Source organism: Agelaius phoeniceus, chromosome 5 (genome assembly GCF_051311805.1).
Source record: "Agelaius phoeniceus isolate bAgePho1 chromosome 5, bAgePho1.hap1, whole genome shotgun sequence".
NCBI classification, from domain to species: Eukaryota; Metazoa; Chordata; class Aves; order Passeriformes; family Icteridae; genus Agelaius; species Agelaius phoeniceus.
Window position 1 is genome coordinate 6,411,513 of NC_135269.1, and position 126,212 is coordinate 6,537,724.

Genomic DNA, 126,212 nt, shown 5'->3' on the forward strand with positions numbered 1-126,212 from the left:
CCGTGCTTAAACCCACCCCTGTGAAGCAGTGCTGACTTCCCTTGGGACGTGTTTGTTCAGCCAGATCAGTCACTGGCACATCCCAGCTCCCCACACATAAACCACAGAGGGCTGTGAGCTCTTGTAGATGGTGCTGGAGGAGTGTAACATCTGGAGAAGGCTGTGAAGTGTTTCAGAGCCATCCTAAAACAGCAGCATATTTCTTGGTTAGTGAAGCTTTGTGAAAGGAGGTGGCCTATCACAGCACCATGTGTAGGTGTGACAGTGACACTCCCAGTTGTGCCAGCCTCCCAGTGACCCCACACAGTGACATCCTTGGACACAGAGTGTTTGATGAGCACACAGACTGTCACTTAGTGCTGATTAGCCTCTCCCCTCCCCTGGCACAGCATTGCCAGGCCTGCTGACACTCCCAGCTTTAGATCAGAATCAACAAACTCATAAATGAGCATTCAAGAAAAGGTACATCCCACCCATCTTTCCTGCCAAAGAGTCTGGTCTCAGAAGTGACTCACTGCAGTCCCCCAGGTGTCCTCCTGCAGCTGACAGGTGCGTGATGAGCCTTTGCACAATTGTTCTGCTCTCCAATAGTAGCTTCAAAATGCTTCAGGTTGGCCCTGTGCTGCTTGTCCCTGTGACTCACCAGAGCATGGGGCCAGCCTACTCTTCTGCCAGTCTTCCAGCCTGTGGACCAGTAACAGAAGGAAGAAAGAAGTTTTCTGGTGAAAGCTGAGGTCAGACCCCTTTGGGAATGGGTCCCCTGCCAACTCATCAGTGCATCTTGATTAATGTTGCTTCAGAAGTGTAACCAATCTGTATTTGTATGCATGATTCTCAGCAGTTATGGCTGTGGGCATTAAGTGCATGTTTTGTGGTCTCCAACACCCTGAGCTGAGATCACGCCCTGTCCCACCTGTAATTGTTACAGTGTTTGTGTCAAAAAAATTGCAGCTGTTAAATAGACATGAGGAAATGCTGTATTTATAGGCTTAGTCTTGTAAAGCCAAAAGCCAAACACTGAAAGCTGCAATCATAGCTCATCACTATTAATCTCAGCCAGTTACAGACATGTCATCTTTCCTTGTCCTTAATTGTCTGTGCCACTTAGCTGAACATTTCTATTCCAATTTCACCTCTTTTTATGAACTGGGGCAATAAGGAAACCACTCTTTATAAACATGTATGTCCTTAGAGAGGGACATCTGAGCACAAAAAATGTGTTTAAGCTCTAAACTTTGCAGTAATTACCCTTATTGGAGACCTGCTTTTGCCTGTGCATCCAGGTCCCATGACCTCCCTTCCCTCAAATGCAGACTGAGGCTTGCGCAGGTGGGTGATGGGCAATGGATTCAATTTTTGAGTGAGGCCATAAAACCATGGAAGACTTTGTTTCTTCCAGCTTCATTGGGACACCTCAAGCCTGGGGAACAACAAATCAGTGTAAGTGGTAATTTTTTTGTCTCTTGGCCAAAGAGCTTGATTGCTGGCAGAGCTGTCCAAAGGTTGTTTCCTCCAGGGGAGTAGAGAAGGAAGGGTCCAGAAATCAAAATTCTTTCCCTGGTTGCTGAGGAAATCTCTAAACCCCAATTCCTGTTTTCTAGGATTTTAGCCGCAGCATCTCTCTGACCTGTGGCCTTGCCTGTGGCACATTGTTCTAGATGTGGCAGCAGGGGCTGCTCACAATAACAATATTTGATGAGATTTAACCATTTGCTCCATTTTCTGCTTGTGACCTTCTCCTTTGCTCTCTCTCTCCTACCCTGCTCCTTTTTGTTGTCTTGCCTCAGTCCTTCCCTGGTATCATTTGCCCAGTGGAAATTATCTACCTCAGCTTTCTTCCTCCTGCTTTCTTAGTTCCACTACTGTAAAATTACAACTCTCCCTCCTTTCTCTTCTCCTTTCTATTCTTTCCCCATTTCTAGCTCTTTTTATTATCACCAGTCTCTCTTCCCTGTTTCTCTCCCGTGCTCTCCTCCCAACCTAGAACTCCTTCCTGCATGCCTGTGGCTTAGCCTCTCACTGTGTGCATGCTCAACACTTCTGCCTGCTGAAAGCTGGAGCCCAGGATCCCACAGAGCAGCCCAGCTTTTCACAGGATTTAGTCCCTAAGAACCAATTTCTATCCCAATATCAAAATTATAATGAAATTCCAGGTATTTCTCTTCCTCTTTGCACCAGAAAATGCTGTGCCAAGGAATACTATCTCCCAGTATTACTAGAAAGACATTTCAGCCCACATTTCACCAGTGTGCACAGAGCTGTGCCTGTTCTGAAAGGTTTTGTGGCCTTTCCTGTTTTTGCACTGTTATTTCCACCATGAATATTTGGATCTGTGAAGTCTGGCACCCATTACCTTGCAGGTAGGAATTTGCCCTTAGTCAGGCTCTGTCAGATGGACTGATCCCCTTCTCCAGCATTTCAAACTCATCTCCTCCTTAGCTAGAAGAGCCTTCCCACCTCCACACACAGGTTTTCCATCTAGTGAGAAGTCAGGGGGGTTGATGGACCCCCTTTAGCTCATCCCACACCTCTGAAATGCCACTGTGGGTGGGTCTGTCAAAGCAGCCATATCTGTTCATTGACTATAAGAACTGCTTTTGTCCTGTTCCCACCACATCTGCTGACCACCCCTCTGCTCCTCATTCCTTCTGACTCACCCAGAAGAGAGGATACATAGCCAGGCTGTGGAGTGCTCACCTCTCCTCACTGCTGTAGTTCAGATGGGGATTGTTCTCCCCTGTGCTCCCCTACAGCACTCCTGCCTTTTCCCTGTCCCCTCACCTCCCCAGCACCTGCCAGCCTCTACCCCCCACCACAGGCAGCTGCTTGAAATAATCCTTTATGAAATCTCTTAATTCTAAGAAGCTATTTAGGGACCTGTGTTCAAATCCCTCTGAAATCCTCTTTTTCCTGAGGCCTGCAAAATATAAAATAAATGTCCCTGCCCCCATCCTCTGCTGCAGCAGGGGGTGACACGGGCCATGGGAAAGGCAGGATTGTTCTTCTGCTGCTCAAGAGCTGCTTCCCCTGGAGACCCAGGTGTGATTCTCTCCCCTGGGAGAGGGGAGCTCTTCCTGCTGCTGTCCTCGCAGATGTGTTCCAACAGCTGGCAGCTGGTTATAAAACACTCGTGCCATGTCCATGGCAGGATATGGTGCTGTGTGGCACTGGAAGGCTTTGGCTGGCCAGCCACTGTGCAGCTTGTAGTCTCTCCACAGCTCTATTAAATGGTGTGTTGAGAGGAGTTGTGTTGTGCATCAGGGGTGCCCTTAAAGCTGGTGTCATTCTGCACGAGCAATTTGTCCTTATCCATTGCCTCTTCCAGGGGGCTTCTCTCAGGACTGGAGGATCCTGGTTGTGATTTGGTGGTGATGGCCAGATGGGGAGGGAGTCTGCATCACTGCTGGGATATATCCTCTGTAGTTTGGCTTGTGCTGAGGGCTACAGCTCTCACCAAGCACTGCCTGCCTTCCTCAGCAGCTGAGCAGTGCTCAGCTCTGGGTGTCTACTGGCCCTGGAGGCCACATGGTGTGCCCATAAAACACAGCAGGGAATGGATGGGGTGCATCCCACATCCCCACTGCAGCCCTGGCTGAGGGAACACTGCCACAGGCCCTGACAAGTGAGTGCCCATCATCCCTGTGATGCCTTCAGCTGGGAAGTGTCCATGTCTGGAGAAGCTCAGGAGAGGTTAGTGCTCCCCGTGTTGATACCTGACAGCCATGATGTGATGGAGATGCCTCCTGACAGCTTGGCATGAGGCCCCTGTGCTGCCAGGGACGTGGCACCGGCATTCACCGCAGTCCCAGGGACCAGCCACAGGCCCTCGTGGGGTGACACGTGTCCCCAGCTCAGCTCCTGGGGACAAGCAGCCCTCACCCCCACAGCCCTGTGCAGAGTGCTCATGGAGGGATTTACCCTGGGCACTTGAGGTCTTTCTGCTTCCAGATGAAGAAAACAACTCATCAGGAAGGGGCTTGTCTGAATCCCTGCTGTAATGGCATGGGGAGCAGGCTGGCCCCGAGGGTCCCATAGCAGAACATGGGGGCAGTGCTGGGGGGCACTGCTGCCTGATCCCTGCATCTCCCACAGGCCCAGGGCCCACTGGCAGAGCAGGGCATGGTGGCACAGCTGGATGTTTTTCTCCCTTTGAAGGCTGTGTGGCTTAGACAAGGCTCTTGGCCAGTTTGTATTGCTTCATGCTGTTCAGGAAAATACAAATATCCCTGCACTGACCCCATAAAGAAAAGCACCTACTAGCTTTGTGCTGATGCTGCCGACCCAGATCCAGAAAAATCCTGCTCCATTTTATCTTTCCAGATAAAAGGCTCTATGGAGTAAACTCATCCCTTGCCATCAACCCAAGGAGCACTGCCACCATCTGCTCAGGGGCTGCAGAGCTCCTTACACAGACCTGGGGGTACATCAGCTCCCAGGGTGACCAGGACAGGACATGGTGGCACTGTGCCCCCTGTCTCAGCACACAGGCAGTGCCAGCTCCCTGCCCTGCTCTCTGCCCATCCTCAGGGAGCCCGTGTTCCTTTTGGACACAGTTTGCTGCTGTCTGAGTGCTCCTGCCACCCTCTTTTCTGTGCATCCCCCTCCAGCACATACCAGAGCTGACTGACACGCCTTTAAAAATAACTCCTCGGTGTGAAGGAGGGCAAGAGATGGAGGGGGATGAAGAGGGACATCTTCCCCGCTTGGAGAGGGACAACATCCTCATTCGCCTCTCCCCGCCCTGCCGGTGGTGTCGCCCTGCCCCGGCCAAGCGCCGCCCTGGGTCGCTGCCTGCCCAGCCCGTGACACAAATGTGACACAAATGCTTCGATGTGGTTTTGAAGCGCATTTGGTCCTGCAGGGGGGAGAGAGAGCTGACATCTCTGTTCCCTCTCTGCACTTACTGCAAATGAAGGGATTAGGAGTTATAATCCAAGATTCTTATTTTAAAGCGGCTTTCCAGCTCTGTGAGGGGAACTTGAGCGTGATGCTCCTGGGGGAGGTGGTGGCAGAGCAGCTGTCACAGCCCCGGTCACCGCAGCTGCCTGGGCGTTGGCAGCCGAGGCTCAGCGGCACTGGAGTGCTCCAGGCTGTGGGAGAGGCACCTCTGCAGGAAGTGGGAGTGTGTGTGCAGGGGGCTCTGCAAACCCAGCGTTCAGGGGACATCCCACCACTGGGCACTTGCCTTGGCACCAGGGAGCGCATCCAAGCACCGTGTAGGTACCACTGTCAGGTTGCACCTGTATTTACAGGGGTTTCCAGATGTTTTGATCTCTGAAAAGAAGCTTTATTCCCTAAAAAAGGGGCTCTTCCTTTGGGAAGGAGGGCAGGTCTATATTAGCCAGCACTGTTTAAATGGGATTTATGCAGGTGGGCAGCACAGCCATGGTGAGAGAGGTGGCAGCCCAGCCCCTCTGACAGCATCCCAGCCATTGCCTGGGAATCGTGTGCACCCAGCCCCGTGGGGACTGCCCCCATCCCTGGCAGCACCCTAGACCCCAGGATGACCCTCCAGCTGTGGGCACTCCTCTGCTGGGCAGGGCCTTGGGATCTGAGGGATCTCTCAGCTGCTGCCAATCCCCCACGGCAGCATCTGCTCTTGGGATGCCGAGTGTCAAATTGCACCAGTGTCAAATTGCACCAGCCCAAAGCATCCTGCAGCCCTTGGAAAGCTTCTGTGCCAGCAGTGTCTGCTTTGGACAAATACACTGATCTCTCTTCTTTTGTATTTGTTAACTCTTTCTCCTTCTTCCCACTGCATTCATGGCAGACCTGTGTAAAATGTTAGCAAACTGCTGTTTTTTTCACTGGCATCTCTGCAGCCTTTCCCTCTGCTAATTATTATAGCCGTGCCTCTCCTAGGGCAAGTTGACAGATGGCTGGGGTTTTATCTTTGAACAAGCTATTTAAATAGGGCTCTGGCTTTTGCCTTGCACATTTCTTTCCTGGATGCACGTCCTGAGCTGCTGGATGGGTTGTCCTTTTCACTAGGGATGACAGAAGTTGTGAGTTGAAACTGAAGGCTGAGGTTAGATCCCAGGAGATGGGTTCTTTCCTTTCCTTTTAGAAAGGAAAGATCATTCTGCCCTGCTTCATGTGGCCTCATAGAGTGCTGTGGTTTGGATTTAGCATGAGAATAATGTTGATAACACCCTGATGTTTTAGTTATTGCTAAGTAGTGCTTACCCTAAATTAAAAGTCCCATTCTCTGCCAGTGAGGAGAGGCACAAGAAGCTGGGGAGGGAGCATGGCCAGGACAGCTGATCTGAACTGGCCAAAGGGATATTCCAGGCCACAGCACATCATGTCCCATGCATAAACTGGGGGGAGCTGGCTGGGAGCTGCTGACCATTGCTGGGGGATAGGCTGGGCATTGGTCAGTAGGTGGTGAACAATTGCATTGTGCATCTTTCCCTCATTTTCATCATTATTATTGCTGTTGTTGTTGCTGTTATTAAACAATTCTTATCTCAACCCACAAGTTTTACCTATTTCTGGTCTCAACCCTATTCCACGAAGGGTGGAAGGGGAAGAGAGTGAGCAGCTGCAAGGTACTTAGTTGCTGGCTAGGATGAATCCACAAGATAAAGAAAATGTACTCAAAAGTCAAGCCTTCCATAATGGGAGGGAATAGAAAGGTGTACATAGAATATCAGGATGGGTATATATCACTCTAAGTGTTTTTACTACCACAGCCTTGGTCCTACACTCCTGTGGAAGAAGATCCTTCTGTTCCCTGTGTTGTTTCTTGTTTGTTTGTTTGCTTGTTTTTAATGATCTTCATATTGTTTGGGACACCCTACCTCAATGAGGAGGAGGATTAGGAAGACAGGATTCTTGTTTTCAAAAAGTTCATTGATAACTGTGCCACACTGTAAGATTTATGGGTGCTCTATAAAATATGATCCTGCCCTACATACCTAAGAACATTCCCAGCTCATGGATTGTATGGTTTAAGATAGAAAACAGCTCCTCAGCCAGCTTTTAACCTCTGTTGCACTCATTAGCTGTTTAACCTCTTTTAACCTCTGTTGCAGAAAAGTTGCTCCAAGACCCACCAGGTGTGGCAGAGCTCCTAAACTGGTTAAATCCCACAGCCCTGCTAACCATGCATCAGCATCCTTGAGGCACCTGCTTATTTTCAGCCACCTTTCTCAGGTCAGGCAGGTATATGTGCATGACTCCAGGCTGCTGAATTAAGGATCTGGGCAGTGACTTTACAGAGGGGCACCTCTTCCCCAGCAGCTGCTGATGACAAGAAACCTCAGTCTGTGGGGAAAGGTGAAGCCTGACTCTGATCAGCCGTGCCCCAGGCACCCCCTTTCAGCACAATCTTCCCAGAGTGCCCCAGATCGGGTTAAAGGGACCCATAATGACCTGCACACAGCAGTGACACTGCAGGCCCATGGCAGCTCTGGGTCTGTGCTGACCTTCCTGTCACCACAGTGCTCCTGGAGGACTCCCCTCTCTGTGCAGGTGTCGGGATGGGTCTGTGACCCCGGAGGCAGCACCTCCAAAGCAGGAGGCAGCAGGCTGTGAAGAGCTGAGTTCAGTGGTGAGTCTGCATTTTGTTTGGCAGGGGTGGATAGAGCCCACCTACAGCAAAGCATTTGAGGATGTGCCTAATTAAAAGCCCATCTGAAAAGTTTCAGAGAAAAATTGCATCTCAAGATTCTCTGTGGAAAAGAGCAGTGTATTTTGATCCATTCCAACCACAGTATGTATCAGTTATTGCACATAATGGATGCTGTATAGATATAACAGGGTACAGATGCACTGTGACAATTGTGGTATTTGCTTTTTGGGTTGTAATCCTCTATACCGGCACTACCTAAATATGTCTACATAGTATCCTTCCCAGAGACACTTGCCATCTTCTGATTAATAACAGTATCTGAACATTGGAGCAAGTGAGGAGTATTTCACATATAGACAATCTGGTTTTATTGCTTTCATCTTCACTTTACAGCCAGGTGTGTGATCTGAACATCAGCCAGGAACTTCAATAATCTTCTGTTTCAAAACATCTTAGAAAATGCCTGTTTGGGATGGGCTGGTTTATAATATATCCATGGCACACAAAAACATAAATGGAAGCCTCTGAATCCCTGGGAAATATACTGTCTGTTTCTGGGAGGGATTTCTGTCCTCCCAAGTATTTAATGGTGGGCCTGGGGATCCAAGGGATTCTTTGAAGCCAGCAAAGAATTTGCAACCTATGGGCAGGGTTTTTTTAGCAGGTGCAATGTGAATCCAGCATCATTGGATCCAGCTGCAGAGACGGAACTTGCTTTCCCCCACTCATTGCAGAGGAGAGCTCGCTTTGTGTGCACGTGCTTGATTCTCCCTCAGAGGTCAGCTTCATTAACCTTGGGGTTATGCTTTGTGTAAATATGCACTTAGATCTGATCTGCACAGGAAATGTGATTTTCCTCACGTGTCTCCCATCCAAATGTTCCCCAAGGCTGGGCCTGTGTAGCTGGTGAGATGTGCTGCAATGGTGATGCTGCGGCCAGCAAAGCTGTCCTGCTCAGGCAGTGCATGCTGCCTGTGCCCCATAGTTTTGTCCAGCACCTTCTGTAGAGGTGCCTCCATGCTCTCTGAGGTGCAGTCCTGTGTGGTGTGAGCACTGCCCCACGGTGTGTGCTGCTCTCTGGGGCACAGGTTCCTGTGTGGCCACATGTCCCACAGTGTACAGCAGCAGCGAGTGCTCTGCAAGGCTCTGTGAGCCTCCCTCCCCAGAGGTGCAGCCTGCACAGCTGGGAGCATCCAGCATCCAGCAATGAGCTGTGGCACAGAAGGGCTCTGCCTTCCCCCTCACCGTTTTCCTCTCCACCTCCCTGCAGGGGTGAATTTCACAGTTAAGTTGCCACCTCCTGAACAAGTTTATTGCTTCCTGTTTTCCTCTGGATCTGATCCTCAGAGAGCCTGAGCACTGAGCTGGCTCCTGCTGCTTTTGACAAGAAAACAGCAGTAGCTGGGGCAGGCTGCCCCTGAGGCCAGCAGGAGGCCAGGATGCTCAGCACTCCATGGAGCACCCTTGGTGTGTGCTTGTGTGCCTGTGCACGCTGCTGGAGCCCAGGGACACCGGGGGCTGAGGCAAAGAAGACATTGGAGCACAAGTGACATTATCTCAATATAATTTCTAAAACTCTATTGATTGAACAGATAAAATACCTCTGATCTATTTTTTGTTATTTTTGTTACAAAATATTAGCCATTTGGACTCTTTTGCTAGGTGTGACCACACCACTTATCCCAAAGGAAGCTTTTGTTGGTGATATTTACAGCAGGAGACAGGTACAGACAGACAGGTGCTTTCAAAAGCCTACGCATAGGTAACACTTCTGTTGTTAGATTTTAAAAAGACACATTCAGATGGGGTTGTGACTAGTGTTGAAGAGCTGGGTGACTTCAAAGCTGCTGTCCCAGGCGTGGCTGCGAACGAGAGGGCAGGACAAGGACAGCTCTAGCTCACAAAACACTGCCAGCAGTCCCTGGAGCCTACACTAGCACAGTGAGGCAGCTGGTGGAGTGGGAGACGGGGGGAGTTTGCTCAGCAACTTGCATTTCAAAGCAGAGGCTCTGCCAAGCAGCAGCATCCTTGGTTGAGGGCTCAGATTGGTTTTGGAAACCTCAGGAACATGTGCACATAGTTGCAGGTTGAGCCTTCTGAGGAACAGGTAACAAAACTCAAAGCCTTATGGCTTGGAGGCCCTCAAATGCATCCAAATCTGGTGGTACCTTTCAGCATGAGTATTGATGAAATTCAGGTTGTGGACCATACCCTAACCTTTTATCTACAGGAAGGAGAGAAAATGTGAACAGTGGGATGCTTTGAAAGCCTTGTGAAAGCACTGAGTGTTGCTAACCCAGCAGCCAAGACTATGGCATTAAAAATTACTGTGGCAGCAGAAAAGCACTGCATTAAACCCAAATTGTTTGCAAGGCTCAATTCTCCTGTCACATTTTCCCATCCCTTTGCTACTGGTGCAAGCAGATTCATTTCACTGGGCCTGCACCAGCCTGAGCAAGGATCAGGATAGAGCCTGATGTAACCCAGCTCAGTCTCTCCTGCTGTTCAGCAAAGCCACCTTCTCATTTGGCCACTGACTACCCAACGCTCACTGCAGAACACTTTTCACAAGGTTTCTGTTTTCTCTCTCCCCCCCACTCCTTTTTAATATAGAAGGGCATGAATTTGGCAGCAAAAAGACACTGGTTCATTTGGGTTGAGCTAATCTCTGCAGCAGCTCCCTGCCTGACTCCTCCACCTGAAAGATTGTGCTAGGTTCATGATCAGAATCCCTGCTGTCAAGAGCTGGTGATTTTTCTTTGGGCTGGTCCCTCCAGGTGGGCTGTGGTGCACATTTTGTCCTTCGTTAGGTTGTCACTGAGGTGCCCCTTCCAGCCTGCACCCTGTCAGTCTGTGTGCCAGGGTGTCTGCTCACAGCTTAGGGCTACACTGAGTCTGTGTGTCTGGCTGGCACGTGGGAGGACTGCAGGAGCAGACAAAACAATAGATCAGATGAGGTGCAGATATGTTTTAAAGTGCTTGTCATCCTTTGACACCAACCTTCAAACAAACAAAAAAAAAAAAACCAAATCTGTATTTTGGAGTGAAGTCCGAAGGGCTCGGCTCCACGGTGGAGTTTTGACCAACCTGTTCCATGACAGCCTGGAACAGAGCAGTTTTGTGCCTCTCCAGCCAAACCCAACAGAAGATGTGGTAGCCAGCAGGCCAGAAGATAGCAAGAGTTATCTACATTTGCTTCTCTGTCCAAAGCTCAAGGCCAGCAGTTGCCTTTGCAAGGTCAGGGAAACAGAACCAGCTTGCCCTGAGAGAACACTTTGCCTCAGGTACCTCAGCACTTCAGTTCACTCACTTCTACCCTTCATCCAGCATGGAGAAGGGAGTCTCAAGCAGCTTCCTTATTTCCTCTTTAGATCCTTGTAGCTATCCCAATCAATTATTAAAGCAGCAAACATCGTGTAGGAACTTCGTAGGCATTGTTATAAATATTTTGTCTAAAAAAATTATTTCCTCAAGTATCTTAAGGTTTTTTGCTGTTGTCACTTTGTGTTAAATGTCAAGTAAAATCTAATTTATTTATTTTAACACACACACGGAGCTTCATTGGCACACTGCACTCTGGGAAAAAAACCTGAACTAGTACTGCCATTCCTCTCAGACAGTGAAATAACTACTGGGAAGGGGGGACAGTGCCAGTGCCTCCTGGACACCCATTCCACTGCAGCAGTGAGCAAAAACAGCAGCAGCCACACACTGCATGATCAAAAAAGGCAGCTGGCACACATGCTTTCTTGGGAAGCTATGGGCAGCTCAGATGAGGCTCTGGCTGCTGTGAGGCAGCAGGGTGTCACCCTGGAGGGAGTCAGCAGCAGACCAGGCCAGCTGTGCCTCACAGCTGGCTGGGGGTGAGGGGCTCTCCCAGCACCCAGTTCAGGATGCAGAGCATCCAAACTGTCCTGGGGGGCTGGCTAGGAGAAAGCTTCTCTGGTCTGGAGGGAGACTGGGCTTCTAGTCAGGGTTTTCTTACAGTCTTTTCTGTCATCTGCTGCTGCAGTCTTCCCTGAGGCTCTGCTTGTGGGCTCCCCATTGGTACATTTGCTGTTGCAGATAGAAGTGGCAGCCCGGTGCCCAGCTGAGCAAACAAGTCAGAGCTCTTGGCACAGCTGGGTCCATGGGTCATGCTCAGACTGAGGGGGACCTGGCAGTGTGCAGGCTCCTGCCCTGGAGGGCTGGCTAAGTGCAGGGGACCTGTCACTCCAGCCCCTGTCTGTTTCCCTAACTCCAGCTGGGCTTCTGCCCAGGTCAGATGTGTGAACTCTCTCCCTGAATGTTCCAGCACAGCCAGCAAGCATCCAGGGAGCACTGAGGGAGCCAAGCCCATCCCTGATGCACTGCCAGTGGCTTTCTCACTGGCAATGGCCCCAGAGATCAGCACACTGGCACAATCCCTAAGGAAATTGCTGTGTGGCTTTTACCCCACAAGGTTAAAAAAAGTTTTCTGCATCTGTCTTTGCTGTCCCTCTTGTCCTGACATTTTGCACATCCCCACCACTGGCAACAGCTCCTGCCATTCCTCACCCTACCATTACATCATCAGCACCCAGTGCTCATGTCTCAGCCTTGTACGGGAAGGAAGAGAATTTCTGTCTTTCCCTCATAACATAAAATAAAAATAAGGGCCCTAAAAGGCATTCTGTCCTATTTTAGAATCCTAAAGTTGATCTTCTTAAACCTCGAAGGGAGATAGAATGAGTGACTGAGACCAAAGCCTTTAAGCTAATTAATACCTTCCCCTCCCTACTGCACAGATTTTTTTTTTTTCTAAAAATACATCCACAGCCCATTTTTAAAGCTGTCTTCCTTCACATCAATGTCCCCAATAAAGCAGAGGAGCTGAGCTGTCATCTCTATCTCAGGATCTGCCTCTCCTCTCACTTTGAATCTGGGATAGAGAGGGAGAGAGAAGAGGCCTTGGAGTCTGGTATCTGAGCAGCTTTCCTCTAGGAAGGGCTGATGGAGGTAAGAATATAGGGGTAAGTGATAACAGGCAAGAGATACAGATGGGACCTCACATGAGTGGTCTCCAAAAAGTCCCTTCCCTCTAACACAGGTGGAAGAGCCCAAGTGAATGGAACACCCACCCCAAAAGGCGAACATAACACTTTGCTTTCAGAATACAAAAATGCAGGTGGGCAGGAAACACAAAACCAGCCAGAAGAAGGAAAGCAGAGGTGGGTCTGTTTTAGAGAAGACAATCTCCTGTGTGTGTGGGGGGGTGTGTGTGTGTGTTGAGGTGGGAGGGCACCTCTCGGTGCTGTCTCTTTGGAAAAGCACACATCCATTCATTCCAGGAAGATCCCTGGACTGAAGCCCTCCCTTCTGCCCCCTCAGAACTGCTTGGTGTTTCCTTAGTAAGCATGCTCATACATATGCTACCATACAGGTGTATTTACATGTGGTGAGGTCTGCTAGGTCTCAGCAGAGGTCTCTGGTACAATGCTCCAACATAACAACAGAAAAAGTTTTGGTGTTCAGTGAGGCCATCTCTGTGTACTTGTACTGCAGCTCAGGACAGTCTCTCCTCCTCTCAAGCTCTCTTCCACTCGTGCACTCCTTCCTTTGGAGCCGGTTGCTGCAAGGAGATAAAACTTGGAGAGCGATGAGGAGGAAGCGTGGCAAGTGGTGCAAGTTCTCACTCCAGCTTAGCAGGTGGCAGTGATGGTGGCAGGGAGAACTCCACCCCCAGGAATGCCCCAAGGCATGGCACAGGTGAGTCCATTTCTCTCTGCGGCTGGCGAAATTTCAGGGTGGGTACGAACCTGTGGCCAGGTAAATGCAAGGCAGGAAAGGAAGCTGAGGAGTAGGAAACGGAAGACACGGTGCCTAGAAAGCAGCAGGTCATCAAGCCTCTGAGGAACAGGGCAGCAAAGTGCTACATGGGGACAACACGAGCACAGAGGCCAGCTGGGCTGGCAGGGTGTGAGGATGTGTGAGCATGTAGGCTGGCAGTTTCTACAGATGGCTCCTCACAAATAGCATCATCTTGAGGGGAGACGGGGTAAGAGTTAGGTCAGTTGGCTTTTTTTTTTTTCTTTTGTTCTCATTTTACTAAAAAATAAATCACAAACTAGATCTCTGTAGGCAGAAAGGGTCCCTGGGAGGTGCTGGGGAAGGGGAGCGAGGAAGTCTGTGCTGTTTGGTGCTGGTGCTATGGCTACACGAGGCTGCGTGAGCCACTGGAATACCTGCGCCTCTGAAGCAGCGAGCTGGGGGGGCAGTACTGGTGGGGGTGGTTGTAGGGAGGGGGTGGAGGTGGCAGGGGAGGCTGATGGACCAGCTTCATGGGGGTCCCAGGGAGCCCACTGCCCACACCGCGCCACGGCGTGGAGGTGCAGGAGTCGGAGGTGACGTAGCGTGTCAGAGTCTGGTTGAGGGCCGGCTCCATCCGAGCGAGGCACGGCTTGTCCAGGACAATGACTTTGACAATCTGCTGGCACTGTACAAGTGTCCCCGCCGAGGCGGGGTGGGAGGGCACCAGTGCTGTCTCCAGCTGCTCCCGTGGCATGTTAAGACGCATGCTGGGCTGCATTCCACTCTCGGGCCCCAGGGCGGAGTTGTGCTGGTACGTTTGAAGCCTGTTGTGAATTGACACCTAGTTTAGAAACAGCCAAAGAAGCATTAAATGTTACAAGACTTTTCCCATCCGCTGCTACTGGCTGCCCTGAACCCCCGCCACCGGACGGCCTCACATGCATCCAACCCTCTCTCCCTCAAAAATCCAGAATAGGTACAACCCTGGCTGCACAGTCCCCCTCAACAGCCCCATTGTCCCCATCCAGCCTAAGTGTCCCTGTCCTTTCCATCAGGTCAAAGGCAGCAGAGCCGGCGTTCCCAATGCAGTGCAGCTTTGGTTATCAAACAGCACAGGGAACACAAATCGATTCTAAGAGTGGAAGTGTCTGTGAATTCTCATGGAAATGAACAGACCTCGAGGCCATGACTTTGCCCCCACCAGCGAAAAGGAGAGGGGCACCAGGCCACAAGGTTTCAGGTAATCAAGGCTGTACATTTCAGCAATGACAGCAGCTGAATCTGAGATAGAGAGCGACAGAGAAACTCAAGCCTTTCCCAGCTTCCTGCCTTTCTAAGTAGGAAGGTGCACCACATAACTGGCTAATCTCTTTACAAAGGAAAAAGCAGAAACCTGACATAGACTAGCAAAAGGCAGCTCCCTCTGCTCCATTTGATGGTTTGTCAGTGAAAGGAAATGATTTTCAAAAGAAAAAAAGAAACAAAAAATGCCCATCTGGCTCATACAATGATAAAAGAAACTCATGATGAAATGGCAGCAGATTAGATAATCTCAGAGAAATGGAAATGCTCCTCTGCTGGCAGAGTAATACTTGGTCAGCTGAAAGCAGGTAGGGAAGCAGGAGGTCATCAGGGTTTCCACATTGAGATGCTGATAATGGAATCAAATAAGGGAGCTCACTGAGACCAGTCTGAAAAGGATGAGCTGGCCTGGACGGGAGGTCCCTAGCAGGAGAAGTGCAGCAGGGAAATAATGCTTCCCAAATGATGGATGAGGTTATAGTTCCTTCTGGCAAGGACATGGGCTGATGGAGACCCCAAACCAGAGCTAAGTTGCTGGCTTAAAACAGAATGTCAGTCAAGTGACAAGCCCTGTGTAGGAAACAAGTGCTCGCAGGTTGGTGTGGCACTTCCAGCCAGGCAGGGGTACAGGTGAGACAGTGGGGCTGCCCTGAGGCAGAGTCAGCAGCTGCACCAGCAACTGGGAAGGAGAATCTGTGAAGTGCCCAAGCTGCCCACCATGCTGGAACAAGGATGAGCTGTCTGTCCCTATCCAGACATGGAGGTTGCTCAGACTCACCACACAGCAGGACACAATATTGTGTCAATATTTATTCAGGTGTTGGAACATCCCACAGGAAAAGCTGGTTGCTGGGCCAGGAAGTGCCAATGACATTAGGATACATGGAAGCTGTTCTACACAGGGAGACACTTCTCCCAGCAGGAATAGGAAGCTGGCTGGCAGAGGCACCTTTCCCAGGAAGGGGGTGTCTGCAGAGAAATAGGGTGCTCTCCAGGGAAAAGAAGCAGCACCTACTCCCCACAGAGAAGCTGAATTCTTTAAGTGAATATATGTTGACAAGAGGGGAAAGAACTACCCTGGAAAAGGGAAGGTTCAGGACAAATGGAGATATTTCAGACAGAGAGAGAGTAGGAAGTAGTTGATAAGATTTTCAGTGTGAAGATTGCATTTTCCTGTTTCCTCACAGGCAGTGAGGGTATGGGTATATGTGAAGAAACAGGCAACCCACTGGATGCTGAGAGATTCCTGCAAAGATAGATGCACACAGGACAGCCAAGCTCCCTGCCTAGGAAGGTGAAGCTCTAAGGAAAGTCTGGTGTACAAAGGCCATGCTTAATCCCCTTCATGGGGATGGAGAGACAGAGCTGCAGAGATAGTGCAGGAAAGCTGGGCTGTGGGGGATTTGCATGTGATGCTGCATGGAGTTAGCATGTCAGGGAAGTCCTTAGTGGGGTTTTCAGTCTCCCCAGAAGCAGTGGGGTGGGTTAGTCTACAGCGTTTGGGAGCTTGGTCCATGAAGGATGTTACAGTTATAGAAACGGATTGAAAATGCTTTGAAGTTTAGTTTGGATTTGAAAGTTGTATTACCCGTCCTAGCAGTAACTTTTAATTGTATCTCTGGAAATTGGTAAAATTGTCAGTCTGGCTGGGGAGGCATTGATTAAAACCTGAGAAAAGAAACAACAGAGAATGTGAGAAGTGCTGAAGTGAGAGAGAATTACTTACCTCAGCTGCTCTGCACTCTACTTACCTCCACTGTGCTGTCCGAGACCTTCTCCCCCAAATCCTTCTTGCCTTTGAAATAAAACAGAATATCTCACTTATGAGATCTGCCCCTCTAGGCAAGAGCTGGCCCTCATACTGGAGAGTGGACTGGAGAGTTAAAGGGAGAGGTGCAAGGCCAATCCAGACCCTCTTGCAACCTGTTAGCTGCTTAGTAGAGTAAGTTTTATCAGTTCAGGGAAGAAAATTGGGCCAGGTTCTTCAGAAGTTACCCATGCTCTATCAGTAACAGCTCTTTACCAGGTATTACAGCTACAGACTGGATAATGAGACTTCAGGGGTTTTTCTAGGGTATTTGAAGAATGTATATGCTCTCATATTTCCACTATTTGGCCAAGGCTAAAGGGTACAAAACTGAACACTTCTTTTTGCAGTTATTCTCACAGGAACCGGTGAGAACACATTTGCAAAGGCAGCACTTCTAGACCAAAAAAAAGTTGGGTACTGGTGCCCTCTTACCTGTTGGAGAGCCTTGCTTAGACTGCAGCTCCATCTGGGCTCCGTTGGTCCTTAAGGAGAGAGTCTTTGTCCCTTGCTGTTTCTCCAGTTCCCCTGCAAAACACACATTTGGAAATAAATGAGGGGAGGGATGGAGGCAAGGTCACCAGCATATTGAAGGAACAAAATGGGAAATCAACAAAGAGAATTAATGCAAGGAAATCACAAGTGAGTGTCAAGAAGGGAGAGAGGAACAGCCAAGAAAAAACAGAAACCGGAGAGGATTTGATATGTGAAGAAACTTAGGTGTCTCTATAGGACCTTCTTCTGTAGGACCTTCTACATATGACCTACAGGATTTATACAGGATTGGCTAGTGCTGCACAGATGGGGACCACTGCAGCTGAGCTACTCTGGCTCGTCAGTCTGTACAGGGAAAGGCCATCAAAGGCTACATGGACATCTTGTCTGTGTAAGGCCATGGAGTGACAGACTGCCTGCCCTCAGGACAACCATGTTAAAGGTACAGATCTACCCCAGCTATTTACAGGTCATGTTTGCATAGTCAAAGGAGTATGGGACAGAAAAGAATCTCCTGGGTGTGACAGTCCAAGCTTCCCTATTCCAGGCTGTGTATCACACTCCCTGTCTCATAAACATTGTAAGTAGTTAAGTCCTTCCGTTTCTCCTGCTGGCTGGTGGTCACAGAGTGCTTTTTCATCCTATCAGTGAACCCAGGAACATCCTGTGCAGACTTGTGCTGCTCATCCTCTTTGTCCCTGCTCCTGAAGAAGACTTCCCTTTACCCTTTTTGCCTTGTAGTCCCATGCAGTGTGATGGCATTGCAGTGTGAATTGTATGAGAGACCCTTACATTCAATTCGTATCTGTTCCAGTTCCGTCACTTCTGCTATTGACTCTTTCAGGTCTTCCACAAACTTCTGCATTTCCTCAGCACCCAGAGCACAGAAGTGTAGTACCTGTTTTTTCTCTGAGCCTGAAACTGGAGTCACCAGTGTAATGCCATGGGGGTAATCTGAAAAAAGATGTGCCAACAAAACAAAGAAGTGTTAGGCATTCTTGATGGAGTAGTTGGTTGTTTTGGTACATCTGAAGGACAGAGAGTTTTCAATGGAATTGCACACCCAGAGTTTGTCACACTGCCAGCTGTGGGAACCTGCAGCACTGCAGCCCTCCAAGAGAACAGAAGGATCAAGCTGCAGCAGCAAGGCAAGTGTCACCAGCACCACAGCACTGCCCAAACCAGAGAACTCTAGCTCTTAGTCACTTTTAGTGCAGCATTGGGCCTAGGAACCTGGGCACAGAGGTAAGACTGTAAAGCCTTTCTCAATCCGTGGAAGGGTAAACAGTGTTTATGAGGCCAACAGTACTTTTTCTCCTGTGGGAGATGCAGTAGGAGAGGTTGTCTCTGGGGTCAGAGCCACTGCATCCACAGAGGCAGGACTTGTCCCCAGTCTCCCCTTTCATCTGCAGAGAGCAAGAGAGGTGTTGGCACGGTGCAGATGGGGAGCTCATTGCACTCTGCAGGGAGAATGGTAAAGGGAAAGATCTGTATTTGTAGGTCTCTGCTTAGTGCTCCTCACAGGCAAAACACACAGGAATGTAAATGAGGGGCCATGCCCAGAGAGTGAAAATAAACAGCCTTATGCTTTAAAGATCAGGTTTGTGTGCAGGCAGGTGATGACTGGAGATTCAACAGAATCAGGAGAACATGAGAATGCAGAGAACTTGCCACACTTTTGACTAGACTTCCTCTATCATTTGCTCAGTGGCTGGTAGTTTCAATCCCTTTCCTCCTTTCCTTTCACACTCATCTAAATTTAATTTCTGTCTTCCCCTGTCTTCCTTTCATTTCTCCTCCAGTGCTTCTACATTTGCCTGCCTTCCATGGGCAGTCTTCCTTCATTAGCCTTCCTTTATTAGCCTTTCCCAAACAAGCCAAGGCCTAACCTGTTATTTTCAGCCAGCTCTCTGCTCCCCCTGTTTGCATGCCAAACTCTTTTCCCACCCTGTCTCTCTCATGTGTTCAGATCACAAGATCTTTGTGACATTTTCTTTACTGTCTCTGCAGGGGATACACAACAGGGCACCTTTGCCAGAAGATTTGGGCACTCCAGGATGGTCATGGTACCCCTGAAAGCTGATTCCAGCTCTGATGGTGCCTCCTGGGGATGCTCAGGTATGAATGGCCCTTTAGCTCACAGGGATGTGGGAGCCTCTGCATGCTGCAGAGTAGGGTGTTGGGAGAGTGACTCATGCTGCCAGTAGAGTAGAGGAGGGATAGAAAAGACTTAGTATAGCCACAGTGCTGCTACATTTTGCCTTCCTTGCAGCATGTTCTCCATGTGCTCACAATGGAGAGCACTGTGATCCCAGGGGATTGTGCCCCTGATCCCAGGGGCATGAGCCATGCTTGCCTGGGAGTGCTGTGCTGCCCCTGTGCCTGTGCCAGCAGGAAGCCTGCCTGTTTCTGGAGCTCCTGCACGGCACAACCAGCCCCAATCATGACACATCATGGCTCTATTCCCAGACCATCAAGGTCAGGCTGACTAGGGCTGGCCTCCTGCCATGCTTTGGTGGGTACTGTTCCAAGGGCTCTGCCTCTGCCTTGGGAAGCTCTCAGCACAGCATGGCACAGTACAGGGAGGTGGAAGCAGCACCTCTGCCTCTGCCAGCATCAAAGGCAGCAGTGGGGGTTTGGGCATGAGGGGAGAGGGGCTAAAGCTGGCAGCAGCAGTTTTGTTAACAAGGTTCTGCACCAACAGCTGGCTTCTGGGAGCTCAGTGGGATGTATATGGGGATTGTTTCCCCCAGTCTTCACCACTGGTGTTGTCCCTGCCACCATAAGAAGCCAGATCCTTCAATGAGGCCCTTCTGCAGATGCTCAGACCTATGAGAGCTACCAGGAGCTTCTTCTCATCACAGTGTACCCAAAGAGTGATCTCCTTGGCACAAGCCTCAGTTTTCTCTCCTCCATTTTTAACTCTGACAGAATCTCTCTCCTAATGCAAACTCACAGAGCCCCCTCCCTCCTTCTCCTTTTCCCTCCAGGAAACCCAGGAGCAGGGGACTTACACTCATTTTCAAAGAGATGGAACTGCATCCCTAGCAGGCCGACTGACTTGCAGAATGTGTATGTTGAGGAGCTTTTCTTCTTGGGGCAGAGCTTGAGGATCTGTTGGAGGGAGAGAAGCATCATTGGTGCTGGGGAACAGTGAGGCAGGAACTATGCAAGCTGCTCAAGGAAAAAAAGCTCTGGTAAGTGTACATGGGAGCAGTGTTTGCTGAGTGACTGGATCTTTGCAGGAGAGCTGCCTTGTAACAACACTTCTGGAATCCCGTGGGCATTGCCCTAGGCCCACTCAGCTCTCTCCCAGAGGTGCTTGATCACCACATCTTGACTTTGAAAGGGGAATTCTCCTCACCAAGGAACAGATCAAAAGGCAAAGGGAAGCCTGTCATAAATACCTTAGAGCTGGGAACAAGAGTGTATGAGAATGCTGTGCTGCCCTTGTACCTCAGCACTCATGGACCTTGCACCTCCAATTCTTCTGGATCTGGTTTATCCCATGGAGTAGAGGGATAGCAGAGAGCAGATCCTGTCCCCAGGTTCATAACTGTGCAAATGGCTGCAAAGGAAAAGCTGGGTGAAGCTCTCTTATCCTCTCCTTCTACAAAAGGGTTTGGGTTTAGCCTTGCATCTGCTGCCTCCTCAGTTTTACTTCGCCATTAAATTCAGCAAACTTCCATTTTGTTTGGCCTCCTTCCAGTCTCAGTGTAACTCTGCTCTCCTGTACCTGCAAAATTCCATTGCCGGGGCAGGACACTTTCAAAAATACTCTGCACATTTGGGGATCTGAGAAGTACTATCTAGTCTGCTACAGCCTTTTCCACGTTAGAAGGCAGTGATTTTAAAGTGTCTGGCAGGAGAGATTTAAAGGGCATGAGAGGGCTCTGTGTACTGTAGTAGAAATAGACAAAGAAATGAACTTCCCTTTCATGAAATGAACCTCCCTGCTGGCAAAGGCATGAGAGAGAGCAATAACATTGCTTGGATGGCTGTGGGATGTGACAGTTTGGTTTTTTTACTGAAGTTCTAGATTTAGTAGGTTTTTTAATGGTGAAGGGTCCAGAGCTGTGTCTTACAATGTTGATGAACTGGGAGCTGTCCTTAGAACAGAGGGAAAATGGATATTGTGGGCTGGTTTCAGACTTCCTTACAGAAACCAGGGCAGGTTTTATTACTGCAGTGCCTAATTGCCAAGGCACACTCACCACCAGCAGGTCATTGAAGAGGAAGACTTCCCTTTGGTGAGCTGCCTGCTTCTGCACTTTGTTGACGTCGGTCACCTCGAAGAGGCGGCTGCAGCACACCAGCCGGCGGTGGGGCACCGACAGGACCTGCAGGGAGCACGGCAGGGGCTCAAGGAGGGGCCACTGGGGGTCTCCCCCACCCTCTGACTGCACAGCCCTCCCCAGGGACACAATTCCACCCAGTCTGCCCAGACAAATCACCTCCCCTCAGCACCGCTCCTTGCCGTCAATTTTCCTGCCGGTGCAGTAACAGAGAAAGCCTTTGTGATCAGGGTCAATCAGAGGGCAGACTAAATGCAACCTTCTCCCTCACACATCCTATCTCTGGCTTCCAATCCTTGGGTATTGCTCATCCTCTCTCACCCCACTGGACATCTCCAGGTTTCCTGGGCTTTGAGAAATCATTTTGCTTTATTTTGGATAACAGTATGTATGTTCTTGCACTACAGATTGGTTACTGCCCAAAGAAGATATCTGTAATTTGGGGATCTTTTAACCCCAGAAATTTTTAGGGAACTCATTAGAGACAGACAGATAAGATTGTAATCTATCACTTTGCCTTTTATTCCCTACACCCTTAAAAGGCCTGAAAGTTTGAAACACTGCAGACCTATTAGTTAAGCCAGGCAGTACCTGCAGTAAAATTCATGGGCAAACAATTACAGCACTAGATAGTGTAAACTCTGGCCAAGGAGATCCCTCAAAATTAGGAAAGAATGAGAGAGCAGGAAATAAAGAGTTTGGAGAAAAAGGAGTACATTTGTAGAGACAAGCAAGGGAAGTATTACATAAGAGAAGAAAGGCATAGAGGAAAAACACAGAAAAGAGGCCAGGGAGAGAGGTGGGGACAGAGGGGCTGAGTGGGTGCCAGAGGGTTCTGGGTGCTCACCGTTTTCATTCCAACTATGGACTTCTCCACTTTGGTGACATAAGTGACATGGTCCTCATTAGATTTTAGCTCTTTCTGCTGGATCCTCTCATAGATTCCCACCACCAGCTCCCGAGGGATGTCAGCACCGTCGTCCACCCCTGCCAAACACAGAAAATGTTGGGCAGGCCAGCCAGAGAGAAAAGAAAAGGGAAGAACCAGTGGTCCCTGGCAGGTCACTACTGCCTCTGCACTGTGCAGTGCTGAGAAGTGAAAGGGAATAGCAATACTTCACTTTAGGCTGTCTCCTTTGTTTCTCTAATGCATCTAATGCACCAGCAGGAGAGACTGACATCTCTAAGGCCAATGCAGTTGATTTCATTATTCCATTGCTCTGCATGGTGGCTCCTTTCCATGTGTTCCCTAAGGTTTTATAGCCACAATTTCACATTCATTTATCTTGGGCCGCTCAGCAGTAACCCCTGCATTGATTTTGTATCATCAGAAGTGCTAGATGTGGAAAAGGCCTGTGATGGGATTCAGCAGCTCTTGCTGCCAATGCAGGCATCATCTCTCCTTGTCTTCTTGGTGACCTCCACCATTTTCCTTCTGTGTTGTCTCCTAGGAATAATGCTTTCCTGCTATTCTGTTTGTGGTATCTCTGCCTTGACCCTGCCCCTTTCCTCATTTACATCTCCTTAGATAATTCTCCAGATTTTGCTGTCTGACCCTTCAGAGCCTGGCAGAAAAGGTTTTTTTCACCCTTCCCTGAGCCAAACACTGAAAATCAAATTTCCAGTCCTTCCTCCAAACAGAATTCCTGCAGTCATTTAATATTGGTTTTCTCTGCATTCCCTGCAGCTCCCTGGTCTCAGATGCACTATCCTGAGTGATGCAGGTGAGGACCTGCTGAAAAATGGAAAGGCATTGAGATGTCCTGCTCCCTTACCTACATCCTTGCAAATGTATCCCAAGTAACAATTCCAACACAGGCTGCTGAAGCTGCTGGCCTGGGCATTGGCCTGCAGGTGAGTCTGGATTGAAGTGTCTCTGCCTGGCTGTGATGGGGTGACATTCACTTGCTCTAATGAGTTGAGGTGTGTTGCACACTGGAGATGAGTGACCCTCATGCTGATTTAATTCATTGTGGTGTGAACTGACAGTTTTTAAGGCAACTCTAAGTGTAAGTTAACATTTAAAAAAAACCACCCTCTTTTGTTAGTGCTGTCAATTGTAATACTAAAGGGGGTGATGGCAGGTAGCAGACCCATTCAGTATCTGTGGAATTCACTTGAAAGAGGGCTTCAGTGTCACATTATACTAGTCTGAACCAGGTGACAAATTGTGGAAGGTGTGGGAGGCTCAGATGACACTTTCTGAACAGAAATCAGGACAAAGAAACAAGTCAAAGGAACCCAGAAAAATGCAAAATCTTTAGAAAAGACAGGAATTTATGCTGCAAAAACTTTGAGGGAGCTTTATATGAATTGCAGATGTGCATTAAGAGAAACTTGGAAAATGGCTGACCTAGGATGACCTAGGAATGAATATGGCTGGGAAATTAGACAATAATTTGTCTAGACATTATGTCAAAAAGGCCAAACAATACTGAGCTGAGTTACTAGATCTGAAAATAAGAACAAGGCAGTAGCTCTATATATGAGTATGTTGTGACCACATCTGAAAAAGTGCTTTTAACAATATATTACCAGGATAGAAAAGACTGACCTTGAAAATAGAAGAAAATTGATTTGGGGAACTGATGTATCAGAAATTGCAAAGAAATAATGTATGCATGAACTCTGTCACGCCTACAGTTACTATAAGTAATTGCAGGCAATTAAGAAGGAGAAGATTTAGCCTGAATAAAAGGAAAATGTGTTCATATATTCAAAGCAGCAAGTAGGGCTTGTTTAGCACAACTCAGCAGGGTCTAAGAAGGATGGATCTGAACAACAGGAAAATTTAATACAATGGACTGTTTCCAAGAAATGAGATATCTTAAAAGATGAAGCCATCTCTCAAAGGAAAATGGTTGGTTTCTGAGAAGGCTGGACATCTTTCTGCAGAAAACAAAGTTAATTAGAATTTCCCTTCCCCAGCACCCTAGAAGGCATCTCAAAGAGCCTTCCATGTCTGGCTCACAGGCAAGCAGCAGAAGACCTGAGGAAAGGCAATTCCACTAGGTTTTTCCTGCCTTCATCGAGGCAGAATTTAGAAAAGCAAGAGGGCAAAAAAGAAACATCAAGGCAGAGCCCTTACCTCTCAGATTGCGAATGAAGTCCTCCAGCATCATCTTCCTGTCAGGCTTGATGTTGGGGCTGTACATGTCTGTGTTGAGGAGGATGATTGCAAAGGCCAGGATGAAGATTGTGTCCGGGTTGTGGAACTGCTGGACCACATCTGGGTTGCACATGCAGTACCTCTGGCTGCAGCAGGAGGGATGCACACACTCAGCATGGAACATGGGAGCCCTCTGCTCCAGCTTGGCAATGCTTTACCACAAGCAGGTCACATTCCTTTCACCCCACCTCTCACACATAAGAGAAGGAACCCACTGCTCTCTGAAGGCAAATTTCCCCACCAATGGCTGAAGTAAGCCACTGAAACTTCAGCCTTCTTGTCCTCAGGAAGCAAAAGAGCAAGTGAGGCAGGAGTGGACTACCCAGAGTGTGTCAGTACACAAGTGGTGTGTGCTCCAGCCTGCCTTGCTCAGCACTCCTCTGGATGCACCAAGGAGAGCCAAGCAGCCCTGCAAGCCCCTCTGCTTCTCTTCCCTGTTCCCAATGAACAGGGAATCCCTCACTGGAAGCCATATCAGGACTGGCCCCTGGTACCCTTCATGCCACTGGAGCTCTGACCAGGCCACAGCTGTGACGCAGCACAGAGGAATCCATCCCTCAGGAGCCCCTCCATGATCCCCCCCTCTGGAAGGGAATTCTGTGGACATTCTCTCCATGACTGCTGGTTTTTTTGCCTTGTGCTGTGTTCCTTGCTTCCCTTGGTTGCAGCAGTGGGGCTGCAGGGCTCCTGCTCTTACCTGAAGGCCTCGATGAGCCGCTCCACCTTCTGCGCCTCCCCCTGCACGCGGATGTGGGCCTGGAATTTCCGCAGGGCTTCGTCCAGCTCCATGCCTGAGAAATCCATCTCGTCCACCACACAGCTGTGAGAGGGGGACACAGCCTTCATCAGAACACCCTCCCGTGGATGACACCAGGGAGGCTCCTCCACTGTGGCACTGAGGCCCAGTCCCCGAGGGAAATCCCTTGGGAGAGGCCCTGAGACATCACTAAGGCTTCCTGGATCCTGCTTACCACAGGCAGTGATTTCACTCAAGTGATTCCTGCATTCTACAGCTGGTGAGCAATTCTTGTGCTTTACTATATATTTATATATACATACATATGTGTGTGTGTGTGTGTGTGTGTGTGTGTGTGCATACACCATCATTTATACATATCACACTGTCAAAACTCAGGAAATTCCTCTGGCTGCCCTGGAAGACTCGAGCCCCTGCCCAGGGAGCTCAGAGACCTTGGCACAGAGCCCAAGACCCCTGTGCCTTTGATCTTGACCCATGGAGCAAATTACCACCTTTATACAAAGAATTACAAGTCAAGAGAGTTTAAAGTAGAATAATGGTTAGTTTGTCACAGGGTGAAAAATAGATTTTTGAGGTTTTTAGAACGGGAGCTCGGGGTCCCAAGATGGAGGAATTTGGCCATGCCTTGTCCTTTTTCCTTCTTCTTCCTAGCCTCTATGTTCCAGGTGATGCTGGCACTTTTGGATTGGTTTAAGGTAGAAACTCACTGTCTAACATAGGTGATAAGTATTGGGAAGTAATTGTAAATAAAGTACACATAGTTTTAAGTATAAAAAGATAACACTGCCCTGAGGGCAGTCAGTGTGCCTCTGTCTGACCTGCTGAACAGACTTGGCAGGTCAGGAGAAAGAATTTTATAGATAAGAAACAATAAACAACCTTGAGAATGAGACCAGAAGAGTCCTTCTTCAACTGCTGGGCTGGGAAAAGAGACTTTCTAATGCATCTTGGGATCACTGTGAGCAGCAGAGATTCTGAGATCACACCACAGAGAGCGTATACATTCACATGAGCATATACAGAGAAAGTATGTGTACATATATATGTATTGATACTTACCTGTATCTATACAGATATATAGACATCTATATTGACATAGATATTTAGACACCTGTATCAATATCAATAAGATCAGAATCAGCTCAGAGAAAATAGGAAATGGAAGCCGTTGTGCAGAAATGACATGCAACATTACCTGCTCATCTGGTGTCACTTTGCATTTCGGTGTGATTCACTGCCCACTGGAAATTGATGGCCAATTTAGATATCCCAAGAAGGGCATGACACCTCTCTTATTTCCCACTAAAGCATTCTCATCTTATAAAAGCCCTGCTGTTAGTCTCCAAAACCTACCACTACAGTACTTGCTCTCTGTATTAGTCAAATAATCTACTTGTTCTTATTCTTACTGCATGATATTTCAGTCACTTGTAATGACAACACCTTTCTCATGTGGCTTCAGCACATTCTCTTAGCATATTCCTACCTTTTGTGCTCAGGTCATTACTGCAGCATTAATCAAAAGAAACCCCTGTTCATAATGTCCCTCAGGCCCAACTTCCCATTTCAGCAGAGTATGTAGGCACTAATGTCTGTATCAGCCAATTTGCTTCCTTGTTTATTATTCCTCTGCTAATTTCTCTCTCTTCCACTCTCAACAAAAAATTTCTCATGTCCAAAGCTTTGCTGAAGTCTAGATTTATGTTCTGCGTGTCCCCTCTCTAGAAAACTAGTTATTCTAACAAAGACAAGCATTGAATGACTCTATTTTCCACTGACTTTGGTATGTACAATTTATCTTCCTGCTTGTCATTATTCTTTCCCAAAAATAAATTTTCAAAACTGAAATTCTGTCTGACAGTTGAAGAAAATCACAGGTGCCAAAATCCCATTTTCTTTAAACCTTCATTAAATACAAAGTCACTAATTTGCTAATGGGGCCACTTTGACATTAGAAGTGCATTAAAAATTCAAGAACTTCATATTTTCTGCTGCTTTTTACCTTGGAGGCTACTTCTATTAGCCCCTTTAACCCCTTTATTTAATTTTTTGTATTGTGTTTGGGGTAAAGGACATGTTATGTGGTAAAGGATAAACTGATCCCCCATGAAGGTTATTAAGGAGGAAATTTTCCCCAGGACTTTATGAGGAGTGGTATAGGGAAAAAAAGAGGGGGAGGGGATTTGCTATCTTCTGGATCCTTCTGTTTCCCAGGATTACCTGGAAATTTTGCCAAAGAAACCTCTACTAATAAAGGGATATGCTGTTACCAGTTTCTTCCTTTCTGAGATAAACTGGGGCTGTGTCTGTTGGTCATTTCTAAGTGCTGCAGTTTGCTGTGGGTTGTTGGAAAGTGGTTTGTGCCCTAAGCTGTTGAGTGCCTCATGCAGCCTTGCTAGAATAAAAATCTGTTGCACAATTCCTCAGATGGATGAAGGACAGAGATTTGAACTCAGAAATGTCTCTGCATTCCTCCATTGCCTTATTGATTCAGGAGTTATCATCATTTAGCTGGGCTGACACCTGCAGAATAACTTACCAAGAGCTCAGAGTGAACATAAAAGTGCTTTGTATCTCCTGAGGTTGGACTTGTTACAACCTCAGCCAGGAATTGTGGGCTCTTTCTCTGCACAAAGTCCATATAATCGAAATTCAGAAACAAATAGGGAGCAAGGGAAGAGAATCAAAGGGGCTGCTCTCATAGGAAATCTTCTATGAAACATGTTTTTATCTCTCCAAGAAGTGGACTGCAGGAACACTTGGCAATAAGAAAAACTTCCTTCACTGCATCTTTCCTTTTTTATTTTTATTTTTCTCATACTTACACTCGGTCCCTTGGGTTAACATCAAGGCATTCTGCTTCTTGGAATTTATCGTTGATAGTAAAAACAGTTTTCCTCTTGTTAGTTGTTATTGTGTTCACAGCTGCAACCACCTCTGCACTTGAGCTTTTGTTATTATTTTTTAATCCTTTCCAGTGTGCAAGTGTTTCTCAGCACTGACCCCGGTGATTTTGCTGCTATTGTCTGCTTCCAGACATGTGAACACTGTGTGCTTGCATGCCCCAGGGACACCCACTAAGGTCACCCTAGTAGCCTCAGTCCCCCAGCATTAAATCATCTATCTTTTGCTTACTCCTTCCCTCTTTGAGCAGTCTTTCCCTCTCCACACAGGCTGCCCTAAAACATCCTCCCCTTTGTATACAAATCTCAAGTAATAAAGCCAATGCCCTTAATACAGAAAACATGGAGCCTTCATTAGGACAAGTAGGACAAGGCAGCTGTTCACAGCTCTTTTCAAACTCAAACAGGCATTGCTACTTGAGTTATGCTCAGATTCTCCTAGGAGGGTTTCTCTCACAGACTGACTGATGCAGGTTTCCTTTGTAAATTCCAATTCCTGGGAGTCTCTTCCATTTGTCTCTCAGCCCAAAGAACAGTGTCCCCTGTCCTGCTTACTGAGAAAAGTTGACCAGGCAGAAAGCACAGGTTAGGAAGAATGTTTGATTCAAGCAAAGTCAGCCTGTGCTTGGATTTGATTTATCTGACAAATCCTGTGCCAAAGGTCTGAAGAACAGCTCCTAGAGGAGCCATCAGGTACCAAGCTGCTATTTCTGCTGTTAGACAGGCAGAAAAAAAGATGGGTCAGACTTGTCTGTTACTTTTGTGTGCAAATTTGACACAGCAAAGTCCATTCAAAGAGCCAACCAGCCTTGTGCTATGGGTCTGCCATGTTCCTCCTCCTCTTCCTTGTGCTATGGGTCTGCCATGTTCCTCCTCCTCTTCCTTGTGCTATGGGTCTGCCATGTTCCTTCTTCTCTTCTAGACAGCTGGAAATTTTGCAGCCTTCCCTGGCTTCAGATTCCTGCACAGATTCGCATTATCTTTCCAAAGGCACTCTGGTAACTGTGTCAAACATCCCCTGAAGTGCAGCACAACTTTTCTTCATGAAACCAGAGCAAGGAGATCTTTTCTTTCCAAGCTAGAGCCCATGGAAGCTGACAAAGGATATGAGAGTGGGTGGCTCTCTGCATCCAAGGAATCAACCAAAAGCTTATGTGCACATGCCAAAACCAGTGCTGAGTTCCTTTTCCCACAAACACCTGGACACCTGCAAGCTGAGTATTCCAGGACCTCCAGGAGGCTTGAGAGATGATGATACAGGGACACAGTAATCACCTTATAAAATCTCGTGTTTCAACTCCTTCCTGCCCAGGAACTTGCAACAAGCACACAAACTGAACTCACAGTGCAACCAGAGATTCATTTAGCCCACTATCTGCAAGGATATGACTTTGGATATTTGGATCATGCTGTTGAAGTGAGCAGGAAAAGCGCTGGCTCCCTGCCTCATGAACAAGGGGGTAGAGGTTGAGGACTCTTGGGCCACCTGTGTACACGAGGAGTTTGATCTGCCCTGAGGCACCTCTCAACACAAGCAGAGAATTCCACACCAGGTTCCAGGACCAAAGAGTGGGGTCCTAGATGGATTATTATGCTTAGCTGTTGTTTCTCTAGTAGCCTCCTAGACTACAGGGAAAAGATCCCCCTAAAAGTGAGTGGACATAATGGCAGAAGAGCTGTGAGGATTTAGCACAGGGCTAAGCATGGCAAAAGAGCCTGTGGCAAAAGGGTTCAGTGAAGACAGGAAGCAGCTGTACCATGTGGGGCTGGGATCTGCTCACCCAAGTGTAATGACCTATTTTCCAGCTTTTCCGCTCAGGTGACAATGCAGCAGGGGCTGGGATGCAGCTAAAAGCATCTGTAATGAACCTGCAGCCTCCACTCAGGGAGGGAGCAAGGAGGGAGGCAGCCAGGTGGAAAGTTTAAAATCACAAGGCACAAAGATATTTAATAAAAACCACCCATTTTCTCAGCCTCTCTAATTCTACAGGCTTTCTGCAGGTGAATCAGGATTTGGGTGCATTGTAGAAGAGCTCAGCTCCCTGGAAGGAGGCTGCCCTGCATCTGGGAACTGAACAGAAAGAAAAGTTAGCAGGACTCCCTGATTCCATGCACCAGTGGGCACAGGTGTGTGTCCCAGTGCTGTTCTCCCCAGGGAGGGGAGGGACAGTCTCTACAATGGAGACCATGCCCACACTAGTCTTCCCTTTTTGGGGAATGCTACAGGATTGCTGTATTGCCTGTTTTTGCCCTGGGCCGTCATGCCTGCTCACCCTCCCATGGCTGTTGGTAGCTGACATGGCTACTTACTTGGGAATCTACTCCTTCCTGAGTTTCCTGGGGACTAGGCAGGCTCAAGCTGCACATTCAGCCTGTACAGGCCTGGCTTGGGAGGGCTGTTCTTACATTTGGTGTGTGCCACAGCCCTGCTTGCAGCTGGAGGTCAGAACTGCCTAACAAAATCTTCCCTCTGTCCTGTTTCCATCACATCCTTATCTATTGCTCCTGCTCAAACCCTCCTGTGATGAAAGTGCCCTACTGACCCTCTGTAGCATCCTCGGTAAGAAAGGGAAAGAAGGGTAGTTTGGGCTAACCTGACAAGTCCATCTGTCTGTCCAAGAGGAACCCAATTCTTCTCTGAGAGGCAGTCCCTTTGCTGGGCTCCCAGCTCTGCATGTTCTGAGAGCAGCTTGTCTCTCCCTGACTTTCCATGACAGAAGGACAAGACAACACAGGCTTGACAGACAGGAGACCTCCTCAGCCCCAGGAAGAATGTCTCCAACAGCAACTTCCACTCCTAACACCAGCCAGACCCCAACTCAGCACAATGTCTCCTCTGGTGGCATCTCTGCCCATTTCTCCTCTTGAAGAAGTGCACCAGGACAGCCACATCTGCACTCCCAAATCCCACAAGCTGAACACAAACCATCCAGTACCAGCACAGCTGACTCCATTCATGAAATCACTCACATTATCTTGCTCATGAATGAACTATGAATGGAAGTAATTCCTGAGTCAGGAACAGGTGGAGGGGAAGAATGGACTAAAGTGAAGGAAAGTATGAAGAAAGGAGAACAAAAGCAACAAATAAACACAGAATGAAGAAAGGATGCAAGAATGATGACATGTCTTATATTAAAACTATGTGTTAATGACTTGGGCCTGACTTTTTCAAAGCAACAGAATTATTTTTCTGCAGTATTTGACAAATAGATTTGATTAAAACTGCTCAGTACCACATAGGTCCTTTAATGGGCCAGGCTACCTCTCTCCAGCTGTGTTCCCTGGACTGGTAGACACTGAAACCCTGGGGCAGGTCTCCAGTGACTCCCTCTCACTGGCTGCAGGACAGCCTGTAGTAGATTCTTGGATCTTACTGGATCTTCTTAGATTCTTCTGGATGCTGATCACAGTGAATGGTTATTTTGTGAGGTGCTTAAAATAGGTTATAAATAGGATTTATGCCCTGCAACACAAAATGCCTAAAAGCTGCATACCCAGACTAAACTAGCACACTGAGAAAAACAACACTCTTGAGGGCCCCATGTCTCTCCATTGACAAAAGGAATTCATAAATTTCTAGAAGACACTAAACTTGGTGGTGGCCAACAACAAGTGAGATAAATCCTAGTTTTAAAGACTGAAGTCTTTTCTATACAAGGAAATTACATACTGCATCTTCCTAAAGAGACAGACCAGAGTGGTTCAGTGTTATCAATGCATGTGTGTCAATTATAGTCAGAAACTGCTGAAAATCTCCTGCTCTCTCTGTTGTTCCTCTGGCTAGCATGTAGAACTACTTGTGAATTATCCAGACACCTTTTTTGAGTTCCAAGAAAATCAGTTTAAGGTTGAGAGATAAGAGCATGTAGATGGAAAGGAGATTAGAATTTCAGGGCATTTAGGTGCTGGGCATGAAGGTGTGGGAAGGCAAAATAGCACACCAAAGTGCTCAATCTTCATAAAATGCTTACCTCACCTAAACCCCTGCCCTTTTACATAAAAGGCTTTGCAACCAGCATAGCACTTCTCTGGAGTTTTACATTCACTGGTGGCAGTAAAGTGGGATCATCTTCACAGTGCCAAATGCCACCCTGCACTCCTGAGCTCTGCTGTTTGACAGCAGGAACAGCCTTCTCTGTCAGCCAGCACAGCTTCAAAATCTGCAGAAGCCAAGAGAACTCTGCAGAGTACAGACCTAAGTCTGGACAATACAGCTGAGTCTGGAGTTTATAACCTGGGCAGCTCTGCCCTGCCTCAGAATGCACAAGGGAGGCTGACACTTTTGCAGATGTTTTAAGAGCTGTGCTATTATTTATTCATGCAGCTGAGTTAATTCAACCTGGATGCAATAGAAACATCGCTCACAATACACAATTGCAACATAAGTTTTCACATCAAGCAAAAGCTAAACTAACACAGCAAGTAGCATCAATAATTGAACTTGCTTTTGGGAGGTAGAGGAGGCTCCAGGGTCAGGTTTGGGATGTGAAAGAGCACAGACATCTCTTCCTGCATACAGGCTCTCTCACTGCAGGTGATCACAGCCTGTCCAAGCACTACTGCCTGCTCATGGCCACCCTGCCTGGCCATTTGACCTCAGCAGGACTAAGTGCCTGTTCTTCTTCTGCCCATTTGGGCCACAAAAATGACTGTGGTATTGGGCAAATTGTGCAAAAGCTACTGTATGAGCTCTCCTGTCTGCTGCATGCTCTCCAGGGAATGCCATGTACCTTTACTGAGCGTGGGTGGATGTGGGGACAGTGAGACAGCCCTTGCAGGGTCTGTCCTCCCAACTTGTGCCAGTGTTCCTGAGCTAGTTTAATGGGAGTTGGATGGGGAATGAGAACCAGACAAGGTCTTAGGCAGCTCTAAAATGCCAAAAGGTCCCTGATCTGCCTCTTGCTCTCATAGAAACAGCTCGTAAGTTGTGACCAGCCCTTGAGATATAGTGCACTGGAAATGCCAGCACTCTACACTACACTGCCAGCCCTCTTCTTCCTGCAGCATGGACAGGAAAAATATCCAGGATTATAATTCTGGGCCATGATTTCTCCTTTCAATGCCTTATTTCCATGCATGGCACACTGCTGGGTGTGCAGCCATTGCCCATCCAGCTCTCACAAGCAGCTGATGAAAAATTTGCTTGCAAAACTCACCAACTATGCTCAAGCATACCCCCAAGCTCAGAACTGGCACAGGAAGAAAGTACCTTCAAATGGCACAGCTACAACCAGCTGAATGTGCATGTTTTTTCCTTCCTGTTTTAGAATATCCTACATATATTTTAAGTCTACTTTTATCTTTTATCCTCCAGTTTTTATCTTTGCCTTTATGGAGGACAAATTAGGCATTTATTGTGAAGAGGGGATGGCAGCACAGATTGACAGTGCAAGCATATCATCTGTGGCCTGGCAAGATCAGACACAGGTTTGAACCCTGAACTCAGACCCAGTTGTTTGATACCTGCTCAAGTACACAGAGTCCCTGCCCCAGATGTATCCATGCACACACAGCCTCAACATCTCAGTCCCCATCTTTGAGCCTTGTTTTCTACAGATGTTAACAGGATGGGCCAGGTCATTCCTTCACTGAATATTTGGAGTGTTACCATGAGAGGGGCAGTGGAAACTGCAAGTAATGAGCATGATGGAGTAGGGCCACCTGCTCCAATGGCCCCCATGCCTCATGCAGGAAAAGGACAGGCAACCCCAGTGCAGCAGCTCCTGGGCACTGAGGCTGGGAGGCTGACACCAGGCTTTCCAATAGGCACTGCTCCCAGGAGATGCTGACACTGAGTTTGTGGTCCCACATGAGGCAGAGGAACATGATGCCAAATTTACTGTTACAGGGAAGTGTCAGCCTGTTGTTGTTGCAATATTCCTCTGTGTGTGCAGAGGCTAGGTTTGGACCTGAGCAGATTATCTGTGAGGGGAAGCAGCCCACACAATGCTTACTGGAGAAAAAGGGGCAATTACTTTTAATTGTAGTTCTCAGTGTGAAGAGACTGGACAGCACATGTGTATTGTTGCTGGACAAATCAATACTCCTACAGTATATTAAAAAAAGAGATGGCCCAAAGGTCAGGTGGGTACCTGCAGAAATAAGAAGTAGCAATTGCAGCTGGAATTAATTTTAAAATTTAGGCCTAGATTTGGCTCTTGAACTTTGGCATCCTCCAGTTTTTCTCTGGAGTAGAAGCGGTATGTGGATGGGATTTGGAGTTTCTTTATGGTTTGATTCAAGAGAAACCACTGCAAAATTCAAGGGAAATAGAGAACATTTTGGAAAATTGGGAGAATGTAATAAAGGACGCAGTGCAAAGGACTTCCTGTCTAATGGAAAGGCAGCTCTCACTAAGAGTTGTGCTTCTGCATAATAAAAGAAAGACACAGCTGAGTGCTGGTCATGCCTTGAAATGAGTCTCTGAATGAACCAGACTTGAAAGAGGAGAGATGTGCAGGCTGAGAGATGCATGGCTTGTGACCAGGAGAGGGTCACAGTGAAAGAACTGAAGGAAACAATCCAGCAAAGGCAGCCACTGAACAGAAGCAGGAAGGGAACCTCAGATTTTGTTCTGTAAAGGGACAGCTCAGCTTGTTGGAGATTTTGGACTGGGGATGCTCCTCAGTGCTCCATGGCTGCTGTGGCAATGACAAGCCCTTAGTAGCATCTTTTCATAGGCAGGCCTCCTCATCACCACAAACAGGACCTTGTAATTATCCTCATAATGCAGTTGGACCAACTCAAAAGGCCACCAATTTCCAACCTGGACAGAAAGAGAACTGAGTATGTTGCCAGCATTCACTTCTCCCTGCTGGTCTCACAGCAAGAAGTAGATATTTTTCCTCCTCTGTCTCTCTTAGTACTTCCCAGAAGGCATCAGAGGTACTTTATATGGATGGGATGAGACCTCACCAAAGAGTTTCCCAGCCCCCAAACCTGCCAGCAGCACTTGTTCTACCACCTGACAGTACTGAGCTCCTGCTAGGTGACCGCAGGCCTGCTGAGGAAGGGCTGAAATGAGAGAAGTGATGATATGAAGGGTGACACACATAGCTGGGAAATGTGTGGGGGATGCCAGATAGGGACTGGCAATGGTGGAGTTCCTGAAGAGTGGGGGCAAAGGGGCATGGAGTGCTTGCTGGTGCAGCCAGGGGTAGAGCTGGCAACTCCTTTAGAGTGGAGGGAGGAGGGGAAGGGATTTCCACACTTACTCCAGAACATCCCTGTTGAACTGCTTCTTGCTGTTGCCCAGGAATTCCCCAATCATCTGGCGGCTGAGGCCCTTGCGCTGCAGCAGGAAGTGTGCCACCCCAATGGGGGTGTCTGGGATGAAGCCTCGTGAGATCAGGAACTGGATCCCTTTGTCTGGGTTTCTGGAAGGGAAGGACAGAGACATGGTGAGTTTGCATGAGCTCTTGGAGGCATTGTTGCCTCTGGCTCACCCCATGGCTTGCATCAGTGCAGCCCTTGGTATGTGCCTGGGCTCCTATGTGTTCACGGCGTGTCAGCAACGGGACTGGTTGGGGTGAGGAAAAGTGACTTGCTGTGTGCCCCCCTGGCTGCTGCTGAGGACAAAATGATGTCATAGGACCTGTTGTGTCACTTGCAGAACCTGCTGTCACCTGGTAATCACAAGTGGCTTCCCACTGCCACAACAGATCCTACTGCATTGTACCACGCCTCATAAGTGACTCTTCTGCCATCCATCTGCTCCACAGTCAGAGGCCCTTCCCTCTGTGAAGAAATTCATGAGACATTGCTGCCATGGTCTGTGGGCAAATGAGGCTCAAGGCTCCAAGGGGAATAACCAAAAGTGGGCATTTTTTCTGTTAAACAAATAATTTTGTTTTTCATAGATTTTCAACATTCAGTGTAGAGTGATACTTTTTTACCTTCCTCACCTGAGCTTGATGTTGGCTGCCTGAACAGAAATCTCATACTCAGATTTGTTTACTTCTCTTCTACTCCCCCCACCCTTAGCTGTGATTTTCTTCCCTTCTCTATTGATTCATGCCCTCAGGCAGAAATCTTTGTGTGTGAGAGAAGGCACCCAGAGAATGCTTTGTCAGAAGAAGGGAGGGAGCAGTGTGCAGCTCCCAGACAGAGGGCTTTTCTCCCTCTGTGGCTGTGAGCATCTCTCTGAGAGCAGGTCTGGTGCTGAGTGGGCCTGATTGCCTGGCTGTGGGAGTGATTTTCTGCTTCTTAATGTGCCAGTGTCTGTGCCTGCACACACAGCTCTTACAGAAGCAGAGTGGTTTGGGTTGGGAGTGACCTTTAAAGGCCATCTACTCCAACCCTCCTGCAGTGAGTGGGGACATTTTCAGCTGGATAAGGTTGCTCAGAGAACCCTCCTACCTGATATTCTATATCTCCAGGGATGAGGCATCCACCACCTCTCTGGGCAACCTGTGCCAGTGTTTCACCACCTTCATTGTAAAAATCTTCTTCCTTACATCTAATCTAAACCAGCCTTCCTTCAGTTTAACAGCATTACCCCTGGTTCTATTGCCAAAGGCCCTGATAAAACATCTGTTCCCATCTTTCTGTCCTGGTTTATAAGCCCCTGTGTATGTGGGAGTGCTGTGAGTTTCTGTGGTGCCTTTTCTTGCAGACAAGAACAAACAGTACGTGTGTATTGTGCAGGAAGTTTTCCTCCCATATTTCAGTCTGCCCCACTGAAGGGTCTCTGTCATGGTGCACTGTGCACAGGTGAATCACTGCAATGGCAGGAGGATTGCCACATTTCTTTGGTTCTCTGGGAGAGGTAAGAGGGTGACTTCATGATATGATGTCATGCTTCCATCATTAATCCAAATTCAGGGTTCCTTGTCAAGGCTCAAGGAGTGAGTTTGCTCAGGCAGTTTCCTGGGGTGAGGAAAGAATAGGATGAGATTTCAGAGCACGTGAATGCATGATATGCACAGGCACAGACTGTGACATTGTCAGGTGGTGAAGTATGTGGGTGAGCAACATATGTCTAGCTATAAGGGGAGCTGCATTCAGCAGAATGGCCTGCTCCTTACAGGGGCCTCACGGACATGTAAAAAGTAGATGGGCTTGAAATAGTTCTGCTTACTCTGTAATGTCAAAAGAAAATATCCTGGGCAGTGTGGCATTGCTGGGGAGAGGGCTGCAAGAATAATCAGCCCATTAAGTTTATAAACAGGAGAGGTGCAAGATCTGATAGTGAAAACCCCAGGCCTTCTTCAGGGAAAAGCAACAATACACCTTCTTTATTATCATACAGACCTACTGGTTCACTGCTGAAGAGTACAGGCAGAGTTCCCTGCTAAGTGCAAAGGTGATATGGTTGGGACACAAGTCAAACTAAGCACCAGAGATTCATAAAATGCACATCCACCTGCACACTGTGGTATTTTGCAAGGGACAGTACGGTGTTCACAACACAAGGATGAACTGTTATACCTGTGTGACTCCAAAGTCACTGGACTGACTTTGGATCCACTCCAGTGGGGCTGAGAGTTTAATATGGCCAGAAAAATGCACACACTAGAATGGATGTGCAGGTTTCAGTAGAGATGGTACACACAATGCCATCAAAGGATGCAGGATAAAACAGTACAGCTGTGACAGTCCTCCTGCACTGCCTGGACTATAACTCAAAAAATTCTTTCACTAACAGTAGCCTTTCATCAGTTTTTCCCAGGATTCAATTTGTTCTGCACAAAATCCTGATAGCAATACAGCATCTCTGCCACTGAACACCTGCAGATGTATCCCACGTAGTGCAGCACGAAGCTTTTACCCAAAGGTGCAGCAGACAACTCTACTCCTCTCTCTCCTGAGCCTGGTCCCTGCTATTCATTTTTGGTGCTGCAGGGGTGTTAGGCAGAGCCAGCAAATGCTGCGGGATTCCTCAGTCCTGCTGTCTTTCCCTCTGCCCACGCAGCCAGCTGCCCACACACGCTGAGCTATCACAGCAGTGCTGCATAATGAAGCACTCACCATTCCAGGGATTTCACCCCCTCACGGTGCAGCAGGGATGGGGAAAGTGCCACTGCATCGATGTGTTTCCAGGGGCCTGCTCCAAGCCAGAGCACTCCCTTCCAAAAATGCACAGCAAGGCCAGAGAGACTGTGACAGTTCCCACTAGAAACTGCAGGCTTTCAGCTCCTGCTCCAGGGAAAGCCAGGAAAAAGGATGTGCACGCACACACACACACAGCCTCAGCTCCATGGCCTACAGATCAGTGCCTACAACCCAAACCCCACAAGAGTAAACTGGCTTCTCCCTGGAAATAGACAGGGAAAGCCACAACCAAATAACTGCAGAAAGCTTAATGGCCCTCCCAGCCCCTTGGATAAGAAACCACAAGGGGATCCACTTAGACACTGCTCAGAGATTGAAGAAAGACATCATTCCCCAGAGCTAACAAGTTATTTTTCTCACTCCTGTCCTCCAACCTGTACTCAGAACTGGAAATATGTCCCTCTCAGATCTGTAAGCGTCCCAAATCTGTCTGACCTAACATCACTTCACTTCTAGGTGTGCTCTGAGACCAACCCTAAAAAACTCTCTTCCTGTTCCCTGCCTCCTGGAGCCTACATGGTACACATATATAGATCCTGTGCATTGCCCCTTTGTCTGTGAAAAACTTCTGCCTAGGGCTGCATAATGATCAGTCCTTGCTTTGACTAAAATGCCCACGCTAATGTGTGGAGAAACGTTCTCCTAGTATGGGTATATTACATCCTCATTATTAGGGGACTCAAATGGAAACAAAGACAGAGATATGAGAGTGTGATGATAAAGCAAAACACAGTACTTCTCATGGCTTGCTTAGATGACAAAAGTCTCATTAAAAGGCAATGAGCAAATCTAAATCTTAAGGGAGCTCAGCTCCTTTCTGCCTATCCACGTGTGACCCTGTGAGTTAACCTTTTCTGATGGTGATCTCTGCTCTGCTTTTGCTTTCACACCTACAGCCTCCTCATAGGATATCAAACTCAGTTATGTCAGAGACAGGTGACTAAACCTGGTCTGTCAGGTGAAAATATACCCAAGTATCTGAAGGAAAATGACATCCAGAGATAAATTTTATCATTATGACTCATAGTGGGCTAGCTAAGCTCAGCTCTACCTCTGTCTCCCTCTCTCTTTACTTGGAATTGCCCTGTGTTAAGTAACCAGAGCTGGGTTTACAGTCCTAGCTATGTTTGTTGCAAGGTAGGACTTGTACCAAACTAAGCTAGGACTGTAGCTTAGGACTCCTTTGCAACAGAGTGAAGCAGAGTGAGCCCAGGCTCAGCTGGTGGATGCCAAATGGACAGCAACTGGAACTGAAGGTTCAGTGAATTGTGAGAGCATGGGCACTGCTCATGAGCTTGTTCCTCTGTTAGGCAGAAGAGAAGGACAGTACTTGGGAGAATATAGGGAAAGAGCTTCTGGGAAGCCAACCTGTGTTGTGCACTGCATACCCAGATGGTCATGCCCTTGAATACGGATGAACTTCCCTGGAGATGGATCTAGACCAAGAACCTGCCATCATCTGTTCCTGTGAAGCATAACACTGGCTGGGAAATAGAGGAAGAGTCACTTACATATTAAAGAGGTTCAGCCCAATGCGGTAAAGGCGTTTCCTCATGGTGTCTGTGGAAAGTGTGGGCGACTTGCAGCTGGCTGGGTTCTCGCAGTGGTACCTTGGGAGACTGAGGATCATGGCCTGCAGGGCTTCTTTTGAGGACACCTCAGAGGCTGACTTGGCTGAGGTGGAGGTGCTGCTGCTGCTCAGCTGCTCTGAGTTGTCTGCATTCTCAGACTCCAAGCCTTTGCTTTGTCCTGCCTCATTGCTTGCATCAAACTGGAGCTTCTGCACTGCCATCTGATCCGGCTCAGCGCTGCTGTCCCCTGTGCCATTGGTACTGACATCCACCTCGGTGGAAGTGAGGCTGTTCTCAGGTAAGCTCTCTGGGGCAGACAGTAGTTCACTGGCTTCTCCCTCCCCTTCTCCTGGGCTTTCTTCAGCCTTGGTAGGTGGAGACAGCCCAGCCTGGTCATTGCTGCTGAGACAGTTTGCCATGGACACCGAGGTAGATGATGAGACAGAGATGTTCTTGTTGTCGATCTGCACTGTGACATCTCGAAAAGCCATCATGAGAGTGCTGCTGCTCTTGGGTAGAGTATCTGGCAGGAGACCTTCCTCCTTCTCCTGATCCTGTAGCTCAGCCTCTAAGTCTTGGTTTGGCTGCATGGAGCTAGCGCTGAAGGTCTCCCTGATCTGGTAGGAGCCCCCATCTTGCAGGGAGCACATGGTCTTGAGGCTCCAGGTGCTGAGGGCGTCATCGATGGATTTCGCCAGGGACTGAACTTGTTCAGTGAAGGAGTCCTCCAGCTCGGTTAGTGCCCCACTGATAGTGGCCGGCAGGGACGGGGACCTCACCAGCGGGATGCCCACGAAGTTGTACCCCTCCACCAGGGCCTTCTCCGCGGAGAAGCTCTCCGAGTTCTGCACGCGGACTTTCCTCAGGGAGATGCGGCGCGGCATGCGGCTCTCCAGCAGGGAGTTGCGGATCTTCTCAAAGTTCTTGCTGAGCTGGTACTGCCGGAACGCGGTCTGGATGGTACAGGCTGCCCTGCGGGACACCAGGTGGCCGCCGTATTTGTGTTCTAGCATTTCGATCTGAAAAACAGACAGCAGATACGTTAGTTCTTGCTGATTGCCTCCTGATGGCTTCTTATTGTCCAACTTTCTACACTGATCAGTCTTCAATGACTGTCAAAGGAACTTCTGACACCGAATTAACTTTTCCCTGCAATGCCATGCCCCTGATTTCAACAGAAGGTTCCCATTTGGGCATGACTGGCTAAATCATCAGCGCCATGAGCTTCCTCACAGCTGTAATGAGATCCTGCCTCTTCCTAGAGTGCCAGTCATAAAAGCTTGAGCCTGCAGGTGCCCTTCCCTTGCAGACTCACTTCTGATGGCCTTTAGGACAGGTTCATCACTGCAGTTGCAACATTCCAGCAATATGTCTTCCTGCTCAGCAGTGCTCTGGTAATGTCAAGCATTATCTCTTGTCTCAGAGTGTTACTAATGCTTCTCCCCTTCTTAGCAACCTTAGGAAATACTCTTAGCAAAAGGAGAAATCATTCAGAAAATGGAAAAAAAAATTTAAACGCAAAGAATGCTGGCTTGATCTAGCAGTTAGCAAGAAACATAAACTTCCATATAAGTTAGTGGAGGCTGAGCTTGTTCTGAGTTGTGGCTTTTAAAAAGTACTCTGAATCCCAAAGTGTCTTCCTTTTTGATATCTGAATTTTTCAGGTGTCAGCCAGCAATGAAAAGAAAAATACCCAGAAAAAGAAAGACTCTCAGTTTTGAAAGGAAAAAAGTCAGAATTTTAAATGTTGAGACAAGATAATAAAAAAAGCAGAAGGAGGATTTACCTGAGCTGGTAACGACAAACACATGTAAATACATCGACACACACCATCTCAACTGGCTTCAGCAAAGCAGGTGTGTATGGCTGTTCCTGTAGTCTAGAATTTAAACTTCCTGGAAATCCCCCACTCTTCCTTTGCAGCTGGGCTTTCACTAACAAATTCCAGGAGAATGACAGATGATTTGGTTCCAATGAATGACTGACAGAGGAAAAGGGGGACAGTGTGAAGATGAAGGTGGAAGATGGGGTTAAAAAAAAAAGGAGAATGAACTCAAACTACCTTCACTGAGGTTTAGGCTATAAGCTATCATTGGCACTTCACAGGGCAGAGTGCAGGTGCAGACTGTAGCGTTAATGTGTGTCTGCACACATGTAGAAAAACCAAAAAAAGTTGAAAGGCAGGACTGAGAGTGCTGGTGAAGTCAGTCCTGAATTAGCAGAGGAGTCACTGCATCAGTCATGAGGTGAATTTGAGCTCATTAGCAGAACCAAAGGACAAGTTTTACTGACTGCATCCTCATCCCCAGACACAGCACTTGTCCCTCACCATGCCTTGTTGTCCCAGTACTCACAGTTCGAAAAGCTGAGCTCCACAAGATCTGAATTTAAGTGCAAATTGCTTTCACAGTCCAAGTGAGACTGAGGCATGAGCTTACAGAGTCATGTTGTGTCACCTGCTTCCTTCTTTATCATAGCATGACGTAAGTTACAGATAAAACCACCAGTGAGTGATGTAGGTACACGTAAAGACCTGATCTGACAGCTATGAGAAGTGTAAATGACCTCTGGAATCTCTCCAATACTGACTCCTCTGGAAGTAGAGGAAGATAATGTGACCTTGGGAGATGACAGGCAGAGAGGAGCAACCTAAGCCCAGCCCATTTTGTGTCTGCACTGGTGTCCTGGCTGTGGAGCAAGCACTGGGAGGCTGACATTTATGGAAGAGAGTGGGATGGGGAGCACATCCTTTCATATTTCCCTCTCTGGACATGAAGCAGGGACCTTTGCCTTGTGCTCAAACATCAGGTGATCAGGTGATTCTGTTTTCTGCCTGCCTTGCCCTTGAGCTCATGGTCTGTCCAAGGCGAACATCAAAGCCCAGCACTAAGAAATACCAGCAATTTTCTTAGTGATGGCGTTGGCCACTGCAGTTGCAGAGGTAGCTGGCTCAGAGCTCTGTTTACCCCTAATTTAAAGAACATTTGCCTAATACTTTCACTGCTGCCCTCCCAGAAATGGTCTGCATAAATGTTGCTAAAAATCACCCCCCCAATAATCATGGGTAGAGTGTCATTTACCACAAGACCTGGCAGCAGGCCTTTTGGATAAACAAGGACATCTTAAATCCTGCCATAAAACCAACACTCCTGATACATGTCTTTAAAGTTGGCCTGCCTGGAAAGAGACTGAACTATCCCTTGACCCATTCCTTCAGGATGAAGGCTCATGCAAATAAATATAAATTACATCAGTAACCTGCAAAGGACCAACCCAGACAGTTATTACTGACTACTCACCATTGAAATAATGATCTGGTTAATGAAATAATAATGATCTGGTTAATGAAAATGTAGAGCTAATTGTGTTAGGAGAAAAAGAGGAACAAATGAGAGAGACAGAATAACAGTAAAATGCAAAATAAAGCAGAAGCAAGAGCCTTACAATTATCTGAGGTTTCCAAGGAGGTGACAGCCATTCTGAAAACAAGAAATTCATATGCTCTGATCTTATTAGAGGCCAAGACAAGATGTCATTGCTGATCTAAAGTAAAAGGCCAGTTTATCTCATGCAAGGACAGTGCCAAAAATGGCAGGCTTTAATAGCTAGTGAGGAGAGATCCTTCTAAAAGTCTAAAGGAACAGAGCAAGCTGTCAGTACCTCGATAAAAAACACCACCAGCTTTTTGCAGTCCATAATCTCAGTCCTCCCAAAGGACTAAGGCATTAAGGAGCAGAACAAGATCTGAAGTGAGAGGGCTCCTCATCAACTAGTTTGTTTTCTAGTTCATACCAGGGGTGCAAGGCCGAGTTCTGCATGTGATCCGCTGCCTACTGGCACTGTCCAAAGCAAGAGGAATCCTACAGTATCTTTCAGCAGGCATAACAGGGACAGGGAGTGTTCCAAGGGATGCTTGAGAAGACTGGCAGAGCTATATGCAGCATCCCCATAGAGAGAAGTGCCCTCCCCACCCTTGTTTGCTAGCAGTGGGTCTCTGTCTCTCTTTCTTTGCTGTTGCCCAGACATTTGCTGCTTATGGATGTCTGAGACATACTCATTTGCTGTCAGACTGAGCTAACTAACAGTCCAAAGGAATTAAGGATTTCACACAGCTGTAGCCTGTGTTCTTCCCCTCCAGAGGAGGGGAGGGCGTCTGTTAGCACCACAGCAGTCATGGGTAATGGAGATATAAGTCTGGATGGCTGGAGGAACCTTCTGTTCTCATCTGAGAGCTGAGAAAGGCCAGACATGATTGGCCTTCTCTTGCTCCTAATAAACCCCACGAATTACAAGTAATTGCCTACTTAAAGCTACTCTTCTCTGGGGAATGATCTGACAGCCGGCGCCAAAGGAAGGGGAGAGCAGGAGGGGGATCAGGGGGGGATTTCAAAGAATAATTAGCTTAATACATTTCTGGGCCTCAGTATGAACACTCATTCTGAGCAATTGTGGCTGAATTAGAAATGGCTGTGAAATATCCACTGCCATGAGGGATTGCGTATGAAGGGAGATTTAACAAGGTCAAGGCAAGCCAAACTGCAGGCCTGGATATGGCCAAACATTTGAGGTGCACACCCCATGGCTTTGGTGCCGTAGGCATAAATTTATAAATCTGCCAGGAGAGACCACTTATTCTCTGTTAGCACTGGTTTTCTACCCAGGTTGCCACCATGTTATAACCAGAAAAGAATCAGGCTCAGGGGCAGAATCTGAATCACTTAAGGCAAAAAAAAAATAAAAAAAAAATACTTAAAAAGCATGCATGTCACTCATTTTTAATGCTTCTCCCTCCCTCCAGCCTCTCACAATGCAGGACGTTGCTATAAGGGATATTTGTTAATGGAGTGTTTTCCTTTATCCATAGGACACGTGCTGCCCTTCAGCACAGCCCAAGTGTATGTATGACTGAAAGCATTTTCCCTACATTACAATAGAGTCTAAGCACAGGGGAACTTTAGTACTTGAGTCTCTGTTCCAGCCTCCCAGCATAGAGTACTTCTGCTCTGTGCACTGTCAGAATTCTCTGCTTCATGGGGTAGCGTAGGGGAATAGAATATAAGTAAATAAAGGTAGTATAGAAAGTAATCTTATCCCCTAAGGGCTGCAGCTGAACCAATTACTAAAGATTAGGAGCAGGCCTGATGTTAACAGGCTGCAGCTGTAGCCAATCAGAAGAGTGTTATAAAAGAGTGGATTGGTAGGAACTGGAGTCAGTTGGCTGCTGTGAGGACAAGGAAGAGTCAGTGCCCAGAGGAGCTGCCTACAAGAAATATCAGGGAGGTATGAAACCCTAGCAATAAGGAACCCTTACAATGTAATGACAATAGAACTCTTGCAATATAATGACAACAGGGTAGGGAGCAAGGAGAGCCATGAAGCCACTCACCAACTCTCTAGGATGATGCTGAGGGGCTATGACTGGTCCAAGTCTTGCAGAGGAGGCTGCACTTTACCCTTCTTCCTTACTAGCACTCAGTTCTCTCTCAAAAGGTAAATGTGACTTCAATTGTGCAATGAAACTGAAAGTGTCTCCTTGCACCTTTTCTTTTACTGTGAGTTCTATTCCTGTATTACAAGTTCTCCTATAAGTAGTGTTCTACTGGGACAGCACTGTGCAGGTCCTATCACTGTTATTCCCATTTAAGAGATCTACCTGATGAGTAAACTGAGAGGAGTATCTATAAAAACACATACTACAGTGGAAGAATTATACTTTTCATGGCCTGAAAAACCCCCCTTCCAGAGGCTGCAGGCAATTCACTCAAGACACCTGTGAGTCTGGAGAGGCACACAAATTGTAAGGCCCCTTTGGTGTGAGGAAAGTGGTTTCACCGAGGAAATAGGCTCAGTCCCTGCAAGGTCATTTCTGTGAGGCACCAGACATTAATGAACAATCAGCTGAACATGTCTCTCTTGTTCACATGCATCCAGGGCAGATTTGGCCTCTGCTGCAAGAACAATGATATGGCAACATGACCTTAAAGCTAAAATAACGCAGGACAGACACTCCCCAGGACAAACCAGAGCAGCTGTAGGCTAAGAACATGCAGTCAAGATGTGGCACACCCTGAAGATATTCACGTTAGCTTGTGAAGCCCGTTAATTAGTCTCTCTTATTTTTTTCCTGGTGTGATGCAAGAATTCTGTCTGAGTATGCAGCATTTTGAGAAAGACAGGATTAGAGAGCAAATGTGTCTCTTTTGCTCAGAAATCTATTGGTCATTGATCTGACATGTATGTTTAGGGACAGCATCTGTACCTTGAGGGAAGTGGTAGAGAGATGTCCCAGAAAGTAGCAGCTTCTTCTGTGGAAACCTCATTAGCAGAGACCCTTCAGCTGCAATAGCACAGCTTCCGCTGAACTCTCCCCCTGTCACTTGTCCTCCTCACCTCACAGACTGCAGGGTCTGCCTGTCCTACAGCCTCTGACTGAGCTGCCTTCCCAGGGAAAAGGCACAAATTGTGCTTTAGGTTCTGTTTTGCACAACAGCTCTCCTGGACAGTAATCTGTAGTGATGAGAAGGGAGGGGACACATAGCACCTGTGAAGGAGGAGGCCAGCTGCCATTAGCCCCTGTCCCACTGTCTCCTGCTGGGAGTCCACCGGGACACACAGCTAGAGATGGGCATGCTTGTGCTCTGGAGCTAGGCTGTAGCCCCAGGCACAGAATGCAACTTGTAGGACTGAATAATTTTCTTTTACTCTGGTAAACTTGCCTATCTCTTCAGCATCCTCCTCTGGACTGAGGGCAGCGGTGGCAGCAGTGCACATTGTGGTAGATGCTGTGCAGGACAATCATTGAATAAACCCCGCTTCCTCTTGAAAGCTCATGCTAGTACAGAAGTGCTGGGGGCCTGCCCTGCATGCTCCAAGATGGCAAGATGGTTCTTGGAGACTCATCCATGAGGGAAGAAATTTGGAACAACCAGTTGCTGGGAGCCCAGTTGACACTGTACACTTGAGAGTAAGGCACTACCCTTGGATGCTGCTGCTTTTGGCTGCCTGCAACCCATCTCTAAGCCTACACTCACAACTGGGTTTCCAGGTCCATTTTGGACCACTGAATCCAGGCAATGAGGAGCAGATGCCAGCAGGTTTGGGTGAAAGAGTGACTCAGTCACAGAGGGGAATCTACTTTCTCCATCAGCCTCACGTGGAGGCTAGGCAGGGCAGAAGCTCCAGGTGAACAAAAGGCTAACGTATTTGCTGAAAGTCATTCCACCACAGTGCAAATACAGTCCCACCCTCCCCATCCCCTTCTCCCACGGCCTGAGGAGGAAGCCTTGGTACCTGTTTATTCTTTAGGTCAAGGGAGAGCTCATAATCGGAGGCAGCCGCATGGGAACACGAGGCCGTCCCTTTGCTGCGCTGCACTCTCACTGGGGAGCCCGTGTGGTGGAGGCTCGCCTTCTGCACCAGAGGGGAACACCCCGCTGCCTGCTCTTCTTGGAGCTCCTCATGCTGGGCTCTTAGCGGGTCGGACCTGCCTTCCTGGCCACTCTGTCTGCCGGCCTCCTTCGGATCCTCCGTTTCACACCCGGCTTTCTTGCTTGTGGAACCGCTGGGATCGTCACTGTGAACAAAACGCAATGTTTTGCTTTTTTATTTGTTTATATTATATTTGATTTATGACCATGTTTGCTGCTGTTTGTTATACTCCTTCCCTGAGCTGCGTTTTAAATGTCTAGGGAGCCTGGGCTGTCAGGGGTCTCCTCCAGTGATGCATCAGGATTGGAGGTTGATCTATCCAAAGCTCTGATGCCTCCCTCTCCAAGGACAGGCATCCCTGTATGAACCAATCCTGTGACTCCTCAAACTGCCTGGTTTCCTCCATTCCAGCTGCTGCAGTTGGAGGAGGTGGAGAGCCAAGGAAGGTGTCATGGTCTGTGGACACCTTTCCTGCCCTTTGGAGCAGCTGGCAATCACCCCTGTGCACCTGCCACCTACTGCTCAGCATCTCTGCACATCCTGAGTCCCATCTGGCATGGAGCCTGGATCCCAAGGAACCAGTTTCCCCTTGGAGTTCCTAAGGGCATGTGGGAAATGGGGCAGGGGCGGCTGAATGGTGCTGAGTTTCCAGAGAAACTCTTGGAGAGCTGAGAATACGAAAGGGCAACAGAGCCAGCCAGCCCTGAGGTCCTGACCCTTTAAAGGGTGTCTCCAATACAGCCATAGCAGACTGCAGAGCTTCCATGAAAGAAGCTGCCTCTTCCTCACCCACAAATTGCTGTGCCACTGAGATCTTGTGGAGAAAGGAAAGTTCACTTTTCTCCTGTCAGCCACAGCAGCAGCCGTGTGAAGCCAGGGTCTGACAACAGTGCACCCTAAGAGAAGGGGACATCTTGCTCCAGGTACGATGGGATTAGCATGTCTGATCCATTGAAGTGATGAGGAAGTCTGTACTTAACCCTTCTTAAAAAGTATATTCCAAAATCATCCAAATTCAAACAAGATTTTGTTGTTCTGGGGTTCTGTTTGAACCATGAGAGTGTTTGTTCATTGTTACCTTAGCCTCCTTCTTGTAGCTACAGAGGAATAATTTATGATTTCCAAAAGTGCACAAGCCTACTGGCTGCTACTCCAGCAAGTGCATCAGACACGTTTCCAGTGGTTTCCAAGGGATGAGCATTCAGCTGAGAACAACATCCAGTTTGGATATAATTACACAGAACCAATGCATTTAATTTCACTGAAACCAAGGATGTGTATTGCCTCCCATACTTAAATGCTATTAAATGATTTAATTCACTTCTGAAACATATCTCTTTCTCTTGGATTTGCTCCACATATAACCAGTTCTGCTATCAACTAGATAATAAATCATTTTATGATTGGTGTTGATGTCAGAGCAAAGAGAGGTAAATTAGATATGATTTTATGTAGTGCCCAAATTACTAAGAAGCATTTAAGTCTCATTTTCAAAAGTGCTGTATGCCCTTAAGAGTCCAAATCTTCTAGCTGTAAATAGACTTTGCCTCCTAAGCCTCTGAGCACTTTTGCACATTTACTAGTACTTTAAAAGGAAGTTTATTCTCTCCAGTGGCAGCTTTTCTGTTCAATAGATTAACAATCAAATTTAGAAACATTCCCACAGTTTCTAAGAGGGCTCCAAATCTGATGAGCCAGACACTACCACAACTTCAGAATTAAGAAAGATGAAGGATTTAAATTTAGAAAGTTTCTTCTTTTATACACATGCTTATAGTCACCAGTTAGACTTAAAAAATAAATTCACAGAAGAAATCAGTCTCTTACGTAAATGCTCATACGTAAATGCTATATGACCAACTTTGTCAAAGAGTATTAAAGTGACATCTTTGCATAATCATCAGTCAGGAAATACATTAAAATGAAGCATAAAACTGTTCTTTTAGGTTGAACACCTTATCAAAGTTTGCATTGTTCTATTCCTGATGCTACAATTTTTCCTACATCTAAAGATATTTTTAACTCTTTATTTTTAATTCTTTCTCTTCTATGTCTATCTACATAGCAGGAAATCTTACTAAAGGATTTTTCCCTTACATATCTCTACTGTAACATTTTTATTGGCAGCCCTTGTACTGTCCATTCTGACTTTAACCAGCAGAGCAGCAGTTTTTATCCTCAGCCTAAAGGAAAATCAGGTGACATAGATTTGATCACATTTTCATTGAAGTGCATGTCAAAAGCTTCCTGAGCATTTCAGTGGGATCTGGACTGTGCCCTATAAAGCAGTTTCAGCTAGATGCATAAGCTCTCATTCAACAAGACACACACTCCAAATTGCTCAGCTGAGTCAGGGCCACAGTGGCCGGTGTGACCTTCTTTAGGGCAGGTCAGCCCCGAGGCAGTCAGATGGAGAGCTCGCCTTCCCCTGACTCCCCTTGGAGCCTGAATGGACTCTAAATGCCAGCAAATATTCCCTGACATGATGGTCCTCTAAGCACTGGCACATGTGCTTAGCTCTGTTTTCCTGAGGACTCCACTGGCTGGTCTGGGTAGAACATGGAGTGTGTGTAAGGGTTTGCAGCGCTCGGTGCCGCTGCTCTGTAAGGAGGACATCACCTCTCGTGGGTTCATCTCTGCTTGGTCTTCTGTCACACAGAGTGTAGAGCCTGAGTAACATTCACAGGATATCCTGCATCCACTGGCAATATAAGAGCAAATCAGCAGGCCTTGTAGAATCAGACTAACCCAGGCTGGGAGGTGTCTCCTCCAACTCCCTGCTCAAAGAAGAGCCATTTTCAGAGGCAGATAAAGTTAATCTGGGCCTTTTCCAGGCAGCTCTTAAGCATTTCCAGACATTAAGGTTCCCCAGGCTCTCTCCCCAGCCTGGACCCACCAATCCCTGATCCAGCAACACTGTAGGAGTGCTGGTCCCCAGCTCTGCAGCTTTCCCCTTTATATGGCCATGGACACACATGATCTGGACCCCAAAGACTGACTCCTTAACTTGACCTTGGACTTGCCACAACACCACTGACCTACTGATAATGGGCTCTGTCTGACCCTAGGTACCCTCCCCACACCCAATTCTGACCCTGGCCAATGAGGCACAGGGTGTTGGACCAACCCAAATTGCTCAAGAAGCCTCCTTTAACCTCATTAGGCATTTAGGTTATTCAAGACAGAGGAGGGCCCTAAGACTGGAAGGACTATTCAGGCCCAGATGTGTGAGAAGCACCATCCCCCTCAGCACTGCTCCCCCAGGGCATTACTGAGGTCCCTAAAGACTTTGTGCTGGGATAAGGACATCAGCTAAGCACACATACACATTAACCTTTCCTTCCTCCTCCATGCATGCTCTGAGCCCAGTGGACACAGTCATACAGAATGGATTGTGCTTATGCATGGAATTTCCTCAGGGTCAAAATTCAGTCAAGTCAAACTCAGATTCCATTGGAGCACTCAAAGGCATTTTTCAGCTAGATGTTTTTATGCAAAATATAACATTTTTAACCCCATGCTGGTTTGGCTGTGGTGCTATCCAGGACGCAATAGCAAACACTCCTGCTGAAGTGGGAGTTTCTACATGTTCTGTTGTGGGGGAAAAAAATCATGAAATGGCTGAACCATTAAATCATTTTTAAGATGTTTTAGTGTGAAAAAAATCTAGGAAACAAACAAACAAACAAGCAGACTTATTTCACCTTTGAACAAACCTGGGAAATTTCAGTTTCAGCAGTAAACTTCAATGACTTTTAAGCAGTGGAAAAAAGGGGTAAATTCTGGTTTTGATTAGCAGTCTGAATGTTACCATTAAGCCCTATGGTTCCATGTACAAAACCTCTATTTCTCCCAGGTTTACTCTCATCTTGAACCTGTTTCTGAGGAAGTGTTTTGGGAAGGCCTACTCTTGGTTTTCTAGCAGCAATGGCTGATGAAGCCACAAATAAGAAATAAGATACACTGTTGAAGATCAAAACTGATGCTACAGTGAAATAAATAAAAATGTAACAAGTCTGACAAGTTTTAAAACTTAACAAGTTTTCCTCTGTCCTGAGTGACACAGTTGATTTGCATTGGTAGGACACAGGGTTTTTAACAAAAGAAGGTTCAAGAGCTATTATGGTCACAGTAACAAAAAAAAAAAACAAACAGTAAGGAAAGTAAGGAGAGGAAGGATAGAAAGTATAGCATGAAAGATCTCTGGGGGAAAAAAATGTTATTAAGCAAATTAGGGGGATTCACCTGCTTTCCCTTGGCCAGTAAGCAGACTCCCTGGCTGTGGGATGAAGAAAGGGAATGGAGCTATTGCTTGTTCTGTTTCTTGGATGAAAAAATTGGTCTAATCACCTGTAACAATTGGTCAAACCACCTGTAAGAGTCCCATGCAGAGTCTAAGGTGTGAATCCCAAAGTCCCAGCCAAACTCCAACTAGTTCAATTAGTTTGAATCCCAGCATCACCCCTGCAGTTTCAGCTGTAGTAAGTGCTCTTTACTTGCTGTCCTCAAGTATCATATGCCACCATTATGCACAGCTTTTACAGTCATACAATCAGGTAGAGAAGGTTTGTAATTTTTTTGAATTCTATTTGATTCAAAGTTGCAATATTAATGTAAGTTGTTTGCAATCAGGTAAAAAGGAAAACTACAAATTCAGCTGTTCTCTTCTTCCTAGATGTTCCTACATGACTTTTATGACCCACAACGAGCCCAGTCACTGTTACAAATAGATTCCATCTGCTGTGAAAAACATCTCTCATGTTTCAGGTATGTCCTGCTCATTTGCACAGTTGACTTGTATATGCCTGCTGCAGACAGCTTTGTTAACAGAAATGGTTACTACAGACAATCTGACTCAGGGCTTATATAAAGTACTATCCCCAGTCTAGCATTTCAAAACAGGGGTATCAGGGTTGTGAGCTGAATCCCAGTGCTTGTTTCAAGAAGGCAGGATGGTGACAAAGCTCTCATTGAGACAATTCAGCTGGCACCCATATATATTTTTATTTAGCACAAGTAAATCAGACTTCTGATACTAAGCTTTTATGTGCAGGTTTCTTGGGAAGATTTTATATAAGGATTAGAGTAAGGGAAGGATGAAGTGAGAAGATGGAGGAGAAATGTTGTAATAGTGAGGTTTTTTTATTACTCTCTTTTTTCTCTCTCCCTGCTCTTATGGAAACATAAAGACGAAATCAGTGACACTAAATTACCAAGCCAGTGAAGCCATATACCCATTTCTAGCTGTATCAACTCCACATGTCTGCACAGAGCTGTGGTGTCACTGTCTGTCCTGGGAGAGATATGACTGCTTTGCACCTGCTAGAGCATCAGGATGTTGCACTTCCTTGCATACTCCTTATCACCTCTTTGCTGCTGGAAATACATGTTTCCAGCTGGGAAAAGAGCTGGGAAAGGAGCTGTTTCCAGCTGGGAAAGGAGAAGTGCAATTCTAATTGACAACTGTGGAGATGAACCATGGTTATCTATTGTATCTTGACTGTCAGGCTTAGACATTCCCATACTGTGTGACTTGAGGAACAACACACAGCCCCTTCCCCTCAAACATCTCAAGGCCATTTCAAGGCAGACCTGCAGGCAGGAACACACAAGTTGGATGCTCCAGACATTCCATTGCACCACTGTCAAATACCAGAATGAGTTCACGGTCTGAGAGGAGTTTTCAGAGCTCTCAGAAAAGTGTTTGCAGGGTGGCTGAGTGACTGAACAGGGCTCAAGGACAAGAAGAGCCATTCTTCTCAAGGACAATAATGTTAGTCCTGTAAGAAATTAAAACTGAGCCTTCTCACTGATCACTCCAGAGCTGCAGAGCTCCCATGTGGTCACCACACAAAACTCATCTCTTTGTGCCTTCTCTCCTTTTCCAAGAAGAAAAAAATGTGCACATAAATAAGAGCAATAACAGAGTAACAACAAATAGCAGTGGTTCCTCTGGATTTGGTGGGTGGTTTAAGAAACTGAAAAACAGAATGTTCTTGTTGCCAGGTACAATGGTTATGCAAAAAGGTCTAGCTAATCATACAGAAGGAAGCTAGGGCTGTGAGGTGTTACAAAAGTACTGCAGAGGCTGATCTTGGCTCTTTTTTGTGTCTCTGTGTCACTGCAGGAGAAGACCATATTTCTGTTTCCCATGTATAACTTACCAAATGCCTTCTTCATAGCATTCAAGGTCAGAGAGCAGGATTGTGACCTGTAACTGAGGCAATGACTACCTGGACTAGTTGTGAATGACCACAAATTTTATGCATCAATTTCTCAGTGCTCCTTATGAGGATTGGTTGGTTATAGTACATACACTGTTCTTAAATTGCTGTTAGTGATTAATAGCCTGATTCATTGCCTCTCATGGTCTTAGATGTATATAGACTTCAAAGCTTCAGAGATGTCAGAATTAAAAAAAAAACCCTGCAAAGTACCATACAGAGAATTAGAAAAAGAGTTCACTGCTAATGCCAGCAGAATGGAGTCCAGACCCCAAGTCTGCAAAAACCTGTGCTTCCTCTGTCTTTCCTAAGCTTCCCTGCTCAGAAAAAAAACCAAACCAAAAACCAAAAAAAAACACCCCCAAAAAACTCCAACAACAAAAAAACAACTGCTGACTTAGCAGGGTCCAAAGTGCCTTTTCAGTTTATTTCACTTCAGTGTTCCCTGAGGATACCCATGACATGTGGTGAATGGGTTCATCAGAATTCAATGGAAAAAAAAAAGGCTGAGACAGGCTTGGTAATATATTATGGGATCTTTGCAAGGTTCAGAGATTTCTGACATGCAGGGGGCCTGAGTGCAAAAGAATTGCTTCTGATTTGCTTAGAAGTTCAAGTTTTAGGGTGATTTGGAGGCAATGCTCTCTGGGAGCCTGCTGAAACTGATGGAAGGCAAAAGTCCTCCCTGCCAGAAAGGCAGGGAACTTGGAACTTGATCTTGGCAAATCATCCCCTGCCAGCCAGGCTGCAGCTTTCTCAGACAGTCTCCCCCAACAAAGACAAATGCAGGAACAAGATTCTGATTTTGTCTACATTCATTTAACACCTTGCAAAGCAGTGGCATCAAGCCATCTTCTCACACTAGTTTTACCCAGGAGGAATTAATGGTAATTAGCCAAGCTCATTACCCATCCCAGAATATATTACTTATTTCATAAAAGGTCTGGCGCACACACACACCTGTAAAACAGATTTGACAGTATGGTACAGTAAATATGTTGGAAATCAATTAAATTTAACATCCTTTAGCACAGACTGAACCAGGCAACATCTTTTCAGCACCACTTGAAGTTTTTTTGGTGAGATGTACATTAAGCAGACAGAGAATGCAGTAACACTAGCAAGACCCTCCTGCCCCACAGGGACCAACATGCTAAAGTCAGTGCCTTCATGTGACAGTGCTCACAGGGGTTCTTGCATGATGGAAGAGACAAGGATCTGACTCCATGCTTCAGAAGGCTTGATTTATTATTTTATGATATATATTACATTAAAACTATACTAAAAGAGTAGCAGAAAGGATTTCATCAGAAGGCTAGCTAAGAATAGAATAGCAAAGAATGCTAACAAAAGTTTGTGGCTCGGGCTCTCTGTCCAAGCCAGCTGGGCTGTGATTGGCCATTAATTACAAACATCCAAGATGGGCCAATCACAGATCCACCTGTTGCATTCCACAGCAGCAGATAATCAATGTTTACATTTTGTTCCTGAGGCCTCTCAGCTTCTCAGGAGGAAAAATCCTAAGGAAAGGATTTTTCATAAAAGTTGTCTGCAGCACCTTCATTTCAGATTTAGTCTTTAAACTTGATCCCCATGTGCTGTGTAATTCCCACAGTGTTGTGCTGTTGTGCCTTTTGCTACAGAGCAGCCTCACAGGAACTAAATGTTTCTGAAGCACCCCATGACATCCTGGTGCAAAGATGACTGTCCAGGTGTCAGACTGGGCTGGCCACCAGTCTGAAGGCCTGGGTCTGCATGACAAATTTCATCTACCAGAGGAATAATGCTTTTCCAAGAGGACAGACAGGCTCCAGAGGATGGCTGGGAATAGCTAAGGCAGCTCTCACTTTATGAGAAGTGGTGTTCATGGTGCAAGGCTGGCTGTTCTGGGTGGTGTGGGTGGCTGTCAGAGTTTTTTTCTTATAGTTGCTACATGTGTCTGGATGACACCTCAGAATGGCCCTTGGGCCACCTCTCAGGAACACCCCTCTTTCCTCTTCCCATCCGTGCCTCCTGTTTCACCAGCTGCAGAGCACAAGGCTCAGCTTAGGAAGTGTAGCCCCTTTCTGAGCTGCCTGTCACACCCTGGGGCTTGGCACCCCGGGCTGGTTGCTGTGCTGTCTCTGCAGGTTAGACACAAGTCCCACAGCCTGGCACTGCAGACAAGGTTACTTGTGACTGCTTTGAACAGGCCGCTTGCGCTTCACTGAGGTGTGAAGAGCACCAAGTGGACACTAAAGGCACAGGAGGTCCTCCTCTGCAGGGTTTAATTACTTTTATTTTAACCCCAGACCTCTCTTGCTTCTGCAATGTTTGGTAAACACGACCTTTTAGAGAAAGAAAGAACAGATGGCACCCTGCATTAGTGTTACTGCCCGCTCAGCACCCCGGGAAAGAGAAACTTGGCTTCTCAGCAGCAGTCTTTCTGCCACTTTGAGTCAGATCTCTTGGCCTCTCATCCCTGAGGCAGGTTTGAACATCACCAAATTCGCTGACAAAAGCCTGCCAGTGCGATCATGCAGAAGATAGAATTGCACTGCTAAAATGAGATGAATTCAGGGCTGGGAGGCAGCAGAGCCTCTACAAGGCAAGGAGAGCTTGCATATCCCTCAGCCCATTGCTCTCCCAGTCCAGCAATGAGCTGGGTGAGGGACATGGTATTTATAGACCTGGGAAAGGGCTTCTCTAGTCTTCTTTTTCTTCCTGCTGTGCTGGACTCTAGGTTGGACTGCACCTCTGGGCTCCTTCCTAAGGGATCAGGGTAATTGATTTGTCAAGGCAGAGAGAAGCCACTTCACAGGTAGATCTTGGTGTAACTCAGATAAATTTTGTTTCCATTCTCAAGTATCTCAGCTATTTCATCTCTTGTGATTACTGCAGCCCAGCAGAAGGTCACTGCTTGTGTCAAACCAAACAGAAAGAAGCCTTCTTCTCCTCAACATAAAGAGGAACACAGCCATAAGTCACCATCCCCCTCAATACAGACAATGCAAACAGCATTCACCAGCTTTATCTAGATTTTAACTTTGCCACTGTGTTCAGATCCAGAGGCTTGCATTGCCCTTTGGCTGCTGACCAAGATAGAAACAGCGTGGTTTGCATTCCCTCCTCCTTTCCCCAATGCAGTGACCACCCCCACAGCCTTATGCAGTAGGCACAAAGCTCTACTTTTCCAGTTTTTAACCTATTTTTTCTCTGCTGCTTCCTTACCCTCTGATCCACTTCATGTCACATTTCTTCCCTGAGGCCCCATTTCTTTTTCTATCTTTTAAATTCCCATTTGGAAAACAGGATGACTTAGCAAGTTACACATTTGGCCACAGAAGCTCATGTTTCCCTATGGCACCTCAACTTTTCTTACCTATGAGGAATGGAAATTTTTCCTACCCCTATTCTCTGTACTCAGACATGGAACTTTTGGGGCAAGATCATAAAAAACCCACGAAGTTTGCCTAGACTCAACCAATCCTACTGGGTTGTTGAGCAGAATCCTGGCTGGTGCTATAAATGGCTTTATTCCAGTGGAGGATCTGGCCCAATATGCTCTATTTTAGCACATTCTGTATAATCCTTATCAGATCCAGTTGTGCTGAACAGCACAGCAATATTTTTCACACCACCATTCTGCACCATTCTGGTTTGTGCATCTCCGCTTACCCTCTCACATCAGTGCATTCTGGGAGATTACAAGAACTAGTTCTATTTTGCCAATGACCTCTGGAGGCACATGGAAGAAAGCACTAGCAGTGTATACACAGGGTAGCCTATCTCCATCTTCCCTCTTACTGCAAAAGGGGGAATGAGAGAGGATGCAGTCAACCCAGACAAAAAGACAACAATAACAGCATCATAACCTGCTTACAGGGAAGCAGCACCATACCAGTGTGGGACATAACAAAGGCGACACACAGCTCTAATCACCAGGCAATTCATTTCCAGTGGGATGATGCTGCAATCTAAGGGTGTGTGTCTAGAGAATCAATGTGCCAAGCAGAAGTTGTTAAAAGTTAGTGGAACACACTTCCAAGTGATGTGGCCAGAATTAGGTTTCACAGTCTCACAAGAAAAATCTCACTTAACTCAGATCCTGTTTATGATACTTTTCTTCAGGATGATGTTTTCTCACAGAAAATGGAGTAGTCTACAGCTGTTCTGCAGTTTTTGGTTTGGTGAGATAACAGTCCAAAATACGTCCCAACTTGTTTGCATGCACTCCCTCAGCTATCTACTTCTGTTTGCAGAACTGTGGCATGAGCAGTTGTACAGTGTGCTCCTCTTCAGCATTTCAGACTCTTCAGTTCTTCCTGAAGTGTAGGGGGATACAATATAAGGAAATAAAGGTAGTAGAGAAAGTAATCTTACCCCATTAAGGAGTTGCAGCTGAGCCAATTATTAGACATTGGGAACAGGCCTGATTTTAACACCTGTAGCCAATCAGAAGAGTGCTATAAAAGAGTGGGTTGTTTACTTGAGAGGGAACTGGAGTCAGCTGGCTACTGGGAGGACAAGGAAGAGTCAGTGCTTAGAGGAGCTGCCTACAAGAAACATCAAGGAGGTATGAAACTCTAGCAACATGGAATCCTTGCAATGTACTGATAATAGAGCCTTTGCAATATAATGACAACACTGAAGCATGTTAAAATCTGCCAGGGCCGCATGCAGGAGAAGGAACTCTAGTGCACAGAGATGTTTTTCCAAAGGGAGAGCTTAGTGTATCCAAGGACAGAGCCTGTTCCATAGGGGAACAGAAGATGAACCTTCATAGGAGTGAGTTAGTATTGCAGAGCACCAAAAAGACAAAGGCCTTTGGATTGGCATCACACTATAAAAAAATGTGTAATAAAAGGCCACAGTCTCATTGTGTCACAGCCAAAGAATGCTGGCATGAACAGGATTATTCCAGACAAGGGCCCTGCTCATTTATCTTCTGCTCATATTTTCTTGTTCCCTGCAGTTCCTTCTTTCATTTACACTATTTTTTATTTTCCTGCTATCCTGGTCCTTCTCTCCTGTTTTTCTTCTTCTCTGTATAGTACATTTGCCATCCATTTTTCTCACAGTAGCACTGTTACATTTGTTGGGATGAGTCTCTCTCCCTTTTCTTTCCATCTCTTTGCCCTGTGTGTCTCTGTCTTGAAAGCCATTAACAAGCATGTGGACAGAGGGTCCACAGAAAACACCTGTCAAGTTCAACAGAGCACACCTTGGTGTACAAAGGTCTGGAATGGCTCCATTTTGGGGGTGGGTGCATCTTGACTGATGCAGATCAGGTCAGATGATATTAGCAGCAGATTAGGATGAATGGTGTGAGCTCCACCATCATCCATCTGCTGTTATTTTACAAAGCATCTGTGCCCATTTTCTAGTGTTAGATACAGGGCGATTTCCAAGGCTGGCACAGCTTCTTCCCATGCATGTCTGTAGCGTTATCACACAGAAAACACAGGATAGAGCAGGTGTTTATATTGCATTCCTCTGGTACCAAAAAGTTGCCATGGCATGGACAAGAAATTCTTTGCAGTATAGGAGAGAGAATGTGAGGATCATCTGCAAGCCAGAGTGAATTGCCCAGTGTTAATGCCACTACTTGATCTCAACAGCTGAAGAATGTGGCTCCCACAGCTGTAAAGTTGGCTATGATTGATCCCCTTGCACACATATCACCATGGCCCAAGAAACAGCAAGTACTGGCACATGTGGGAGAAAAGCACTTGAATCCAGGTCTAAATTCTTCTAGGGCAGGACCACATAAGCAACAGGGGAAAATAAAGAGCTGGAAGAAGATGTGGCCAGGCAATGGCTGGATACAGCTTCAGGCTCTCAGAAAACGTGTCTGATGGGCATCTTTGCAGTTTCAAAATAGGATACTTCAAGTGTGTTTTCTTCAGCCTCTCTCCCCTAGCGTCTTCCACCTTCCTGAAGGAAGGTGTTGATAGCAGCAAGCAAAGCGACCACTGTGACAGGGAGACTCCAGATTCCACTAGAAATATTTTTTTCCTGTTGAAGAGCCAATCTATTCCTCACTTTACTTCTCCACCCTCATGTTCTCCACACTTGCCTGAAAGTAGCTGCACCAGCTGTTGGAGAGGAGCAGGGAAATACCTGTGTGGGAGAGAGTGCCAAAATGTCCTGGTGGAGCTCCTCTACAGAACTGGGACAATGCATCCGAAACTGACCTCCTGTTTCTTTGGATGCTTCTAGAAAGAGCCATTCCTCCCAGGTCATAGTACCTGAAGATTTCCCAACTATATCTCCCTGCAAGAGATTCCCAAGGTTGTTGGTATCTACAATGTTAAGGATGTTTTTTAAAATATTTTTTGCATATAATTCTAAGTGTTTCCATATTTGCCCTAAATTTACATTCACTTAACATCTTTGTGATTCTGGACTTAGGCTCCTGCTATGCAACTGAAGCTCCTAGTCCTCACTGTACAAAACACCCATAAAAAGTGAAGAGTGTGCTCACTCCCAAGCTTAGGAAGAGTCCAAATCTGGGTACAGACATTACTTTTGGCTCACATCTTTGTGTCAGACTGAAATCAAATCTCTGAAAACTGTGAGCTGGGGAATATTTATGTGAACTTTGTTGACCCATGTCTGCCTGTTTGCAGCTTCCTGCAATCTCCAATGGTACTATCTGGAACAGGGTTATTAAGTCTACAGGGATGGAAGAAAAAGTGATGAGCTGTTAAGAAGCAATAAAAAAAATCTTCTCTTTGTGCCCATGAACTCAATAAGAAAAAGAAATGAGAAGCACAAACAGGATGTGCTAGCAAAGCAGAAATGTTGCTCCAACTTATGTGTGTTTTGAAAAGCAGTGCTCTGGAGGACTTTGGGGAAGAAGCCAGACTGTGAGCTTTGTGTATGGTCATTTGTCCTTAGAGTACACAAGACCATGAATGTAGAGGCTTGCTTTGCACTGGCATGTCCACATCCTGTTCAGATTGACCTGGAGTCTTCCTCATTAAGAATCAAAGAAGAATTCAGCCTCCATGGTGCACTAATTCTAGGAATATGCACTTGACACTGCCAGCTGGGGGCCAATTAGGCAGAGTTGTTAGGCTTCTTGAAGTGGAAGATTATAGATCTGATTTGATACAGACTAAAATCGTCATCATGCTTCACACCTGAGCCAAAGCCACAGAACAGCTCTGAGATGAAGCACTGACCTCCAGATTCCATATACAATATCCTGCCAGCAATCCTAAATCAGAAATTATAGTTTCCCATTTCATGAATTGGATTTGCATTTGTCCTGTCAGGCAAGGTCAGTCTTTCACAAGTTTGGATAAAATGTTGAGTAGTTCAGTTGTTTAACTGTAATTCTTGAAGAGCCACTGTCCAACTGTTTATCAAGGTACTTCAGTAATGTCCAGAGTAAGCATCCACTTGGTGAGTGGTTCAGTTCTCAACAACTTCACGGGCCTCAGCCTTAAGGGACATAGCAACCACAACCCAAACAAGGTCTTGGGAATTTCTCAGGAGGATCTAACTGTTAGAGAACCTAAAGTGACCCAAGGGCAAAGGGAGAGCTGTAGCAGAAGGAGAGATTCTCCTGGGCTACAGCAGTGAGGATTCAAAGAGGGACGTGATGCTGTGACTGTGCAGTGGATAAAATTCATGGCTCCTTTGTGCCAACGTCTTCCAACATGACTTCACAGGACAAAGAACAAATGCATGTTCAATGGAAACAGAGAGTTCAGGTAAAGAGACATGAAGAGTAAGAGACAGAGTTGTCCAGAAGTAAATTAAATCAAATTTTGGACTTTAAGCATGTGCTGCTGAGGGTGCAGCATACTCATGCAGCTCAGAGAGCTATGAAGAAAGATGTTTGAAGGTTTGGTTTGAACAAATTGTCCAAAATCTGCCCATCCACTTATCAGCCTCCCACATATAAAAATGGAGCAACCAGCACCAAGGGCTTCCTCCAGCAAGAATAGTGGGATTCACACTTCCATTTCAGAACTTTGGTAGGCCACAAGTGGGGCAAGAAGGAATTTCTCCAGAAATGCAAGGAAGGCTGGCTTGGAGAAGTAGCCAATGGTTCACATGTCTCCTTACCACTAACTGGTGCCAAGAAGCAGCTAATCTGTTATGGTGACTAGTCCAGCAGGCACTTTAGAAATTAGTCCACAGGGGTTGAAAGTTTAAACAATATTGAGTTAGAATTTCATTGGTCCACAATCATGAAGTAAACATTTTTAAATGAGTGGTGCTAATCATGTTTTAACCCTGATCTAAGCAGCATCTCCCTATTGGAAAGTGTGGAAAATATGAACAGAGACAGCTTTTCCAAAGAAAAGCTTCAGATCCTAGCCCTTCTTTCAAGTACACACCCAAGCCCTTCCAGAAGATTGCTCTCTCTTCCTGAAGGAACTGTCTCCTTTGCCTCAAAAGCAGGTCAGGTCTCATCTGCAATTCTTCCACAATGCTTCAGCACTCCAGTGCTATTCCCAAGTCCATTGCCAAAGCAGACCTGCCCCTGATGCTTAAAGTTTTCTGTAGAACTTTTCCCATCACAGGAGGAGAGGTGATTTTCTGCTGATTTCCTATTCAGCACCACAGAGGCAGACTTCGAAAAGCCTATGAAAGGCAACTGAATGAATAAACTGTTCCCTCCAATTGTGACTCCATAATTTCCTCTCATTACTCTAATAGAAACAAATCTTTCTAATCTCAGCCCTATTACCTCACACAAAGGAAAATGGTCTGTAATCCCGTTAGAACTGGGCTGCTGCTGGACACATTTTAAGGTCATTGTTCTGGGATGCCAGCCTTCACTCTATGTGACTGGGAGAAGTGGGAAATGCAATTACTGGGCTATTCAAGTCCCTAGAATGAAACCCTGCCATTAATAGGCAAAAGCCAGTGAGAAAAAGAGCCGTTGCTTTATGAAATTACAGGGTTTGGCTAAATTAGAGTCTAATCAGCACCTCAGTAAAGGAGCAGGGTTAGCTCCTACTGCCATCCCTGGAATTTCTTCATGTCACTCAACCAGATATTTGGCATCCCTTATGGAAACCCAACCTGCAAGATGGCTTATGGTCATGAAGCTGGTGGTGTACAAGTCCAGTGGAGACAATGGTGAAGGATTTATACTGTCCTTTGATGTGGGAAAGCCCTTAGAGCTCAGGAACAGAAATCTGCCTGCTGCTGCTGCCATCACCTCATCCAGTACTTTGGCTTTGAGCTTTTTGGCAGAATCTGGGATCAAATCTGTCTCTTAATATTCATGGCCTACAGCACCAGTTTTACTAATTGCTGGTGCAACCCAGCTAAGCAGCCAGGTGGGAAATTTGCATTGCTAAACTCATGGAGATGCAACTTCCCCACAAGGAATTCACACTTGGGAGGAGAGAAGGGGGCTAGCTCTGCTTGTGGCAGTCAGTGAAGCAAAGCAGAACAAGATGAGTGGGAATAATCTCAACCACCTCATTGAGCTGGCTTCTGTTGAGTGTTTAGACACTGACATGTTACTAATCACTCCCATCCATGTGAAGGCAAGGCATTTTTAGCTGGCAGCAAAGAAAGAGCAAGAAATCTTGCAGATGAATGTTAGGAGAGACCACACAAGAACAACGACCATCACAAACCACAAGCAGAGACAAACTTTTGTCCCAGATTGTTCCTAGCATTCAACCTCCAACTGTTATTCCCTACATTTGCTTCTCCTCCTGTCCCTCTCTTGAGCTGTATGGCTGCTCCTGCTGGTCTCTCCTGCAGTCAGATAGCCGCTCATGTCACTGTTTTGATGTCCCTCTTTCTCCTTCTCTGATGTGTTTTTCCTCAGTATCCCAAAGGACTCCTGTCCCACAAGACGAGTCTGGGCTTCTGCTGAAAACAGAACCATTCTTGCAGGTCCCAGACAGAAGGGATGTGGGCTGAGGTACAGTTCCTGCTAGAGGAGGAGGAAGCAGCTGATCACCACTGGAATCTCCAAGTCCCTTGAAGAGCTGAGAGTCACTTCGCTGTTTATGCTCTTTATTAGTCCCTATTCTCTTTAATCGGCTTAGACTGATGAGCCAAGGCAGCGGTAGGGATCAGCCAGGCTGTTTAATTAAAGGATTGCAGCTCAGCCTTGCAGTTTGGGGGTTTGTGTAAATGAGCTGCAAGTACATTATTTAATCTGCTGTGCTGAGAGGAGTTGGGGCATTAATGAAGCAAACTCTAATTAAAACTAGATGGCTGATGGTTATTAGTGGCATCAGTTCTGACAGGATTTATCTCATTTAGGGAAATCATCAGAAGGGGGAAAGAGAGACTAAACCCGAGCTGGTCTATCAGAATTCACAGCAGCACCACTTGTGACTGGCTGTCCATTCAGTGGGACACAGGAGAGCTGCACAGGGAGCCTCTATGTACCAGGCTCTCCCACCAGGAGCCCTGATGAGCTTATTTAGGGATATGCTTGGCTCACCCAGGAACTGATTGTCTATTCAAGCTGTCTGACCCACATATTTCAGTCTTGACTGACTTTTGTTCTGCCTTGGTTTAATGGGGAATCTGTTCATGATTTGAGCACGGTGACAGACTCTGTAAATGATATGATTTCTCCTAGAAGCCTACTGAGCCATTCCAGAACACCTTATGGATATCAGCTCCATGCTGACTCTGTTTTTTTCTCTCTCTGACATTTTTTTGCCTTCCTCACTGCATTGTATGTGTAACTTTGGACATGAAGGAAGCCCGTGCTGACTTCAAGACCTGGCAGAGACTAGGAGATGTTTTATGGCTAGCATAAAGCTAAATATTGAGTTCAATAACTCTCTGACTGTTTCTCACCTTCAAATAGCCACGGTGGCTTCAACCATCTTTGTCTCTGCATAGAATATAGTGTCACATGCAGATTCAGGACTGCTGTTGGGATCTGGAGGCATTAGAAATGGCAAGGACCCAAGAAAGACTGACTGGGGAAAAAAAGTAAGGAATGCATGAGGCCTGCAGTGTGGGGCAAGCTACAAAAGGCATCAAATGGACAGGCATAGATCAGTAGGAGAAGCCCAGATGCAACATGCTATAGGGGTCATTGTCATTCATCCCAAATTCATGATTTCCTGGCTCAGACTCATCTTCAGATGCAAAGCTGTTAAATTACTGAAACAGGTGATCACTCCTTCTTCAATTTACCTGTCCAATCCCAGCAGAAGGAGGGCAGGCAAACTCGGCTCAAGGGATAGGCAAGGCCTTTGGGAGTTAGCAGGACAAAAGGAAGGCTTGACAAAGAACGTGACAAAAATGATCCTAGAGCTTTAGACTGTAGGACTGACAGCCTTGTAGAATAAGAACATCTTAGAAACTAAGAGATCTGATCAGAAATAAGATGGAGGCCGGGACAATGGGGCAGGGTCAAGGATAAGGGTATAAAGATAGAACACTATGGCAAAACTGATCCTTAGTTCTAGACAAACTAGAGCACTTAAACAAAACCCTCTCACTCTGGAAATGTAAGGGAGAGGTGGCTTTCCCTAGCACAGAAATCTCCAAGGTCTCCTCCTCTGCTGTCTCCTTTTCCTTGCCAGCATCTCCCCATCTGCCATGACAGGGCTGCCATGTAAACTTCCCCAGTGCCTGAAAGCTCCCAGCACAGAGTGCTCATGGGGCTTAACCCTTCCATCTTCATACACAAATGGGCAAGAGAGCTCCTTCTTTACCCTGTCTCCAAGTGTGGCCAAACCCTACCTATGAGCATACACACCCAGCCATCCCTGCTCTCTTCACAGTTGTCCAGCACTCACACTTTTGCTTGGAAGGAAATCAGAAACCACAGTCTGCTCCAGTGAGTAGAACAAGACAAATGTAATTATAAAAATGCAGTAGCCTCACTACTGCAACTCAGCTGCCCAGTTCTGTTCAGAGCCCTGGTAGCAACTCAGGGTTTTTACACAGGTGCCAAAGGTCAAAGTCTAGCAGTGTAATGAGACATCTTTAAAGAGAAACCTCTTTGCTGTTGTCAGAAGGGTGATGAGGCCTGGGAAAACAGGTCTGTAAGAGGTAAGGGTGGGAAGTGATGAGAGGGGAAGGAGATGGCAAGAACAGAGGGACATGGCCAAGTGTGGAACCTAAATGCAGTATATGCATCTCAAGTACCTCTGAAGCTCTTTGGACCTCCTGGTCTTGGCACTGACATCTTTCCCTGATGCGGAAGAGCTGAGAACTGCTGGTGTCCCCACACCTGGCTGCACTGGATACAAGCTGGTGAAAGTTAATAGTACCTGTCTGTAGCTGTTGTTTGTGGCAAGCTCACATAGGTAAAAATGCTCCCCCTGCCCCATCTCAGGGTGTGTGACAGAACCCTGAGTTTTTTGGGTGACTTGCTGTTTTTTAAATGTTATAATGTGTGTCCAGGAACCTCATAGTGTGAGATAAATAATTTGTAGGAGAGAGAAGCGTGTGTGTTTCAGTGTCACATACAGTAAGAAGAGGTACAAGCATGAATGTGGGTCAGCAGAAGTGGATGTTTGAAGAGAGGCTGAAAAAACATTTTGTGTGTCTGTGAGTGGAGATTGAGGAGGTTTTCAGGCAATTTCACCACAGTACAAACAACAATCTCTGGGAGGGAAAAGAGAGGGACAGCAATTCTGGGAGCATGGGATGGAGGGGAGCATGGAGGAGGATTGGTATGTGTAATATGTGAGTTTTGTCTGGGGCAGGAAGATCAGTGATGGATGATAAAGAAGTAGAAAAAATAAAGGTCTTGCTGACAACAATTTCCCACCTTGGTGAGGAGTCTGGAGATGAAGGCTTCTGCTCGGTGTCAGCTGCTGGACAACAGAACTGGTGTAAAACTGTTTCATTCCTGTAAGAGAAAACAAACCACAGTTGGTCAGGGTTCCCTTCACTCAGCAGAAAGCTCAAGGGAGAATGCTATTTTTGGGCTGCTCCAAGGGGACAGTGACTCCCAGTGATGCTGAAAGAGTAGTCTAATTATTATGTGAACATTTTTTACTCCAAGGTGGAGGGGAGCAGAGAGAAGGGGGCTGACAGTTCTATTCCCTTACCTTACCTGTTCTGCTTCTGATGTCAACCTGTGGAGAATGGGGCAAAAGTGCACAAACCAAAAGTTTTCCTTTTCGCAGCATTTGTTTCACAATCCCATACATCTCATGAAAAACAGCTTTGTCTGTCTTTCATTCTATTTCTTTTGGGACAGAAATATGTCCTTAAATGTGCTTTCTTGTATATGTTTCCTATATATTGCAAAGTAGTTGATTTTCTTTTTTTACCAGTGGCTAAATTACCTCAGCAGACATTTCTTGTGAAGAGCACAGAAATGGCCTTAGCACATCACTACTGGGGATTATCAGGAATAATAGTTGAGAACTGACAGGACAAGCACAAGTAGGAGAACTGAGACCACGACAAGAGAAAGAGACCATAGAAGAGAAAAGCAAAAAAAGTAATCTACTTGAGCAAAACAGGAAAAAAAACCACAAAAAATGTGTTTATTAGATAAGAAAGGCAAAAGATTTAATCCAAAGTTAGAAATCCTAGTGTTACAGAAATTTCAGACACTGGGTTCTCATTTCCATTAGATAGGTTTATTGCAAGAAATCAATTATGGTATTTGGTGTCTTGAGCTTGGTGCCTCAAAAGAGGGACCCCAATAAAAGAAATCCCTGGACAATTATACCCTCATGACCTAAACTCCCCATACCTCATGCAACAGCTCAACAGCATTATTGGGGTCTGGGATTTCCTTGCTCTTCATTGGTTTGGTGTTTTGTTACCAGTGGTTGTCACTTTTTCTTCTCCATATCTATCGCCAGCCGGGGGCTCTGTACAAATCATGAATAGGGCAGGACTGCTAGGAATGAGTCTTGAGCTGTTTTATTTTCCAGCATTGGTCTCATTACATGGTTTTGTCAATGGGAAGGTGCTATCAGGTCACATTACAGGCAGCAGACCAAGAAGTTAATGTTACAACTCCCTGTAAATGTTTTTTGACCAATCACACAAAGCAAAAGTACATTGACAGTAGTTCCATCCAATCGCTATAAACTTCTCTTTCTCTTTTGTGATCCCCAGGCATACACCAGAGGGACTGGGTTCCACCTTGGAGACTACTCCTGTTCATTTTCCACTTCCTTTCCATCTCTTGATCCTGGTCATATCTGATATTTTTCAAATCCAAGCCCTCACTTTTGCATCATAGCACCCAGACAAGAGCAGGGAGAGGGTTAACCTGCGGAAGAAGTTGACCCGTTCCCACCCTAAGAGGTTGTGTCTTAATTGTTATCAGGAGAAAGCAGCTCTCATCTGGATGGAAAAGGCAAGTGTCCTAGAGCCTCACTGCCACTTCTAAGCCTCAAGAAAGTGCTCCAGGAAAGCAACTGTCTTCCTAATGCTGTGAAATCTTCAGGTAAGATGTTATTTTTGTTGCTGTGATTCAAGAGGGCCTGCCAGGGTTGTAGTGTCTGGTGGCTACCTGGATTTTATCACCCTGGGGTGTTGTCAGCTTTTGCAAGTTTGATGTTTGAAGTGAGCCTTGAGATGTTTAGTATCTGTCATAAGTCAGGGTAATACTTTTGATGGTGGTTTGTTGTTTTTTTTTTTTTTTTTCTTTTCCTTTCTATGCTGTCTTTTTGTTGTGTTTTAAAACAAATCTTACTTCATAAGCCAGAAAGGCTACATAACTTGAACATGTGGCCTCTGAGGAGTTGAAGCCTAGAAAGCCTGAGTCTTGTTTTAGCCTTTGAAAAATCAGGAAAGAGGCAATGTAACTTCACTCACTACTTTGGAGTGTGGATCTGTAATTTTGTTTCTTTTAAAGTACTCCTGGTAGGTGGCAATGGTCAACCAATTAAGAGGGTGGGTTCAGGGCTTGCTTTTTTGCCCACATTTTTCTGTACATCCTCTGCTTTGCCTTCCTCAAACCGTTGCAAAGACTGAAATTAAGCACACACTGTTGAAGGCTGATCAGGCTGGTGATTGTGGAGATAATTCCTCCCCACCTACCAGGATGCTGTTGAACTGTTCTTTTCCAATGTATTGCTTTAAAAATAAACAAATTATTATCTCTTGGGCTGTGTACTGATAAAAGCTTGGAAGGGAAAACCAGCAAGAAGAAAAAGTGTTCTGGGTGAGTTGGGTGGCACAAAAGAGGAAGGGGCTCAGGGGGAGGAGGAGGAGGAGGCATGCTGGGGTAATTGCTGCCAGCACTGAGGCCAGTGTGGAGGAGCAGCAGAGGATAAGGGTGAGCATAGATGCAAAGGGAGGACTGAGAACAGCCTGAGCCTGTCAGTGCCTTGCTCCATCTAGCTGGGATGCATGCTCCGGAGGCAAGGATTTGACAGTCCAGACCTATCTTAAATGCAGAGATAGCTTGGCCAGGAAGTTACCCATGCTGTCAATTGAAACATTAGCCCTCTCTCCTCTGAGAGAAAACAGCTGACTGAATTTTATTCAGTTGTCTTTAACATTGCTCCTGACAAGAGGTGTCATGCAGCCAGCTGCCTGCAGCCTCGATAGGGGTATCTGTGAATGAACTGTCCAGCCACAGCAATTCCTGCTCTGTGATGAACTTTAGAGAGGCTTGTGCCAAACCTCCTGGCTAACACAAGCTGTCTAGTGAGCTCAGGAATTAGCTCTACCTTTCTGGCTTCTCAGGGAGTGGGACTGTGCAGCAAAGGGGCTCCATGACTCACGCTGCCTTGGTCTTTCATGATGGATCCCAAGGGGATAAGCTTTTTTCCTCTTTCTTAAAAACTGGCATTGTAGAGGGAACAACAACTGAGGTCCAAAAATGTAAAGTCTCTGTAGCTTGCACATCACAGGGCCAAATGGAGAAAACTTTCCTAAAAATTCCCTTAGTACTGTATCCTCCCTTTGGACAAGTAAGTGCCTGTGGCCTTCTGCTCAGTCAGAACAGAGTCTTGAACAGTCCTGAACAGTTGGTTTCTCAGCTTACTTTAGCCCATACAAGTTGCCCCCTAAACATCAGTGCCCACTAGTTTAGCTCTGATCAAAGCTGTCTTGAAATAGAGATGCCCATCTGCAGACAGCTGTATTATGGTAAAAAACCTAACTACTTTTTGTTCTCCTGCACCCCCACAAAAGCAAATCCCCAGACAACATATGGAAAATGGTTGTGCTCCCTGTTCTCCAGCAGTCAGCTTTAATTAAACATATATCCAGTGTGGCCTGTTCCCAAAGATAAGGAGAAGCTCTGTGTTTTTCTGCATGAATGATTTTAGACTACAAGAAATGCCAAAACAAGACAGAATGAAAATTCTTCCCACCATGAGTACACAGAATGCACTTCTCCTTACCATGGTGCAACATCCCTGCATCCATCCCACTGCTCTGGTAAGTTTTGTAGGACTGCTGGCATGCTCCATGAATGAAGACCACTGGGTTAGGCCACTGCCTGGACCGACCAGCCTCTGGATTCTGATCCTTGAGCCCCACTGGCCTGCATATCAGCAAGCCCTGCCCTTGGCCCAAGCACACAGCAATTCTTAGAAATCTGACAATGCTGAATCAAGCAATGCTCTATCAGTAAATACGAGTCCAGCTCATGCAGCCTTTCTGTTTTCTCTTTAAAACTCCACATTTTGAAGAAAAGCAAGAGACTTCAAGCAAAAGTCACTGATTTTAGTGCTGGATATCTCAGCTTTCCTGGAGTCTTTTGCCACTTGTCTCTATCTTGCCTTTTTTGAGATAGCTGCCAAGAGAACAGATGGAGTTGCAGAAAATCATGGCCTAGGAGGGGAAGATTAAAGGCAGAAAGAGTCAAAGGAGAACTGAAGTCATCTCAGATAAGTTTTACTGGCTGTTATCTTAAGATGAGCACTGGAGAACCACAAACAGCAACTGTTTAGCAATGCTAAGTTAATGAAAGGCCAGTTGCAGTCCTCTGGCTCTCTAAAATGTAGCTCAATGCTCCTCCTACCCATGGAGCTGTGACAAAACCTAGCTAAGGTTAGCTGCAGACCTTACTCCTTCTATCACCTCCCTCCTGTGATAGATCTATTTTTGACTCCAGTCAACCTGATACTGAGAGTTGAAATGAGATCTCAAAAAGGCACTGTTTCCAAAAGTACTGTCTAACAGCTAGCTGCTTCTCCCCACTTCTTCACTGGCAGAATACCACAAAATTTTCTAGCTGTCATCTCAATTGTAAGGCATTAGACTAGTGTTTTGGAGGCAGCTGAGTATGGGCAGGGTTCATATTGTAAGGAAACATACATGATTAAAAAGAAATTCAAAGTAATTTCTGGAATTTAAGTTCATTAAGTTCCTGTAAATCTGATGGCCTTCTCATTCTTATGGGATACTGTTGACAGCAAGAATTTGGTAAGATTCAGAGAGGAACTGGACATTTTAAACATTATCTTATTAAAGTACTTAATGCAGATCCTTCCCAAAGCAAATGTGTAGGACTCAAACTTACCAGCATTAGAAAGCCCATAGCTCTTTTTTATTCTTTCCTCTTGAACATTTGATGTTGGCTATCTCAGAAAAACAAACCAGAACCACAAAAGTGATTGACTGAGAAAATTCTGTGTTGAGGGGCACGGGCCTTAGTAACCAAGATATTGAAGTGTAGCAGTGCAACAAGCCCGAAGCTATTGTTGCCTGGAAATAGAACAAACCTTCCCAAACAATGTTAGAATGATAATATAAAAGCAAACCTTTGCTTGAAAGCCTTCAGGTACACAATATGGCAAAACCTGCATGTGGTACCGTAATTCTACCATTTTTATAAGGTTAGTTGATTAGTATACCTATCATATATTGTCCAATTAGGAGAGTTGTTGGTTAGGTAATATTTCCTTGGGTACTGCCCCTTTGGAATTCATCCAGGGGCTTCTTTTCCTCACTTTGTTTTGTCTTTCCAGATTCTGGTTAGAAAACAGAACATCCTTGTTGTTGGCTCTCTTCTTGGAATAAGACTACATAGTATTTCAGGAATGTAGTTAGGTTAGCTTACTGTTCCAAAATGTAAGGGAAAGGGGTAAATGTAAGGTAAAAGTAACAAGAGCTACAGCCATGCATTAGCAATTGACAAAGCTACAAGTATATGAAAAATACAAAAAGCTAGAAATCTTTAGGCATCACTATCATTTTATTTTACATTCCCAGCAACTACCACAATCCCAACCCGAGTGTCGCTGGGATTCAGGAATCAAGCATTTTCATAGCTTATTTCAGACCAGTGCCTGTCTAGTTCTGCCTATAACCCTCCACAGGCTTCCATCTCTAGTTAATTGCATGGCAAAAATGAAGATGTGTCTTGATGCTGTCTAAATTCCAGGACACAGTCCTGCCTAACAAAAGCAAACTGATGAAGGAACCCCGCTGCAAAATGGCAGCACGATGGATAAATGTACAACACACACAGACATGCCCAGCCTAGCCAGGATGCTCAGTAGCCCCTTTTTCAGTCCACCTGAGTGCCTGTCATTCTACAGCTCTTCAGAATTTTCAAAGCTGTTCTTCCTTCTCTCCACCACTCAAAGTCATGGTAGGAGGGAGGAAGAGTGGGGGGAACTTGCCAGGAGCATCTATTCTCTCTGCTTGCCTGCCAAAAATGAAAAATCAAATATGTTTTGTAGTCTGGAACTTGGCTTGCTTTGATCATCTCATGAGTGTTGGAGAAAATGTCTTCTTCCATTATGTTTCTCTATAAATTTGATTATTGAAAGATCAGCACTCATCCTCTAAAACTTACCTAGCACCTGCTTAATCATCATTTTCTTTTTTTGGTACAAAAATCCATTTTAAGTCACACATCCTTTGCACAGCATTACTATAAATTTCTTCTTTCAGTGCTTGGGGATGGGATGAAGATGGGATTCCCATTGCTAGAGTATTTACAGTTTCTCACTAGAATATGTCGATTTTAGAGACCCTATAGAATATCTTAAAAGAAATTGCCCTTGCTAGTATAAAATACCATATGCAGACAGTCCTGTTTGGAAGGTGACAATCCAGTGTGACACTGTGACGCAAATGAGTGTCTCTGAGCTATTGTGGGGCTTTCAGAACAGCACAGCTTGCAAGGATAAGCACAGAGCACCGTGCTGGGGAAATGGAATTTCCTGTGTTGGAGGAAGAGGGTCTGAGCCAATGCTGCTGTGAACTGATCTCTTTTTTGGTTAACTCATTGGGTGACTACAACTGATATGTCACATGTGCCATTCATTTATCACCATCTGCTTCAAGGGATGGGGAGATTAATGCCATATCTTCCTGAACAGTTGGTTTCTCAGCTTACTTTAGTCCATATAAGTGGCAGGGATTTCTTCTGTTCATCTTCACTTTTACCTTGAAGAAATTCTTGGGGGAAAATGTGGCATAACTGGCAGATGGGTGCATGGATTTCAGAGAGAAATTGTGGTGTTTTGCACCAATTTTAGTACAAAGAACATGACTAGTAGACATGTGGGTGTGTACAAAGAGGGTCTGAGCATGAAGTGATAGATCCTTTTTAATGTAAGGTGGCACTGTTGGCATCAAAGTCAGCAATGTGCCTGGTAAATGGTGAAAATGAATTGTGGTCTCATATTATGGCTCAGCAGGGTCTGTTCCTCTGCCATGGACCTAAACACATGGTTCTGTCTTTGTGACAGGCTACTTGACATAAAGATGTCACCTGTCACTGTATTCAGTGAAAATTGCTGCTGAGAAGTCCATTTTGTTACCCAGAAACACTTGAAGGAAATCTCATCCATTTGTTAAGTCTACCAGGTGTGGCTGGGCAAACTGCCAGGTTTTCCTACATGCTGGAAATGGGCAAGAGTGGGAAAAGGAATGGGATGTGCTCAGGAATCAACTGCAGGGAGAGTCCATACTGGCTTCTGGGCCCAGTCTGACTGATATCTCCTTGTGACAGCCAGAAGCAAAGTCTGGGGCCAGGTTTTGGACCCACTTTCAGCATTTCTCATGCTAGCTAGGGCATTCATTTGTGCAGTTTTGTTGATGATGCTTCAGCTATGATGGGATTAAATACCAAGGTGAACTAAGGAGGATCAACTCACTCTCAATTTATCTGTGGACCAATTCTGTTATAACCAGAGACAGATGAGAGAAATTGTCCATAGTAGGAAACTTAAGATCAAATATCTACTGTATAAAGTTAGATCCCTAAAGTAATTAAATGTAATGTGTTGCATGCACATGCAGTGCCTTCATAAAAGATAGCAGCTTGAAGGGATTTGGAAATAGTACTTAAATTGGATGGAACAAAACATTCCAATTTGTGACATTTGGATGGCCTGGGAAAAGCTAGGTAACTCTGTGTAGAGGGATACTCATATCTCTGATGTTGCTGTGTTGGTGTCTCTTACAGAATTACTTGTTGATGAAATACTCTGGGTTTATGGGGAATGCTTCTCAGGTTCCCTCTCCTGTGTGCCCAGTGGAAGTGATTCACTCAGAAGTTTATTTTCTTGCTATTCTTTCCTTAGGGACAGTAGGAATAGGAACGAGGAAGATGATAGTACTTGATAATCAATTTTCAGGAAAAAACTTCCTGGGGAGAGGAGAGTTTGTCATTAGCTGCTACAGGGATTGGGGGCCTCCATCTCCTGAAATATTGTTGAATCACATGTCAATTGGGAGTCCATTCACTCCATTGAAATTGGCATGGCTGTCTGCTAATTGGATTGGTGCCTGTAAGCACAAAAAGGAAGAGGCCAAAGTGGCCATGGGAGGAGGAAGCACTGTATGTTGAGCTTTGCAGTCCAATGTGCACCTTCAGCCCCTTCAGATCCTCTGTCAGTGGTGGAAACAGTTGATGACTTTTGGTGCTAGACAAGCCACAACATCATTTTCTTTGGCTTGCTCACAGGCTGAGTGTGGCACTGAGGAAAAGCAGCTCCTGTATAAAGAGCAGTCTGATATTCTGTGTGTGTGTGCATCTGATCATGTGGAGGGATCCTCTGGTGACACACGCAGCACTCACTGCAGTGAGCAGGGGTTTCATAAGTTGTAGCCAAAACTATACTTCAGATATCACAACTAGGAAGCTGCTAAAAATCCAAAGCATGTGTGAGGGGGAGTTTGTGTAAGTTCCTGAAATAATTTCGGTTAAATAATTACCATAAACAGAAACTGTGTCGAATAATTCCTTAATCGAAAGCTATTTTTCCAAGATAACATGCGACCTTTTCCAAGACAACATTCCTCACTTCCAACTACAATATAATCATTTTTTAAAGGTTATATATGTAATGGAATAATTACATGTCAGCAAATGCATGCTGATAGAGATCTTCTGCAGTTTGAAACATCTTTTCATACCTCTTCTATTTTGTACTAGGCAAAGGCCCTTTGTTCAAATAATAGATTTATAACTATATAAAATGGAAATAGCTGGCAAAAGCTCACTTTTAATTACACTGATAAGCATGCTCCAAATCCCCTCCAGTACTTCATATAATAATTATAGTTTGTCAGCCTCATACCAATGAGTTTGTGGTTCTTCTGAAGAGATCCAGAAACAGCACTCTGCCTGAATGCTCTGCTAGCAGAGCAAACACCTTTTTTCTTCTCTCCTATTTTGGGCCAATGTGTATGAACACTAAAAAAAAAGCAAAAGGCTTGTGTTTGTGGAATTGGCAACCCCTTTCATAATTACTGGGACTGTGAGATATAAACGGAATTTAGGTCTCTTCCTCAGTAAGAATAAATTATTTTTATTTTTTGAATGTGTCAGAATTGGACTCAGTAAAAGGATTTTATTATGACTGAGTATTTGATCTGTTTTTAATCAAGCTTACACTTTTTACTGGCTTCTCACTCATCTTAACCCCTTAGTACGGGAAGAAAGCCCTGGAATTTTCCAGAGGCTCAAATCAAAGTGTCCCTAGCACGGGAGAATGACACAAAAGTAAATGAAGGAGCGCTGTTCAGTAATGCAGAATCTCATAAACATGCAAATTAGCTCCATCCACAGCTCACCTCTGAGCTCTCTGTGCCCCCTGGCAGTGCTGTCTGCTGCAGACCTGTCCCTGGCTGGCACTGCATGGCCAGATGTGCTGATAGTACCCCTGCAGCTCTGAGCCCCCAAAAGCAGCTCTGTGTCCCCACAGGCAGCTCTGTGCTCCACCCTTGATACCAGCACAGCATGACAGTGAATTGCAGCAGCAACTAAAGCTGAAAAGCTCGTTCCTACCACGTTGGACTGATGCACTAAATGTCAGTGGTGATATCATTGTGCTCACTCACCAAGGATTTTCGGGATTGTTCTGTGCAGTAAGTCCTGCTGGCGAGGGCTGAGCTGCCCCAGCTCTGCTGTTGAGGCTTGACACAAAACTCTAACACAATCCAACAATTGAATGTAGTGAGGAAGAACAGGGCTTGGTTTGCAGAAGGCTTTAGAGCTCTGGATTGGGGCCTTGGCTCTGGAAACCAAATTACCACCACACCTACAGGTATCTGGGGCTGCTGCATCAGTGACCTCAAAACTGAAAGTGATTTCCTAATGGAGAAGGACCACGAGGAGAATTAGAGATGCTGAACTGGACACAGGTTGCCTGCTGGCATACCCAAGCTAAATGTTGCTGCTCCCTAATGATGGAGAGCTGAGTTGCTTCTGCTGTGGGAAAGAGAAGAGCAGAGGGAAAGTGCAGGCCCAGTTGCAGAGCTGACTCCAATGCCTCAGGGGGCAGATAGCAATAGTCACCAGTGCTTCAGAGGAAATTTAATTTGCCCATTTCCCTTCCACACACACCCACATGCTTCCACCAGGGCCTTGACATATGGAAAGCAGGCAGTGTTTGATGCTGGCTGCGGACACAGCAGCTGGCTGACACCAAGAGCAGCTGTATTTGCATAAGTAGCTGCCCTGGAAAGAAAGTACCATTTGGCACCAGTGCAAATGGGGAGAGGACACTCCTTGAATGCTCAGCACATTATCATCACAGATACTTGGGTTTTAGATAAGAGGAGATTTCACAGCTTCATAAAATCGTGACCTTGCTAGAGTTGCAAAAGAACAGATGGAATTAATGAGGTGTTCTAAGATTTGGAAAATGTATGAAAGTTGTTCCCTTTGCCCATCTTAACTGTTCAATAATTCCTGAGATTTATAACTAGTAGGACATACAGTGTTCTGTCAAGTCAATTTATCAAGACAATGACAGTTTAGGTTGGTCTTAGTCACAGGAGTTGGATTATTTTGTGCTCTTTCTGGTTCAGCAAAACTGGGAAAAAATTACCACAAAAATGGAGAAGGCATCTCTTCTTAGCCTTGTATACAGTAAGTGTTCATCCATGCCCTATCTCAGAACAAGTTAGCAATGTTGGTTAACACTTATATATAGATATGTAGATATAGATTTACATCTGGCCAAAGGAGCAGTCCTTCAGTCAGTGATGGTTATGGGAACCTATACAGCCTGCACCTGCAACCATATGTACAGTTCACCTGGAATTAAGTGGGCTACTGTACTGCACTCCTGGATATCTCTGTAGTGCCTTATTCCAGCTGACTTGTGCCTTGTGGGGACTCTGAACTTGCTCAGCATTTCACATCCAAAACCATGACTGTTCTCTACCTAATGAAGTTTGGAACTTCACACCATGTGCCATATTTTTTTTCCTTCAAACACTCTTTGTATTTGGAGGAAAAAAAACCCTCTAAGATGTGGTTCTGGAAACATAAACATAAGAGATTTTCCTGTATTGCAAGAGCCTGATTTCTGTAGAGATATTTCAGGTAAGTTTCATAAACAATTACTAGAATTCAGAACGAGAAGCTGTGGGATTAATTATGCTTCTGCTCCTGAAACAAGACGGCTGATGCAGACTTTTTGAACTTTGCAGTACTTACAGCTGGGCAATCTCCCCTAACAACTGAGATTTAACAAGTTTGCTTCAGTACCCTGGTGCCAGCAGGGCTGTAGCATAAGCTGACACCATGAGGCTCAGCATAAGCTGGCAGTGCTATTTGTGCTTTCACACTTCAGCTGTGAAGCCACATCAGTGATGGTTCCAGACCCTGCACGTTGGGATCTGATGGTATTTCCCATCTTGGGAAAAGGCAGCAGCAGTGGCTGTATCTGCATCTGTGGTTACTTTAGCACTTGGAGCTGTTGAACTCTTGATTCTTGTGGTGAACACATTCTGCCTAGACTCCAGTTTAGCCTTGGAACCTGTGTGATGGGGGAAATTCCAGTTTTGGCAGCAGCTGTGTGGTATAAAAAGCGTGTGGTGCACGAAGAGATCCCAGAGCTGTACAAAAGAGACAGCGAAGCTTCTCCCATGAAAAAGAACACCATCAAAATAAGTTTTTAATAAAAAATAAACTTCTTGGCCACCTGGGAACACACTGGCTCATGTTCAACAGCTGGTGCAGCACCCCCAGGACCTTTTCCAATGGGCAGCTTTCCAGGCACTCTTCCCCTGGCTTGTAGCACTGCAGAGGGTTGCTGTTACCCAAGGAGGGGACCCAGCAAGGACTTTGCCATATTGAACCTCACACCATTGGTCTTGGCCCATTGATCCAGCCTGTCTAGATCCCTCTACAGAGCCCTCCAACCCAACTTGGGGTCATCTGGCTTTATACCTTTGAGCAAAACAATGGGATTTTCTGACCCTTTTAGGCTTGTTGAAGACCACCATCTTTTTTTTTCCAAAGTTATTTTCCAGAATAACTGGAATACATAAGATATTTCAGACCCTGTTCCTATGTCCTCATAACTAGGTACTTTAATTCCTTTATCTCAAGGAACAACCACTGCCATAACAATTTTATTCTAGTGTCTCTACCCTAATACAGTACTAAGGCAGTGAAGATCATATTGCTACTTTTGATCCAGCACAGACAAGGCTCAGTGAAAGAGTACGTTGTGATGTTCTAGCAGGATGTTATTTTGGAACCTGCAAGATCTTAGAATAGCAATTTTTTTCCTTGCCAAAGTTATGCTCTTGAAATAACTTAAGTAGAAGGCTTTGTCTCATTAGGTCTTATGATAGCAAGACTTGGATTCTATTCCCATGCTCACTTCCAAACAGTGACCCACTCTCAGTTGGATGGAGACAGAATTTCCCATCTTGTTGAACAGGTTGCATTACAGATTGGATTCTTGTGGTTAGGCTGCACTTGAATGGATCATGATTTTTTACCATTTATTGAGATCACATAGTTAATATTGCCATAGGACAGCCCAAGTCTCTTTGCAAAGCAGTGCTGAATTGCATAAAAGGCACCAGTAGAGAAAAAAATAGGGTTTTTTTTCTGCATCAGCCATGGGATGTATCTGTTGGCCGTGACTCCACTGCATGTTTCAGTACCATTATTAAGGTGCTGCATGAAGCAGCTGGCTTTTCACAGGATCAGAGATTCTAGCAAAGGTTAACAATATTAGAAGTTTCCCATAAATAAAATATAAGGAGAAAATACATGTACTGAGAGATTCCCCATTAGCAAAAACCTGTAAGGATTCCAGAGGATTGAAAATTTTCCCATGACACACAGCAAGACCTCAATGTCAAGTCCGAGGTACAGAATCTAAGGGAGGAGTTTGGAGGCCTTCTATGGAATTCTTACTCTTTTCAGAGGAAATATATAATAACTGCTGTCAATATGCCAGCCAAAGAAGGGTAAATAAAGCTTGCAGTGTCTTTGACCACCTACTTGCTTGTGTAGGCTTCGATGCTACATCTAATCATCCTTTGTCCTTTAAGTTTTTCCAAGGCAGAACGGGTTTGATTGAAACAGAATGTACCCTGGCTGCCTATACACAATCCTTTAACATCACACTCCTGAATGCCAAACCTTGGCCTTACTAAACTGCTAGCACCTCTGTGCAGTGAGAAGGACAAAGAATGCCCCAGAACTGTGATGAGGCACCATATGGATACTGTTTCCAAACTTTTTAATCTTTCCCAGCACATACAAAAGAAGCAGCTGTCCAAGAGCAAGGGTTGAAAGGGAATCTGATTGTTATTCATCTGGGATCTCCTCCAGCTCCCACTAAAACAGTATTTCCACTGAGTTTGTATATAATCTGATTTCAAGTCTCATGCAGTGAATCCTAGCCAATTCAGCTCTTAAGGGTTGTCCTGACTCAAATGCTAACTATCTGCATGCAAATGAAGGCTCTTCTTACTTATGAACAGATCTTATTCTTCTGTCTGTAGCATGAGAAATGTCATTTATTGCCATTGCAAGTGGGAGAATCAATAAACAATATGGCTTCTCCCACAGCAACCTCTTGTAGCAATGCCTATGTTGTCCTCCCTGTCTTCAATCTTTTTATATTTGTAACAAAACACTTTCAAATGGAAATATTTTACTCAGACAGAGTCGACAGCCTGATCTTAAGTGCCCCTGATGATTTTATCCTGAATATTTCTACAGAATGTGTTTAGAGAGAGATTATGTGTGAAAGGCATACAGTTCTGAAAAATCCATGGCTCACATATAATCCACAATACATAATATTCATTTCCAGATGATAGAATAGTGGGTTGGAAGGAACCCACAAGGATCATCAAGTCCAACTCTTAACTGAATGGCCCATATGGGGGTTGAGCCTGTAACCTTGGTGTTACTAATGCCATGCTCCAACCAACTGAGCCAATCTCATCCTGTATGAGCCACAAAAGGACTGAAACAACAGCAAGAGAGGTGTCAACTGTCCCACCCAATGTCTCTTCAGTCTGTGTGCTAGTGTTACCAAGTCCTACCTGACTTACTGTGCCCCACTAAGTTGATGCTGAGAGCAGGCACAGTTGGCAGTGGCAGGTGGTGGGTGAGTACATCACTTTCAGGAAAAAAAAAAAAGTACTTGCCCCACTTCCTCACTGAGATCAGTGAATCTCTTGTGGGTGGCAGGAACATTATTTAGGAGTGTCTGGAAAGACCTTTGATTCTTGGGCTGAAGACACTTTGAAAGGGAGAAGTGATGGTGGATGCAGGAGCACAGCCCCGTGCTCCTGTGGTGCATCCCTTTGGGTGAGAGGTGATGATGATTTGCTGAGGCACTCCATGGAAGCCTGAGCCACCACAGCCTGTGCTGTACTTGTTTTCTGAGGTAAACAGGAAATCTCAGACCACAGTGATGTCAGCTCTGAACTTCTCAGCAGGGCTAAATTCCATTTGAAAGGAAAAGAGCACTAGGAATGATCTCTGTGTTTAGTTATCTCGTATCTTGTCTTACATCATCCTCTCAGGAGTGTGCAGAAGGCCAAAAGGAGACTCTGATGGTTGTATAAATGACCTGCATAACAGGCTTTTCCCACTGTTGATATGGCATGTGGAAGACTGAGTGACCTGTGTTCCTCTTCTGCCTAATTCTGAGTGACTGAAGAGGAAAATCTTTGCTCTGAATCAGTGGGAACTTGAACCTATGCCTCTCTCCTTTCCCAAATGAGCTCTAAATCCAAGAATCTTAACTGCAAAAAGTGCTAAGCTGTATCTAAATTTAAGCCTCCACATCTTTTTCTTAGTATTCCCACCGGCAAATGGTACCATTGCATTTGGAGTGTCATACATCTCTACAGATCTAATCATCAAAACATAAAAAACACCAAAAATATTATCAGTCCTTGTCAGAGACAAGAAAAATGCTCTCTCTGCTTTTGTTTTCCTTGGCCTTTCTCTTACAAGCTTTGCCTCTTTCAGGCTCCATCTTCCACCTGTTGGGAGAGAAAGTTGTTTTGTCACCCATATTTGCTGCTTTGAGCTGCTGGAAAAACAGGAATTATGTGTAAGCAATTTAAAACTGCCCTCCTGAGAGTTCTCTCACCAAACAGTGCTTGTAAGTCGAACTGCTCCACCTAAACTGCCTAAAAGAGAAAATGGAGTTGTTAAGCACAGTATGTGATTCTCTCCATCTGAGGCTCTCAGTTCCACATCTCAGTGCTGGCTTTGGGACAGCACTAGGAATGTTCCAGTACATCTGCCTGATTCAGCCCCTACTCTCATTTCTGAAGTTGTGGCACCTTGTATTGTGTCTAAATTGAAATATATTACAATTATGTATAGAAATTGGCTTCAAAAGCTGTCTCTGAGACTGTCTTCCCTTTGTTACAAAGCACAGTCCCACTCATTTTTTTGCTCCACAGAGTGCTGTCAAACGTGCCCAGCCATCCAGCAGCCACAATGTTCATCCTTCAAAGGCAGCATTCTCAAAGCCCCCCACAAACCCCACTGGCAGACACCTCATGCTACCCCCTGCAAGGGGAATGAGTAACCCTCACCTGTGCACACAGGGGATGCTGAAGTGAAGCCAGGCCATGCAATTTGTCCCCTGCCACATGGCAAGCCTGCCTGTAGCATGAAGTTCCTACTTAAACAGCTCAGTCCTGGTTTCTAAGCAATAACCCAAGCTTCCTCTCTATTCAGCAACTTAAACTACTGCAAAGGATTAAGTAGGTACTTAACACCATATTGAACAGGAGCCAAAAGAATTCATTTCACAGGAGAGAAAGAAACCAGCACAAAGAATTAAACAAGTCAGGGAGTGAAAGAGCTGTGTGCTGATTAAAAGACAGAAACAACCTACACTTAACTGCTAAAGCTTGTCGTTGTCAAATCTAGCCCTCCCAGGCTCCTTCCTCTGCCCCGATTTGTGATACTTTGCAGACCAAAAAGACTCTTTAAATAAGGAAGAAACTCCCCATAGAACAGAGTACAAGTCACTTCTGCCCAGTAGCTCCCCTAAAGGTCTCCCTAAAGTAAGTTACTTTACTGAGTAGTCAGCACAGGGAACAGAACTGGGCACTTCTCTGTGACAAAAATGGCATTTGAGTCCTGGTGCTGTACTACATAACCTAAACTGTGGTTGAAGCAGGGTATGTCTGTCTCAAAAGCTTTATGCTGTGTCTGTGGATTAGGTGTTATTCTTGCTCTGCCAGGGCTGCAGATGCTATGTAACCTGCTCACATTGAAAAGCCTTGAACCTGAGCAGCATAAACCTGGGCTTACAGGCTGAGCAAAGCAAGCCATTCATTGCAAGTAGCAAGGGCAACACAAAATGAACTGGAGTGAAAGGGTTCACCTCACTAATAAACCACAAGGACAGGAATGAAGCTGACCTGTGCTGCTCACTTGTTACTAACAGCAGCTTCACTGACTTTTAACCCGTCTCCTCCTTTCCAGAAGACAACACAGAACCTCAATAACGCAGTGAGAACCTCCAGTGATTCCTCAGCACACAGAACAAGCAATACCTTTCTGTTGGAATCACCCCTAAAGCTCATGGAAGTCTTGCAGCAGCACAAGGCTAAACCTGTAGCTTGAGAGTAGAGAAGTAGAGGCCCTAATGTCTTCTTATGGAGAAAGAATCTTTTCCTGACTGACATAAAGGAGGGTCTCTTTGAGAATGTGTAGGTGTCATTAGGATTATCTATTCCAGTTTCCAGGTTTACTTAAACCAAACTCCATCTAATAGTTCTCCATCTATTCTACTATACTGCAAAAAAAGCAGATGGCACATGTGCACCAGAGATAAAGGGTTTGTCTAGAACTTGAGTCTATTTCATGGTATCGTAAAAAATGTTACCTTTCTCAAGGCACACATTAACATGCTTTGAGTCTCACAGCTTGCCTGCTTCCATTCAGGCAGAAAGTGTCTCAGGAGGAAGGAGGGGCAGCATAAGTAACATACTTAATTTGGGTTGATATGATAAAATGATCAAACTGAAAAGTTGCAGCATGCCCTAATAGGCAACACCAAATCTCTTTTACTAACTTATCTTCCCTAAAAACTACTGCAAGCAAAGGGAAAAATAAAATGGAGACCCAGCAAAATGGAAATTTCAGCCAGCCAACAGGAACAAATACCAACAAATTTCCACATAAGCATTTGAAACATTTTCCCCTTGTAAAACAACTCACACAAAGTACAGCCTTTAAATAATGAAGTTTATCTTCTTCTGTGCTTGATCCCAACACATATTCCTTTATGTGGAACTCACAGTATGAGGAAGGAACATGAAAGCAAGAGGCTGTACCATGTGCATAGAATGGAAAGCAGCTTTTTTCCCTCCTTCCATGTTGTTCTAGCATTTGCCTTGTCTTTGGTTTTAGGTTCAAAGAATTTGCCAGCTTTTGTAGATGGGAATTCTTCTTCTGAGCCTGCCAGTAGGAATTGCTCTAACTGTGCTTGCTCACATGGAATCACTCTGAGTTCTCACCCCATTTCAACTTATGTCACCCATGCTGAACACCACCCCATCAGGGCTGGGCAGGCTCCCTCCTCCTGCAGACTAATCTGGCTGCTTGGCATCAGTGGAGGAGCTTTCAGAGTTGAGGAGAACCGGCACACTTGAATACCCTGCTAATCCTCTTTCAAAAGGCATTGTTGCTATTCTTGGAATAATGCGTAGGAAGTTTCCTTGCTCTGTTAAGGGGTCCAATTAGAAGTAAAATTGTTGAGTTGCTTTCTGACAGCTTGCTCCAAGGATGCCATGACCCATTATCACTTCTGGGTGAAGCAAAAGGAGTCAAAGTATTCAGGGTATTGTCTAAATGACGATTCATTAAGCAATAACTAGTAAAAATTGCTAGAATCCAAACAGCCTCCTGACAAGTAGTGTTTGTTTGGCTCAGAAGGAACACTAAAAGACTTTTAAATGTTGGGGGTTTTTTTAATGACCTTCCAATGAACAATCTAGGAACAAAAACCAGTTTGCTGATTCTAAAGCATTGCATTTTTTTGAAAGATACAGGTTCTCATGAGACTTTATCATACATTGAAAATGTGTGGGTGGTTTCTTAGCCAGTTTTAGTGCCCATAAATATTCTCAAATATTGCCAGAGGGAGATTACAAAAACTTATGCTTGTGCTCAGTAGAAAGGGATTCTGAATTCTAACTTATCTTCTTGGAGACTAGGCACTAGATGCTGTTATTCCAGCAGCACAGTCCCATCATCCCAGACTGAGTGCAGTGTTTTCTCCCTCATTTAGCAGCATGATCCAGCTGGGCTTAAGGTGGCTGAACCTCACCTGAGAAATGAAGTCTACTTTCCTGTAAAAGCATGTTAGTACAGTTCAGAACTCCCTGTGAAGACACTCACCTCCTCTCCCACACCCATCCCATCTGCTGGCATTCTGATGTCTGTTTCCATGCCATAGATATGGGAAAGACATTGGAAAACTATTCACTGATCCAGGGTGTAACATGGTCTTCCTCATGCAGTAGTGGTGACCATGGATACAAATGTGACTGCATTGGTATTGAGGAGGGGGAGGTGTTGGAAACTCCATTGCTGGAGAAGAGGTGAAAGAGATAAAAATTAATGCCTGGATGCTAAACTTGAGTGTCTTGAGTCTTCAGCCAGTATGAGGGACATGGCTGGTCGAAGAAAGCAGTGAAGCCAGCTTTTCCTCTGTGGCACTACTTACCCCATTTCATAAAATTCAGGTAGAGCAGCTGTTTGGAATGAGAAATATAGGCAACTTTTAAAATACTCCCAGTAATCCCCTAAGTGCTTTATGAGGCAGGTAGTGGGGAGAGAAAAGTAGAGAGTGTGGCACTGAATGCCCACCCATCTCTTAGGTGTGATCTGGCAGTCAGGATGCTGCAGAGCCCTATGAGGAGGAGCTTTGAGCCAGGAATATCTAAACACTTTCTCTTGCAAAATATACTGGAAGATTATTTAAGGATTTAAGTCAGTCTGGGAAGATCTAACTGCTCTTTTTGCATGAGTGTTAATAAAAACCGAGCACCTGAAATGTCCTGGTGACTTTGGAAGACTGAGCATTTTAAAGCCAGCAGAGCAGATGGGAACACTGCTGTTCAGATTCCAAATCTGAGATGTGCTGCTCCACTGCGAGCCCCTGAGAAGACAGTTTCTTTGCCTTTGAACAGAACTCTCTTTGCAAATAAATGCTCAGATCAGTAAGCCATTTTGGATAGGAACTAAGAGCTGCCCTGCTTCACTGTACATTGCAGGTAAGCTAAAGATAACACACATGACTGCAGCAAATCCTCAGAAACCAGTGTTCCTTGAAAGATGTCTGGTTTCCTTAAAATTATTTCACTGTCCTAAAGCAAGTGTACAGACTGGATTTTGTGAGTTCCCACAAGAGTATGCCATTCTACTGCTTTTAGACCTCCATTACTTTCTCTGTAGTTCTTCATCACTTTGCACTACCCTTTGTGCACTTCTGACTATGTTGTTGCAGCTGACTGGGTTAGAAAAAGGGAAATTACCCTTTTATTTGTGTTTGATAGCTTTGTTTCCTTTCACAAGTGGAAACTGCAGCGTGAGATGCCTTTATATAAGAAAAAATGTGGAAACAGGCACAGATTGAGGCTCAGCTAGTTCATGACTGGCACATAGAAATGTTTTAGGGATAAGACTGGGCATTACTTGTGTTGTATCCTTGCCATGTTCAAAGGCGTGCTTCTCTCCTTTGGAAAGAACTGGAGTAAGATCTTTGTGTTTAGAATGGCAAAATTCACAGCAGGGTCATATTGAGAGTCCAAAGCAGAAGGACTGTGTCAAGTGTCACTGTCATATTTTCTGAAAAATCCCTTCTCCAGAATTTCTTCTCCTGGGAAGCTGAGAAATTTCAGAGAAAAATGAAAACAATAATTTTCTGATTTGCTTCTCCTGTGTTTGGCTGCTTTGGAATGTGGTTGGGGCATTGTTTACCAACTGGTCATTGTTTCATTGGTTTCATGTGAATTGTTTTTACTTAATGACCAATCACTGTCAAGCTGTGTTGGACTCTGAGGAGAGAGTCACAAGTTTTTCATTAGTATCTTGTTCAGCCTTCTGTAAGTTTCCTTTCTCTATTCTTTAGTATAGTTTTAGTATAGTATTCTTTTATATAATATAGTAACATAAAATAATAAATTAGCCTTCTAAGAACAGGGAGTCAGATTCATCATTCCTTCCTGCCACGTGGGCCCCTGAAAATACCACAGTCAAGATTTTGCTGCAGCTGTTAGACCTCCTCCATCGAGTTGGAAAGATCTGTTTAGCTATACACAGTAGGCCCACAGGTGAAGAAACTTCCTTGGCTGTTATAAATGAGTCATTCTGGGCATGCAGCTGGATTGAAGACTTCCAACAAAAACTGAAGGGGATGCTGCAATAAGTGGTACCCTTCCTTCTGAGGCACCCCTGCACCTGAGCCATGGCAGGTGCTGTAAGGCTCAGTGCCCCCAGCAACATGGAATGCTGAAGCCACTTGAACTCCTGGTAAGACTAAATGGAATTTTGTTGTTGGTATTGTTGTTCCATGCTTGTCTGTCTAAACATGGAGTCTTCTGTCAAACTCCATTTGGTTAACAAAATTCACCAGGGCACCAGTAACAGCCTGGTCTCAGCTCACCAGCCCAACAGCTGTACAACAGATTTTGTGGAGTAAATGGCAATTCTGATTACAGGGAGCTGCTGCCTCCTGTCCCAGAGGCAGCCATGTTTCAGTGGCAAATAATGGTCAGTCTGAGTGCTCAGAAAGAAAAAGGATTCTGTAAATGGAAATTCATATTCTTCTGTGTTGGAAAAAAAAAATACTATGTCCCTTAGGGCAAGAGGGGAATTCCAGTCCACAGCCATTATTTGATGGAACCGTTTCGTTTCCAATTACATATGCTCTGAACTCCTTAATTCACAAACTCTTTTTTTCTAAGGGGAATAGTGCTTCTGAAAAACCTTGTTAAGGCGGGGTATAGAGGGAGAGAATTTCTTAACTGCTTCAGTGCAAGCTAGGAATGCTAAGAATTGCCCTGATAAAGTTCACACAACTCTTGGAAACACATGGAAATTTAATTGCACTACTGTGTAGGAGCCCCTGTAAAGAGCAAGCCAAAGCCTCTAGCAGACCATAGATCTGGGATCATAGAGGAAGAGAAGCAGAATCCATTGGAGTGGTCATGGGCACCTTGAGAGCATGCTTGGAGTAGGTGGTGTTGCCTGGTTGTATCAAAGGGATGTTCTGGGAATGACCTATGGGGCTGGGCACTGCTGAGGGCCATGAAGAAAGGAAATGCATGTCTGATTTTCCTTAGGAATATTAAATAGCAAAGAGACTAAGGGTGAATTGAACTTTCACATCTGTGTACAGCTCCATATTACACCAATTCTGGAAATCTAACAGTGGCTAGCTAGAATGGAAAAGATATTAGAGTTTGGTAGGATATTCTTTGATGTTCTTCACTCAACATTTCAGTGTCATAGCCTGAAATTTTCTGTCATGATCCTTAAAATGGGAAAGACAATTATTTGTGACCTTTCCTATGACTCTCTTCTCCATAATCCACAGCTGAACTCTTACAGTGAAGGTGTCTGCAAGTAGACTGACACCTTTTAGAAGCTAAACCCCAGCTGAGGCCAGGAGATGCCAATGAGATGTTAGCAAGCAGAGAAGGAGTAATGGTGTTCTGAATCTTTATGAAATTGGGTTTTTTCCTTTTATATACTACTCAATATTTCATAGTCTCTATGTAGATATGAAAGATGCAGACCATCTAAGTCCAACTCAACAGGTTTATCTTTTCATGTGCAAAGGGCCCTGAACAAAGTTCTGTGGATGCCTAGGAATAGACAGGTTCCTGTGGGCTGCTGAAGTATTATGGATGGGGAGGGATTGCTTTGATTGTGCATATGTAAGTCTGTGCCTTTCTTCCATTTGTTTTCTGGGAGATTCTACACCAAAACATTTGCTGCATTCTTTATCAGTGTTCCTCAGCTTATCTGTCTTTTTTAATCCTCACTCTCTCCCGCAGACAGCTTGGCTTGCTTTCCAGGGTCATTGAGTTTGAGCTTTCACACTTTATTTTTACAGTAATTAAGCCTTGTGTAATATTCTTGCTTTCTTTTGCTCTCTTTCTGTGACATTTTCTAGTTCTGGCTTCTCTTCTTTTGCTCTTTTGCTGGAGGCTCCAAGTTTGTTGGAAAGGGTTTTGCTGCCTGCAGTGCACACAGAATAAAAGTGCTGTGGATTTTTGCCACTAGACATCTACAGCACAGCTGCTTTTGTCTGCAAGGAACTAGAGCCAGGAACTTTTTTACAGCTGGTACTGAGAGCTCCAAGTGTCAGGATGAAATTAGGAGATGCCAGCATTTCCTTCACCTTCCTCAGCCTTTCTCTTTCTTCTAATGGTTCAGAAAGACTATAGTAGCCTCTGCTGCTCAAAAAGATCAAGGGAATGGCACTCACATTTACTGTTTGACCTCAGATGAAATCAAATTCCTCTGTCTTTCTAGCTATGTGATGGTTTTGACCAATGGAAGATTTATAGGAAGAAAAACCTTCAGGGAGCAAGACAAAAAAAAAAAGGAAACAGTGTGATGGAAGTACCAGAGGTGGATGGGGAGTGTTAAAATGGGGTTTGGGCATCCCAATTCTGCCTTGGCAATTAATAAAGTTAGGGCTTTTACATCAATCCAAGGAGTACTCAAATGAAAGGTAACATGAAGAATTGTTAAAAATGGAAGGAAATGGAGAATACAGTCAAGAAGAATGTACAATTTAATTTTTTTTCTATGTTACCAAACTGAAATTCAAATGCATCTGGAGGTTGGTCCTCAAAGACAAATCCAGAGGCTCCTCCACTAATAAGCTCCATTTGAAATTCCATAAGCTGTGAAGTAATTGTGATCCTCTGGCATTGAGCAATACTCACACATTTGAAAATGGGAAACTCACCACCTCACCTGTAGCTCTCCTCAAAACAGCAATGCTGGGTCTGAGAATGGACTGCTCAAGAGTAAGCAGTAAGTCTGTCTGATGCAGGAGCAGAAAGTTTGGATGACTGAGTGTCATGGTGCACAACGTGCTGCAGCTTTGTGCCTCTGAAATGTAGCAGTTGATAGCATTAGCTACTGCCTCATCTCCTCCTTCCAGCTGTTTGTTGTTTTGCTTTGCTTTGTTTAATTAGGCCAGCCTTCTGAAGGACAGGGTCATGCAGCAGTGATTCTGATGTTTAACTTCCTTCATAAAAACCACTGCTGTCAGGCAGCACTGGGGCTGGGGTGATTACCAGATCCTTTACATAAATCACTCTCCTGAAACTAATTTTTCCTAATAAGTTTTTGTATCAGTGTTCTCTTTATTATCTCTCCCTGGGAAGTCTTGCTGTGTGTCTCAAGACCCTCAGTCTTTAAAGGAGGAGGCTAAACAGAGGCAACTCATTAAGTATGGACTGTATCACAATGGACTGACTGGTGCTTTCCTGTGTCCCTCTAAATAATTGGCAGGGAAATGCAAGGTATAATAAAGTGTTTTGTTTTTTGCTTCTTTAGCATTTATAAAGGATGCCTTCATATGACACTGTCTTTTTAATTTCATATCTCCTTTCCTCTCACAGTTTTTATTCAGATTTACCTTCTTCTTTTGTGTCAGATCCTTACTGAAAGGAACCCGGGGCTCTTCTTCTCAACAGCGTGTGTCAGGGAGGAAGTAGGGGAAGAGGGATAAAGGCAGGGTAACTTACATTCCATTCTTTGAGGGTCTTGGTGATGATGAGTTTCTTTGAGGTTTTTTTATTTAAATACTTGAGTGTTGAAGGAAAGGAGTGTGTTGACATTTCTATTTGTGATTCTCCAGTATTCTTGACTGAATTAAACAATAGGAAATAGGGTAACAAAGGCTTCATACTTTTCATGTTTAGAAAATAAAAATCTGTTTGGGCTAAAAGTTAAAACACAAGACAAAAGAAAAATAATATTTAACCATGCATCTTTGTCTCACATGTGCTAGAACCAGGATGGGCATGAACCTTGAAATATGCAGCAGTGCACGAGAATCTGCTGTGGCACTGGGACACATGGCATGTCCATTCCTACAGCTAATCATTCTCACACAGACAACAGCCTTTTCTGGGACAGTGCTGCCCTTCTTGTTTGCTTATTCAAGATCTGTTTTTCAGTTAGCAATGCAGCCTGTGCTTCTACCAAGGCTGAAATAACTTTTGCTATTAACTGCTCAATCCAGCTAATAAAAGTTTAATTAAATCGGAATCTGTTGCCTGCAGGTCCACTAGGACATCAAGAGCCCCTGCTCTCTCCTCACTTCTGCCTGTTCATGGCTGTGGACTTCCACTGGATTGGCTTCATTGCCTTCCATGGTTACTCTCCATTTGTACCAAGGTCTCAGAACAGGAATGTCACACTAAGCATCTGGAAGACACTGGAAACAGACAAAATATATGAGTAATTTTCTTTTTAGGTCTATGGTTTATTCTGTGGAAAATCTTTATCTTGGAGAGTGGTTTGAATGCTGTTTGGGAGATAGCTTCATCTAATTATTTTAAAAACCTATTCTTATGTAATTAATAATTAAAACAACAGCATCAAAAGACTGATTGAGAAAATTGGTTTAGATTCTTCATAGTCAAATCCCCAAACAGTCATACACACAGAGAGAAATCCTGTGCATGGGAATTCAGCAAGGCTTTCTACCCAGGAGACTTTCAGCCAGCTATGGAATTGTCATGCTCTTTCCACCATTATAAATACAGCTTGGTGAGCATCATGGGACATCCCATGTTCTCAGGGCTGCATGGACTGTGTGCACCCTGCAGGTACACAGGTGGGTGCAAGCATCCCCACATGTATGCCAGCATAGTGCCATTGGAACAGCATTCCTGTCTTGCAAAGCATGCCAGGAATATCCTCAGTGGATGGATTTGCTATTATTAACTAGAATACCTATCAGCAAATGAGGTGATTTCTGGCTTGGTACTAACAGAGATCACAAGGCTGTAAGGACAAAGAACAACCTGAGCTGTTCAGTGAAAATGAGACCCTGAGAAACAGAACTTTACAGAGGACAAGGGAAAGGGAGGGGTCAGTGGCAAATAATCAGCCAAGGCTTGCACTCATCATTGTGACAGGCAGGATAAAATTGAGATGTCACTTTTCCAGATGCCTATCAAGTTCTCTTTTATCTAAGTCCATAAATATGAAGCTACAGAGCCTTTCCCTCCTCATTTGAGGAACTTCCCTTTTTCCTTCATAATTTATATGAATATCAGTGCTTGGGGAAGCAAAAGATTAATAGCAACTGTCTGTGGCAAGCAGAGTGCAGGCAGGTTTCCTTTGTGCAGCTCTGCTGCTCTTCTCACCTGCAGCACCTGCTTTAGCTTAGTCCTGAGCACCCATATGGCTGGCAGTGCCCAAACCCTGCTAGCCCAGCCCTACTCATCCACAGAGTTCTGCTGCTCATGCAGAAAGATGTATAAACATCTTTCAGATAAACAGAACCCTGTCCTGCTCTTTCTCATGCTGTTCCAGTCTTTCTCCTTCACCCATCTTGCCAATGCAGCTCCTGCTAATCCTTTGCACAACACTCAGTCTTCATCTGAGTCCTGCAGGATCACTTCCTCCAGTTCCCCCTGTCTCTTCCTTACAATGCAGACCTCTTGCATTCATCTCTATCCTGCCCAGCAACCCCAACCTCACAAATGGAGTTCTGGATTTTCACAGCATCTTTGCTGAGCAAACTTGGATTTGTCAGCCACAGAAACATCATCATAAAGGGTACACAAACACCACTAAGATCACTTTAGTTTATCTTAATCCAAACACATAGTCGCCTGTAAGAGCTGAAATGAGGGATGTGGGGCTCCAGGCAGTTCTCCAAAATGCAGTTTATTGGATCCAAGACGTTACAGCAGACCAGGATCATGGGTGACAGAGCCTGTGCCTACAGCTGTCAGCTCCAGCTGCAGGCAGGCCTGGAGACCCTTTGGTTTTGGTTACAATGCATTATATGCTTTTCTTTGCATCTTAATACAGTAGAACCAATCTATACCTTAACTTTTATCTATAGCCTGTCATAACTACTATAATTACCATATTCATGTTACTATTCTCCAGTCAGTAAAAGTTAGTACATTACAGTTTAAGCTAGAAGTTGTTTTTCAGTTTTCTTGCAGTGGAAAATTCTGAGACCTTTTTTCTACTTGCAACTTTGCTGACTTGTTTGCCTGTGCCATCTTTCTGCTTGGTAAAAACATCTTGTTTGAGGTGGGTTTATCCTTTGCTCTAAGCCATAAAAACCCCTTCTACCTAACCTACCCTTTGCCTTCTTGGTTATCCAGTAAGACTGGCTCAGCAATTCTTTTCTTCTATATCAAAACTTGCTTCCATCTCTATTCCTTCATCAGACTCAACATTTAAAAATCTTTCTGCTAAGCAAACATATCTGTGAGACTTTCTTGTCAAACTTTCATCCTTCCCAACAGTAGCCTGTGGGATGGCAGCCACTCCATGGTCTGCCATAGGAGATCTCCCCAGCTAGCAGAGGGTAGTGGTAGTAGACAAAACCAACTATTTCAGTTTAAACAGGAGAATCTTCCATTGCAGCGTTAATATTGATAAATAAATCTCTGAAGTTTGTGCCAAAGCAAAGCCACTGCTGCTGCTCACCCCACAGCCCCTGCCACAACACATCTGCTGCTACAACAGGTCAGGAACGGAGGGGCAAAAGAGGATGTCTAAAAGAGTAAGAGAGAGAGAGAGAGAGAGAGACTCCTCCTAAAAGAGGAATCTTTTAGCCCCACAGACTGTGGTCTGAAGGTTGATACTGAGGAAGGCTATGCTTGATTTGAGTTGCACATGTAACTGTGGCTCTCTGTTTCAGTGTAGGGCAGGAACTGGTGACAGGTAGACAGCATTTTGCCTGCTTCAGTCTGCATTTTGCTTTCCTACTGAGAGCTCCCACCTGTGGTTTTTCATGTTCTGTCAGAAGTTTCCCAAGCTTGACTCCTCTTGCTTAGAATGCTCTACTTAGTTTTTCATTCTTGTAGCATGACTTCTTTTTTGCTTACTCAGAGTTTCTCCTAAGCTATCTCTGTGGCATTTGTAGTCCCAGGTTCAGAATGTGCTCATTTACTCTTTGATGCAGAAAACACAGGCCAAAAGAGCTGACTTGTTTTCTGTATTCATCACTGCACCACTAAATAAAACAATTAAATGTGAAATTCTTTTAAAAAACCATTGGGCAAATATTCCTTTCCATCTTTCCTTACTGATGATTTTGTTAATTCAGTGGGTTTCTGAAACCCATGTAAGTCACCAGCTATAAAAACCGAGTAGAGGTGACATAAAGCACATCTCACTCAGACAATTCAGAGACAATAGTGAGTGACTATATATATTCTAATCAGGATATTCTAATATATTCTGATATTCTAATCAGGATACAGGTCTATCATCCTACCTATCCTACTGTTCAGTTCATGCTGGCATGCCATGCTCCTTGTCCTCCCAAGAGATGTCTGGGAATTGAACAGCAGAAACTTTCCTCACAGCCTTGCTCTCAGCACTGCTGGATTCAAACAAAGCTACTACAGTGTAGCTCTCACACTCTGCTCTCAAAGCAGAGCTGTAGAACGGAGGTTTGGGGCAAAAAGAGGTTAAAATAGCAAGTGAGGAAGAGGAACAAAGGTGAACTCAGTAAGAACAAACTAGAGGTGCTGTCTGGAAGAAGCCAGTGAAGTTTGGAGAAGGACTCTAAGGTCTTTTCCTGAAGGGCAGTAGCATTCTTGCTATCTTTGCAAAAGACACTGTACTACAAGGAGGCACTCAGGTCCTAACTTTTCTTTGTGACTTTGACAGAAAGATTAGTAATAGAGAAATGCCATTAAATTGGTCATATTTTAACTGTTTTTTTGTGAAATATCTCCAACCAGTGCCACATTGGATACCTGGAGAACAGTTACTAATTTTGCCTCTGGTTAGTGCTCACCTCAGGGAATTCAACACAGCAAATAACACCAGAATGGAGAAATAAAAAAAATAGAGCTGGAAGATAATGAAGAGAGGGTGAGATCGTGGTACTCCAAGATCCTAAGTCTTTTCAAACTGAAGAAATCAGTATCATCCTACAGTACAAGCTGAGAGGAGAAAGTAACTAACACAAATAACCCCCTCCTGGTAAGAGAAAGAAACTCCATAAACATCCAAGGCACATTCACATCCTGAAGGCATGCTTGCCCTCTCCCCTGCCACCTCTGCTGCTAACAAATGCAGTCTAGTCTACACTGAACACACCCACTGACTGTGGTACAAGTTCTGTAAGAATTCCCTGAGTGTTCCTGCACTCATCCATGCACCAGAGTGTGCACAGAGCACTTGGGTCTGTGAACCACTGGGTCTGCCCCAGCATAGAATGGGAAACCAGGCAGGATGGAGGATCCATTTCAGAGTGATGTCCCTGGGTAAAAGCTAATCAGGATAAGCTAATGAAACTTGTTACCCTCAAACCCTGTACCACAACCAGGAGGGATGAGCAAACACAAATGCTCTTCTTATTACTGGACATTAAAATTCAGCCCAGAATCCAATTAAGCCAGACACATCCATCACACATGAGCTCTTCTTGGGTGAGGCAGGAAAGATCTCACAGCACAAGGCTTTGCATGACTTGGTGATTGCATGTACTGCTGTGATTGTTCCAGGTGATGAGGGAAAAAGGGCACGGACCCCTCTATGGCTCCATACCTAACAGGAGAACAGGGGGAGGGGAAATACAGCAGTGAAGAAGAAAGTGTGTCTTGCTAGGCAGGGTTTTTTGAAGAAGGTCCTCTGTCAGCTTACTGACGTGCACTTCTGTGTGTGATAATTACTTTTTGCTTCCCCAGGCTGCATGCAGTGCCTGCCTCTGTAAGAGGCTTTTCCTTTGGCTTCCATGAGAGGAATATTTCTGGTGTCTTCCTTGTGCTTGCTAAGTTTTCTGCCATCAAAGCAGAGTGAAACAGCAGACAATAGATTCTTAACCTTCCTTTTCTCTTTACCCCTCATTGTTCTGTGCAACTCATAAATGGTTCATTGCTGCAAGAAACCTTGCTGGACTTGCATGTAATACACATCCACAGCCCTGCCAACCTGAAACCAGGTGTCTCAGTTCCTCCTCAAATTCAGTATTCAGTTTTGTTTCCAGCCCCCACTGCTCATTCTTTCTAGTGTGCATAACTGACACCAATCATGAATGTCTGCTTAAGACTTTTGACCAAATTACAGATCTTTAATTGGCCAAAATTATTTCTGTTATCAAGCTGTCCAGGGAGCAAATCAAATTTCATGATTTAGAGGAACATTATTTATGCCATAGAAGTGACCGGATAACATTTAACGCTTCTTGTCCTGTTTGTCTCTTTCTTTCACTGTACCTACTTGACAGATAAGAGCCCTGGGACACAGGTTTTACTCTCAGCTTTGACTGGTTGGGTGAACTCTAGCAAAATGTTTTCCATGTCTTCATTCCCTCCTGTCAAATGAGAACTGCCTTTGTAAGGACTGAAGGGTTTACTGCTAGACAGTAATGCAGAAGAGACATTATTATTATTGTTATTATTATTACTTACATTTGCACGGTATTTCTATTATTCATCCTGCTACAAGACCTTTCCAAGGTTAGAGGTATACTAGAGCTTACCTGCTTGCTACTTGGTGCACTTTTAGATATTGGTAGGGACATTTACTAGCAATATTCCACATGTGAGTAAGTGCATTACTTCCTAAAGCACTTTAAAATGTAACATTAATGTGTATTTGTGTTCATCTCTTAAATGCAAGTGTTTCTGGTGGCAGACTGCAGTTTCTTTCATAGCAGACTGCAATGAAGCCTTGTAAAGAACTGCAGCAAAAACATGGGGTTTGATTCCTTTTATTTTATATTACTATTTGTGCTTGAGGTAGCAGGATGTAAATTGCTTAGTGAGGATTTGTCAGCATCTCAAACCTACATCACACAAAAGAAAACAATTTCACAAGATGAAGACAATGGAGAAGGAGGCCTGTTATCAATGAGACAAAACAGTGAGAGGTGTGTGAGGATGAATTTACTCTGGCATGTGAACAGGGAAAACACTTTTGTTCTCTGTGTGTGTATCCTGTGAGGGGACCCCAACATTTAACCTGAAAAACAGAGGTATTAATGGCAGGCAGAGACATCCCAAAAATTGTGCTATCTGCAGACGTACTCCACTGTCCTCTCTTGGCACTCTGGGTGTTTCTTGGAGATCTCCCAAGCGTTATCCAGCCAGGTTAAACTGCATTGCTTTATGAGATCTGATAAACCTCTCACCCCACAGTGATGAGAGCTAGTCACATGAACTCTGGGCATGCAGCAGTGGGCTCCTTCCTTATGCCTAGGAGCTGCCTACTGGGCTTCAACCAGTTGGTACCTGTTAAGGATAAAAGTTTAGTGTTTGCTGTTTATTATTAATTTCTAGCTGATGAGAGGCTTCATAAAAATGCAACATAAACCCCTGTCATTCCTTCCCTCCCCCAGCATCATTACAGTTGCACATGTAAATGAACCACACATTCAAAAACTTCACAGGAGCCTCTGCTGCATTCTACAGTTTCACTGGGTCTTCTCCCCTTACCCTTGTAACTCCTCCCCACTGCTGCCCACTCTTCCACCACCTCATAGCCTCCTGCACAGACATCCTCTGCTGAAGGCCAGGTTATGGCATATCCCATCTCTGAGTGCTGCAGAGGCTGCAGGGAGCATGCAGATGTGCACACTGCTGCGATGCACTCCTGAGGCAACGCTCTAGCCACGCTGCCAGGCTTGGGATTTGAACACTGAGTTAATATAGACTCAAAGCCAGCCTGAGGGTTGCCCTTAGCAGAAAGCAGAGACACTGTAGATGCCTCTCATCCTCTTCTTCTCCTCTTCCCCTGCCACAGTACTTCCTTTCTTCTGCCTGCCTGTAAAATAACTTGCTGAAAGCAAACAGTTGGGCAGAAGTCTGATCCCTGCCTTAAAAACTAGTAGATTCTTTCTTCCATTTTAGGGATAAATACCTTTAAATAATACCTTTAAATGTCTGAGATTCAAACTTTTTCAAACTGAGATTCTAAATACCTTAAAATGTCTGAGATTCAACCTTTTTGCCAACACTTTTCTTCCAACAAGGGTACAATCTGGCATTCCCTATCAGCTTGCACACATGGCTGTAGGAGTCATGGTAAATGAGGTGATAAAGGTGGTGTAATAGTTCCAGTCAGAGCATGTCTAGTGAGGAAAATATTTCTCTATTCAGCTTAACAAAAGAGAAACTCACCCCTTCCTCAGCAGAAACAAGCAAACAGCATTGGATGGTCCTGAAGCTAACATGGGGATCACAGTCCCTATAGGAGTAATAAAGAATTCTTGGGGGAAGCTTTACAGCAGTTGGCTGTGCCATCCCAAATGGGTGTCATGGCAAGTAGGCAGAGAATCTGACAGTATGCAGAACTAACTCTAACCAATTCCAGTGGTGGGATGGAAGTCAGCTCAAGAACATCTGTAACATCAGATGTGTATCAGATGTTATCTCATGTCTCTTCCAATTTGAAGCCACCTAGTTAAGTGAATTCAGCCAAGCAGATTTGCATTTAAGTGGTGACAGAATCTGTCTCTTAGACCTACCTAGATTGTAAAATAGCATGAATTACTGAGCCATGCAGTCTATCTACTTCAGAAGTTTGACTGGACATAGATTTACTAGCACAGAACATTGTAGAAGAAAATAACTTGAAGAGAGGTCTTTGGTAAGGGAATCAGTGAATCCTGAGAGCAAAGGTAGGAGATTCCTCAGCTTCCCTGCTAGTTCAGATGAAGCTCAGTTGTCCAGTGTCCCTGGATATCAGGACAAATCCAGATATTCAGCTACTATGGTGAAGGGGGCCATGTGAGTACCTAGGCAGACAATTTATTGGTGCCCTACAGGGAATGGATTTGCAAATTAAAAAACAACAAATTAAAGACAAGGACATCTGTGAGAATTCTGAACTGACTGAAGAGCTGAACTGCCCAAAAGAGGCAGAATCAGGATTCCTCACGGTGGGGGAAAAAAATCAAGAAAAGAGGGCTGAGCTTGGTTCCTTAACTGAGGTAAAAAGAAAGGAAATAATCTCAATAAATATGGAGAGATACCCTTCTTTTCAAATATGCTATGACTTCAAAATTTTGTGAAGAACCTTAAGGCCAAACAACCCTGCTCCAGGCGGCAGATGGAAGGATGCTCCATGGAGGCAGGGTCCACCCAGGCACTGCAATACCAAGATGCTGGATGTTGAGGTTGAAGAAGAAACAGTGTAAGAACAATTCTCACACTGGAGCAGGATAATGTGAACCACTTTAGAGGAGTGCCTAGAAACCAACATGGCAAACAGATTGACAGCAATGTCCTGAATTTTAATAAAAGGTCAGAATTTGAAGAAACTTCTGAAGTTCAGCAAAACCTGAAGGATATCACAAGCTTCCTTAAGATCTGTATTAATTTCAGTGTCAATTTTCTACTTCTCTTGAGAATGACATAGATGCTTTAGTGAGCTTCAGCAAATATAAACTCTCTAGCAGTAACTTCCTCAGCAGCAGCCCATGCCCATGCAAACATTGGCAGGTGGAACAAGATAATCCACCAACTTCATATGGAAAGCCAGGAGGAGCAACAGACTCCATTGCCAGTGGTAAACCTCTACCCGTGTGTCCCCTGAAATGCTACAGTAATTCCCCAATTCTTCATTACCTTTAATATTCCAAGACTTTTAAGCAGCTATTAAAAGAGAACACCAGCTCCAAGACAGGGTCACAGATTTGGAGTGGACTGTTCAGCCATCTGATGTACATTGCTTCATTGATCTAGGACTTGATCTTTATTCCCTGGGTTCCTAGGCAAAATGTGAGTTCTGTGACCATATATATTTTCCTTTTTTTCTTCCTAGGCCTGTGTGTCTCTCTTTCTCTCTGTGTGTATGTGTCTGTGTTGGTTTCTGCTTTGTAACTGCAAATCCTACAGAGAGTTTCAACCAAGTTTGAGTCAGTTACAGTGATTTCAGAGATACTAACCTCTAACAAGTTCCATAAAAGTAGCTGGCGGGGTGTAACAGAGAGAACTTTGTGGGTTCTCCTATGAGGAAAAGGCTGCTGCTGAGTGAACTGAAGCCATTTCTCCACAGAGAAGTCTCCATGTTGGAGTGAGATGTTATAAAAGCCTCAGCACCAGGAGAAGCTTAGATCAGAACTCACATCTTGATATGCATCAGAAAATGTAACTGTGACACAAATCTTCTGGAAGGCAAGCTTCATTAGTTCTGCAGATCACAGAACCCCTTGTTTTCAGCTGGAAGAGGGCAGGAGGGATAAGATTTAATTTTGTATTTAAAATCTCTTCAATTTCATCAAAATGGTCTCTCTTAGATGTGATTAATCATGGAAGATATTGATCCACTTCTATTTCTCTCAGAAAGTGCAACTTCAGACCACATGAAAATAAGGGCTGAGCAATGAGCATAAAATAATACAATAATACCTGTGTAAGAAGCAGGCTGAGCAAACACAGCACAGAGAAAATAAAAAAAAATTCATTATCTAAAGAGCAAATATGCCTTTATAACCCTGAAGCAACAAAACTCCTACCACCTTGTATTAAAATACTGTAAGAGAACATCAGAAACCTATTACAGGGAGAATGAGAATGCTGCTTAATGGTTTTCTCATTGTTCACTATTATCTCTGTGCATTGCTATCCATTGCTACTATCAGCACTCATTTGCACCAGTGGAGGGATGTGTATTTCTGTGTGAGGAAAGATACACAAAATCTGGTTCCCATCCTCAGGTGATGCAAATTGTCAGGGCTGTACTGACATCAGTAAAGATGCACTGATTTCCTCCAGCAGATGATTTGCTTTTCTGTATGTAAAAAGCACAGAAACTAGGTGCTGTTTCAGCTTGGCTCTGAGACACTGCTGTGGACAAATGCTCATGCAAATACATTCTTTTTATGTGCAAATATACATATTGCTTTGCAGTACACATTGCAAGAAAGGACAGGAACTTTAGGCTGCTTCCTATGCTGGAATTTAGAAAAAGGATTGTTCCTGATCTACCTGCCTACTCCTGTCTATAACAATAGATCTCCAACGGCTTTGTCACAGATCTTAGAATACATAAAGATGAAAGGGTCAGTCCAGCATCACAAGTCTGTTAAAAATAAATTTAGGAGGCATTAAAGTTTGATTTTAGGACTGCTAGTCTAATGCTTGAACTGAGATCTTAAATAGAGCCATTGGGCAGAACAAATCCAACAGTCAAGACTATCATATTCTCACCAAGGGCTTAACTAAATGAAATTATATATTCCAGAATAGATGAACACAAGAATAATACCAGTTTGTTTCAAGTTACATCTCTTTGAGGGGGAAAAAAGGAATATATATATATACGTGTATATGTGTATGCATATATATATATATATATATACATAATGTTTGAAAAAATAGGAAAAAAAGAGAAAATTTTCAGACTCTGTCTTTATATATGACTTTTATTTTTTTATTATTTGCTTTCATGTGGTTCCATGGAATGTGGACCAAGTAACAAGCACAGGCTACAAGTAATTCTAAAGCAAATAAAGTATTTTCCATCTCTTAAACAGAGAATTATTTCTGGCTTTCTATAACGTTTTCCTAAGGGAGAAAAAAAAAAGGTTTCATAACTGAGACTGGAAAAAGGAAATAAACCACTGCTGAACTAGGAAAGAAAGAAGAAAACAAGCAATCTAAAATGGCATTTATAGGGAAAATAACAGAGAAAGCAGAAGATGAATAAACCCTATATACAGAAAGATTATGAAAGACAGGCAGTAGCTCTTTTTTCCTGTTTCAACCTGCATTCCAAGGCAAAAGGAAAAAAACTACAGCTGAGAAATTTCTACAGTCTAATTTATATATTTGTGTAGAGGTATTTTTGCTTGCAGAAGTGCACATCATTTTATCATGTGAACTTTTTTTTAAAGAGTAAGTAGATGCCATAATTAATAGAAGACCCAAATTCCAGCTGACAGGCTCTGTTCTGGCACTATCTAAGGACTAGATGAGCATCCTGAAGTGAGATTTCTCTGATTTATTCTGACTAAAATTGTAAATAATTTCAAATATGGTGTTGGTGGGAATGTGTGCAGTCTCTCTCACATAAGTAGATAAGTAGATATCACCTTCTGCATGCACAAACTGTTTGAACCATGCCTAAACTGTATGTTCCTGTGCACATCATTTAATGAAGGATGTGGAAGTTGCTGCCAAGAGTGGGACAGCCAGCCCAAGAGCCACCTGGCACTGAGGCCCTGGCAGAAATTCTCAAGGACATTGTTAACACCGACTCAGCTGGGACATTTTCCCCTTAATACTTTTCCAACCAGCCCTGTGTGTATTATTTTGAATGCTAACTGTGTCACCATGTGAGTCCCCTGGTCCTAAAGTCTTCTCACAGAGCTTTAACTTGGATCTGCCTGGGAAACGACAGCAAATGGGTCCACACAAAGCATATGGGAGAAAGGTTGAGTGACATAAAAATGTCACCATCTTATTAAAAAAAAAGCAAAAAACCCCACAAAATAATGCATTTGTGTCCCTTCTTATTTAAGTATTTTAAATTTCAGCTTTTGGCTGTTGTTTTCAGCCCCCAGCTCATCTTGCTAAATTATGAGTACAAGTCTTTGCTATTCCAAAGCATGCTAGACATTGTTTCACAAGAATTCCTTCCTTGATATTACTCCCTGATGCTCCCATCCCACCAGGAATATTTTCCACAATAGAAATTTCAGCCTTGACACTATTCTGCTCTGGCTGGGACTTTATACAGCATCCTACTGAAGTCTTCTCCCTGTGGAAGTCCTTGTGCTGTCCTTACTCAGCAATTTTATAGCTAGAACTTCATCCTGGACCCTTGCTAAGCTAAATGCTTTTCCATCTCTCACTTCATCTATTATTTCTGAAATATTGTCATGAATCACTAACTCCATACTCCTCTGCCCAGCATTTTACAGGCCCTGCTGTAGGTAAAATGCAAGTTATAAAGTATATGTTATAAAGTATGTCTTAGCTGATTGCAATGAAAGTTATAAAGTATGTCTTAGCTGATTGCAAGTATATGTTACATGTTATAAAGTATGTCTTAGCTTATTGAAATGGAAGTTATAAAGTATGTCTTAGCTGATTGTGAGTGTATGTTATATGTTATAAAGTATGTCTTAGCTGACTGCAATGGTAGCAGTATGGATGTATCTTTAAATTAGATGTAGTCAAGGAGAGTCTACTTTCTGTTTTCCTCTCAGTGTGCTCTTTATGCCAAAATCATCTAAGCAGGACTTTAGCATCTGTGAAGCTGTGCCAATGCAGACCTCTGTCATTTGAAACCTGCTTACAGCACTCAACTCCAAATAACTTCTGATGCTGAGACAGAACATTGCTAGCAGGGATTTGCAGAACCCAGGGCAGCACCAATGCAACTATTTCTGGTGTGTGAAAGCTCAGGGGAGTTAAACCCTGAAATATGCTGGAGGAAATCGGAGGCACTGAAAGAAGAGGGCAAAAGTAGCATTCCTTGTGTGCCCAAAGTGAAAAAATAATGGATATCTGGGGTACACGAGCCATTTGGAATTGTTCTGATCTTCTTTTTTAATTGCTGCAGGTTTTTTTTGTGCTGGTGCAATGCGCAAATATAGCAAAATATGTTAATGGTAAACCATAATATTTACAGTTGTTGTTAGCTCCCATTGAAATCAGTAGGATTTTTTTCTAATGTCTTTACCCTGGAGATAATCCACAGAATAGAACATCAACGCATAGTTAAAAAGAAAAATTATGGAAAACAGCACCTCTGCATATGCAATATCTTCATTTTAAAGTTACATAATTGAGCTTTTGAAATTAACAAAAAAACCAGCAAACAGTCTCAGAACACAAGAGCAATAAGTGACTCTAACATCATCTTTTAAAACTTGCCTCTTTACTAAGATAAAAAATTCTATCCTGATTCAGTACAAAATAAAATTATATAGATTTCAGTCTAAGGCAAATCCAAAATGAGCTTTAAGACCTCTGGGAAAATGTGACTTTAGAAAAATTCTTCTAAGAGTTCATGGAGTTTGTTTTACATGAGGAGTTATCTTGTAGACCAAACACAGGCTAATAATTCAAAGACAATACTTAGATCCATTATGTCATGCTAGACAAAGACTGTTTCTATGTCTTCTTTTCACTGCTGATGACATGGTTAAAGGAAGACTTTAATGCCACTTTAATACAGAATGTTTGTGAATTGCAGCCATGTCTTTTGATGGAAGGAGCTATAATGGATTATTAGCTATTGTTCTAATTGTATTTATCAGAGTGAGTTTTCCTGCTAATTCCTGGGCTCAGAACAGAAGTCCTTCTATAGACAGTTCCTACTGAGAGTTCCTCTGATAAAAGCCAGCAGGATTTGGGTCATTTAGACTTAATCTGCTAAATTCAACCCTGTGGCATTTCCCTGATACTCAATGAAGGGTACTGGGGATTGGCAAGGAAGGTTGTGCTCTGATAAAAAGGGATGGAAAATTTATATTCGCAGAATTTGCCGACACTTTGGCATGGTCCCTTAAGACAAGAGGCTGCCTGGTAAGGGTGATCTGAGCTATGCTAATTTGGCAACCTGTATTTTTGAAGTAAAACATTCCATGACGAATGACCTTATTTTTTTGTTTTTAAAACTGTGAGGTGCTTATGCAATAGCCTCCTAAGGTAGAAAGAGACAGATGCCGTGGAATAATAATCAGCCTAATTCTTGCTGAAAATCTCTGCAAAAATCTTTTTTCTTTGCCTCCTCTCCTTTCATGGGAAAGCTGAGTACCACCTTTCCCACACAAAGACATGCAGCAACAATTAGGGGCCTCTGCATAGGTCAGGAATGCTTCCATTTACAGAGATAATCTTGGTTTTGTTCCCTTTTAAAATGTAGGTTTTGGTTGGGTTTGGTTGTTTTGGTTTTTTTAAGCTTTAAAGAAAAAAAATTTGTCAATTTTTACAAAAACTAACAGCAAAAAAAAAGACTGAAGTTTTCTTTAAAATAAGAGAGATGCTTCTTTTGCAGAAGACATCCCTTGCAGAAGACTGTTCCAGCTGACATGATCAGTCACACGTGTCCAAAAGCTCAGGTCTTCACTTCTATCCAGAGCCTGAGGTAAGCTGGGCTGCAAAAAAACCCTCAAACCTGACTCAAAATGAGCAAAATCCATGGGCTGTGTCTGAGGTGAGAAGGACCAGAACAAGTCCACCCTTAAACATTGCCAGAACCTCCTGTTTTGTGAAGGCAGAGGAAATTCCATTACTGGGCAGAGAGAGCAGGGCACTGCCTGGGCGCTGCTTTAACCCCTGCTTTTAGCCCCTGTATCCCAAAACATGCTAAAATATCCTTTTTGTTCCATTTAGAGTGGCCATTTTCTGTAGTGAGCAGTCAGTCCTCTACTCTTGGCTAAGAAAAAAAAAAAAGAAAAAAGATAACATTGAATTTCAGAGTTTATAACAGGGAAAAACATGTTTGGACGTGGGGGGAGGAAGGAAGAGAGAGCAGATACCTGGTCTGTGCAGGTACTAACATATATGTCCCCTGCTGTCACACAAAAGCAAAAATACAACTCACAGGTTGGCAAGCTGAACCATAAGGTATATTGGGCATCCTGTCAATTGGTGGTGAAAGACTCATCACCCTCCATCCAAGCTGCCTTTAAGTTAGATTTTGCAGTCTCTTTGCTTTCCCTCTAACAGTCAGAGACGAGAGAGTGCGAAACTCAGTGTACAAAATCAGTGGGGGGAAAAAAAGAACCTGCAGAAATGAGAAATGTAGACTGTTTAGCATCTCTCATATTTCCTTTTCTATACAAAGATTTTGGTTTGCCTAAGCTATAGAAGGAAACAGTAGCAGTCTATTTTAATCTTCCTGAGTGAAGAACGCTGCAGGGATTGCTCTGTTATCCCCAGCAGCAGCCCTGACTTTCCACAAAAAGGCTCCATCCAACCTTCTCCCTACCTCTCTGAAACAGAAAGATCATCATATGATATACCAGCAATCAGCTGGGTTCTTAATGCTCTTCTCTTTCGTGCATTTTGGCATGAAGGAAAAAAACCCTACACTTCTTCCCCCAGTCAAACCCCAGTGCAAAAAGAGCTCAGATAAGGAGGAAGTCTTTAGTCTTATGCAGAGAAATTGATTCCTCAGTCTGTGTAATGACGTATGTTAGAAACTCTGTGCAGAAGCAAGGAAAGCCCTTGCCGAGATGATGCTTCTTACAGAGCCTTCACTGCAGGGAGTCACTCCTTAAAAAACAATAGCGTTGATTATGCATTTTTATTTGGGTTTCTTAGTGGATTGACTTGAGGGATTCAGACTATGTTATTCTGGATTTACACCAATTGGCATGAGTTCAGGATCTGGCCCCACTTCTTTTTTTAAACTCCAGCTATTTCATGATGAATAAGAGCCAGATCCTGCAAAGGCTTACTACCTGCATTAATACTCTGAGGAGCCCACTCACTTCCTCTAAGTTGTGATTGAAAAATTGAGTCTTACAGTGCAGTATTTTAGAAGCAAGCAGATGCTTTTTGGGATCCAAGCATGCCTTGACCGTTCGTATTCCTTTAATAGCCTTTCTTTCAATAGCAATACCTTCACTGATTTTCACAGAATCACATGATAGATGCTGAGCTGTTATGAAGTGGTGTAACTCTGCTTACACCAGTGGAAAACCCAGCTTGATGTTGTAGTTCTGCTTGTGTATTCAAAACAAACATGAGAGAGAAGGGTCCCTTTATTTAAATTGTCAGAAGGCTTCATTTGTGTGCTTCATATGTACTTGTGTGTTGTGCACTTCAATTGTTTTGACATCCCTATAACAAAGACGATAGAGACAATTTCAGGAAAGACATTTGATCTACTTTTACTACTTATGTTAGTTTCTTTCTTATCTAAAAGAAGCCACAGCAGAAACTATGCTCCTTCTCCTTCTAACTTTACTAACTCTGGCTTTCAACCAGAAAACATCCCCCTGCTTTCCAAGTGCCTAAACAAAGGAAATTACAATACTGACTGCAGCTGTAATTACCAGCTGGTGAACTGATGGCACATACTGAATACATAATCCAAGAGAATGTTGCTCTTCAACAGTAGCCCTCTCCACCTATAGTGCTGGAATGCTCATCCTTGTTTACTATACATTCATGCACACCCAATGCATTTCAGTATCCAATACTAGTAGTCAAGCTTTCTTCACTGAAGATGAGACACCAGCAAAAAATACTTTGTCCTTTTGGAGAGCTGGATCAGTGTCAGATGCCACGCACCAAAAAAAACCCAAATCCAAAAAACAAAGACAACCCACACGCGAGGGTGATAAGCACCCTAAATGTCAAACCTAAGCGCTGCATCTGTATACATCACGTGCAATGTAATGCACCCCTTACATCAGCGAGGGCAGGAAAACCCCAGCTCACTCCAGGGAGGATGGGGGTTTTTAGACAGATACCAGCAACTTAAGGCAAGCAGAAGCGACCACAGCGCTGCTGTGCTTTGCGAGCCTAAGCCGCACTCATCGTCGATCACGGAGTTATTTATTTCTGTCAGACAATGAGGGCACGATGCCGTGTGTGCGCTGCCCAAGGGGTACAGACACTTCTCCACGGGAATGAGCGCAGTGAAGCGGGAGGCTGATGCGTCTCGGAAGCAGCATCCTTGCTCCTCTTCAGCACCGTGCCTGCTCTCCCCGAGAACGCATCGAGGGAGGGATTCCCCACCCACCCACACACTGCCTCTCCCTCCTTGCGAGGCTGCACGGGGGTATAACCCAGTTCCCGGCTGGATGCGGGCGCGGAGGGAGCCGCCACCCCTGCCCGCCCCCTCTCCCCTGTGCACTTACTCCGCTCTCCGGCTCAGGACGCCTTTGCCGATGGCCTGGGGGGTCTTGTGCTGGAGCAGCGCGGCACAGCAGCCCTTGTCCCTGCCGTCCTTCTCGCCGGGGTGCTGGTGGGGCTGCGCCGCGGGGTGCTGGTGGCCGGCAGCCCTCCCGCCGCCGCCGGGCCCCGCCGGTGCCGCTTTGCCCGCGGGCGGCGGCGGCTGAGCCGGGAGCTGTTGGTGGTGCTGAAGCGGCTCGGACTGGCCCGCTGGCGGCGGCGGGGGCTGCTCGGCCGGGGGAGCCTGGGGCGGCTCGGCGGGGGCCGCGGGCGGCTCGGCGGGGGCCGCCGGCTGCTGCTGCTGCTGCTGCTGCCCGCGGAGGCTGCGGTTCTCGGTGCTCAGCTCGTCCAGCCGCCGCTCCAGCTCGTCGATGCGCTGGCGCTGGGTATGGATGAGGCTCTGCTGGTTCTGCACGATGGCGGTGAGCTCCTTCAGGTAGAGCACGGCGCGCACCGGGTTCTCCAGCAGGCTCTCCATGCCCCGGCCGCCGCCGCGGGCCCCGCCGCCCGCACGCCCGCCCGCCCGCCCTCCCGCCGGCGCTCCGGCGGCAGCGGCGGCGCGGGATGCGGGGACGCGCACGGGCACGGGCACGCGCACCCGCGCCGCCGGCGGTCGCGCGCTCCCGCGGCCGGGCGGGAACGGGAGCGGGAGCGGGAGCGGGCGGGAGGGGCCCCCGCGCGAGCCCGCCCCCGGCCGCGCCGCGCACGCGCGTGTGCCGGGAATCGGGAATCGGGTCCCGTCCGACCCTCGGTCCCGACCCGGCGGTCCCTCGGCTGCTCTGCCCGCCGCCGCCCCCCGCCCACCCCGCCGCGCCCCGGTGCCGGTGCCGCCCGGCTGCGCTGCCGAGCGGAGCGGCCGGTGCCGGGGCGAGCCCTCTGCGGAGCCCTTCGCAACCCCTCCAGTACCCGGGCTCCGAATCCCTGAGTGGCCTTTCTGAGTCTTGCTGTGCTTTCGTTATCCAGGATGCCTTTGCGATTTCGTTATCCAGGATGCCTATGCGATGTCTTTCTTTCTTTGTTTCTTTCTTTCTTTTTTTTTTTTTTTTCCAAAATGATTTGAGTAATTGTGTTTAGTTTTGGCTGCCGTGTTGATAACGTCCCTGGTTTTAGCTCACCTGATTAGAAACAGAATCATTAAGGTTGGAAATGTTCTCCAAGATCATGAACCCAACCTTTGACTGAAGAGCACCATGCCCCCTAAATCATTGCACTAAAAGCCATGTCTGCTTCTATTTGGGACTTCCACACTTCCCTGGGCAGCCTGTGCTTTAAGCCAATGCTTAACTACTCTTGCAGTGAAGAAATTTTTTGTAATATCCAACCTAAAGCTCCCCTGGAGCAACTGGAGATCGTTTCCCCTTGCGGAGTCACTGATTTCCTGGGAGAAGAGCCTGATCCCCACCCCACTACAGCCTCTTATCTGCAGGAGTTGTAGGGGGTACAAGGTCTCCCCTGAGCCTCCTCCCCTCCAGGCTAAACACCCCCAGCTCCCTCAGCCACTCCTCACATGGCTTTAGCTCCAGACCCTTCTCCAGCTTCGTTGCCCTTCTCTGGACTTGCTCCAGCACCTCAATGTCCTTCGTGTAACCTGAATGCAGGGTTAAATGTCTCAGAAGCAGTTTCTGAGGAAAAGGGATGTTAAAGGAACTTGCTTGGAATTTTTAGTGTCCTTTAGGTTCTTTGGAAGAAAGCTAGGGCTTATTGTGGAGTTTTGCTAGGGGTGTAGGTGCTGTGGATGTGAGAGCTGACAGGCAGGGCCTTTGCTGTTAGACTCCATGCAGGTTTTCTTCATTTCTCAAGAAATACCTTCTCTTGCTCTTCTATATCCACAGCCATAAGTATTTGCAAACTTACAGCCTTGAGTCTGAGAGACTATCTCTGTGCTTTCTATTACGTTCATCAGTAAATAACCTGGTTAAGGGTAATGAAATCACTTTCAGTAGCCTCTCTGCAGGTCCATGAAGTTATTTTTGCAATGGGTAAAATCCTATCCATTCATTGTGAGTGCAGAAGGTCCAGGAGGCATCACGAGCAGTCAGGTTTTAGACAAGCATGCCAGTAGATTTGACTCATAGTACAAGTACTCTACAAGGAGTGTAGAGCTACTCTCATTTTGCCTTTTCAGATCAGCCAGACCTGCTCTGTAGCAAGGATTTCATGAAGTGAGGATAGAAGAAATGTGAAAGAGAATCTCTGTTTCAGATGAGCTGAAAGGTGTATTTCCAGTCTCTTCTGTTCACAGATAGCCTTAGGAATGGAAACGAGTGCAAACAGAATCACCAGGATTAGAAACTGTTCACAGACTTCTCCTAAACCAGAGCTGCTATTCACAGTTCTCTTGCAGGCACTTAGAGGTGGCTTTGCAGTATCATTCAACATTGCCACATTTCTCCTGTGTGTTGGGGGAAGACCCCAGAGTGAACTCTTAAGGATATGAGCATTCAAATCTGACACATTCATGATTTTATTGGAAAACTGAATGGGAAATGTTCCTCCATCTCATTGCCCAGTGTGTCAATAATGTTTTATGACAGGAGACTGACTTAGCAGAAACTGGCATTATTCAGCAAGGGGAGGGATGGTTACAGGGGAATGTGAAGAAAGGCACACACAGGAAGACAGGAGGTGAAAACACCTAAGCTATATTTGGGGAAGAGTGGAAGTGATGGTTTGAGAAATTGTGCTGGCATGCTGTCTGCTTTCAAAGGCAGGGCTGAACAGCAGTATTTCAGTCTTGCCTCACTGGAACAGAGTCCAGGGACAGCACTGAAATAACATGCTTAAGGCATTAGCAGATTCTGGGATACAAACAGGGGTGACTATGTGCACACTCATAATTGTATATGCATGCACACACACACAGAGCATTTTTAGGAGAGACTTCAGGCACAGATTGCTTATTTGGTAGAACAGAGGAGGTTCTTTTAAAGCTTAAGGCAAGCCCTGTGCAGAGTTCTGGTTTTGCAGTGGACATCATGTTCCTTTGCAGGTCAGCTGCATAAAAGAGATGAAGAAATAAGGGTCATAGACATCACACTGGCCAGTCCAGGTAAAGCCAGCCAGGTCATGGCATGTATTCTTAAGGAAACACTAATGAAAAAGAAAAAATAATCCTGATTTGGATGTTTGGGGCTGGGACAAAACAGCCTGGAAGTCTTGTGTCATGATGCTTCAATGCCTATCAGATGTGACTTTTACTGCACAGAGTGAACCTGATGTATTCACTCCCGGTTTCTGCACCTTTAATTTGCTTGACCAGCCTTATTAGCCTTATTTGTACTGATAAATCTTTGCCATAAATTAAACAGAGACCTACAACGATGTATTGGTAAGCTAAAACCAAGCAGATTAGTAGGAGAAAAAGAAACAAACCTGTTTTCTGTGCAGGTGTTGTAACTGGTGGACAAAAAGGCTACAACCAGCCCTGACCTTCCAGGTTTCTAAAGAGAGCACACGTGCCAAAGGAAATGCAGCAGAATGCTTTTGTGCCTAACATGAGGGACTATGCAAGGATTTCCTTACAAAACTTCAAGAGTTAATAGAGTTGCATAATCCTCTGTAATAAGAAAATTCAGTAAAGATGGAGTATTCATCCAGGAGGAATCTGCAAGCACATCCCCAGAAAGTGAATGTCTCCTTTCTGTCTGTGAGGAAGATCCTGCATGGCTGGAAAACGCCTCCTCTTTTATCCAGCCATCACTGTGGCCGTTTGATTATGCTGCCACAATACCTGGCACGCAGCATTTGCACAGCTCTGCAGGCTGGTGAAGCACTGCTCTGTAGAAGGGAAATGGTAGGATTGTAGCCATCAGAAAAAGGGAAATGCAGACATACAGTGGGTAAATGATTTGTCCAAGGCCGTGCAGGAAGCTGGGGAGAGAGGATACGGGGGGAGAAACCTGTGATGACACCACACACACACACAACACAACAGATCTCTGATTTCAAACATTGGCATTTAGCACAAACTTCAGGTCATTTAATGCTGCTGCTTCTCTCTTTAGGAGTGATATTATCTGGAAGGAAGCAATGGCAAAGATAAGGAAAGCCTGAATTCTGTTAAAATTATTTTTGCCACAGATAATTTGTTGGTATTGTATTTTTCAAAGTACTGATTATTTTCAGTCCATTCCAGGAAAAATAATAATGAATAATAATGGATTAATTATGTTCTTATGGAATAAAGTGGCTTCCTTATCCACTTAGCAAGGTGCTTGGGCATTGCACAGACAATTACAAATAAAGTGCAGCAGTAGTAATTAAAATAAGCATGCATTATAAATCCACAACAAAATGCAAATGAATCAAGCCCCGGGATTTAATGGAAAGGTCTAATACGACATGATTTAATTTTATATTTCTTTAGCTATTTAACTCAGAGTAAAATTAATCCATAAATAAAGGTATACTAAGAAGCATACATGATAGGGAAGGTAGTAAGTGTTTCAACTGCAGAAAAATTTGCACTGCAGAATGTTCTTGTAACATTTTCTGAGAGGTCCTAATCTCGCTGTAATTTTCAACAGCTCACTGAAACCTGATGCAAGCAAATCACTCCAGCCTCTTTGACAGGTAGAGACTTCCCGTGTTTTTCCATTTGAAATTCTGTTTGAGGCATTCCCTTCTCAGTTACACTCTATCTCTTCTTGGACAGGAGGTCATCACAGCAAACCCAGGCAGTCTTTTCCTCATTTCTTGCATTTGATCCCAATTTCCTCCACCTTCCGTGCCTTAACCTTGCAAGGTTAACAACTTCCCCCTGGTAATTCAGTATCCAAAGTGCTTCCAGTTGGAGAAGCAGGGCATATAGCTTAGGTTCCCAGCTATGATTCTGTGGACTTATAAGCTTATGATAAGAATTTTATACTTCTATAAGACCTGCATTTCTGCATATTATCTTTGTTTGAGGAGAAAGAGAATTTAGGAAGGTGTGTACAAGGACATGGAATACAACAAAGATTATTTGTGTTTAAGACCAAGTCCTTGATCCTTAAGGAAGGACACATTGAATGTTGTCCAACTCACCTTAATTGATCTAACATTTTCTCCCCTTCTTCCTATCAGAAAGGTAAGTGAAATCCCCACAGCTGATATTTCCCATCTGATCTAAGTTCTTAAGGAGAACACACAAGGAAGCATAGCACAAACCATATAAAACCCTACAGAACTACAGTAAAAGATGGGAGGTAAGAGATGCAAGAATCATGGTCCTGTATTTCCATCTTTCATTCTGATTTCTGGGGGAAGATGGAGGCATTTTCACTCTCACCTGGAAGTTAGCAGCTGCTCAAGTAAAGCTTCTCATAACTGCTTGCAAACAGGCTGCAGACCAAAAAGAATTCTGCAGGAATTAGATTAATAATCTCAAAATAGAGGATAGAATCAAGAAAATAATAATGTTCTCATGCATAATTTATAGCAGAGGAAAAAAACCAAAAAGCTTCTCCTGAATGCTTCTTTCACTCAGGCTTTTTTCACTTGAGGCTGCATCCAAAACTGTTCAGATCAATGAGATGTTTCACCATCCTGAGTCCAAGCCAAGTCACTATCTGCTGACACCCATTAAACAGATGGATAAAATGAAGCTAACACAAGAGAAGAGTGCTGCCCACAGTCACACAGGGCACTGCTCAGTGCCTGTAATTAGAAAACATTGGAATCAACAGCAGTGGTTCCTCTGCTTCCAGTGAACACTGAAAAAGTGTTCTTTGGGTTCTCTGGCACTCTCTAGTCCAGCACCTAAAAGCCAGGTGTTGTGGTCTGCAGTCCTGGCATCTGCAGCAAGGTGAAACCTCTCTCTCTCTCTTGTGTTGTGGCTGTTGAATTGTTAATTCATATTGATACCATAAAACCATAAGCAGTGGGAAACATCTCAATTTATAAATTAAACATAAAGAGCTGAGATGCAGTAAGGGCAAATACTTTGGTTTCTTTCAGTTTTGGTTGGGTTTTTTTCCTCTTCAGTTGATTACAGCTAAACTGCAATGTAAGTATTCAAAACAGCTGCTCATCAGGAGAAGGTACAAATTCAGGATTGTAGCCTTAGTTGAGATGTGTGGTTTTGACACATTTTAAAATCTTGACTGTGTTTGAACTGTGCTACTGCAGCCCCCTGTTATTTACTTCAAATTAAAAGGAATCAAGGTCTCTCTTCAGACCGCACTTCCCCTTTTCATGTTGCTAAATGTTACATTATCTTCTGCCTTTTTCATGAAATTAAGCTTTGACCACTTAATTGATTAATTCTAGAGAGCAAAAACCACACAGAGACATTTTCTTCAGAGTCAGTCAGGTTTTTGTTTGAGCTGACAGTTGTTCAGTCTTTTGTAAATACTGCAGTAAAATTAAAAAAAAAAAACCAAAAACCAACCTGAATATGAGCTTGATTCTCCCAATATTATCTGACTGGCTCCTCCAAATTTCAGAGGGGACAAGTTCATGTGATCTGACCTTGCTTAAGATACACAGTGGAAAAAAAATATAAAAAAGAAAAAGAAATGGAATAATCTTGAGTGTAATTCATACTCCAACTAGAAGTTTTTCTGTAACGGTGGAAATCAAATACTGTCAAGAGAACAACAAACATCATGAACAGGATGCATTTCAGCTCAGGCTACAATACAGCATTTGTCCCTACCACATTTCAACTCTTTATGCTGGTATATAGAAGACATTTTCCCTTTGCTTCTAATTCTGTGCTATCAGTATAACTTAACAATTCAACAGCCTCAACACAAGAAAGTTCACCTTGTTGCAGAATTCAGCTTAGAGAAGGTAAGACTGCAGACCACAACACCTGGCTTTTAGCTGCAGGGCTAAAGGAGAAGATACCAGGGGAATCTTCCTACCTTTACCCAATCCTCATGTGAAGCACAAAGAGCCCTTTCTGATCACAGAGCCTCAGTGCAGTCCTGTTCACCTTGACAGTGGGGCTTGTTTGGTCTGTGCTCAGGTTTCATGACAGGGGAAAGCAGACGCTGACTTCTCAGGGAAATTAGAGCCAGGACAAATCAATAAAGCATCTGGCCTGATGTGCTACATACTGTATAACCTCATGCAGCTTGGAACATGAGTGGAAGAAAAATGTATCTCCAGAAATGCTTCTGGTACTACTGGAAAGATAGTAAAAGGTAGTGAATTTATCTCATTCCATTATGTTTTGTCACTGTGGTTAATCTCTGTCATGGGTGACAAGTTGGAATATTTTTCTTATATTTAGTTATCCTTTTTATTTTCCAGACATGAGTAATTATGCCATTCTCTACCAGGGTAAAGAGCTCCTTAGTCCTAAAAGTTGTTCTCTTCTTGAAGGTGACTGATCAAATCACCTGATGATATTATTTTTAACAAGATAAATGGACTGATCTCTTTAAATGATGTAATTTCCTAAAAGCTTGAGTCTTTGGGGTTTTTTGGCTTTTGAGGTAATCTCTCAGACTTCCTGCTATGCAGCATGGTCTAACCAGAGGCAGCCCAAATGTTTGCTGAAGGGGTCGCTGCTGAGATGAGCTCCTGGCTCTTGTTGCTCATTATTTATGGGGTCAGGCTTTTGCTCAGGTCAGCTTTTGTCTTCAAATCTGCTCGTAGACAGGATCCCTTCTGCTCAGACAGGCTGTCTTGTGACAAGTATTTCTCTGTTCTATTTTGGTGTCTGAAAGAATTTCAAGGAGCATATGAACAGGCAAAACTCAAAACTGAAAGAACTTGCTCCAGACTTTTCTTTGAGGAACACTGCAGAATTGTTTCAGAGATTCACCACCAGAGATTCATTCCACAGTGTAGAACCTGTGCCTCATGCAGAGGACACAAAATACCCCTCTGTTTTGGGAGACCCATAAGGAGTAGGTCAAATGGTGACAGATCACAGGTCTGGCTTTTGTGTTGCATGAATTAGCTTAAAGTGAGGCTAAGCTCTTGTGCAAACCATTCAGTCTTGTGAATTTCTTCACAACTGATGGGATTTTGGCAATGGTTGAAGCCAATTTGGTGATAAGGCAAGCAGCTGAAAACTCACAATATTTACCTTGTCCAGAAAGAAATTCCCCACTGATTTTCTGGCTACCTTATTTGTACACCGCTCAAGTAAGAGCAGCCTAGCAGATCTTTTCAGATAGTGAGCAGAAGTATCTTCTAAAAACAGCACTGCACTCATTTTTAAAGGATGAAATAAAGAAAACAATCCCCACAGCTCACAGCAGCACTGCTTTGTGGTTCCATCCATTGCAGAGATAACAGTTCAGTTATCTGAACTGCACTCTCTGCAGTGCTCACCTTGGGAAGCAAAGAAATGGCAAAGGACAAGGGGTCTTGTCCCTGGAGGAAGGAAGGGCTAAGGAGCCACAAGCAGTACCCGTGGCTGGATGGTGGGGAACAAAACCTAATGTGGATTGGGCAGCATGGCACACAGGGAGACTGGTGGAAGTGATAGAAGGAGGGAAGTGATAGAAGGAGGGACTGAGGATGCACAGGCTGCCAGTCACCGTGCTGGCCAGAACTGAGGCAAGGGGGAGGCTGATGTTTGGTCTGCAGGCAAGACTGCTGTGCAAGTTGTAGAAGAAAAGTGAATGTGCAAAAAGAGGCAGAAAGGTACCTAAAGTGCTCTCAGTAAGCTGAGGAGAATGGCTGAATATTTGTTATAAAGACATGCTGAGTACAGTCAAAAGGAAGAGTCAAAACTGGGAAGTTGGGTTGAAGTCCATTTTGTAAGACTTGAAGAGTGTGTAGGTCTGGATCCTAAAGGAGTCAGAGCTATTTGCTGATGACTTAAGTTATGATTTGTTTAAAAGCTTCCCATCTGTTCAGGTTTGTACTCTGTTTGACATTGAAATTACTGCTGGATAGATGTCATAGAGTGGTGATTTTGGACACATTCTCATTGGGTTTTAACTTTATGTGATATTTTGGGCTTTTTTTTACAGAGATCAGCACAAAAAGGCAAAACACAACCAACTGTGACAGAATATATAAAACAGAATGAGCTGCCTACAGATAAATGAAAACAGTCCAAAATAATAGAGACCAATGTGAATCATGACCAAGAAGCTTATTTGTAATAATAAACATGTCATCTGTGTCAGATAAACAAATCACAAATATTTATTAAGATAACAAATGGATTATAAATAGAGAGACATCACAAATTCAGATCATGTCTCTCAGTGATAGTAGATATGAATTAGCAGCCATATCTGCCAAAATAAATCTGGCATTCTCACAGAGTCATCATTTTAAAAAAACCAAACAATAGTAACAATAATAATAAATAAAATGAAAGAGAGTGCAGAGGAGAGGGCAGACAAGCATTGGTTTTTTTCTTCCACTAGTATGCCATGGTTTAGAGAGATCAGGCTGCATTAGCTCTGCTAAACATGATATAAGCATGACAATGATAAAGAAAAACTGGAGGCAGGGTTGAGGGAGAGGCTTCCCTGGTAGCTGCAGTTCTGACCCCAATCCTATAAGCTGCTCCAGGCAAGCAGGTGCATGAGGCCTCATTTTGAAATCAGTGAGTTCAAGCCAAGCACAAAAGTCTGTCTAGCCAAAGCATCAGCTGCCAACTTCCATTTACCTCCTTCTGCCACTCTTTCAGATGCAGCTAACACTTTATTGATATGGCCTTTGATGTAATGAAAAAAATATTATATTTATTCTTTAATTCTGCTTGTGAAATGAAGCCAGTCAGTTTTAAAAGACCAAAATTAATTTTCAGGAGGACCTAAATTAAAACCAGTTGTTCTTAATGCAAACCTGGCATTAGTTTGTCATGTTGTTCTGAGCTCCTGGAAATGGAGAGGCTGAGATTCTGCAGCAGGGGGGATTCTTCCACAACATACATTCCTGTGTTTCAGACCATAGATCTCAGGACATAAACAGTACTATACCAGACTGAACAAAGCAGGCTATAAAATACCAAATGTGACTGAAACAATATTGGGCTTGGCATGAATTTTTTTGTATTTCCTTCCCTTCTGTGAAGTTAGTGATGTGTCCTGCTGCCTATATTCAAAGGAATGGAGGGACTCTTCATGTGATAGTCTGCCTGTCCTGGTTGAATTTCCAGAGAGGAAAAGGAGCAAAACTATTGCTAGAGCTGGTCCAGATGGACTGCTCTGCAGTAAAAAATACAAGGTAGAATATTGTGCCACCATTTGCATGACTCTCAGGAATACAGGCAAGAGGATCGGGCCAGACTCTCCTCAGAGGGGCTCAGCAATGGCATAAGAAGCACAGGGCACAAATAGAAACACAGGGAGTTCTACCTGAATATGAGGAAAAACTGATTTACTCTGAGAGTGACAGAGCACTGGTACAGGATGTCCAGAGAGGCTGTGGAGTCTCCTCTGGAGATCACAGAATCACAGAATCACAAGGTTGGAAGAGACCTTCAAGATCATCAAGTCCAACCCTGACACCTCAATTAAACCCTGGCACCCAGTGCCACATCCAGTCTGTTTTTAAACACATCCAGGGATGGTGACTCCACCACCTCCCCGGGCAGACCATTCCAGAACTTTATCACTCTTTGTATAGAAAACTTTTTCCTAATATCCAAGCTGTATTTCCCTTGATGCAGCTTGAGACTGTGTGCTCTGGTTCTGTCAGTGCTGCCTGGAGAAAGAGACCAACCCCCAGCTGCCTACAGCCACCTTTCAGGGAGTTGTGGAGAGTGATAAGGTCACCCCTGAGTCTCCTTTTCTCCAGGCTAAACACCCCCAGCTCCCTCAGTGCTTCCTCACAGGGTGTGTGTTCCCAGTCCCTCTCCAGCCTCGTTGCCCCTCTGGATGCACTCAAGCATCTCAATGTCCTTCCTAAACTGAGGAACCCAGAACTGGACACCAGTTTCAAAACCCAGCTTGATGTGATCCTGTGCAACCTGCTTTAGCAGGGAGGTTGGGCTAGATGACCTCCAGAGGTCCTATCAACCTGGCCATTCTGTGATTCTGTGACTAAAGCCCAAAATAAAGTCAGGACCTCTCAACTGTAGATCCCAGTCAGCACAATAAGAGGTAGGTGCTGCCCCAACTGTCCTCTGAATATAGTGCCACCAGTACTAGACCAATTTGAATTTTAAGGGATATTCTTGTGGCTGGTTTATATTTTTATTTTCCTTCTGATAAGTAGGGTACACTCAAAAATCCTTCTCTTCCTTATGTTTATAGGATTGGATCCTTTCTGATATTCTTTCTGCCCTGTAGCAGTTGTTCTATGAAGGTCCTGAGCCCTTTGACTCTTCCTTACAAGCCAGATTCTTGCTCCTAATGCTGTTGCACTGGCCTGTCCTGGCCATCTCTGTGCTTCCCTATTCCCCTGCATGCCAGAAAGGTCAAGTCCCTGCTCCACACACGTGTGGACACATCCAGAACCACCTGTGCCAAAGGCAGGGGTGCCCCAAGGCTGCTGTGCCACTGCTCAGGGCAGGATGCTGCCTGTCTTCAGCAATGCAACCCAGCACCTCTGCCTGGCAGCAAAACACCAGGAGAAAGATAGACCAAGAGGCCTCCTCACACAAACCTGCAGGATTTCTGGGCTCTGCCCTGATGCTCAGCGCTCAGTGAGAAATTCAAGGTCATATTCACATTCTGAGCAAAGTCTTTTGTTGTTGATTGAAGCTCAGCCTGAGCTGGGAGGTTAGGAGCTTGGCTGTGTGTTCCTGATGAAAACCCTGGGTTCCTGGCTCATTTCAGTGGATGTGCTCGTCTACAACTGAAGGCCATGATGAAATGAATGTGGTCATAAGTTGTTTATTTGTAAAACTGAACAATGAAAAATTCTTTGTGAATTTGAGATGCACTCACTGAATATTTTTGAGATTTAAAACAATGAGGATTACATTTTGTTGGGTTTTTTTCCTAAGCCCTTTGTCTTTTCCCAGGAACAGGGAAAAAATTAAAGCCTGGAGTCATCTACAGGTGCTTAGCTCTACTACTTTTTTATAAAATGAGCTATGCTGTTTTGCTGGCATGTAGAAATACTAATAGAAGTACTTACTAAACAAAAGCACTGGTTTTATTATGAAACAATGAGAAAATGCTGTTAAAATATGTGTTGTGTTGCACACTATTATTTTGGCCTCTTTACATCACTCTAAAAGGGAAGGGGAATTAAAGGCTGAAGTGGGAGATATGTATCCTACTGCTTTGTAAATGAAAAGAAAAATTGCATCTGTAGGTCTTAGAATTAAGTAGGGATCTGATGTTATAACACAAATGCAAAAAAAAATCATGTTTTTAGAGAAAATTCCTGTGGAATTAACATGGCACCTTGGCATACAAGCTATTACAAGGCAGTTAATATGGCATAATTTTAAGGACCACCAGGACATTTGGCCTGCAGCACAGAGGAATTATAATAGCCTCAAACAGTAAGCTTTGATGTGAAATATTATAATAGCCTCATATAAGGTGAGCTTGATGTGAATACTGAAGAGCAATACAAAGCACCTGAAAGATTGAAATGCAAAACTAATAATTTCATTGGAAATGTTTAACATGTATTTCACTTCTCATTCAGAAAGCAAATATTTCAGGTAGGAATTTTGAGTTTTCACTAAATTTCCATTTCAGTAGAAACTGGGAAAAAAATCTCTGAATGTAATGCCTAGGCTCTTCTATGAATCTAGTAATTTGCTTTTATTGCACATATCTGGAAAAAAAGGTTTCAGAATTAATGTTGGTTCCAACCAAAAAATAGCAAATGACTTACCCTGAAACTATGGAAATTTTATTATTTACCAAATACACTGAAAACAATGTTTTGGGCATGTCTTTGGAAAAAAAGCAGAGTTTAATTTTTTGGTTCAACAACTAAATCAAATAATCAATTATTTGCACAAACCAACCAATTTGAACATCCCCTTAAATCCTAAAACAGAAGCTAGCTATTGACAGCAAGGAGTTTGGATGAACTTCTCACAGCTGTGAGTCTTGTTCCCAGGGAATATTGATTTCTGTTATTTAGTTTTTATTTTTGAAGATATGAAAAATTGTTTCCAGCTTGAAACTAAGTCTGCAGGAACAACCTTTTATTAAAGTGCAAATTTCATTTAAGTACAAATTTTTCTTAATCACATATTCCTTAATTTTCTGAAATATGTTTTTAGGAGGCAATGTCTAAAGTGCAATTACATGGTGCAGGACTGAATCCTAATTGATGGTGACAATAATGAAAATGGATTATTTGCCAAAGGCTTTTTTTTTCTTCTTTTTTTTTTTTTTTTCCCTTGCTTTTACCTCTCATTATTCTGCTTGGAAACAGACTGTCCTAAAATGATTTGAGTGTCCTGCTGTCAGTATTCAGACAAGCATTTGTCAGAATGCCTTAATACACACTAATATTTTCAGTAGGCTTTTAATAGAGCACCTTTCTCTCCAGTTCCTTTTAGTCCTAATCTTTAATGTAGGGTCTTGCATCTCTTTTCATGCTTCTCTTTTTATTACCTTTCCATATGTATTCAGAAATCCCCTAATTTGTATCCAGCAATGACTTCTGTATTGAAGCATTAAAAGGTACATTTAAAAACATTGAAGCTAGTGCTGGAAACTGATAAAATACTATTAAAGTTCCTAGTTTAAATATATGTGATTTAAAAAATACAAAATTTTAAAAGAGCTATTTTTATAAAAAGGAAGAAATGTTTTTGAGAATTCCATCTTTTTTCTTCTCCTTTTAGGGATTAAAAGTCCAGAAGAATTAAGAACAAAACAAAAAAAAAAAGTAATGTCCAAAGCTGGGGGAGGGAGTGCAGTGAATTTTCATCAGCGTGCTGATTTTTATTTGAGACTTTCAGGATGATAAAAAAAAAAAATCAATCTTCAATTTTTTTGGAAGCAACATCTAATATTTAGCACCCACACTGTTCTAAATAAACTTAATGGATGTCAGAATCAAAAGAAGAGTGATCTTCACAATGACTCACTCACATTCTAGCTGGGAGTTGTAGCTGGCTCCTTCCTCCTTGGGTTCACCCTTTTCAGAGGGCAAACAGTGAATTCATGGCAACTCCTGCCTTTGTTGTGGCAACAGAAGGACAGCCAGCAGTGGGGCTCATGGCTGCAGCAAAGGGGAGAAGCTTTGAGTAGCTGGCTTCTGGCTTGAAAATGAAATGGTAGACTGTCAGAATTCAGGACATCCCTCTGGCTGTCCTGGATTGCCAGGACCCCTGCCAGGGGGCTCAGAGACCCTGGCACAGAGCCCAAGGTGTCTGTGGTTTTGATTATGACCCATGGAGCAAATTACCTACCTCATATGAGGATCTGCAAGCCACGAAATTATAAGTAGAATGATAATTAGTTTGTCACAGGGTGAAAAAATAGATTTTTGGGGTTTTTAGAATGTGGGTTCAGGGGGCAAGATGGAGGAATCTGGGCATGTCCAGTCTTTCTCCTTCTTCTTCTTGGTCTCCATCTTCTGCTGTGATGTTGGCACTTTTAGAGTGGTTTAGAGTAGAAGCTCACTGTCTAACATAGGTGATAGGTATTGGAAAGTAATTGTAAATATTGTACACATAGTTTTTAGTATAAAAAGATAACAGTGCCCTGGGGGCAGGCAGAGTGCCTCAGTGTCCTGCTGAGCAGACCTCGGCAGGCCAGGAGAAAGAATTTTATAGATAAGGAACAATAAACCACCTTAAGACTGAGAAATTAAGAGTTCTGACTCCTTCTTTGAGCACCAGGCTGGGAAAAGAGACTTTCTAACCTATGTCAAGGTCACTCTGACCAGCAAAAGCCCTGAGAGTAGCCAGGACTGCATGGCAAATAGCCATGTGTTGCAGAATGTGAGGATAAGACTCTGTGCATGGTTGTCATAGAATGTCAGGGTGAAATAGAATGTTGCAGGTTCTGTGAGTCTTGTATGTGTTGACTTTATGGTGAACAAGTCATTTAGGATCAGGGCTAAATGGATGACCCTAGAATACCTGTTGCTTTTCTCTTAGCCACGGCTGTTCTTAATATTTCTCTCTTTCATGTATTTTTTTATAAAGGCCTGGCATGGGAGGTTTGATCTCTTGCCAGGTAGCCTAGTGGGAATGCACTGTTCAGTTATGCAAGAAGAATGGATTTGATCCCTACCTCCTGTTAGCAGGCTCTGAGGAATCCACGTTGCAGAAATAAAAGCATTAGCCTGCAGCTGCTGTGCTGTGCTCCCACACATCTCACAGGGCAGCAAGGGCAGCCCCACTCAGCACTCTCAGGGCTGGGGGTGCTCTGGCAGTGTGGAAAGGAGCCAGAGAATAAAAGAATGTGCATGGAACACTGTCCTCATCTGTGCTCTTCTCCAGGGACTTTCTGCTCTTTGTGGTCTGTTTTGTTTCACTGATATACCTTTATTTCAGAAATGTGGGGTTTTTAAGTCAGCAAAGACAATGACTGTGAGCATGTAAAATTGTGTGGATCCAATGTGAAGATTGGCACTTTGAGTTCACAGCTAAGAGTCTTCCCAGTGGCACTTAAGACAGAGGACTTGGCAATCCAGCTTTTCCTTACCAATCACTTCAAGGTGTGTCAGAGACACTGGCTCAGTGCAGTCATACAAAGAGGTACATCCTTACCTGTCCCAGGAATACAAGAATCATTTTATACTCATGTGTGCACTGAAGAAGTTGCATTTTTATGGTTTATTGGGGGAGAGGGGTGAAGGTTCCCAGCCTTGCCTGAGGGCTTCAACCTGAGCCCTGTGGGAAACACTGGCATGTTGTGCCCTGCAGAACTGACAGTCTGATGGGCAGTGCAGGCACAGAGCATCAGAAGGGCTCTGGCACTCATAAGGAATAAGTAATGTGATGCTGGTGAGTGATGTTTAAAGACTCCAGGGCTGAGCTGTAGGCTTGGGTGATAGTGGAGAAAGTGTAGAAGCAGAAGGAGTTGAGGAGAAGGAGAAACAAGAGTGGTTGAGAAGGGGTACAGGTATGGTGCTTCTATCAACTTCAGGCTCTAGTTTGTTCTATTCCACTGCATTTTACCCCAAAGCCCCACTTCTAGGGGGGAAAGGAAAGGCTTTTAAGAAAGCCTCGTGTTTGTGAGGAAGTGTGTGGAAAAAGTGTCTCCAGATACCCGAGTCAGAAGAAAGCTTGAGCAAAAGGAAAAGGGGCTGCACTTGGCCTTTGTTTTATCCCTCTGCAGTAAGAATTCCTCAGAGCTAATACAGGTATTCATGTTATAGTTAGAGCATCTATATGCCATGGGGAAATAAAGGTACTTTGCCTTTTGCTTTTCACTCCCAAATGACAAAACACTGTTTAGTTTTGTCTTGTTTCAACATCTTGTGAGCATACACTGTTGGTGTGCACTCAGACGAGGTGCTAATTGTCACCAGGCACAGAACAAGGCACAGAGTTCCTTCCTGCCTGTTCTTCTAAAGAAATGCTACAAGCAAAGCATTAGAGTCAGACCTGAAGCAAAACCTGAGCTCCAAACAGTTCTAAAGGTTAGGTGAGTTTGACCCTACATCCAACTGCAATAGCAAAACATCCCTCAGATCTGAAATCCCCCAAAACAAGAGGGATGTCTGGAGCAAGAGCTGATTTGTGTTCTGACCTTGAGCAAAAGCAACTCAGACAGTTCTGCCTGAATGTTTGACAAATGCTGTTCAACAGAGTACAAGAATTTCCAGCACCTTCAAAACACGACCACAGCAGCATTCTGTAATCTCCTCACCTTTGCTTTTTACATTTTGCCTTCAGGTTCTGAGTTTTATGTTATTAAATTTTGGTATAAAACATAATAATAAATATTAAGCAGCAACATTTTCCATCCTAAAAATATTAAAGATGGAAAAATATTATTGTTTCCCTTCTTCTTGTGAGAAAAGTGAGGCACTAATTACCTGCCCAAGGTGACTTTGCTCAGTAAAAGATAACAGAAGAAAGAGCAAAATAATTTAATGTTTTGAAGGTTGAGTGTTTTGGTTTGCCCTTTTTTTTTTTTTTATTACTTCAGAAAAAGCACTCTGGTGGGAAAATGCAGCTTCAGAAATGTGAAAATTACTTCAAATACAATGTGAATCTAAAAGGGTTAGCTGCTGCTCATGAATTTGTGTCTGTGACACAACAATAGATGAGTGATCAGTTTGTGTATAGATAATTGCAATGAGTCTAGCCTACAGGAAAAAAAAATGCTTTTATGCAGGAGTTCTGGACAGGGTGGAAGCATTTGAATATTGTAGTGATGGAAAAGCTAAAAGACAGAAGAAGACTGTAGACAGTAGTGCTCCTTTTGTTGGAGGAGAAAGATACTGTGTGTGACTTTTTGTTGGCTGGAATTGCCAATGCAAGGCAGTGCAGAATGAGCCTGGTGGCCATAGGTGCCAGTCAGATCCCTGAGAATGGTTCTTGGTGAACTAAAAGGGTTCTGTCCTCAGGACCACCAAGAATAGCCAGTGAAAGTTATGAAATGTATCCAGTAAACATTTTTCTGGAGAGAGAAGAAACTGTGGGCAGTATTCCACTGGCTGGGGATGAGCCAAGCCATGCAGCTGGATGGAGACTGGTGCTTTTGCACTTGAACTGAGCACTGTGTCAAGCAGCTGCTCCCCTGATTTGCCTCCAGACTCTGTGCTGTTGTCCACACCTGCTTGTGCCTGGTTAGAGAGATCTTGTCTGCACAGGAAAGAAGTTTGATATGTGACAACATCACCCAGGAGTTCACAACCATTTACAGCCTCTCACCCACTGCCAGGGTTTTCCTAGAGCTTTATCCAGTCCAGTGCTGCCCTGCTTTTGCTGCTCACCCAGGACTTGCTGTACCCCTGCTGCTCTGCCCACCCAGCCTGAGATCCAGTCTTCCTTTTCTCTCTCTCTGTTAGCTCTCTTTTTGTCCTTTAATGATGGATTTTGCAAACCTGCTGGCTCCTCTTCCTCAGGCTGGGAGGGGGGCATGGGGAGAGACTGTGTCAGCCTGCTATCCATCACCTCTTGCCTTCTCTTGAACTTTGTAAATGCTTTGAGCTGGATTTCACCAAGCAGCACAAAGCATTTGGCGGGCTCTCTGTCAGCAGTACATAAATAAAAATGGATAAGAGTAGATTGGATCGCTGCTCCTTACATCCACTTCCGCATTTTATTTTTGACACGTCCTGACACCCACACACGCGCTCCTTGCTCAGACTCAGATAGGTCTGATTTTTTATCTGCTTTGAGCTTTTGGCAGCATTTTCCATCCCTCACAGAGAGTTTCAAGAGCTCCTATCCTGGTCCTTAGTGCTCAAGCCTTTTGCCCTTATACTCTCCATACTTATGGGTCTTACCAGGCCCATCATTAAAACATCACAAAGGCAAGGGCTGTACCTCCTGCAGGCTCTGAAACACAGAAGTTGCTGCTAGCTGCTGATCTCCTTTGCAACTCCTCTGGGTCCAACATCACTGCCCCCCTTCACTCTGCATTTCCCACTGCAGAGGAAGTGGAACCGAGCAAACAATCTGCAACAGGTAATTTATGTAATGAATTTACCCTTTTCCCTGAGCTAATATGCATGAGTGGGTGCTGATGTCTTCAAGTGCATTCCCTGTTTGAAGAGGCTTGCCTTATTTTTTTCCCCTGTGCACTGCTTTTAATGCTACATATCAATCACGAGTGTTCCCCGGTGCATCCAAAAGCTGGTGTTTGCTATTCAAATGGCGTGAAGTTGCAACTGTTTACATAAGTTTGGAGAAATTGTTTCTGATCCTGAAGTGGAAAAGCATTCAAACACCTCTGTGATGTGCAGCACATAGCCCTTTAAAGTGTGGGTTTAATGTTTACAGATGCGCTCTCACAATTCATTTTTCATGAGCGTTTGTGCTGGGAGACCTCGGCTGCTGGAATGTGTGCACAAAGGGAAGCGTGAAAGCAACACGGTGACAAACTAGTGCCACATTCTTGAAAATTCTTTGTTTGTTAAATCAGCTTTTAAATTGCCCAACTCTAGACATGAGCAGTGGAGAGGAGTGTGATGCCCCCTTTTGCTTGCCATACTCTATACCAGATAACATGGAAGCAAAGCAAAAAATGTTCAGCTTTCCTGAGAGGGGAAGAGGAGGGACAAGCACTGATCTCCTCTCTGTGGTGACAGTGACAGGACCCAAGGGAATGGCCTGAAGCTGTGCCAGGGCAGTTGAGGTTGGGTATCAGTGTGAAAAACGCCAATCACTTGTTTTTAAAATTTTAAGAGTTTAATAGTAATAAAATGGTTATAAAAATAGTAATACAATTAGACTAATAATAATTTGGACAATTTGAATTAGGACAATATGAGACAATAGA

At 44.7% G+C, this 126,212-nt stretch overlaps 1 protein-coding gene across 5 annotated transcripts; it reads right to left on the bottom strand.

Moving 5' to 3' along the window:
- Window positions 1–7,915: 7,915 nt before the first annotated feature.
- IQSEC3 (IQ motif and Sec7 domain ArfGEF 3) lies at window positions 7,916–107,578 on the bottom strand. 5 transcript variants are annotated; one of them, XM_077178223.1, is made up of 15 exons: window positions 106,944–107,578; window positions 66,071–66,151; window positions 46,994–47,276; window positions 39,644–40,722; window positions 35,294–35,455; window positions 25,111–25,233; window positions 24,333–24,499; window positions 22,092–22,231; window positions 21,164–21,289; window positions 19,964–20,063; window positions 17,742–17,903; window positions 16,890–16,982; window positions 16,399–16,442; window positions 16,236–16,315; window positions 14,030–14,169 (listed from the first exon to the last, which is right to left on the bottom strand). In XM_077178223.1, the coding sequence occupies exons 1-14, from the start codon at window positions 107,453–107,455 to the stop codon at window positions 16,241–16,243; spliced, it is 3,147 nt and encodes a 1,048-aa protein (XP_077034338.1). In that variant the 5' UTR covers window positions 107,456–107,578; the 3' UTR covers window positions 14,030–14,169; window positions 16,236–16,240. The 5 variants fall into 5 exon arrangements, with proteins under 5 accessions (XP_054486938.2, XP_077034340.1, XP_077034339.1 ...); XM_077178222.1 differs by having other exon boundaries at window positions 14,047–14,186; XM_054630963.2 differs by lacking the exon at window positions 16,236–16,315 and having other exon boundaries at window positions 7,916–14,186; window positions 106,944–107,576.
- Window positions 107,579–126,212: the final 18,634 nt, after the last annotated feature.

What these genes read in the sequence shown, in the direction of transcription:
- IQSEC3 (XM_054630963.2), bottom strand. Translation starts at nt 107,455, where the DNA reads ATGGAGAGCCTGCTGGAGAACCCGGTGCGCGCCGTGCTCTACCTGAAG. An exon ending in CTTCATTCGCAATCTGAGAG is followed by an intron (nt 22,232 to 24,332) that starts GTAAGGGCTCTG and finishes TGTGTTTGGCAG; the next exon opens with GGGTGGACGACGGTGCTGAC. An exon ending in TCTCGGACAGCACAGTGGAG is followed by an intron (nt 14,187 to 16,398) that starts GTAAGTAGAGTG and finishes TTTCTAAACTAG; the next exon opens with GTGTCAATTCACAACAGGCT.